General features: G+C 35.6%; 4 protein-coding genes across 9 annotated transcripts; 2 read left to right on the top strand and 2 right to left on the bottom strand.

The window, feature by feature from the left end:
* The first annotated feature begins 55,210 nt into the window (after positions 1-55,210).
* On the top strand, positions 55,211-56,565 carry Pmch (pro-melanin concentrating hormone). Its single transcript, XM_020185942.2, has 3 exons — positions 55,211-55,512; positions 55,848-56,046; positions 56,319-56,565. The coding sequence occupies exons 1-3, from the start codon at positions 55,264-55,266 to the stop codon at positions 56,366-56,368; spliced, it is 498 nt and encodes a 165-aa protein (XP_020041531.1). The 5' UTR covers positions 55,211-55,263; the 3' UTR covers positions 56,369-56,565.
* A 102-nt stretch (positions 56,566-56,667) lies between these two features.
* On the bottom strand, positions 56,668-100,981 carry Parpbp (PARP1 binding protein). Of its 6 annotated transcripts, XM_020185940.2 has the most exons (12): positions 100,803-100,955; positions 96,270-96,403; positions 95,265-95,420; positions 84,425-84,658; positions 80,414-80,518; positions 76,143-76,313; positions 74,771-74,925; positions 70,578-70,761; positions 68,229-68,407; positions 65,470-65,551; positions 57,622-57,757; positions 56,668-57,052 (listed from the first exon to the last, which is right to left on the bottom strand). In XM_020185940.2, exons 3-12 carry the CDS (start codon positions 95,415-95,417, stop codon positions 56,724-56,726), a joined length of 1,728 nt encoding a protein of 575 aa, XP_020041529.1. In that variant the 5' UTR covers positions 95,418-95,420; positions 96,270-96,403; positions 100,803-100,955; the 3' UTR covers positions 56,668-56,723. The 6 variants fall into 6 exon arrangements, 5 of the variants coding, with proteins under 5 accessions (XP_020041529.1, XP_073940349.1, XP_073940350.1 ...); XM_074084248.1 differs by lacking the exon at positions 96,270-96,403; XM_074084249.1 differs by lacking the exon at positions 84,425-84,658 and having other exon boundaries at positions 100,803-100,953.
* LOC141425606 (coiled-coil domain-containing protein 201-like) lies at positions 80,527-83,205 on the bottom strand. Its single transcript, XM_074081802.1, has 2 exons — positions 83,147-83,205; positions 80,527-82,601 (listed from the first exon to the last, which is right to left on the bottom strand). Exons 1-2 carry the CDS (start codon positions 83,203-83,205, stop codon positions 82,016-82,018), a joined length of 645 nt encoding a protein of 214 aa, XP_073937903.1. The 3' UTR covers positions 80,527-82,015.
* On the top strand, positions 100,884-143,575 carry Nup37 (nucleoporin 37). Its single transcript, XM_020185939.2, has 10 exons — positions 100,884-101,016; positions 102,203-102,423; positions 112,115-112,239; positions 114,804-114,876; positions 118,696-118,790; positions 134,876-134,966; positions 140,509-140,690; positions 141,115-141,165; positions 142,574-142,667; positions 143,321-143,575. Exons 2-10 carry the CDS (start codon positions 102,268-102,270, stop codon positions 143,432-143,434), a joined length of 981 nt encoding a protein of 326 aa, XP_020041528.1. The 5' UTR covers positions 100,884-101,016; positions 102,203-102,267; the 3' UTR covers positions 143,435-143,575.
* Positions 143,576-144,179: the final 604 nt, after the last annotated feature.

Here is a 144,179-nt window from a genome sequence, read left to right as displayed (position 1 = left end):
AACACTACTAGACATAAAAGCACAGATAGAACCCAATATGATAGCAGTGGGTGACTTTAAAACTCCAGTCTCACCAACGGACATGTCATCCAAACAAAAAATCAACAAAGAAACTTCAGAATTAAGCATCACTATACATCAAATTAACTTAACAGACATTTATAGAATAATCCACCCAAAAAAACACAAAATACACATTCTTCTCAGCAGCCTACAGAATTTCTCCAAAATAGATCATATCTTAGGACATGAGTCAAGTCAATAATAAATATAAGGAAATTGAAGGAATTTCATAATGGAATCAAACTAGAACTCAATAAAAAAAGAAACTACAGAAAATTCAAACACATGGAGACTGAACAATTCACTCTTGAATGATCAGTGGGTCATTGAAGATATTAAGGGGGGGTGTCAAAAAATTCCTAAAATCAAATGAAAATTAAAACACAATTTAATAGAACATCTGAGACATAGCAAAAGCAGTGCTAAGAGGGAAGTATACAATTTAGAAAATCTATATTAAAAAAAAAGCAGGGAAATCTCAAATAAATAACATATCTCAAGCTCTTAGAAAAACAAGACTAGGCCAAACCCAAAAATTAATAGATAGAAGGAAATAATAAAGATTGGGGACAGAAATTAATGAAATGGAAACTAAAGGAACAATATAACTAATCAATGAAACAAAAAGTTGATTCTTTAAAAAGGTAAACAAGATTGACAAATCCTTCATCAAAGCAACCAAAAGAAACAGGGAAGACACAAGTTAATAAAATTAGAGATGAAAAGCGGGATATCAGCTGATGGAGTGGCTCAGATGATAGAACACCTTCCTAGCAAGTATGAAGCCCGGAGTTCAACCCCCAGTACCATCAAAAAGAGGGAAGATATCACAACAAATACCAATGAAACCCAAAGGATCATTAAGGAATATTTCAAAGATGTATATTCCAATAAACTTGAAAATCTAGAAGAAATGGATAAATTTCTAGATGCATATGATCTACCAAAATCGAGCCAAGAGGATATAAACAACTTGTACAGATGTATAACGAGCAATGAGATTAAAGCAGTAATAAAGAGTCTCCCAAGAAAGAAAAGCTCAGGACTGTAGGGATTCACTGCTTAATTCTACCAAACTTTTAAAGAACAAAACATCAAGTTGTAAATCTATAGCTTAAACTGGAAATCCATACCAAAACCAAAACGAACAAAATCAACCAAACAATAAACATCATGCAATAGTATCAGACTGCTACATATTCTAGAGCTAGTACTAAACTTCAAGGATTAAAAATAAACAGACAAAACCCCCACCACTTTTAAGCATTCTTACAAAAAAGATTACAGATCTAAGACAGACTTCTATTTGTTCCTCCTCAGTTATTATTATTTCTGACTACATGGCCACCCAAATAGACAATGCATTTCCTAGCTTTCTTTTCAGTTACTTAAGTTGGCCAAATGAGTAGATTCTACACACTTAGATAACCAGGAAAGGAAAGTACGTAAAGTCATCTGTAATTTAAAAAGAAGCTGCTTTCTATGTATTTTGCTCTATGCCTCTTTTGCAATCTGAATGCAGATGTGTCAACATGCCACTTTCCATCTTGGGGACAATAAAAGAAATTGCTCCTAGATGACTTTATTCAGTGAAAACAGAGACCAGCCAGACTGATATATGAGACACAAAGTTCAATATTATTTAACTCATATTTTACACTTTTTTACCGTACCACATCCTTTCTCGGACCTGACACAAAGGGGAAAAAATAGGCTGGCCTCCTGCTTCACAACAATATACAGGGCTGGAAGACAGAAGCATGATACTTACAAAGAACCAGGAACATAACATGTGACCCATGATTTCTATACCCAGCTAAATTGTCATTTAAGTGAAACTGGAACAAACATTGTGACTTCCATGAACTTCATAAAGAAACTCCTAGACAATACACTTCATATGATCAAGAAATGAATGGAAGAAAATTACCAGCAGTGAGTACTCAATTTATTTAACCAAGAGGAAGGATGGCTGCAAAACAGAATGCATGTATTATAAAGTGTGAAAAGAAAATAATGATAAAATCAGACAAAGGTGAAAAAGACAGCAAGTGAGAATCATGCAAATATATGTCTTTTCTTTTACATGTTGTTAGTAATCTTTTAAGAGCACAAAGACTAGAAAAAAAATTTTTAAATAATAATTGACTAAAATCGATGGTGGAGAGAGATTTAAAAAAATGGTTCTCAACCACAGCTGCTCTTTAGAGTGATATGGAGGAATTCTCTCAAATAATCAGCCCTTAATCTCGGAGGCACTGGTCTTAAAAGCTCCCAATGATTCCCGTGTGGATCAGGGCTGAGACCAACTGAAGCAGAATACTATCAAATGGCATTGCAGCAATGCAGAGTAAACAGGCACTCTCTATGAAAGAAGCTAAATTATATTAAACTGGGAGGTTTTAAGGTGAGCACTAACAGAACTTAAAATAAAACACAAGTCTTTGAATTATAAGAAAGAATGTGCAGCATACATGTGTTTGTGCATATACAGGTAGACATACACAAAAAAATCAATAAAAAAGATATAAAATGATTTTTAAAGAATCAACATAAACAGAAATCATGATATTACAATGAGGATGAAATTCATCTATTTTATATTTATATTATAAATTCACCTGTTAAATATATCTATACCTGTCTTATCTATCAATATTTCTAAATGTATATTTTCTGCTTTAACACCTAGTTGTTCCTAAATATATATATATATATATATATTCTTTTAAAATAAATATTTCTTTCCAAATATACATATGCATCTTTCCAAATATATACATATGCATATTTCTTTGAAAATAGTCTTAGAAATATTATATATACCTATATTAGACATACAAAACAGATTAGTTTATCCCATTAGTATTAGACAGATGAATTTTATCATCTCATATTCTTTTATTGATTTACAATGCAAAGTTTGAACTTTCATGGTGAAATTGTAGGCTATGTCATTACAAAGATGCTCTTCAAACTAATTATCTTTTTTTTTAATCATATGTGCATACAATGCTTGGGTCATTTCTCCCCCTCCCCTCACCCCCTCCCTTACAACCTACCCTGCCCCCTCCCTCTCCCCCAACCCCCTCGATACCCTTATCTCTAATTTAGTTGAAGAGAGAGTATAAGCGATAATAGGAAGGAACAAAGGTTTTTATTAGTTGAGATAAGGATAGCTATACAGGGAGTTGACTCACATTGATTTCCTGTGCATGTGTGTTACCTTCTAGGTTAATTCTTCTTGATCTAACCTTTTCTCTAGTTCCTGGTCCCCTTCTCCTATTGGCCTGAGTTACTTTTAAGGTATCTGCTTTAGTTTCTCTGCATTGAGGGCAACAAATGCTAGCTAATTTTTTAGGTGTCTTACCTATCCTCATATCTCCCTTGTGTGCTCTCACTTTTATCTTGTTTTTTTTTTTTTGCATTTTTTTTATTTTTATTTTTTATTATTTTATTATTCATATGTGCATACAAGGCTTGGGTCATTTCTCCCCCCTGCCCCCACCCCCTCCCTTAACAACCACTCCGCCCCCTCCCTCTCCCCCCACCCTCTCGATACCCAGCAGAAACTATTTTGCCCTTATTTCTAATTTTGTTGTAGAGAGTATAAGCCATAATAGGAAGGAACAAGGGTTTTTGCTGGTTGAGATAAGGATAGCTATACAGGGAGTTGACTCACATTAATTTCCTGTGCGTGTGTGTTACCTTCTAGGTTAATTCTTTTTGATCTCACCTTTTCTCTAGTACCTGTTCCCCTTTTCCTATTGGCCTCAGTTGCTTTTAAGGTATCTGCTTTAGTTTCTCTGCGTTAAGGGCAACAATGCTAGTTAATTTTTTAGGTGTCTTACCAATCCTCACCCCTCCCTTGTGTGCTAAAGCTTTTATCATGTGCTCAAAGTCCAATCCCCTTGTTGTGTTTGCCCTTGATCTAATGTCCATGTATAAGGGAGAACATGCGATTTTTGGTCTTTTGGGCCAGGCTAACCTCACTCAGAATGATGTCTCCAATTCCATCCATTTACCTGAGAATGATAACATTTCATTCTTCATGGCTGCATAAAATTCCATTGTGTATAGATACTACATTTTCATGATCCATTCGTCAGTAGTGGGGCATCTTGGCTGTTTCCACAACTTGGCTATTGTGAAAGGGCTTCAATAACATGGGTGTGCAGGTGCCTCTGGAGTAACCTTGTGTCACAATCTTTTGGGTATATCCCCAAGAGTGGTATTGCTGGGTCATATGGTAGATCAATGTCTAGCTTTTTAAGTAGCCTCCAAATTTTTTTCCAGAGTGGTTGTACTAGTTTACATTCCCACCAACAGTATAAGAGGGTTCCTTTTTCCCCGCATCTTCGCCAACACCTGTTGTTTGTGGTGTTGCTGATGATGGCTATTCTAACAGGGGTGAGGTGGAGTCTTAGCGTGGTTTTAATTTGCATTTCCTTTATTGCTAGGGATGGTGAGCATTTTTTCATGTGTTTTTTGGCCATTTGAATTTCTTCTTTTGAGAAAGTTCTGTTTAGTTCACTTGCCCATGTCTTTATTGATTCATTAGTTTTGGGAGAATTTAGTTTCTTAAGTTCCCTATATATTCTGTTATCAGTCCTTTGTCTGATGTGTAGCTGGCAAATATTTTCTCCCACTCTGTGGGTGGTCTCTTCAGTTTAGAGACCATTTCTTTTGATGAACAGAAGCTTTTTAGTTTTATGAGGTCCCATTTATCTATGCTGTCTCTTAGTTGCTGTGCTGCTGAGGTTCCATTGAGAAAGTTCTTACCTATACCTACTAATTCCAGAGTATTTCCTACTCTTTTCTGTATCAACTTCAGAGTTTGTAGTCTGATATTAAGATCCTTGATCCATTTTGAGTTAATCTTGGTATAGGGTGATATACATGGATCTAGTTTCAGTTTTTTGCAGACTGCTAACCAGTTTTCCCAGCAGTTTTTGAAGAGGCTGCTTTTTCTTCATCATATATTTTTAGCACCTTTGTCAAAGACAAGTTGGCTATACTTGTGTGGCTTCATAACCGGATCCTCTATTCTGTTCCACTGGTCTTCATTTCTGTGTTTGTGCCAATACCATGCTGTTTTTATTGTTATTGCTTTGTAATATAGTTTGAAGTCAGGTATCGTGATACCTCCAGCATTGTTCTTTTGACTGAGTATTGCCTTGTCTATTCGTGGCCTCTTGTGTTTCCATATAAATTTAATGGTAGATTTCTCAATCTCTTTAATGAATGTCATTGGAATTTTGATGGGAATTGCATTAAACATGTAGATTACTTTGGGAGTATCGACATTTTTACTATGTTGGTTCTACCAAACCATGATCATGGGAGATCTCTCCACTTTCTATAGTCTTCCTCAATCTCTTTCTTCAGAAGTTTTCCTTGTAGAGGTTGCTCACATCCTTTGTTAGGTTTACATCTAGGTGTTTGATTTTTTTTGAGGCTATTGTAAATGGAATTGTTTTCATATATTCTTTTTCACAAACTAATTATCTTAAACAGGTTTTTTTTAAAAAAATAATTAACTAGGTTATGACATACAAAACAAAAACAAACAAAACCAGGGTTGAACTAGCAATCTATCAGAGAAGACAAAGTCATCACATGAGAGTCTAAAAGATGGTTTATAATGTTCAGTATACTATCAACAATGAAGACCCGACAGCTACAAATACCTATGTACTTAATTACACCAAAATAAAGTGGAACTCTCATATAAAGTGTTGTAAAATTTAGATAAAAATCACACTTTAAATAAGAAAATTTAATTTAAAATTAAATATACACAAATAATCAGAAATTACATAAACAAAACCTTGTAAAATAAATCTAGTTGATATATTTTAATTCTATCCCCATAAAGGGGGAATATAGTTTTTAATGGCCATAATTCATTACGTCAATCATAAACCAAAACACAAATATAATAAATTCCAAAAATAAAAGCAGTATAGACAGAATTCTTTGGGTTTAGTACAAAGCAAGTAGAAATTAATTATCAAAAGCAGAAAAAGAAAACATGCATACATACACACTCTCTCTCTCTCTCTCTCTCTCTCTCTCTCTCTCTCTCTCTCTCTCTCTCCAGAGTAATACTTTAGCCAACAAAAAACACAGGAAAACATCACATATCCAACCTATTGGTCATATATAAAGCAGTGTTCAAGAGAAATTTTATAGATTTAAATGTTTATAATTATAAATAAGTATGCAAGAAGACAAATAAGCTCAGTAATCAATTTAAAAATTTAAGGAAAAATGAAGCTAGGCTTGTTAGTACAAGTCTATAATTTTGGCACTCTGGAGCCTGAGGCAGAAGGACCATGAGTTGGAAGCAAACTGGGCAACACAGCAAGACCCTGATAAAAGAAGGAAAAGAAAGCAGAACAGAAAGAAGTTGCAGGGGCCCAACTGCTCCCCCATCAGTATTTAGTGGAGGAGGACAGGAGTGATGCATAGTGTTTGGTGCTAGTGTTTTTCAGGGCCAGTAGAGTAAAGAAATAGGAACAATACTAGGAACAGACAAACTCAAGTAATGGATCATGGGCCAAAAGCATCCCAAAGGGAACTAATATACTTGAACAAAATAAATTAGAAATGATTTATTGGGACTAAATGATGTGAGGTAGTCAAAAAAGCACTGAGGGTTAAGGAAACAGAGAATAGCACCTCCTCTAGTATTTGACAGGTAATGGCAAGAATACAAATGGGAAAAAGAATACAAATGGGCTTATTTGCAAATTTAAGAATAATATTGCAAATGTTTTTTAATCTTCATGGGCATCTATTGGAATATTGTGTGTAAATATCCCAGTGCCACAAATGAGAATGCGAAGGACTGTGTGGCACTGATATAGGAGACTGCATTTGGGTGGTAATAAAATTTAAAAGAGGTTAAAACCATTTGGTCACATTTCGTAAAACTGTTGTTGGTGATTACTTGGAAGGCAGATCACATACTAAATTAGTTTGGAATCCTCTGGGGGAAAAATGTTAGAAAACAGAATGAAAGTGGTGTAGGCCAAAACGTGACCCCTACTTGCTCAAAAAAGATATGTTGACATCCTAACCCTCAGGAAACCAGAATTGGAAATACAGGTCATCAGATTTAATTGAGGACCTGACATAATTGACATCGTTATAAAGGAGGAATTTGCACAGAGACATGATTGACATCGTTATAAAGGGGGAATTTGCACAGAGACACGATTGACATCGTTATAAAGGGGGAATTTGCACAGAGACACGATTGACATCGTTATAAAGGGGGAATTTGCACAGAGACACGATTGACATCGTTATAAAGGGGGAATTTGCACAGAGACACGATTGACATCGTTATAAAGGGGGAATTTGCACAGAGACACGATTGACATCGTTATAAAGGGGGAATTTGCACAGAGACACGATTGACATCGTTATAAAGGGGGAATTTGCACAGAGACACGATTGACATCGTTATAAAGGGGGAATTTGCACAGAGACACGATTGACATCGTTATAAAGGGGGATTTGCACAGAGACACGATTGACATCGTTATAAAGGGGGATTTGCACAGAGACACGATTGACATCGTTATAAAGGGGGATTTGCACAGAGACACGATTGACATCGTTATAAAGGGGGATTTGCACAGAGACACGATTGACATCGTTATAAAGGGGGAATTTGCACAGAGACACGATTGACATCGTTATAAAGGGGGATTTGCACAGAGACACGATTGACATCGTTATAAAGGGGGATTTGCACAGAGACACGATTGACATCGTTATAAAGGGGGATTTGCACAGAGACACGATTGACATCGTTATAAAGGGGGATTTGCACAGAGACACGATTGACATCGTTATAAAGGGGGAATTTGCACAGAGACACGATTGACATCGTTATAAAGGGGGAATTTGCACAGAGACACGATTGACATCGTTATAAAGGGGGAATTTGCACAGAGACACGATTGACATCGTTATAAAGGGGGAATTTGCACAGAGACACGATTGACATCGTTATAAAGGGGGATTTGCACAGAGACACGATTGACATCGTTATAAAGGGGGATTTGCACAGAGACACGATTGACATCGTTATAAAGGGGGAATTTGCACAGAGACACGATTGACATCGTTATAAAGGGGGATTTGCACAGAGACACGATTGACATCGTTATAAAGGGGGATTTGCACAGAGACACGATTGACATCGTTATAAAGGGGGATTTGCACAGAGACACGATTGACATCGTTATAAAGGGGGATTTGCACAGAGACACGATTGACATCGTTATAAAGGGGGATTTGCACAGAGACACGATTGACATCGTTATAAAGGGGGATTTGCACAGAGACACGATTGACATCGTTATAAAGGGGGATTTGCACAGAGACACGATTGACATCGTTATAAAGGGGGATTTGCACAGAGACACGATTGACATCGTTATAAAGGGGGATTTGCACAGAGACACGATTGACATCGTTATAAAGGGGGACTTGCACAGAGACACGATTGACATCGTTATAAAGGGGGACTTGCACAGAGACACGATTGACATCGTTATAAAGGGGGACTTGCACAGAGACACGATTGACATCGTTATAAAGGGGGACTTGCACAGAGACACGATTGACATCGTTATAAAGGGGGACTTGCACAGAGACACGATTGACATCGTTATAAAGGGGGACTTGCACAGAGACACGATTGACATCGTTATAAAGGGGGAATTTGCACAGAGACACGATTGACATCGTTATAAAGGGGGATTTGCACAGAGACACGATTGACATCATTATAATGGGGATTTGCACAGAGACATGCCATGTGAAGTCAAAAACAGAGGTAGGATTATGCATCCTTAAGTCAAGGGTTGTCAAAGATTGTCCACAAACCACCAGGAGCTAAGAAAGAGGCATGAGACAGATTCTCCATCACTGCCCTCAAAAGGAATCAAGCTACTAATGAATGGATTAAAAAATGTGGTATTTATATACAATGGAATTTTATTCAGCCACAAAGAAGAATGAAATTTTGTCATTTGCAGTAAATGGATGGAACTGGAGAACATCATCTTAAGTGAAGTTAGCCAGGTTCAGAAAGCCAAAGGCCACATGTTTTCTCTCATATGTGGAATATAGACCTAATACAAACACAAGCAATAGTATGAAAAACAGGTCACACTAAGGAGAGGTCACATACAAGAGAAGGAAGGTACAAAAAGGAAGTTAAGAAGATGAATATGGTTGATGTACTCTCTATACAAGAATGAATATAGAATTTTTAAACCTGTTGAAATCACCATAAGAAGAGGACTAAGGTAGAAAGAAGATAAAGGAGATGGCCCAATTTGGGTTATAATACATAAATACATGGAAATGTCACAAGGAAATTCCCTGTGTAACTATCTTAAACAAACAAGAATGTCATTTTTTTTCTTTTACAAAATCAGAAAACAAGAGGGCTTGAGCAGGTCCTGTCTCAGGGGGATTAGTACTAGTGGGAGGGGGGAAAAGGTAGGAAAAGGGTGTGGGATGGTGAATATAGTACAAATACTATGAACACATGTATGTAAATGAAAAAAATGATACCTGTTGAAACTATTCCAGAAATGGGGAGGGCGCATGATAAAGGAGAATGATGGAGAGGGTGAATTCAAGTATGATATATTGCAAGAACTTTTGTAAATGTCAAAATGTGCCCCCACCAAGCACAACAATAAAAAAATTGTTGATATACTAAAAAAAAAAAGGAATCAAGCCTATCCATACCTTGATCTATACTTCCAGCCTCCAGAACAGTGAGATAATAAATTTGTGGTACTTTATTACATTCACCCTAGAAAACTAACATAGCAAGTTATTATGAGAAAGAGATGAACTCAGAAAAGAACTGACCAATGTGCAAACAGAATAAAAGGGATTAAGTCCGGGGAAATGGGGATTTACAGGATTAGAGATACAAGTGCTTTTCAATCCCAGTGGTAAAATACACAACTGAACAACAAATGCTGATTAAAACTCAGTCTTGTGGCCAGGATCAAATCAAGGGTATGGCCATCACAGGTTAAGCAAGATAGTGATACTGAATAAATCTATAAAGCTGTATGAAATGGCTTACAGAAAAGAGATTTAGGGCATGGATCTCCATTATCTGAACAGTGGGGAGACAGCTCAAAGAACGCTCTGCTACCCACACTCATAGCCCAGACTCAAAGAACAGGCATCAAGACATTCAACAAATGGGCAATTTGGTAAAGTATGGTAACAATTATACAGCATAACCTTCAGAGGAAGTATTTTTATCAAAGTTAAATTACAAAATGAGCTCTGTAAGAGAAGCCATTTCTGGTTGTGCTCACAGCTGCACACTCAGAAACTAACCCAGAGCACTTAGACTAGTAACTGGTCAACAAATATTTGCTAATTGCAAGAATAAACTGAAGACCAGATGAATATTGACCTTTTCTCGGCTGGCTGCTTCTGGTCCTGTAATGCTGACTGAGGGGGAAAAGACCATTTGAGTAGTTTTCTTGAAGGGAATTGAATTCCACTGACAGTAAGAAGACAGAAGGAACCTTTATTTTAGATGGACTTTTTTGGCCCTGGCCACTCATTGGCAGTCCTGCCATTAATTTATCATTGCCTCTCCAGCTTATTTCTCCCACACTAGTCCAGAGCCCTCTTGAATCCCACACATTTCTGTATTCACAGCCCTTAGTTTTTCAGCAAATAATGCTAATTCTCTTTATTTGCTGAGAAGATGGAGACCATCCAACATAAACATTCTAACTGAATCTTGTTGTCATCTGAACCCTTAATTTGTGAAGAAGATTGGGACTCTACAGAATACATCCATACCATAAGTAAGGACACGGCCTCATCTTCAAGGCGGCATTTCTGAACTTACATTTCCCAACAAAGAGGACATTTCTGCTCCTTCCATTCATATATAATGTTCTTTGCTGAACTGGAAGTTAACACTTTAATTCTGTTGTCCTCTTACTTGCCCCTCCCCATCCTCTCCTCCTCCAGGCCAAGAACTCTTTCTTAAAATCCTGAGGTAAATACTTCCAGATGTACAAAATTTCCAATTTTCTGGCTCTGGCTGCTAGATTAAAAGCATCAACAGTCCATGTGAACTACCATTGCGCATTGCACAGGGAAAGGAACAAAGGCATTCAGCTTTTGTTAAGACCATTGCGCAAACTGAGCCAACACTGGAAGGTTCTTGACCTTCATCAAGTCTGCTAGCAAACATTCTAGTTCACTTAAACATTTGTTGAGCACCATTAATATGAGATCTTGAATTGTATTCTAGTTCTTCTAAAACCATATGAGTATTTTTAAAAATAATATTTTCCCTACTTTCACATTTACTATCAGGTATTACTGCAGGTGCCACCTGGTTGCATTTATCCCATGCATAACTAAGTGAAATGGATGTAAGCCTTTCAGTTTGAGTCTGTAGAAATCCAAAGTTCTTCCCAAGATTTCTGAAAATTTCCAAGACTTAAGGTTTCATGATCACTTCTGCTCACTTCCACATTATGTCAATCTAAAAAAAAAAACCAAAAAACTCAGCCTCTTCACTAATTCCTTTAGAAAACTTTCATTCGCATAAAATATAGATTTTACTGAATATATGGAGGCCACAGAGCAAACCTCTTAAAACTCTGTACCAATTATCCTTCCTTCTCTATATAGTCCTTTCTGGTATCCCAACACCATGGAGTATCTGTTGTCTGTTATCCTATACTAGCACCCAGCTTCATGTCTTTTCATAAAATCCTCCATTCTTATGCTTTCCTTTTCCAGAAAACCCAGACCTTGAGGTTTCACATTCTATCTCCCAGGTATTTTTCCAGAAAAACACGATTTCTTCCATAACAGGAAGTCCAATGTGAGCAAAATTTACAGGGGATTAAAAATCCAGGTCAATTTCTGGAGATAATTTAGTGATTGTTTTTTGAATGAGGAAACTGAGTCTTAGCCATCTTAAGTGCCTTGCTTACTTTGGCTTTTAGAACAATGTTTACACAGACCTCCCAATTCAGAACCACATGGGTGAGTTTCCGTTTTAGTTTTTTTCATGCTGAATTTGGAGCTGCATCTTTGATGTACTGAAGGAGCATCCACTAAACAATCTCCCTGAATAATTCTAGGCTCACCAGACCCACTGTCTTAGATGTACAACTTGGGGCCTAGGAGAAAAAAACAAAAAACACTAAAAGATGTTAATTAATTGCATTTAATTTAAATGCAAGTTCTAAGAATGACAGCTTGTATTCATGCAGCTCCTGAAAATACTTCAGACAACTTTGACACAGGACAAAGTAAATACTGGTGTCGTTTTTGTGGAAAGCACATGAGACTAGGAGTCAAGGCTAATTGTGTGACCTTGAGCAAGTTACCTAACATCTCTGGACCACAGGTTCCTAGGGGAAAATACTACTTTCCCAACTTAACTCCAAGGACTATTTGAAGGGCAAAATGAGATCATGTATGTGAAAACACTTGAAAGAGGTGGGGGGAAATAAATAGCTCTCTACAACTGCTAGGTATTATTTCACAGTCCTGCCTGGGCCTGGAAAGTATCAATCTTCTGCATGTTACCAGTGTGCTAGTAAGGCAGCCTGTGGAGTTTTTCAAGAAGCCTGTAGGATCCAAGTTAGGCAGCTCATTGCTCAGGCTGAGTAGCCAGAGAGGGATATTCTTAATTCAGAGCAGCATCTGCTTGTGATTAAAGTTTCAGAGGCTTGAACTGAAGGCAATGCTACAGAATTTGTCATAGCAGCCGTCCCAATTGTAAAACAGATTCCATCCTTTGAAAGTGGATATGAAAGGTAAACATGAAAGCAATATTTTTCCACTTCATGAAACAAAATGATGCTTATTTAACTATGCCCCACAACACACATGCAAGCACACACAAAGGGAATTAACACGAGGAGGCCTCTGTGAAAAAAAGCCGTCCCCATGCAACCACCACCACACCAAGTTAGAAGAGCTCACTTGTACTCTGCTAATTGCAAAATATACTTGCAGAGTGGGCCTCCCTGGCATCCACCCCGACATGTTCTTCCTTTAAAGTTCAAGTTTGGTCAATTTGGACCCTTGGGAAAAAACCAAGACAGAACAAAACAAAACCCCTTATCCAAAACTCACTATTAATTCTATCTGTGTCAGAGATCTGACTATAATTAAAGCAAGCATGCTTATTATAACTCAGAAGACATGAGAGATCTTAAACAAAGACCATAGATCTGTGCCAGGATGGAGAGGGGTGATCCTATGACTTCCAGGTGAGCCAGGTGAGTGAGAAATTCTGGGAGAAGTTAAGGGTTAGAGGTAGAATGATATTCCAAGGTTCTAATTAGGATTATTTCTTGAAAACGTGCATTTTATATCTACAAAAGACGGGTGTAGGAGGTACTCAAGTTGAACTTAGAGTGAAAGCTTTAGGGAGGGTCTGTTTAACAATATAAAGACAACCAGACTAAAAGTTTAAGGTAGGTCAGAATTTACTGAACAAGTTGTAAATTTCAATTGAAGGTACATGAGTAAAAAACATGGTGTTCTGCACCAGAAAACCCTGGTTTTTATGGGGAACATTCAGAAGACATGCGGAGAATCAGCAACTTGACATTCTGGATAGGTTAAGTTCCATCCTTCTAGAAGCACTTGAAGCAAAAGCAGGGAAGAGTTACAACCATACCCAAAGAGAGTAAACAAAAAGGAAAAGAGAGACAAAGTTATTGTATGATAGGTGGACCTCGGAACAATCTTAGGACAGCAGTGCACCAGGCCTATGGGGGCAGCCACTGGCCCAAGTGGGAGCAGAGTAGGTGAAATGTCAACATTTCTATTTGCTTAGGAGTCTATTTGCATTTCATCAGAAAATAGATGGCTACTTTATAAATTAAATGACATAAACCACTCAAATCCATCTTACAGATACTACTTCTTTTTTTTAAAGCGTGGTGCTGGGGTTTGAATTCGGAGTCTTGTACTTACTAGGAAAATACCAGAAGCTACTTCTTTAGGATACCTAATATGAAATTGTGGGATGAGGGTGGAAAGGTCCCTTAAGTAGAAGTGAAAAGACCTAGCTTCTAGTCCCCAGCTTTATCAACTCCTTGCCAAGGTGAGATTTCAGGTGGGGCATGTAGTTTGTCTATAAATCTTCTGGAAGCCTGCAGTTGGGTGTGGGAAGCAGTGATTAGGGGTTGAGAAAGATGGAAAGATGATCTCCAATGATCTGTCCAGCTATAACAGTCTATGATTCCCATTAGCACAGAAAATAACTGAGGAAGTTTGGAGGACTACATATCAAAACATTACCAGAGGCTACCTCTGGATAATGGGATTTGAGCTGGGGTAGAGGGACAATTGGAAAGAAAATAATCAGAGAACGTTTTTAGTAAAGAAAAATACAAAGGCAAAAGGGATTTTTAAATGAAACATTAAACCAGGAAAGGTTCCAGTTAGATATAAAATAATAAAGTCTAAGAGACCAAATATCAAAACACTACTAATAGCCAGAGTCTAAGAATGGAGCAAAAGGAGTGAAAGGTTTTGGAAGAGCCAATAACAGTATGATTTTATTTACCTTCATTCTCTTGTTGGAAGATTCTTAGTACACCCATCAAAGGCCACCTAATGCCATTTAACTCCTCTTTACCCTCTAGGGACAACACTCCACATTTAGTGATAGGGGAAGGAAAAGTGAGAGAGGTTCTGCCTGGGAGCCTGTCCTTCAGTTTCCTATGTAATGCACCATCTAAGTTTCTGGTACCATGTAAAGAAAGCAGAGTTTGTTGTCTGCGCCACACTGATCATGCTACTTTCCCTGGAGATTTCAGTATCATCAATATGGCTGTGTATTTTACCCTGGCTCTCCTCTTCATCATTAGCAGCTTCAATTTCTGTAAGTCTCATATACAAGTTATTTTTAAAAAGTCAAAAGAAGGGCCAGGCATAGTAGCACATGCATGCAATCCCAGCTACTCCAGAGGCAGAGGTGGGAGGATTACAGTCTGAGATTGGCCAAGAAGAAGTATGAGGCCCTATCTAAAAATGAACGAAAACAAAAATAGATGGGGGCATGGCCCAATTGGTAGAGTGTTTGCCTAGCAAGCAAGAGGCCTGAGTCCAAACCCCAGTACCACAATAAATGTTTAAAGAAAGACATACAAACTCCATTTTCAAAAAATTTCCATAATTATCAGGATGACCTTGTCAAGAGGGTCACCATCTGTCTGTTTCTGGTGGAAGACCTGGCTGCCTTCATGTGACTAATGAAGCAGTTGTAATGAAATTGCCCTTTTGATCTTTGCTGATTGCAAATTTTGTGTTCCAATGAAAAGTGCAGACCCCAGATTGATCACTGTTGCATCACTGTGGATGAGACAATATCAATTGCTGAGGGACCCAAGCAAAACTCTCTGGCATTTCAAAGAAGGAAGCAGAATAAACATACCGGAAATTCAACAATCACTAACTCATCATTAAAGTTATAACACTGCACTTATACCATAAAGGAATACGACCAATGTCCACTTCCAAACTTTTAAAATATGATGTTTTCTCATTTCTCTTCTCTGTATTCTCAGTACTCATTTCCAAAATGTATAGTTTGAAAAGGAATTAATATCTTAGATCCCAAAATAACAAGGAAGTTTCAAGTGAGTAGGATAAGCTAGGAACTCTAAACATTGTAGAAGAGCTTTTGCTTATAGTTTGAAAAGACAACAGATAAAGATAAACACAGAAATAGAAGATAAAACAACTTCCAGTTCTCTAATACCCAAGTATTGGTCATAAACCAATTTCCCATCATAATTTTATCTTTATTTTTTAATTAAGAAATTATGATTACCTCACAGAAATTACTTGGACTAGGAATAGGTTAATGGATAATTTGTTAACTTGTACATAATCCTTACATGAATTATTTTTACTCTCCCCTGATTTCATCTTCTTGTCCCATAACTAATAATTCTAATTATCACCTCTTCTTCCTCTACCTCACTGGTCAAAATAACTTTTAATTCTATTACTAAATTGTAGGTGGGCTTGCTAATCCATGAATTCTAAAATGCCATCTGGTAAATAAGATTAGAAACAGAAAATCAAGCCAGTGAGAGGACCACCACTCCCTTTTTTGATCCTTCTTAGGAAATTAAAAGCCCCACCACTGAGGAAGGAGATTTCTGTTTCCTTTTCTCTGGACACAAATTCTGGGCTAGAGAGTGACTCTGAGCTTAACAGACAAGTCTATGTATATGAAATAAAATATCTATAGCATCTATAAAAATACATGTCAATGGTAAAGCACTTGCCTAGCATAACTAAGGCCCTGGATTTGATCCCCAGCACTACAAAGATAAGCAATAATAAGAAGAAAAAACAGAAGAAGGACAAGAAGGACATGAAGGAGAAAAGGAAGAAGAAAAAAGAGGAGGAGGAGGAAAAGATAAAGAAGATGAAAAAGAAGGAAGAAGAGGAGTTGCCTCTGGGCAAATGGAAGCAGTTCTCTGAAAGTTACTTGAATGAGTATAAATTGTAAGCCAGGTACTAGTTGGCTCACACCTATAATCCTAGCTACTTGGGGGTCTGATAGGGAGGGTACAGGTTCAAGGCCACCCAGGCAAATAGTTCAAAAGACCCCATCTCCAAAAATAACCACACCAAAAAATAGACAAGACGTGTGGCTCATGCAGTAGAGTGCTTGCTTTGCAAGTGTGGTCTTGAGTTCAAACCCCAGTCCTACCAAAAATAAATAAATAAGTAAATATATAATTGTAGTAAGTTGATTTATAATTTGAAAAACGGCCTAAATAGAGAAAAATTGTGATAATTGAAAAATGAATAAAAAGTAAGACTTCTGTTCAGGTATACTTTCAAACCTCTTAGCCTAGTGGTAGATCACTTGTCTACCAAGTCCTGAATTCAATCCTCCACACTACAAAAAAAAAAATTTAAATACTATTTTTTCGAACTGTAAGGACAGGCTTATATCTGATCCAACTGTTGCCCCCGGGTGACCAAAAAATCACTTGATGAGGTAACTGAGTATAACTGAATGATCTCCTCAATAACACAGATATCCAAGCTTTTGTTGTGTGAAATGTATAAGGTGTTTAATAAAACAAGTAATATCATATTCACAGCCTTTTTGAGCTGATGGTACTCCTAGTTTAGTCTGAAACTTCATTGCCTAGAAGACCAAAGGATGAGGACAAGTAACAAAGACAAGGTCAACTTTCTAGTGGTGCACACCAACACAAACTGAATCCAAAGTGTATGTCGTTGCCTTAAAGGAGGCATAACTTAAAAGAATTAAGCCTCCAGTTTATCAAATCCTGAACAACTGAAATTAAATAAGTGTTCTATAACACAAAGGGGAAATTACCATAAAGTCCACATAGCTGAACACTGTTCATATCTAACTTTCTCTTCCTTTTAACAAAAGCAGAAACAAATAGGTTTTGTATAACCCTGGCCTTTTCCGAGACCCTAAATATTTATTCTCAGAAACTCAAATCACTTCACTATATTCAAGCAGGCCAGAAAGTTTGCAGGACAGTGAGCCAAAGAATCTGGTTGGTTACAGGAACCAAAACATGAGTCTACCCATTTGAGCTGAATAGACACATAGGCAAAAAAAAAACATTATGTTTATATATGTGTGTGTGTACATATTGGTCTACCTCATATAGTGTGTATGATCCTTTGGGCTGATGGAGAGAATGGCAGAGTATTTTCATTGGCTTCTCTTTTGCTTGTCTCATCTTTATTGTTGGAGGCAGAGCCATATTACTGGATTCTGACTGACTTTAATTTGCCTACCTCATTACTTGACAAGCAGGAATAGAAATCCTACTATTCTTTGTTATCTCTGCAGCTGATATACCCTTATTGGTTCCCCAACCACACTTAAACCATCCTTCTTATAAACTCAAATATGCTTCCAGGATTCTGTGTGGTATTTGAGGTAAAGAGAGAAGGTTAATTATTAATTTACTCCATAAATTATTAACCTTCCTAATAGTTATATTGAACTGTGCTAGGCACTGTGAGGGGAAAAAGCAAATAAAAAACAAAGCATAGCTCATGAAGTTTTAAATTCTAATGGAGGATAAAATGTTTGTTAATGATGTAATATTCTCCTTAAAAAAGTAAAACTCACTCTTGTTCTCTCCCTACCTCTCAATATATATAGATTTAGAGATAGGTAGATATATATAGCTATAGGTATATAGATATAGATGATACATAAATATAGATGTATAACTCTTGCTTATACATAAGGATTTTCTTTCTGTATCTCATATAGAAGTATTTGCACATGCAGAACTGGACCTGGAGAAAACTGAGTGAGTGGCTTCCACCTTCAGGGTTTCTCTATGTCCCTATAGCTTTCTGTTCTCCCAAGGTCCATTTTGCCTTTGATCACCCTGGCTACCAAGAATTCTACACTGTGCACCTTCACTCAATAGTCCACAGTGGGACCTTACAAATTCCTCTGCCCCGCAATGCAACTTCCTGAGTGTACAGCTCTCAGAAGAAGGCTACTCAGAAACACCACGTTTGTTGAAGTCTTAACAAGTGCTGGTAGACTACCAGCAGGCAGCATGGTGTGCTGACTTTAAATACTGGTCCAGAATTGAGTTAGACAATTGTGTGGAATCCTGGCCCAAATTCCTGCCAGTTCTGTGATCTTGAGCACTGTAGTTAACTTCTTCATGTCTTAGTTTCTTTTTTAGGTCAGATTAGGTAAAGAGGGGATCGTGGTTCTATTAGTTACTTTTGCATAACCGTGACCAAAGTATGTGTCAAAAACAATTTTAAAGGATGAAGGATTTATTTTGGCTCACAGTTCCAGATGTTTCTGTTCACAGTTAATTGGCCCCATGCACTTGGGCAGAACATCATGGCAGTAGGAATGTGTGGCAGACCACAGAGCTCACATCATGGCAGACAGGAAGTAGAGAAAAGAGATACAGGAAGGAGCCAGAGCAACATATACCTCCCAAAGACACACCCCCAGTAACCTACTTCCTCCAATGTGGCCCTATCTCTGTCTTTCAGCACCTCACAATAATGCCACAATATCATGAATCCATCAAGGGATTAATTATCTGATTAAGTCAAGGGCCTCGTGAGCTAATTGTCTCTAGAAATGCCCTCAGAGAGGTATGTTTCACTAATCTCCTAAGTGCTTCTTAATCCAATCATATTGACAATCAATATTAACCATCAGAGTGGCTAATAGCATATTTTTGCAGAGGTACTGGGGTTTAAACTAGAGCCTCACACTGTCTAGGCAGGTGCTCTAACACTTGAGCCATGCCCCCAGCCCTGTTTTGCTTTTAGTTATTTTTTGATAGAGTCTCGAACTTTTGCCCAGGGCTGACCTTGGACCTCAATCCTTCTAATCTCTGCCTCCCTAGTAGCTGGGATTACACATGTGTGCCACCATGACCAGCCTCTAATGTCACATTTCATCCAATCTATAATGCCTTCTTATTATCAGCCTCACCATGATTTTACATGCTACTAAAAAAGAAAAGAATGTTCTAAACCATGTTTGTAAGATGTCATTGATTTTAAAACATATCCCAATTTCAGAGTGTTAAAATATGGGAGAAAACGTTCATTTAAAAGTATTAAATACAGATATGGGCATCAGTGGTTCACACCTGTAATCCTAGTACTTGGGAGGCTGAGATCCAGAGAATCATGGTTCAAGGCCAGCCAGGCAAATAGTTCTGGAGACCCCCATTTTCAAAATAACCAGAGCAAAAATGGACTGGAAGGTGCAACTCAAGCAGTAGAGCACCTGCTTTGCAAGCATGAAGCCCTGAGTTCAAACCCCAGTACCACCAAAAAAGGAAACAAACAAAAAAAGTATTAAAAACAATAGTAGCTACCTCATAAGTATTATATTATTAAGGTGTAAGCATTACATATTATATCTCAAATGTATATAAGTATAATATTGTAAGTATTAACTAAGGAAATAAAGAGTGCTTAGCATAATGTCAAGCACAAATTAAGCACTTACCTGTTAGATGATACTATTAAAATGTATTAACTTCTTGCCCATAATAGATTTCATTTTAACAAAAGACTCCCTAAACACAAAGAATTAACATACAGACAGAAATGAGGTCAGGGGATGGAATTTTAGACGCAAAGGAAATAGACCTTTTATTGGCTTATACTTTCCAATGCCCTCATTCAGGTTACATACCTTGAAAGTTGCTTGTTCCAACCTGAAAACCTAGCAACAAACCAGGGACCAAAACTTCTATAACAGTTTGAACAGATTTTTCCTTACATTAGCCAAACTTTTCAATGACTTTCATAACTAGTTGAAGTTCAAAATATAATACCAAGTTTATACAAAACACGTATCACACACAATAATTTGTTTCCTCCCTTTGTAGCTGTTTCTATTATTTAAACCTGAAATTTTATTTAACTTGTAACTATTACAGTTTTATTTCACCTTTGGTTACTTATCCTCCAAAATACAAAGACAAAACAGGCAGGAAAACTATTTCACCACCAGAAAACACAGTTCTCTTACAAACGAGTAAATCATAGAACAAAAAAAATTTACCAAGCTCTTTGAATGACATAAATGCCCTATCTTTGGAACTCTAATTGTGTCACCTTCATATTAAATTCAACCCAGAAAATCTAATGACACTCATCCAAGAGTTGGATATGATATACATAACAAACGTAGTTCCCATAAATATACTGTGAAGCATCATTCCTCTATCAGTTCTCAGTTTAGTCTGCAGCTTGAAAACTTGTTTATGCCAGTATGCCTGTCTGCCTGCTAAGTATTATACTAACTCTGCTGATGACTTGACAGCAAGCAGCACAGTTGATACTACGTCACCACAATTGCATAACTTCATCAAAGCTTTCATCTTGGTCTTGCCAACAATTTAGACTGTGATTATTTACAATCAAATGAACCATTTTCAGGGAGTCCATCCTTTATACTTCTATTAATCTAAACTGGTTAATGAGATTGATTAAAACCCTTTGTACACATTTGCCAAAGACAGGTTGAGCTATGTGAGAACCAAGATCTGAATTATTCTCACTACTATCCATTTGGTTGAATTTAGGAATAACACTTACCAGAAGACAGTGATTCCAATTTGCAAACCTGAGACTAGAATAACACTGACTCCATGCTTGGCATACCCTTCTACTATACTACCCTTTTCATGAACTCACTCAGTCTTTGTTAACGCTCGAGGGGGGCCTGTTAAATAATATATTTCCTTGAAGACACAAGTTATGTTTTACTGGTACATTCTTTTACCCATCTTTCTTTGTCTCCACATGCTTCATACATGATGGAAGGTTAAAATTTGTTAAATAAGATTATAAATGCATCTAGCTATGCTGGTCAGCTTTTTGTTATGACAACAAATACCTTGTAAAGAGAAAGGGTTTACTTGGGCTCACAGTTCCAGAGGTTTCAACCTATGACCAGTTAGCCCCATTACTTTGGGTTCTGTTGTGAGGCAGTATATCATGTCAGCATGTAGCAGAGCCAATACCACTCAACTCATGGTCAGGATGTAGTAGAAAGAAAAAGGGACTGGAGTTCCACTATTCCCTTAGAGAGGGCAATGACCTAAAGACCTCCTATTAGGCTCTACTTCTTAAAGGTTCCACTACCTTCCAAAGGTGCCATGGGCTGGCCACACATGACCTTTGGGAAACATATCCACACTATAGAAGTCTACGTCAAGATCACAAAGATTTATGTCCATCTCACAAAGCAAAATTCATTCAGTCCATCCTAAGAGTTCCAAAGTTTTAACTGCTCCAGCATTGCTCAAAAGGCCAATTCCAAAGTCTTCTTTGAGATGCAAGGCAAACAAATGAGAGTTTCTATAAATATTAAAAAGAAAGTTCCATACTTTCATTTCAAAAGAGAAGAACAGGAAAATAGTAGAAGAGATTTGACCAAGCAAGCATGAAACCAAACAGGGAAAACATTAAATTCTATGGCTCTATGTCAAGCATACAGAGCACATCATGGCAGAATGTAGACTCACAAGGGCTTAGGCACTTCCTGTATGGCTTTGCTAACTGCAGTCTAGCTGTGTTGCACACTATCTGTCAACAGGCATTCTAGGTTCCTGGTACTTCTGTCTTTCTGGGAATTCCCACGCAGTTTCAGTTTCATACATAAACTCCCACACATAGATGTCAGGGGCCACCTTCAGGGATTCTAACCCCATGGTGTGATACCTGATCTCCCAGACCTTCCTTTGAAACCGTGATGGAGGTCTCAGTGACACCATTACTCTCCTATTCTGTATGTCTATATAACCAGCATCACATGGACAATATTTAGCTTTTTCACCATTTTGAGTTGTACCTGGACCCACTTGAACCACGACTGCAAGTTGCTCTGAGTGTTTTGCTGACTGAATACCTAAACAAATCCCTAGGTACCTCTGGACATGCAGGGTGCCCAGGTATGTGGGGATTCTTCTCTCTTATTGAAATTTTTTAAACAAATTGGCATTTCTGTATCTTTGAGCCTATGATGGATAGAGTAACCTTGCAGATTCCTTAGATGTCCTCTTAAAGATTTCACTACTTTCCAATGGTCCCATGGGCTGGCTACTAAGCCTCTAACACATGAACCTTTAGGAAATGTTTATCCACACTGTAAAATTCCACCCTGGCCTCCAAAGATTGTGTCCATTTCATAACACAAGATGTGCTTGGTCCATCCTAAAAAGCCCTTCCTATTGTCTCAGTGTAAACTACTCGACTTCTTCTTGGCCACACCTTTCCACATGCTTGTTTTCTGACCAAACTACAAAGCTTTCAAAACTTTCGACTTTGCTACTCTTTATTCCTAATTCTCACTGTAGGTTTGGCTAAAAACAGTCAGTAGTATCCATGCCACTGTCCAAGTACTTTGCCACCTTGAAATGTCCTCTATCAAATAAACTAGTCTGAAACCTTTAAATGTAGCCTCCTACAAGGTGTCAAGGTATAGGACAAAATGCATCAAATTTTTTTGCCACAGTGGTACACAAATGGCCTCTACTCTAATTTTCAACAGAATGCTCATTTCTATCTGAAACCTCATCAACATAACATCTACTGTTCACATTCGTATCTGCATTCTAGCCTTCTGAGCTCTCACCAAAATTGCTCATAAAGCTCCACTTACAGCATTCTAGGGTTTCCCAGCCTACTCCTCCAGACTTTTCCAAACTCCTGCAAATCAACTATAAATGCCCTTCCACATCCTCAGGTATGTAGTAATGACAAAGACTCTTCCACGTTGCAGCACCAATTTCCTGTGTAGTCAGCCTTCCAGTACTATAACAAATATTTTAGATAATCATACAGAGAAAAGGTTTACTTTGACTCCTAGTTTTGGAGTTTTCAGCCCATGATTGTTTGGCTCCATTGCTTTTGGGCCTGTGGCATGGTCATACATTATGGAAGTAACATATGGCAGAGGAATGGTACTGATCTCATGGCCAGGATGCAAAAGAAAAGAAGAGAAAGAAGCTGGGGTCACACTATCCCCTTAAGGTGATGCCTACAATAATCTAAACTCCTCCCATTTGGCCTGACCTCTTAAAGGTTCTATCATCTCCTAATAGCATCATGGGCTAGAGACCAAGCCTCTCACACATAGACCTTTGAGGATGCTTATTCAAACACAGAAGAAACTTTTTGCAAATTGGTTGCACTTGAAGAAAAATCCATGTATAAGTCTACACATGTTCCTGAAGTTAAAGCCCTAGAAAGACTGAATAATGAATCTACTTTTAGACTTTTCCTGGTTGAGAAGCCTAAAGCAGGGAAAACACCAAGTAGATAGAATTATTTTCTTGATCTCCAGATATGAGAGACTATAAAATTTGTCCCCTAATCTCACATTTCCTAAATGTAATGTAATGCTTCTTAAGAGAAAATGAATCCAGAAATACTACTCAGAACACCCACTAGAGTACCAGTTGTCCAAGGAGTCAGTTATGTATTTAGTAAATTTTAGAGCAATATGCTACCTGCTACTTAGACTCAAACCAGTCAGCTAAATTAGAGAAATACCCTAGAAGTTGACATTGGTATCAAAGAAGGCAAAAGAACCTAGAGATCATTTGATGGGTCTAATCAATGCAATCATCTCACAAATGAAGAATCTAAGCCCCAGACGTACCCATATGACTTCATCAAGCTTACAAAATTTATCAGACACAGAACTGTGGAGAATACAGGTATCTAAATTCTTGAAAATATTTTTATTGGGCTGGAATTTTAATGTTGATTTGACCAGGGCACAAACCGATTATTAAAATTTTATCAAGTACTTTTTTACATATAGGAAAAATAATAAACTCATAAAGTGTGAGTAACATTGATTCAGGGCCATGGTAGTTGTTAATTTATGCTCATTTGCTTTTCTTTTGTTTGTGTAGTGGGAGGGGGAGGTCATGAGTTTAGTTCCACACAAACTTACTCTTTGCACACAAACCCACTCACAATAATACTATTCTGGGAAATCAACCCTTGAATGTTGTATTACCTGTGCAGATCCTATTCTAAATATGCCTAGGCTTCCCTCTTCTCTTTAGGTCCACAGCCTTTGTATAGGTCTCTTTAACCTTTCTTGGGTTATTGCAGCAGACTCTGAACTGCTTTGCCTGTCCACAGCTTTACAAACATTCCAGCCCACTTTCCCCTCTTCTGTTGAGTTATACAATAAAAAGCCCAGGTCTCCACATTAACACTTACTTTTAAAAAAAAACTTCCATAAGATCCAAACATGAGGATTCCAAGATGGCAGCTAGAGGGAGGAAGCAGAAAGCATGCCTCCTAAAGTAAAATCTTGGAGAGACACTGGAGATTCACTTTATAGGAAAAACCACCGAGAAGAGGAAAAACTTTTGATTCCTCCACACCTCCAGCCTGCGCATAACATTCCCACTTCACGTTGAACGGAGAAACCAGGAGGGCTCCAGCACCACCAGACACCAGCATCCAGACCACTTGGGAAGAAGGAGACGACAAGGTGAGCTAAGCAGCATGTGGTACTCGCACAGACAACCCTGGGCCAGATCAGCATAGCCCCCTGGACAGACTGAACCCTACCCAGGGAAAAAAGAAAAAAAAACTGAATAATAAGCAATAACAACAAAAAAGACACGTAGCAAAGAAGGTGGGGTACCCTGAGTGCCGAAGAGGGGGGGAGGAGAAATCCCTCACGAAACTGTAAATAAACAAGCTAGACGGCAGGAGAAGGCAGGAGCAGCAGCACACGCCCAAGAGCAACCAGGAGCAGGAAAGCTTATAAAAGTGGTGGCTAGCATTTGTTGCCCTTAACGCAGAGAAACTAAAGCAGATACCTTAAAAGCAACTGAGGCCAATAGGAAAAGGGGACCAGGAACTAGAGAAAAGGTTAGATCAAAAAGAATTAATCTAGAAGGTAACACACACGCACAGGAAATCAATGTGAGTCAATGCCCTATATAGCTATCCTTATCTCAACCAGCAAAAACCCTTGTTTCTTCCTATTATTGCTTATACTCTCTCTACAACAAAATTAGAAATAAGGGCAAAATAGTTTCTGCTGGGTATTGATGGGGTGGGGGAGAGAGGGAGGGGGCGGAGTGGGTGGTAAGGGAGGGGGTGGGGGCAGGGGGGAGAAATGACTCAAGCCATGTATGCACATATAAATAATAAAAGGAAAAAAAAAAAGATACCTGGCAATACATAGGAAAAAAGGAAAAGTGGTGGTGGGAGGAAAACATAGGAGAGGGGGGAAGGCCCACTTCCCACGTGAACTGTAAATAAACACGCCGGCCTGAAAAAGCAGGTGCAATGTCACTCCCCCAGTGTGCTTGGAAATGGGAAAGATGTAGCAATGGCATCCAACCCAGGAGAACTCTAAGTAAACAAAGACTGTGGGGCTAGGTAAGCGTTAAGCTCACTCCTGAGATCTGCATAAATAAGCCTCCAGCAACAGCAGGCTGACAGCAGTGGGCAGGAAAGCCACAACCTCAGACAGCCATTCACAGAACTGTCTCCAGACTCTTTTTTTTCCTCCCTACCTTTGATGAGACAACAAACAAACTACACCTGCATGCTGAAAAACTTACTGACACTGTATTGCATTTGAACTTGGAACACTTTGTGGTGTTTTTTTTTGTTTTGTTTCTTTTGGTTTTTTTCCCCTTTGATGAGACAATGACAGAACTACTTCTGAGACACCACCTCCAGGACTGGAGGCTGAGGGACTAACACCAAAATTACTAAGACTGAAATTTTATTGCATTTGAACTTGGAGATTGTTTAATTTTTTTATTTATTATTTTTATTTATTAATTTTTTATTTTATTTTTTTCTAAATCCTCTCTCTGTCTCTCTAATGCCTGTTCAGCTTACTGTTGATTAGTACGCTATCTCTCCCTGTTTATGTCTTTGAAACTTTTTTTATTTGTTTCTTATGGGTTTTTGTTGTTGTTGTTGTTTACTTGTTTTACCCTCTTTCTTTAACTTCTTTGCTTCCCTCTCCGGTCAATCTTCCATTCTAAATATCACCACTGTTATTATTACAAACTAGAAAATACTTAATTACACACAGCACGGGGACAATAACAACACCAAGGGCAATGACGGGAAGAAAGAAAAAGCAGGAAAACCAGTTTCCCCACAGCAAAAAATTACTACAGGAACCAGAGAGAAATGAACAAAGCAGATACTCAGATCCAGACTCCAGGAAAATGAAGATGAACTATGCCAAACAACCCGATGAAGCCCACAACAATGATCTAAAAGAAGAAATCCTACAGGTAATCAATGAGAATTTTATAGAGATAATACTGGATATGGTAAACCAAAATGTACAGGAGACACTCAAGAAATTCCAAGACAACAAAAATAGAGAATTTGAAAAAGCACAAGAAAAAATAAAAGAAACCATACAAGCACTGTATAAATACCAAAGTGAAACAAAGAACATGATTAATAAAGACATAAATGAACTCAGGACAAAAACAGACAACATTAAAGAGGAAACGACTCAGGATATGGAAAACCTCAGAAAAAAAATGAAACAGAATTGCAAAACAAAATGGAAGGCCAACCCAGCAGAATACAACAAACAGAAGACAGAATCTCAGAACTCGAAGAAGAAATGGTAAAGGAAAAACTGAAGAACTATTAGTTAAACAACTCAAGACCCGTGAAAAGAAAATGCAAGAACTCATCGACTCCATCAAAAGACCAAACCTGAGAATCATGGACATTGAAGAAGGAGAAGAGGTGCAAGCAGAGGGAATGGATAATATATTCAACAAAATAATAACAGAAAAATTCCCAAATCTAGAGAAATCTATTCCCATACAGATGCAAGGGGCCTCCAGAACACCAAACAAACCAGACCAAAATAGAACTATCCCACAGCATATTATCATTAAAACAACAAATACAGAGACCCAAGAAAGAATACTAAAGGCTATAAGAGAGAAAAAAACAAATAACATACAAAGGAAAACCCATCAAAATCACAGCAGACTTCACAACAGAAACATTACAAGCAAGAAGAGCTGGAAGATTTACCAGCCAATGGCCCCCAAAAACAGGCAGGAGTAGCAATACTTATCTCTGACAAAGTAGACTTCAAACCTACATTGATCAACTGGATAAAGAAGGACATTCCATACTAATAAAAGGGGAAACAGACCAAAAGGAAATAATAATTATCAACCTATATGCACCCAATGTCAATACACCCAATTCCATCAAACATACCCTGAAGGACCTAAAAGCATATATTAACGACAACACAGTGGACGTGGGAGACTTTAACACCCCATTATCATCAATAGATAGGTCATCCAAACAAAAAATCAATAAAGAAATTCAAGATCTAAAATATACAGTAGATCAAATGGACCTACTTGATGTCTACAGAACATTTCATCCAACTTCTACACAATATACATCTTCTCAGCAGCCCATGGAACCTTCTCCAAAATAGATCATATCCTAGGGCAGAAAGCAAGCCTCAGCAAATACAATAAAATAGAAATTATACCGTGCATACTATCTGAACACAATGCAATAAAACTAGAACTCAACAACAAAAGTAAAGACAAAAAACATGCAAACAGCTGGAAACTGAAATAACTCATTACTTAATGAACAATAGGTCATTGATGAAATAAAAGAGGAAATTAAAAAGTTCCTGGAAGTCAATGAAAATGAAAACACAACCTACCGGAACCTATGGGACACAGCAAAGGCAATCCTGAGAGGAAAGTTTATAGCCATGAGTGCATATATTAAAAGGACTGAAATCCCAAATCAATGACCTAATGATACAACTCAAACTCCTAGAAAAACAAGAACAAGCAAATCCCAAAACAAATAGGAGAGAAATAATAAAAATAAGAGCTAAAATCAATGGAAAAGAAACCAAAAAAACCATACAAAGAATTAATGAAACAAAAGTTGTTCTTGAAAAAATAACAAGATCAACAGACCCCTGGCACACCTGACTAAAATGAGGAGAGAAAAAACCCAAATTACTAGAATCAGGAATGCAAAAGGGGAGATAACACAAACACCATGGAAGTCCAGAAAATCATCAGAGACTACTTGAAGAAGCTATATTCAAATAAATTTGAAAATCTTAAAGAAATGCACAGATTTCTAGATACATATGATCATCCAAAACTGAACCAAGAGGATATTAATCACCTGAATAGATCTATAACACAAAATGAAATTGAAGCAGCAATCAAGAGTCTCCCCAAAAAGAAAAGTCCAGGACCTGATGGATTCTCTGCTGAATTCTATCAGACCTTTAAAGAAGAACTGATACCAACCCTCCTTAAAGTGTTCCACGAAATACAAAGGAAAGGAAAACTGCCTAACACATTTTATGAAGCCAGAATTACACTTATCCCAAAACCAGGCAAAGACACCTCCAAAAAGGAGGACTATAGGCCAATCTCCTTAATGAACAATGATGCAAAAATCCTCAACAAAATAATGGCAAACGAAATTCAACAACACATCAAAAAAATTATTCACCACGACCAAGTAGGCTTCATCCCAGGAATGCAGGGGTGGTTCAACATATGAAAATCAATCGACGTAATAAAGCACATTAACAGAAGCAAAGAAAAAACCACTTGATCATCTCGATAGATGCAGAAAAAGCCTTTGACAATATCCAACACCATTTCATGATAAAAGCTCTAAGGAAACTAGGAATATAAGGAAAGTACCTCAACATCATAAAAGCTATACAAACCTACAGCCAGCATTATACTTAACGGAGAAAAACTGAAACCATTCCCTCTAAAATCAGGAACTAGACAAGGATGCCCACTATCTCCACTCCTATTCAACATAGCACTGGAATTCCTAGCCAAAATTAGGCAAGAAGAAGGAATAAAAGGAATACAAATAGGTAAAGAAACTTTCAAAATACCCCTATTTGCAGACGACATGATCCTAAATCTTAAAGACCCAAAAAACTCTACTCAGAAGCTTCTAGACATCATCAATAGCTATAGCAAGGAAGGAGGATATAAAATCAACATAGAAAAATCATTAGCATTTCTATACACTAATAATGAACAAACTGAGAAAGAATATATGAAAACAATTCCATTTACAATAGCTTCAAAAAAATCAAATACCTAAGTGTAAACCTAACAAAGGATGTGAAAGACCTCTACAAGGAAAACTATAAAATTCTGAAGAAAGAGATTGAGGAAGACTATAGAAAGTGGAGAGATCTCCCATGCTCATGGATTGGTAGAATCAAAATAGTAAAAATGTCGATACTCCCAAAAGTAATCTACATGTTTAATGCAATTCTCATCAAAATTCCAATGACATTCATTAAAGACATTGAAGAATCTACCATTAAATATATATGGAAACACAAGAGGCCATGAATAGCCAAGGCAATACTCAGTCAAAAGAACAACACTGGAGGTATCACGATACCTGACTTCAAACTACATTACAAAGCATAACAATAAAAACAGCATGGTACTGGCACAAAAAACAGACATGAAGACCAGTGGAACAGAATAGAGGATCCAGATATGAAGCCACACAACTATAACCAACTTGTCTTTGACAAAGGAGCTAAAAATATACGATGGAGAAATAGCAGCCTCTTCAACAAAAACTGCTGGGAAAACCGGTTAGCAGTCTGCAAAAAACTGAAACTAGATCCATGTATATCACCCTATACCAAGATTAACTCAAATGGATCAAGGATCTTAATGTCAGACCACAAACTCTAAAGTTGATACAGGAAAGAGTAGGAAATACTCTGGAGTTAGTAGGTATAGGTAAGAACTTTCTCAATGAAACCCCAGCAGCACAGCAACTAAGAGATAGCATAGATAAATGGGACCTCATAAAACTAAAAAGCTTCTGTTCATCAAAAGAAATGGTCTCTAAACTGAAGAGACCACCCACAGAGTGGGAGAAAATATTTGCCAGCTACACATCAGACAAAGGACTGATAACCAGAATATATAGGGAACTTAAAAAACTAAATTCTCCCAAAACTAATGAATCAATAAAGAAATGGGCAAGTGAACTAAACAGAACTTTCTCAAAAGAAGAAATTCAAATGGCCAAAAAACACATGAAAAAATGCTCACCATCTCTAGCAATAAAGGAAATGCAAATTAAAACCACACTAAGATTCCACCTCACCCCTGTTAGAATAGCCATCATTAGCAACACCACGAACAACAGGTATTGGTGAGGATGCGGGGAAAAAGGAACCCTCTTACACTGCTGGTGGGAATGTAAACTAGTACAACCACTCTGGAAAAAAATTTGGAGTCTACTTAAATAGCTAGACATTGATCTACCATATGATCCAGCAATACCACTCTTGGGGATATACCCAAAAGACTGTGACACAGATTACTCCAGAGGCACCTGCACACCCATGTTTATTGCGGCACTATTCACAATAGCCAAGTTATGGAAACAGCCAAGATGCCCCACCACTGACGAATGGATTAAGAAAATGTGGTATCTATACACAATGGAATTTTATGCAGCCATGAAGAAGAACAAAATGTTATCATTCGCTGGTAAATGGATGGAATTGGAGAACATCATTCTGAGTGAGGTTAGCCTGGTCCAAAAGACCAAAAATCGTATGGTCTCCCTCATATGTGGACATTAGATCAAGGGCAAACACAACAAGGGGATTGGACTTTGAGCACATGATAAAAGCTTTAGCACACAAGGGAGGGGTGAGGATTGGTAAGACACCTAAAAAATTAGCTAGCATTTGTTGCCCTTAACGCAGAGAAACTAAAGCAGATACCTTAAAAGCAACTGAGGCCAATAGGAGAAGGGGACCAGGAACTAGAGAAAAGGTTAGATCAAAAAGAATTAACCTAGAAGGTAGCACACATGCACAGGAAATCAATGTGAGTCAACTCCCTGTATAGCTATCCTTATCTCAACCAGCAAAAACACTTGTTCCTTCCTATTATGGCTTATACTCTCTCTTCAACAAAATTAGAAATAAGGCTTATACTCTCTCTTCAATAAAATAGTTTCTGCTGGGTATTGAGGGGGGAGGGGGAGAGAAAGGGGGTGGAGTGGGTGGTAAGAGAGGGGGTGGGAGCAGGGGGGAGAAATGACCCCAGCCTTGTATGCACATATGAATAAAATAAAAATTAAAAAAAAGATCCAAATGAGAGAGATTTCACAATCTTGCTCTACAGCTACTCCTCACCCCGATTTCTGAGAACCACTCTCAACATTTTTCTAAATGTTTTCTAAACATTTGCTACTTGGTCATGTGATATTCCTCAAACTAGAATAATCTGCCACCCTCATACCCTCTTCATTCTAACACAATTCTTTACCTGAAAACTTGTAAACTCATACTTCTTAGTGAATATCCTGAATCCTCCATGTAGAGTTAGTTGCTCCTGTCTAGCAAAGTTGTATCCATAACATTGCTTCATGTGAAAGAAACAAGAAGTCAGTTGGTGTTAAACAGGAGGGTGACAATAATCATTAGAACCCTGGGTTCTATGAGGAGCAAGAGAGGGCCCATGTGGAAAATTGTTTAGTTAGTTCAGGTGACAGTGGTGACTATGGTGGGCAGAAGGTACCAAAAGGAGTATATAGGTAAGATTTTGGCAATGAATTAGCCAAGAGAAATGAAGAAAGAATGGGGGAATTAAAAATAACCTTCCTGCTCCTTTCTAGCAGGAGAAACCAGGTAGTCTGTCATATCATTTCTGAAATAGAGAACACTAGAAAAGGCCACGGTTGCTGTTTGTGTTTTGTTTTTGTAGGATGGAGAAATCATGAGTTGAATTCCAGAAGCAGAAATCCATAATTGAACCCCAGTAGAGTATTAATACATGGGAGTTAGGCAACAAGACCTAAATCTAAGATACAATTCTGGTAGATATTGGTAATTCTACATGAGAGAGATTGAAACTACATAGAGAGAACACAAGGCCTGGGATGCACCTTGCTACTGTTCTTGGTCTCGCTCTCCTTCCCAAGAGGCTGTGTATATCTGCTACTTCTACTTTCTTACTATCACTGCCCCCTTATTTCTCATACAATTTGGTTCTGCTCTATGAAAATTATCCTTAATTGGCTCCAAAGAGCCAAATTGTCAAAAATTAGTGGCTTTTTCTATCTCTCATCTCTATAGCAGAACTTTTAGTCACTATGATTATTAAACTTCTTTACTTACTTCTGTAATTCTCTCACATTCTTTGCTGTCCTTCAATTGCTTTCTTTCTTGTCTCTTTCACTACCTCCTCTCCACCTTTCATCATCTACATCATACTGAATGCAAGTATGTCTTACAGCTTGTGTCTGAGGAATTTGCTCTTCCATTTCTAATATTTCTAAGCCCTTTGGTAATCTTATCTACCTCCTCAACTTCAATTGTGATTATATATAAATGACCACCAAATTTTTATTACTAAGTAATATAATGTAAACTTAGAGGTCTTTGTATTCACAGAATAAAGCTCACACTGCTCAGCTTGGTATTCCAAAATCCAGTTTCATATCACATTTCAAAGTATAATTCCCACCAGTCTCCTACATTAACTCTGTGTTTAATCCCAGGACAGTGGTCATCCATCACCCCATACACAGCATGCATTTTCGAGTTCCTGATGCATAAATCCCTCACCTCTGAAACACCCTACTCACTGTTCTCTAAACTCATACAGCACCAACTATGCATCCTCTGTGAATACTTGATCATCTGCACCTGAAAATGATAATTTGCTTATTTGGAACTGACTGTCCCTGCCACTTTTTTGTTGATTGTTTGTTTTTGTGAAATTGATGTATATTAATTTGTATAGTAAGGGGTTTCTTCATGACATTTCCATATCTGTATATAATGTGCTTTTAACTTATAGGTTTATTTCATTTCCTCAACTATTGGTTCATTCCTGAATATAAGAGTATTTATACAGTATTTACTGATTGGCTGCTAATAGCTAAGATAAATTGCCAGAATTGCTTTATAATTCCACGTTATAAAAGAATGTGATACTCCTGTAAGTCCTCTTCTAACTATAATCTTATTATAATCATCATTCATTTGGTATATAGTTCTAAGAAGTCTCCAAATTTTGAAAAGTTAATTAGATGTACTTGTATTCTAAGAAACAGTCTTGCTTCCTATAGTCTAAAGTATAAACTTAAAGAAGGAAAGAAATTAGATATCAAAGAATATTTCAAACAATATTCTATTTTAAAATAAATGCAAAAATGGGAAAGTTTTCAGTTACAGCAAATATCATTAACCACATTTCATTGGTTTGTGACTCAGATTTCATGAGAATTAGTTCAAATTTCATAGTAACATGATTTCATGTATAGCAGAAACAATCACTTAAAAGAATGGTTAATACTTGATATTATCCAATTAAAATCACTAACTAAATATACTGACAATGAAAAGACCCAGTTAACCTGGTTGTGATGGTACACATCTGTAACTCTAGCCCTCAGGAGGCTGAGGCATGAGGATCTCAAGTTTGAGGCCAGTCTGGACTACATACTGAGTTCCAAGTCAGCCTGGGCTACATAGCATGACCCCGTCTCAAAAAATCGACAGGTGATAGATAGATAGATAGATAGATAGATAGATAGATAGATAGATAGATAGATAGATAGATACAGATACCACAAGGGAATACTTATGCTACTTTCTATCTGGAAACCTGTCAATTTAGTCACTTTGATCATTGGGCAAAACAATCTAAAATCCTTTGAGATTGCGTGCTTTACAACTTCAGCTGGACTGATTCTTTGTCTGTCAAGGCTGTCTTCCGCATCTGCAGAGCCCAAGGCTTGACCTCATTTTGCTCTTCTGTTTGATAAGTGACCAACTGTAAATGAGGTGAGATACTCTATTGCCAATTGAAGTTTTCTAAATTGTTTCAGAATGAATCCTTTTCTGCAATTGCTTTTGTACTCAGATATTTTCCTTGTTGAATATTGCTGATCTACAAGATCTATGAGGACTTTTTTTTCTATGTTGTATACCTCTGTTTTGGATGGAATATATTCCCCTGTGCCAAATATCATGAAACCACTCAATAAATAGTCATTAAATTGAATTCTTATCCCTGGAACAAATAAATTGTATCCAAGGAGGATAGGGTCTAAATTATTGGGCTCTCTTTGAAGTGGAAAATTTGTTTCAGAAGTCAACTAGGTAGAGAACTACAGTTGTTCTCCTGGGATAACTTTCGAAATGAAAGCTGACCACAAGGGAAATCACTCTGACAGGCCTTAACTCTGTTGGATTTAATCACCTATGAAAGATCTTCCCTGTTGTGCACATCAGGAGGCTTATAAATTGGATGCAGGTTACTCAATCATTTCAAAGTCAGCTCTCTCTGGAGGAATTGGAAAGAATGGTTTTATAATTCCTATAGTAAGAGAAGCTGCCACAGTAAAAGAGCAGCAATTGGGGTTAGGCAGGCCCCCTTTCCCATGCAGATTCCCCAGTAAGTGTTTTGTTTCTTGGTTTTGTTAAAATGAGATCCAAGTTATGGTTTCATAATTTCCCCCATCACTAGCCCTGAAATGAAGTTACTATAGCCCTTCAACTGGAATGACTCCACTGCTGCATAGCAAACCTTTGTCCAAGATTCAAACCAAGTTGAATGCTTGAGGGTTTGGGTTGTTTTGAGTTTTCTAAACTTCAAGCTTAAATTTTCATGAACCTTATTGCACTTCCTGATCTTTTCTGGGAGAGAGAGTGGAAAACTGACCACTTTGGTGCCAGCACTAGAAGCGATCCTCCAAGTATTGTAACTAACTGCATGAAGAGAAGATATGCCTAGAAAGGAATACAGTAAGATCATCCATTCTGGAACTAGTTTTTAAAACTCTCTCTAAAGCTGTCACTTAATGTTTGTTCTCCTAGTACCTCCCACTTAATTAAAACATTCAGTGGCAAACTAGAGTGCTGTGTTCCTAAAAACCATAATCATAATGAAAAAAATCAGCAATTTTAGTTCAGAATTAAAATAAAGTAGCTATCAAAACAACAACAAGTATTAAACAATCATGGCAACATCCTTAATGCAATCCTGGAGAATGATGTGAATGGTGATGACCAGACTTAAGCCTTTGACCCTGGAAGATTCATTGAATTCTAAGATCCTTGGTAGCAAGAGGGAAATTGCTGAGGAAAAGAGGTTGTGCAGGAAGCAGAAGAAACAGGAGAACAAGACTTCACAGTAGAGCCATTTGGTAAGGTGAAGACAATGTAAGCCATGCATATCAATATATATAAAATTAAGAACTCTGTCATTCTCAACTGGGGGCATGGCTCAAGTGGGGCCTGTCTAGCAAGCACAAGGCCCATGAGTTAAAGTCCAGTACAGCACAGGAGGAGGAAGAGGAAGGGGAAGGGAAAGGAGAAGAAGGGGAAGGAGGAGAAGGAGGAGGAAGAGAAAGGAGGAGGAGAAAAAAGGAAGAAGGAAGAAGGATGAAGAAGAAGAGGAAGAAGAAGGAGGAGGAGGAGGAGGAAGAGGAGGAGGAGAAGAAGAATAGTAGTAATGATGTCATTATCAGTATGTTCACTGTATTCCTCGTATCAATGGATACCAGCTCAGAGCCCATCTCCATGAAAGGCAGCTTCAGAGTTCTATACTGATAATCCATGTCAAGAGAGTTTCAAGGAAAACTAACTCACCAAAACCATGGATGGAAAGGCAACTGTAACCAGAGTATCGATCACATTCTTCGATGGATAGAAATCCACATGGTAGCTAAATATGAAGCCAAATGCATGTGAAATTGTTTGGTGTGGACTTTTGCTTGATAAAGAAACACCATATTAAGCCATTCAGGGTTTCTCTTTTAGAAAATGTAAAGAGGATAATTTAAGAGGAAGCCATATTCTAAATGATATTCTTACAAGCCTAGCTGAACAACTATATATTGAAAATATTTTGGGGACCTACGTTTCTTCATTTCTTTCCAAATATCATGCCAAACATAACCTTAACATTTCTCCAAAGTTCTTAGCAAAGGCTACTTTGGTGTATCACATTCAGATTCTTAATCACCACCACCACCACCAATGTTTGAACATAAAATACACCTTTATTCAAATCTTTGTAAATGTTATCTTGAACAGCCATGGCTATCCATAACTACTCTCTAGATAGGAGTGTGTTCAAACAAAACTGGCCATAGGTCAACTCTCAATTGTAAGGAATTCTAGGGTCATGACAAAAAAGGAAATGGCTAGTCATAAACAAAATAGAAATATTGAAAATCAAGGAAATAACTCAAATTATGTACTAGAACAGGAGGAAGGAAGTCTCAATCTGGAGCTGTGGAATCAGCATGAATCTGTACAGAATGGCCAGGGATAAAATAAACTGTGTAAGTTATAAATCAATTTTTTAAAAATGTATTTCCTATGTGAATTCTGATAAAAAAAAAACTAATGTAGTAGAGGCTGGTTATTTTTAGTTGACATTTTCCTATAATAAGGCTTAATATGGAAAATTCAGAATATAATCATAAAGAAAATACATATATTTTAACCTGTAATCCTACTACCCAGAAATAACTGTTGACATTTTAGTGTATAATCTTTCACACACACACAAATATATGTGCTTGTTTTTTAAATGTACCTAAGCTCATATGAATAATAAAAGAAAAATGAAAAAATAAATAAAATAAAATATTGAAACCAATAAATAAATAAATGTACCTAAGCTGTTTTATATTTTTCATTAAATAAACTTTAAAAATCTTCCCATGTACATAAATATATATCAACATCTTCATTTTTCTGACAGTACTAGGGTTTGAACTCAGGGCTTTGTGCTTACTTGGCAGGTGCCCTGCTACTTGTGTCATTTCTCCAGCTCTTTTTGCTCCGGGTATTTTTCAAATACAGTCTAGCATTTATGCCGGTGCAGGTATGGACTGTAATGCTCCTATTTACAATTCCCACATAGCTAGAATGATGGGCATGCACAAACATGCCCAGTTTTTTATTGGTTGAAATGAGGTCTCATGAACTTTTTATCTGGGCTGGCCTGGAATTGCAATCTTCCTGATCTCTGCCTCCAAAGTAACTAGAATTTCAGGTGTGAGGCACCACGCCCAGTTAGCATTTTTCTAGCATGACAAACAGAACTCTAAGTTTCCTTCCTCCCTAAAGTTTATACCATTATCTCAACAATAGCCACTAGGTAAAACAACTTTTCTTCATTGACTAGAATGAAACCTAAAGATTATACTAAATTCTAATACATATGTGGGTATAATTCTGAGCTTGTCATTCAATGCTTGGCTCTGTATATACTATACTATTGTAATTAATATAGTTTTTTACAAAAAAAAATAAGTTTTTTCTATGTGGAAGTAAGGCCCTGCTAACAATTAAAAAAAAGTTTGGTGGTCCTGGGGTTTGAACCCATGGCCTTGAGCTTGCTAGACAAGCAAGCTACCTCTTGAATCATACCCCAACTCTTGGTTCACAATTATTTCCCCCCAAAATGTATAGGCTGTTTTCTCAGATGATTAAACTTTTTTTAAAAATATGGGAAGAAATGATATGTTAGCAACCCCCCATCCATTTATATGAGTCTTCTCTTAACTTCCTCAGTAAAATTTTTGTCTTTTTCAAAGTTTGTTAAGATTTTTAAAAGTATAGTTTAGATTGAACATTTATTCTAGTTATTCTATCACTGATAAACAGGATCTTGATTTCTATGAAGTTTTTACCAGTATGTAGGTATTTCATTACACTCACTGATTCCTTGGGACTCAGAACTCAGAAGTTGTTTACTCATGGTTGTGATTTATTAGAGAAAGGTTACAGTGTGTGTATATACATGCATATATACACAAACATATGGCTGTATCCCACTTATGACAGGGACACATACCAAGAAGTCTGTTGTTAGAGGATTTTGTTGTGCAAACATCATGAAGTCATTTCTGCAAACCTGGATAGCTTAGTGTATTACACACCTAAGCTGCACACTATTTAATTTTTTAAAAAACTAAACAAAATAAATTCCCAAACCATACTTGCTAAAAATTCTGGTATGAGCTTTTCTATGGGTGTGGGATTTGGAGAGGACTTGAGTTTGGCTGGATTTTTTTGTAGATGTGGACCACAAAGGGATCGTTGAAAACTAATTATATTAAGTATCTTTTGATAAGCAAAAACATTCTTTCTTGTTTAAACCTGAAACACAGCACATACGTTAGTGTAGGCCAACACAGAATCAGGATCATCGGTATCACTGACAATGCCTTCTTCTGGAATCCTTTCTGAAGGACCCACCTGACACTGATTTATAGTTAACATCTTAATATATACATACATACATATATAGGAGTATGTAGGAGTATACTTTAAAATACTAAGGGCTGGAGGTGTAACTCAGTGATTAAATGGCTCAAGTGGTAGACTGCTTGCCTAAGCCTGAGGCCCTGACATAAAATTCCAAAGCCACCAAAAGAATTGTTTTAAGAAATATTTGTGGGGTTTAATCAAATGCTTTTTGAGCATCAATCCTTCTTTTCCTCCCTCCTTCCTTCCCTCCCTTCCTTCCTTTTTCCTTCCTCCCACCTTTCCTCCCTTTCTTTCCCCCTCCCTCCTTTCCTCCTTCTTTCCTCCTTTTTTCTTTTTTGTATTTTTTTTCTTTTGAGATAGATCTTACTATGCAACCTTGGCTAGCCTCAAACCTTCAGTCCTCCCATCTCTGCTTCTATCGTGCTGAGATTAGTGTGCATAAGCACACCTGGCCACAAAAAAGTTATATACCTCTAATTTATCTTATTAATATAACTTCAATATTATTTGATGTGCCAGCTGGGTCCAGCTAAAAATTACTTCCTGGCTTTTGTTGCAACAAGGGATAATTTTGTGAGAGGCAAAAAGTACCTGAGCTTTCAGAAAAGGGCTTTAGAGGAAGCTGCTGACTCAAATGTAATATGCCTTTTTTGTATACCCTTCCCCCAGTTCCCCATTCATCTCCTTCCAGCCAGGAATCCAGGGTGGCTGGAGTTGCCCCAACTACCAAGTGACTTTGAAGAAGAAATTAAGTATGGCCCAAAAGAAAGAATGAAGGAACCTAGTCCCTAGTAACATTGTAGACTCATCACATTGGCCCTACGCTAATTATTTTGTGACCCATCTTTATATAGGAAAACTAAATGCCATTTTATTTAAGTGCCTTGATTGTGAATTGATGTTACTTAGCTAATTATTAACTGATACAATAATCATTCTGATTATTAGTGTTATCAGCCTTGTTGGTGTCCAACAATAAAAAGCAGACACTATATACACCATTTTAAAGAAGTCTGGATGAAGTTGCAAAGATCAGCAAAATGAAAATAATTCTCAGTCAGAGAAGTTAGCCTCTTTCATATTAAAGAAAATTGCAAAGACTTGATAATGTAAGACTTGATGATGTGAGGGAGAAACTAAATGAAAATAATTAACAATGGTCAAGTGCCAATCTTCTTGGCTTATCTTCTACAACTTTCTATGAAACATCATTGACAACTTCAGCAGCATGGAAGCATTTATTAGGCATCTCCATAACTGCAAATTATGCAGAGGTAAGTGCTGCTTGAATGAATTTGACAGCAGATGTCTGCCTCCTAGGGAACAGTCATATGCACATGTCACAACATATGAAGGGCATCAAGACACAAAGATTACCATCAACAAGAAAAACATAATTTTTAGCAACTGCCAGGACACATCATTTCTTTCCATCATTGGCAAGACCTTTGGCTGGAATGCATTTGGATCAGTTATTGCTTGATGATGGCAACCATGTACTCCCAGAATAACTGTGGTTTTAAACCACAAGGCAACTGACATAATCTTTGCTATGTCAGAAACAAGAAAAATACAACAAAACAGCTTGAGCATTACAAAATTTATTGACTGCACTGAAATTCTGATGTCTGTAGACCTCAACTGTAAATTACTATCTAGTTTTTTGTTCCTATAATTTGTCAGTACCTAAGAAGTTATTGGGATTGTGCACATTCAGCAATTCATCAACAGTCACTTAAACAGCTACTATAAACTGTTTATTTGTATGATTATTTGCTTTGTATGATTCGTTATTTGTAAGATTATCTACTTAATTTCACTATCTCTCCAATTAGAATATATGCTCCATAAAGAAAGACGTGAGGTTATCTTGTCCACCACCACCACTAAATTCCCAGGGCCTAGTTCAGTATCTGGCAAATAAACTTAGATGTACAATAAACATTTGAATGAATAAAGGCATAAGAGAATTTCAAGACACAATTCCTCTGTTTCCCCACTGGGAAGATAAAACATAAAACAATTACATCTTATTGTTTATAGTTTCCATTGCTGAGCAGTGCTGTTTGATAGAACTTACTGCAGTGATTAAAATGTTCTGTATCTACACTGTCCAATATGGCAGTCACTAGTCACATGTGGCAATTGAACACTTGAAATGTGACTAACGCAATCTACCACACTATCTCATTTTCATCTTATTCTATGTGACCTCCATTAGTTTGTATTAAATGTTCACTTAGGAATTTCTTGGAGTTTGGAGTAGAGTGGGGATCTTCACTTATATTTATGATGATAGTATTCATTTCTCCAAATACCACTACCCCAACAATATACAAAACCAAAAGAAATCTAGGAGAGATTGTCAATACATTGTTTGTACAAGAATTCTTTTCTAAGTTATATTTAAAGAAAGGGTAGAAAAGAGTTTAACAATTTTTAACTATGTAGAGAACCAACAGCATTTCAAGCACATGGTATTAAGTTATGATTATGAAAGTAAACATTTAGAATACAAATAAATCCACAGAAATAACATCCCTGTAGTAATGTTAATAAATAGGCAGACCACATCCCATCCCAAGCCATGCTACATGGATAACTGTACTATCACACTGCAGAATATTCATTCAATTATTCCATGCACACTGAGTGCTCACTATGTGTCAAACACTAAAGCACTAGAGAGAAACGGTAATGAACAAACTGATCAAAATTCCCACCTTCATGGAGTTTGTAGTTTGGTGGTCAGAGACAATCAATAAACAAATATAAAATACACAGCAAATGTAAAGTAAATAGCATGTCAGGTGGTAATAAGTTCTATGAAGAAAAATAAAGTTGGAAAGGGGGACAGGACATCTGGTGAGGAAAAGAGCTAGCTAGAGAACGTCTCACTGAAAAGATGATTTGTAAACAAGACTTGGAGGTAAAGGGGGAAAGCCAGGCAGGGATCTGAGGAGAATTTCAGGCAAGGAAACACCAAGTTCAGGGAACCCGCATGTTCAAGAAATGGCAAATAGCCCAGTGTACTTGGAGCTGAGTGATCAAGTCAGGAGCACAAAATGGATCAAAAGGAGCAACAGATGGAGGAGAAGCTTGGAGACTGCTATAGGAACCTTAAATGTAATTCAAAGAATAATGGTGATGTTTGGAGGGTTTTTAATAGACAAATGAAGTGATACAACTTGCATTTTCAAAGGTCTATTCTGAGGCTAAGTTTTAAAAGGGACCATTGAGAGTAGGTGGCAGCAGAGAGTTGTTGGTGTGTGGAGGGGGGGTGGGATTGGTGGAATAAAACAGCAGACTCCCCTACTCTCAGTAACCTTACATTTTAATTTTACATTCCAATAACCAGAAGCAGATGCTACCCAATTTTACAAAGGGCTTTTCTTAATTCAGATATTTAATTACACTAACATGCACAACATGTTAAAAGCTGATCTTATAGTTACAACAGTCAATAGTAGATAAAAAGGTGCTTTAATGGACATATATCAAACATATTCTTAATGGAACAAAATAAGAAGCAGAAAGTTATACTAACTGGTTCTACTTACCTACATCTCTGAAGAGGGAGTGAATGTCTCCATAATCTGTCCCAATAATTCACATTTCCCAAAAAGGTAGTGAAACCAATAAGCTGCTATTTTCCCAAAAGAAAGCCAACTTAACCCAAGGCTATAAAGATTCATGATTTCTTCTCTGTGATTCACGTGTCTCCTAGAAAACTCTAGTTCTCCTGGAAATGTTAATAGCTAACAGTAATCTCATAGCAATTATTTTTTAAACAATAGCAGCTGCACACAAGGTGGTTAAGAGCACAGACTCCATAAATGAAGGGTCTCAACCTCACTTCTACCACAGACTAGATATATGACCTCGAGCAAATAAATGACTTAGTCTCTACTACATAGGTTGTGGTAAAAATTAAGTTGTCAAAGGCATCAAATGCACTTAGAACAAACCTGGCCCCTAGGAAATGCTTGCAAGGTGCAAGTGCAAATGCTTGTACAAGTGCAATGACATTGATTGACTGCTTACTGTATCACAGGAACTGTTCTGAGTGCTTACCAATTAATCCTCACAATAACTTAAAACTGGCATTACTGTTATCTATGTTATACAGAAGAGGAAATAAGTGCAGAAAGGTTAAGTAGCATGGTCATATCCAAGTAAGTGGTAAATCTGAATTCAAATCCAGTTACTCTTTTTTAAATTTATTTAGGGGTGGGGATACTGGTGGTGGTGGTGCATTTATCCAGTGCGGAGCTGTGGCCCAGTGCAGTGGCTCTGCAGGCCTACGGGGTGGGGACTTGGCAGGCAGGCTGTTTCTTTACTAAATCGTGGCGAGGAGAAGCCTTCCATGATCTAAGGGTTCACAGTGCCGTAGGATTATTTCTTTTTAATTGAGAAATAATTATATTTGTATAGAGTATAATGTAACATTATGCATGTATACATTTTGAAATAATTAAATCAAACTAACATCTCCATCATTTCACATACTTATTTCTTTATGGTAGGAACATTTAAATATCTACTGTTTTAGCAGTTTTAAAGTATACAATGCATTAACCATAGTCACTATGCTGTGCTATAGGTCACTAGAACTTATATCTCCTGTCTAACTGAAACTTTGTACACTTTCATTAACATATCCACTTCCCCTGTCACCTACGACTCCAGCCTCTGGTAACCAACATTCCACCCAACTTCTGTAAGACCTCTAGTTGTCCTAAATGAAGCCACATCCAACCTCTTGAGGATTCTGCTTTCTGTCAGTAACACATGCTCTTAAATGATGCTATTCTGTCCCTCATGTGCTAAGTTGACTATATCCATTTATACTTGTGGTAGGCCAAAAAAATGCCCCCTCCTGAAAATAATTCCTATCAAATCCCTGAAATCTTGTGAATATTACCTTATTTATAAAAAGAGTCTTTGTAAATGTGACTAAGTTAAGAACACTGGGATGAGGAGATAATCCTGAATCATCATAGTGGGCACTAAATATCACCATGTGAATCCTTTTGAGAGGCAGGCATAGAGGAGAATATCATCAAAGGCAGCAAAGAGAGATGCAGCCAGCCACAAACCAATGATTGCCAACAATCACCAGAAGCTGGAAGACACAAGAAAGGACTTCCCTGGAACCCTTGGAGGGAGCACTGCCCTTTTCACACATTGGTTTTGTATTTCTGGCTTCCAGAATGGTAAGAAATAAGCTTCTGCTGTTTCAAGGCACCCACTTTATGATAATTTGTCACAGCAAACCTAGGAAATGAATAAATTATTGTAATCTAGAACCCAGCATACCTTGTACTATCTGTTCTTTTGATTAACAAAAAAAAAATCATCCATATGCTTATCATATACTCATTGAAAGTTTACTGTGTACTAGACTCTGTTCTTAAAACAGAGGGGAGAAGGATAAACAAAGTCTCTGCCCTAGTGAGATGGACAATAAACATGTAAAGAAATAAGATAATTTTAGAGATATGCACTGTTAAGAAAATAGAGAATGAAATGGAATAGGGAATGACTAGGGATGGGGGCTTCGTTAGCATATGGGGGTCAAGGAAGCACTCTCAGAAATCATAATACTTGAGCTGAGCCTCATGGTGATGAGTGGTAAATGCTCATACAAATAACAGGAGGAAGATGCTCCTAACAGAAGAAACAGTGGGGAAAATCTTCAGCTGAAAGTGATATTGGCATATCATAGGAACAGAAAGAAGGCCACTATAGCTGGAGAGTGGAGTAAGAAATACACTTAATGGGGAAGGTATGGGCCATCCCATGATATTTCTATCACTTATCTATTGCTACAATAATACTTTCTTGAGAAACATTGGTCTAATTTTCTCTTCTTGTAATACATGCAGAACTTCAGAAGGCACACAATAATGTTTATGGCTTATGCTTTGGGGATAAAGTGGGAGGAGTTAGCTAGGAATATCTGCTGAGCTCAGTTAGACTCCTTCTAATGTTTGGGAAGACACTGTAAGATGTCTGGTGATTGAACAGATGTCTGCTGATGGATGATGGCTTAGGCTGTGACCGACCACTGGGGTAACATGGCTCTCTTCCATGTGGCCTTCTCCAACAGCTAGCACAGGAATGTTCTCATGGTGACAGCAGGTATTCAAGAGGGAAATCCCCCAAAGTGCAACACTATGTCAAGCCTCTCTTTGTGTAATATCTAATAGTATCTTATTAGTTAAAGCAAGTCACCTACCTGAGACCAGAGTCAAAGAATGAGCAGATGCTACAAAGTTACATGGCATGGACACAAGAAATATTGAAGTAAAGCCATCGAGGCAATATTCTACATATGCAGAGCCTTGATAAGCTAATAAGTATAAGATATAGTAATTTTTAAATAGGATGATAATATACTACAAATACAAGGATTCCAAAAACAAGGATCTAGTTGTAATACTCAGAAAAAGCTACAAGAAGGATCTTAAAGGATATTTTAGATTTAGACGGGTGGACAGATGAGGGACTTTTAAGAGCAGGGAGCATCACAAATAAAGTTAAGATGGCAGTAAAAAGCAATGTACACACACAGAATAAAAAGACTTGCATACATCAGTATCAAGATGTCACAAACAAAAAAACAAAGCAGAACAAATGAATCATGTATTCATCCTACACGGTGGAAACCACTATATTTCAAAATGTTTTGAGAGTCTAGACTTCTCAGTATAATAAGTAGGAATGTCTGAGGGCTAAAGACAGTTATGAGAGTACAAACACAGGATTCCTAACATACTCAACAACGAAAGATGAATGCAGTATTACCATAAATAATAGTGAGGAAACCTGAAATTATGAATCAATGTATACATATAACAATTCTTGTTGGTAACCCAATGTTGAAAGCTATCATCAGATTGTTATCCTGGAAGCATGCTATCAGATGACTCCAACATTGCTAAGAATCAAAACAAAAGCCAAGAATTGTCTGTACAAAGCAAATGGAAAATACAGCCATGAAAATAATCTCAAGCATATTAAAGAGACTCTTAATGTTACTTACATCTTGATTTGAAACAATAGTGTTAAGGCAATTGTCAAGATTAGTCTAAAGATCTAAAAATGAAGGACATTCAACTCACGAGAATTGGCTTTTCATCTGACTTTAACAATTTTAGTAATTCTACCTTCAAGACACTAAGAACAATATACCATCTGGTAATGAAACCCAGGGAAGCAGCCAGGCCACTAGCATCCTTACAGATGGATTCAAATCCTTATACAATTATGTGTAAGTCAGACTTATAATTCAAAATTGGTTTTGTTCATTTGCAGTACTGGGGATTGAACCCAGGGTCTGGAATGCATGCTAGGCAATGCTCTACTACTTGAGCCAAGTACTCAGCAAAATTCAAATATATATTGTTGCAACATAAATATTTTACATACTTAATAGATGTAAACATGGAACAAAGCAAGAGACCAACTGGTCTCACACACATTGGACTAAAACTGGAGCATCAACCACCTCTTCTTGCACTTCCCACTCTGCCATCCCTCAAGCACTCTCCAATGCATCATGAGAAGATACCCTACTCACTCCCACTGATGGAACGAAATGGAAGAACTTTACTGCCTCCACCACTCTCAGCTGGACCTCATGTCTATGAGGCATCTCTAAGCACTTCCTAGAAGTCTGTGTGCAGGATCCCTTCAATCTCTCTTCTGAAATTGGGCATGGTGGTGTACATCTGTAATCCTAGCTAGTCAGTAGCCAGAGGCATGAGGATCATGACTTCAAGGCCTGTCTAGGCAAAGTTGGCAAGACCCTATCTCAAAAATAAAATACAAACAAAAGGTCTGGGGTAGAACTCAAGTAGAAGAATATTTGTCTAGCATGTGCAAGTTCCTGGGTTCAATCCCCAATACTTGCAAAAAAAAAAAAGAAAGAAAAAAATCTCTCCTTTGAGTCCTCAAATTAAAGATAGACTCAAGTCAATTCTTCCCTGTAAAAACTAGTCAACTTATGAATCAGATGTAAACTGTTCTTATTCCACTGCTAATTTCTGCGCAGTATAAATACCAACCAGGAGCAACCTTTCTCTGACAACTACATCACACATGGACTGACTCATGACCCCCTTTTAAGGGAATGCCAGGAGTAATTCTCTTGCTAGCCAAATCTGCTATACCATGTACTCTGTTGTCCTTGCCCTAAATCTAGAAATGAGTATCTCTAGTCATTTATCTTCCCCACACATCCATCTCCAAACAGCTTTGTTTCCTCTTTCCCTTTCCTAATCTTTGTACTATACCTTCTGGGTAAAAAATACTTATAAATTCCAATTTACTAACCTTTCGACCACCACACATATTTAAGAGTTGAGAAGGAGGATGGATGTTCTTTTCATTCCACATTATAAATAACATATAAAACCTACTGTTTGCCATACAAGTTCAACAATGCCACTTGTCCTACCATCATGCTATAACTTCTTTCAATTTTAAGCAGAAATCTACCTTAAGTGACACGCTTCTTCTACCTACAACCCAATTTTTCTGCATTCCTCAATATAAGTCACTGGCATATTGTCTACGTTCAGTCTCCACTTACTGCTCTTATTCTTTCCTATCAGGGTTTGCTCTGGTGTCATGAAGACTGCTTCATCAAGGTCATCAATGACTACCACATGGCAATATCAAAGATAAGTACTTAGTTCTCATCTTACAAATCCAGTAGCACTTGGCAGAGTGGATCATTGTGCTTTTCTGCATTTATTGAGATGACCCTGGTTTTTTTTATTTGTATTCTGGGGATTAAACTCAGGGCCTCACAGCTAGGCAAGCACTGTACCACTTAAGCTGTTCACATAGCCTTCTTTATTCATTTAAAGTGAATTTTTTCTGAAAATATCTCACCTGGCCATGAAATATGATCTCCATAAGTGGATTTTATTTGATAATAATTTGGTTTAGATTTTTATATCCACATTCATGAGAAAGATCGCCCTATAATTTTCCTTCTTACAATATTCTTTTTAGATTTTGGTAGCAAGTTTATGCTAGACTCATAAAGAGCTGGGATGTGAATTGATCAGGTTCCAACCAAAGTAGAAACAGAGAGACAGAGAGAGAGAGAGAGAGAGAGAGAGAGAGAGAGAGAGAGAGAAGAGAGATATATACCTGGTTTGTTTCAGTGATGTGATCTCACGCAACTCTGGAAGCTAATTAAGCAGCCCTTGTTAAGATCGTTCCATTGCATGCTGGCATCCACAGGGAAGGCAGTTGGGGAAGACAGATGTCAATAAAGTAGGAAAAATCAAGGACAAACTAGAATCTACCAGGATGAGTCAAAACCAATGGGAACAGAATGAAACTCAATCTTGTCTGATATCAATTGTATGGATGTCCTTAGGACAGGTAGATCCCTTTGTCTCAGAACAACACACATACAAGTGTCACATGAGTCAGAAAAACTGAAAGTCATCCCAGGAAAAAGTGGGGCAGTTGTAGGCCAGACTGCAACTGGAAGCATATAAAGTAAAATTCTAGAAAATGTAATTCAGCCTAGGCAAGTGGATACATTACAAAGCTACCCTCAGAACACTTAAAATCTACTCTTAGCAATTTTCAAGTATACAATATGCTGTTAATGAACTATAGTCATTATATTACACAACAGATCCCTTGAACTTACTCCCAGCAATAATCTGGTATCATTTAGCCAATATCTCCCCAGTCTTCCTCTTCCCACACCCCAAAGTGCCCCTTCTCTTTCTTATGAAGGTTTTGTAAAATTGGTATTATTGTGTAGAATTTCTCAGTAGAACTGAGTTTTCTTTGTGACAAAGGCTTTTAAATTATAGATTCAATTTAATTTAATGGATATAGAAAAATTTAATTTCCCATATTTTCTTGTGCCAGCCTTGCAAGTTTTCTTTTCCACAGCATTTGTCTATTTCAAGAGTCAGCAAACTATGATCTTCTAGCTGTCTGTATTTATAAATAAAGTTTTATTGTGACACAGACATACCGTTTGTTGTATATTATGCATGGCTGCTATTGTACTACCATGTACCTGTGTGGCCCACATAGCCCCTAATATTTACTATCAATTCTTGATCCACTTTATCAAAATAGTCAAATTTATTTGAATGGTTATTCATAATTTTTACTTCTAATCTTTTATAGTCTTCATGATCTGTAGAAATGTCCCCATTTTCATTCCTGGTATTACTAACCAATGTTAATTTTCTTTCTTGATCAGTCTTGCTATAAGTTATTAATTTAAAATCTTTTAAGTTTGCTCAATTTTCAACTGCACAATTGATTTCTATTTTATTAATTCCCACTCTAATACTTAGCAATTACTTCCAATTTCTGAGTTAATTTAGTATTCTTTTTCTAATTCCTTGAAATGTTAGTTTAGATGTAAACTGAGTTTTCAGTGTTTTTATTTTGTAAACTATACATTTTAGAACTATAAGTTTCTTTTGAAGCACATTAGCTGAATTCCACACGTTACATTATAAACTCACTATCTTCAGTTCAAACTACTTCCTACTTTCTATTATATTGTTTTCTTGAACCACACTTACTCAAAAATGTCATTCATCTGTATGTTATCATACTTCGCTGTTATTGAGTTCCAGTTTAATTCCAGTGTGATCCCAAAATACAACCTATGATAACAAAACTGATGTTTGTTGAGACCTAGAATATCTAATGCAGTCTTGAAGCAAATTGAGCCACTTAAACTACTGATTTCAATATTACTAAGAAACTAGATAAACTGAGTCATTACAAAGTTACCACAGAACATTAAAATCAAGTCTTGAAGCAATTTTCAAGTATGCATCAAGAAAATATGGTAGTGAAGTATAGATCAATAAAAAGATGAATAATAAATTAGAAAGTAAAGACCAAAGAGGTCTTTACTGTTAGTAATTTTGACAAAGACATCAAAGCAAGACAATAGGAAAAGGAAAATCTTTGTAGCAAGCATGTTGAAACAACTGGATATCCATTTGAAAAAAAAGAACACATTCCCTACCCCCCTCACCATATACAAAAATTAATATGAAATGGATCACAGACTTAAATTTAACAGCAAAAACCATAAAGCTTTTGGGAAAAGTGTAAGAAAATAAATCCATATCTTGTAAGTAGGCAAATTCCTCTTAGGACACAGAATACAATAACAAATTTTTCAGAAGAATTGATAAATTATGACTTATCAAAATGAAAAACTTCTGTTCATCAAACATTCCACTAAGTTAAGGAAAGATTGAGAGATATACTCTCTCTTTTTCACACACACACACACACACACACACACACACACAGAGCAATATACATAAAGAACACTTATAGTTCAGTAACAGAAAGAAACATTCCCTCATCCAAAAAAATGAGCAAAAGATTTAAATAAAGACTTCACAAAATAAGATAGGAATAGCTTAAAAACATAAGAAAAAATATTCAGCATCACTGGTTATCGAACAATGAATTAAAACCATGATGATATACCACTGCTCATCTGTCAGGATGGTTAAAATTAAGACAACATCAAATGCTGGTGAGGGGGTGGAGCAACATAGGTATAATATATTCTTGATTGAAGAATAAAATGATACAACCATTTTAGAAAATAAGTGGGCAATTTTATTTTATTTATTTTTTTTCTTCTCATTTTTCTTTTATTATTCATATGTGCATACAAGGATTGGTTCATTTCTCCCCCCTGCCCCCACCCCCTCCCTTACCACCCACTCCGCCCCCTCCCTCTCCCCCACCCCAATACCCAGCAGAAACTATTTTGCCCTTATTTCTAATTTTGTTGTAGAGAGAGTATAAGCAATAATAGGAAGGAACAAGGGTTTTTGCTGGTTGAGATAAGGATAGCTATACAGGGCATTGACTCACATTGATTTCCTGTGCGTGGGTATTACCTTCTAGGTTAATTCTTTTTGATCTACCTTTCCTCTAGTACCTGTTCCCCTTTTCCTATTGGCCTCAGTTGCTTTAAGGTATCTGCTTTAGTTTCTCTGCGTTAAGGGCAACAAATGCTAGCTAATTTTTTAGGTGTCTTACCTATCCTCACCCCTCCCTTGTGTGCTCTCGCTTTTATCATGTGCTCATAGAAGTGGGCAATTTTAAATAAAATTAAGTACACATCTACCTTGGGACCCAGCAATTCCATGCCTAGGTATTTATTCAAAAAATAAAAATGAATGTCCATAAAAAATGTGAATAAAAATGTAGATAAAGGGGATAAAAGTGAGTTACAGAGGGGATTGAACTGTCCAAACTAGGGTATGTTCACAGCTGGAATACATTGAAAAACCCCTGAACATTGACTTTGGAATTAAAAATGAAAGACAGGACTGTAAAATAAGTACAGTGTGGCAAGGGTATTTGTGGGAGGCGAAGGGTGAATGAAGGACATGAAAGGTGAGAGAATATGGTTGATGGCTTCATATACGTATATGAAGTAGAACATGAAAACGTCTTGCAATTACTTTCAGTGGGGCAGGGATGGGGTTGCAGGAAGGAGATGGTGGGGTGATCTAACCAATGTACAATGTAAGCCTATTTGGAATTAGCCAATGAATTCCCCTGTACAATAAATACATGTTAATAAAAATGAACAAAAAAGAATGTGCAGAAAAGCCTTGTTCATAATTGCCAATAACTGGATACAATGTCCATCAACAGGACGATGAATAAGCCAATTGTGGGATATTCATGTAATGATAATAAGAAGGTAAAACTACTGATTCACATAACAAATCAGATGAATGTCAAATATAATGAGTAAAATAGGACTTTCATAAAAGACTACATACTACAGGACTCCAGAAAGGTCAAAACTAATTCATGATGGAATAAATTACGGCAGTCATTGCCTCAGAGCAGATTGCTGAAGTGAGGGATAGTGAGGGGAGGGTGATATGGAAAAACTATGGAGAAGCAAGATTTAACCTACTAGGATGACAATATCCTGTATCTTGAAAGAAGTTTAAGTAACATAGGTATACCCATTTGTCAAAACTCAGCAGACATATACATTTGATTTATACATTTCACTTTCTGTAAATTTTACCTTAAAAACCTGTAAGCAAATATTAAATTCCAGTTGAAATATATGCTGAGGTATTTAATGAAAAATGTTCAATATATTTTGAAAGACATTAAAAAAAAAGATAATTGCTGGTGAGATAGAAGACGTAGAAGAATTCAAACAAAATGGTAATGGTAGACTGTAGGTAGACACATACAGGTTGTTTGCTGTAGAAATCTGAGAGGGAGTTTTAAGTTTTCTTATATCAAATGCAGATCACATTCGATATAAACCTTCTGCTTCCCCAGGGTTTTCCAAACTACCCAATCCCATCTCAATGTTCCTTTCTACCACTTGGGGAATTTTCATTTTCAGCATCAATGAAAAAGAAATCTACTATGCTCCATTGCACATCAGAGTAACCAACACTTTAAAAAAAAAGTTATCATTAGAAAAACTGGAAACTATCTCCATAATTAAATGGTTATGGGAAAAACCTCATAATGTTCAGAGGCTATGACAGTTTAAGCAAAATAAAGGAAAAACATTAACTAATTTTTCTAAACCACCAAAATGGTTTGGATTTTGTCTCAATTTTAAGTGAAGATCAGCCAAACCAATTCATCCAGTGGAAAATTAAAACAAAATACATAATTATTAATATTTATTACACTCCCAGAACTAAGAAAATGGTTACCACTTAACATAACACTTCTGTAGAATGAACAGACACCTCCAAAGCAGGTTTCAACCCTGGTAGGCAAACAAGGGCACAATTAACAATATTAAAAAGATAAGAAAACTTGGAATAGCACGGTGATGCATACCTGTAATCCTAGCACTCAGGAGGCTAAGGCAGGAGGGTCTCAAATTCAAGGCCAGACTGAACTACATAGCAAGTAGGAGGTCAGGCTGGGCTATACAGTAGGACTGCACCTGAAAAAAACAAAAGATAAGGATAAATGCAAAGAAGTCTTTTATTTATAAACATACTTGGAATATATTTGCCCAATAATATTTAAATAGCCCCCAACTGAATCAGTACTATGTCTACCTCTGATAAAATATACGTAGATGAAATGGATAAATTCCAGAATAAACATTCCTAAAACAAATTTAAAAAGGAACAGGGAAGCTGAATGTTTCTATAGCTATTGAAAGTAAATTAATCATTAAGAAAAAAAAGCACCAAGAAGACAGCAAACCCAAACAGTTAAACAGTAAAGAAAAAGAATAAATGTTTTCCCTCAGTTTATTTTATGAAATTAGTATAACCTTATGTCAACATAAGAGAATTTACAGATTGATCTCACTCATAATAAATGCAAAATGTGCTGAATCAAATTATTTCCAGATTATATGTAATTAAAAGGTTTGTTTAATGAACACATGACTAGTTTAATTTTAGAAAAATCTATTAATTTATTAAAGACTGAAGGAGAAAAATGATATGATCATCTCATTTGTATAAAGAAAAAGTATTCAATGGTATTTAACAACTTGTGATAAAAACTGTTGGTAAGGCCAAAATAGAAGAGACATCCTATACATTATAAAGAGAGTCTATATGAAACTTCTGGCAAATATTATGCTCAGTGGTGAAAATTAGTACCATTGTCTATAAAATCACTAATACTGCAAAGATGTCCCTTATCTCCATTTTCAACACTTACTGGAGGTTTTGGCCAATGTGTATGAACACATTGAGAGCCACAGAGACACATATCATACAGAAAAATTTACAAGTAAGAAATAAAATACTATTGTTTTATTATTTTTACCAATTGCGTTCATAGAAAATCCTAAAGAATCCATACATTTATAAGCTATTAGAAAAAGAGTTCAGAGAGTAATTTCTACATCAGCTCACTTACACAAAAGCCAATTGCATTTATACGTAGCAATGTTAGAACTCACCATTTTAAAAAAGATACCACTTACAATAACCAAAAATTATAATTAAATTATAAAGAACTTTAATTCTCAATTCCTCTCTAAAACTAATGTATAGAACCAACATAATACCTTAAAATCCTACCACATTTTCTCACGGAATTCAAAACTGATTTTAAGATTTATATGAAAAAAAATGTCCAAAAATAGCTGTACAAGAAAAATTGGTGGGGAAGTAGGGAGCTGGAAAACTTTAACCACCAGATACTAAAATATAAAGTTATATTAAGATTATAGATTTGCTAGTGGAATAGAGTTCACAAGGGGACCCACATATACATGGAAATTCTTGTGCCCTGCTAGTGAGGACACAAATTGGTTACTAATATTCTAGAAAACATGTTGGCACTAGTAAAGCTTAATATATGCATTAATACTCCTATACAATACACAATAAATACTCTATAACCCAGCAATTCCATACATGAAAATATATCCTATTAAAAACTCTTACACATAAATACCAGAAGATATGTATAAGAATGGAATACTTCTTGGGATCAAAATTAGAAATTAACCCTAAAATTTATGATTAAAAATCACACAACTTCCAAAATTAATATTTATGGAGCACGTAAATTTTCTCTTCATGGACTTTTTAATCCATTAATTGCTAAATTCACTAATAAATATCAGTATTATTCTTTCGTAAACCCGGAGATAAGACATATTTCATCTCATGTTTTAGGTGAAGCATGAATCTCTTTTTGTTCACACTAACTTATAAAGTACAAATACTTATATGTACTTAATCACCAAAGACTATGTCAAGTATTTATAAAAGAAATCCTTTCTGAAGATTATTTCAATTTAATCAGGATTAAAAGGAAATAACTTTTATCCTTACCATCCTTGAATGAATAACCCAAGTTCTAATATCTTAATCACAAAATACACAGAAGGAAACAATAATATTGAAAGCCTAATATTCTATGGTCTTCCTTAATAACAACTCATTTTCAACAGACTATAATCTCTCAATAGAAAGCCTTCTACCAAGGATCTTAATCAGATTCTGAGAAAATTCACATTCAAAATAAACAATATGCCACTAACCCCAAAACAATGTAGGTATTAGCAGTTATACAAAAGGCTGGCCTCTATCTGATGAGTCATTTCTAAAATGATGAAAGTGTAAGTCTCTGAAGTGTTTTCTATTCAAGCTGGAAAATATATAAAGGCAGGGAATCATTTAGCAAGCAGGTCGACAGCGAAATTTTTCATTTCACACATTCTTGTTTGACTTTATGCAAACATTATATTAAGAATGGCAAAAATTAGTCTTTCTTCCTACATACTAATACTAACTTTTTCTTTGTTTTCTCAAGGTATTTTACTTTCAGCATCCAAGTCCATAAGAAATTTAGAAGATGACATGGTATTTAACACATTCAGGATGGGAAAAGCCTTTCAGAAGGAAGATACTGCAGAAAGATCAGATGTTGCACCTTCTCTGGAACAATATAAAAATGATGAGAGCAGTTTCATGAATGACGAAGAAAACAAAAATTCAAAGGTAAGTGACTTGTCTTTTATTGCAATGGAAATGTAAATGATTTATCATACAAAAAGTAAAATTGGTATTTTTATTTTATAGACAGAAATATACGCAAATATAGTCACAAGACGCATTAGGATAAATGATGAAATTTCTTATGTACCAGGTGGTTCTCCCATCTTTGAGAATACCTCTTATCCAAATAAGAAGTAGATATTTTTTCCCAATAAGTTCTTAAAGAGTCAAAAAAAAAAGTGCAGAACATTTTAGAATTGATCAATAAGATTGTCATATAATTACATTGTAGTCCCATTCTGAAGACAGCTAAACACAAATTAACCTCCTCTTTACAGAACACAGGCTCCAAACATAATTTCGTAAATCATGGTCTACCACTGAATTTGGCTATAAAGCCTTATCTTGCATTAAAAGGATCTGTAGCTTTTCCAGCTGATGATGGAGTTCAGAATAATGAATCAACACAAGAAAAGAGAGAAATTGGGGATGAAGAAAACTCAGCTAAATTTCCTATAGGAAGGAGAGATTTTGACAGTGAGTAGCCTCTTTAAAATTGAATTCTTATAGCCAAGTACCATAAAAAGAGTTCTGGGTTAATATAATCTAATAAAAACAAAATCCAGTAAGACTATGGTTCAATTCCACTTGATATTAAATGATGTCTGTCAAAAAATGTGACATTAAAAAGCATCTAGTATTTGCAATCTTGGTTTCCTCAAAATTAGTTAATAACAGGTCTATTTTTTTCTTAACTTTTTGTGATAATTATAGTCCTTTAAATAACTTAAACTTCTTTTTCCCTTCAGTGCTCAGGTGTATGCTGGGAAGAGTCTACCGACCTTGTTGGCAAGTCTGATACCTGTTGGTCTACATTGTCTTTTCAGAAGAAAAACTCATTTAATTGTCAGTGGAGGGGAAAAAAAAAAAACCTTATTGTTATTATAACTTGTGTGTTAGTTTAAATGTCTGTTTTTAAAAAGAAAGTAATGTTGACCTATACCAGTAATATAAATGATACACTTATCTGTGCATTAAACTTTATGAAAATTCTGCATAATTCAGTCTTAATGGTGTTTTTGAACAATGCTTAACACATGAAACTTACACACGCTTCAGACCAAAATAATAAATGTTTTAAAAGTTAAGTACATGGCTTTGGTGAATAGTTTTACAGAAACATAAATCTAAAATAAAGCTCATAAAACACAAAATCATAGTCTAAAAAACTGAGTTAACTTTGTCTGGCCAGTAATCAATTTGTTCTTGGCAGGACACTTATTGTCTCCTTTTGCTGCTTGAGTTAGTTTGCCCCCCAATTTATTCTGTGACTCGTTCAGTGTTTTGAGTATCTTAATGTTTTTATGTTGAGGTGGTTCATTCCCAGTATTGCTATCTAACGCCACCTGTTTCCTTTTTGAGCTTTCATTTCCTGTCTGACTACTTGATTTTCTTGATACTTTGTCACTTTTACTTCTGTCCAGAGGAACATTTCCAGAAGTTGTTTCAATTGTTGATTTTCCAACAGATGAATATACACTGCCTGTTATGCAAGATGAAAAGGGAGAAGGAATCAAACAATGTTTAGTATTACTACTCATGATAATTTTAAAAGAAACTTTAAAAATGGCTAAAGAGTATTGAAAAAATTTATAACCTATAATAATTCCAAGCAATGAAATGATTAACAAACACAGCTACATTATCACATTAGCTTTCATTTTACCATTCCACCTCGCATCCCTCCCAACAAATACTCATTTAAATATGTATATTTCATTTTTAAGAAAATGCTATGGATTGTTTATTCAAATTCATTTAGTTAAACAGTGTCCTATTCCTATCCATAATTTGTACTTAGATTTAACTTCTTAAATAAATCAATACCTAAAAAGGCTTTTTTTAATACTTTGCAAAAATAATCTAGTTTCACTTAAATTAAAACCAATGGAGGGACTGGGGACATGTCTCAACTGTAAGAGCACTTGCCTAGCAAGCACAAGACCATGAGTTCAATCCCTAGTACACTGCTAACAAACAAACAACAAAACCAAAATACATTGACAGATTAGCATTAAACTGTTACTTAATTGCCCAAATAGGGTCAATTACCAGAAAGGCCATTTTCCACACGAAGAACACAGGGAGGATTTGATGTTGAATCAATGTATTTCCAATTGTCCTTGCTTATCATGTAGTCATCCTTATAAGTACAAGCAAACTGGGATCTAATTAAGGATTGCTTCATCTAATAACAGAAAGAAGAAAATATGCAATTTTATTTTTTCATGTACATTGCATCGCAATCAACATATCCTTAAAATTTTCCCTTACAAATTCCATCATTCTTTGGGAACTTTTTAACCTTTAGGTTTCATAGTTTTCAAATACTCAGTCCTATGGCTAGCATTTTTGTTCTTTTCAGTAATACCAGTTTTACATGTATTTTTGATAATTTTTATAATAGTTATAAAAAGTAAATTTTAAACTCTTCAGAGGCTTTTGTTATGTATTCCTTTGGGCTGCTTTGGAGTGAGTTTTATATCAGTCAAAATAAAAATACACATGATATACACAATCATAGAAAAAACACAAATTCATTATCCTAAGAAAAACAGAGAACACAACTCTTGAAAGAAAACAAAGAACAGCACATGGAATTCAAGAAATTTAAAAAACTGGGGAAGGGAGGAATGCTAAGATGAAAAAGAAATGAAGTTAAAAAGAAATAGAAACAGAAAAGTAGCAAAGAAATAAGTAGCAAAGAGTATTGGAGAGGTATTATTCCTTGAGTTCAAGGCCAGCTTGGGCTATAAAGCACATTCAAGGCCTGCCTGGGTTACATAGCAAGATCCAGTCTCCAAAAAAAGTGAAGGAAGGAAAGCAAAAATAAAGCAGTTTTGAAAATGTATTCTGCAAACATAAAAATAAGCTGTTTTAGAGGTAGGAACATTACAGCTGGTCTATAACCATTCAGTCATAAAGAAAGATATCTCCAAATTTAAAAAAAAAAAGTCACCTCAAATCCTTTTAACACTTCAAAGTGTAATTACATTTATTTATAGAAAACATGTATTCATTGAAAAACATGACTTTGTTATGTTATATGCTCACCAATTCAGTAATTATGTATTATGTTATATGATTATGGAGATCAGTGCACTAATCCACTCAGATGCTTACAAAAATAATGGCTGTGGAATCTGTTGACTATAGTTTAGAAGAAATAAGAATAGGTTCCTGTCTAGCAGCTTCATAAAAGCTAATTTTGTTTAGGATGACAAGTTATCTTTCTGACTAACAAGGTCTGTGAAAGTTCCATTTGTTGTTATCTTCCGCTTAACCACAAAAATGCATAAAACTTCAAAGTATGAAATGCACAAGATCAGAAAACTAGTTTTCAAATGTAAAGTAAGCTATTGTTAATGAAAGAGGCCGTAACCTACTACATCTTCATGAATCCCTGCAAAAGGAACACCTATTACATATTTTCTACCAAGAGATTTCCTATAATATAGTTAAAAGTCTTTGGTAGTCTTTTTTGGGCTTAATCCTATAAATACAGAATTAAAGTAATATGCAAAGCTACTAAAAGAAAAATTTTAATAAAATAAACCCTATATTATATTCCATCATATCGTCATCATAGATAAATTACCCATGAACTTGTATTTCTGTCTGCAAAATCAATACTAATCATTTGTGCTATCATTTCACATCTTCTTTCATTTCACTAATTACTTGCTTATATAGAATTATAAAGTTATTGCTTATAAAGAGTTGTAAAGAGTTTGGTAAGAGTATACAGGCAGGGTTGCTGAGTGGCTGGTTCAGATCATTCCCTTGGTAATCAGAGAGTAAATGACCTATAAGTGCTTACTCATCACCACCGATAGAACACTGTAAATAAGAATACAACAATTATATTATACAAAATTAATAATTATATTATTTAGTACAGACAAGCTCTTAATCTCGTATCTTTTTCCTTTTGAAGCTTTGTTATTTTTATTCATTTTTAATATAAAATCATAGCAAAACCTTTGTCTTTCATGTACATACTGGCACAAAATAAGTGCCACGACTTTCTTTACAACTAGATTTCTACTCTCCAGACCCTTTATAGAGAAATTCTAGAGCACTTAGTGACCATAGCACAATTCCAGAAAACTACAGTTAAAAGGTGATGGAGCTTAAGGTACTAAGAACAGGTTCAGATATGAAAGAAAAACCATTAACCACTTTATTTACCAAAGTAAATATTATTTACATACATACCAAAATATGAGAAACAAAATAGTCTTATGGTGGTCTTGGAATAGTTCAAGTATAAAATAACTGAAGGTAGTTAAAAACTTTTTGATTTTGGTTTTGGTTTTAGACAGGGTCTTACTATGCAGCCCAAGCTGTCTCAAATTCACAATCCTCCTTTCTCATTCTCCCAAGTGCTGGGATTACAGATGTGTAGTGCCATACCTGGTTTGGCTTTTCTTTTTCTTTTTATGAAAGATTATATATGGGCTTTCAGTTTTCTCTGTCCTGTACAAAAATCTTTTTTAAAATCTTAAAAAAAAAATCTATCACAGAATTTCAACTATGTGAGAATTGAAAGAGATAATTCTTTAAACAAGGGATTACTAATGATTTCTCCAATCAGAAAGACATTCTATTTATAAAATTTGCTGTTGACACACAGCTAGAAGAAAAATAACAAAGACTGAAAAGATTTCAGAAAGCTAGACCATAAGTAGAAAATGATGGGGATTAAGAAAGTCCTATATTTAGGTTCAAATATAGCAATTACAGATGTACAAAATGAGGAGAACCTGACTAAAAGACAACATACAAATAAGACCTGGACATTTTAATTGATCATGAACTTGACTGGAGCCAAGTGTGTGATATCCAGCTAACAAAGTAGCACAGAGACACAAGATGACATGATGGGAAAAGTATCAGATTTGCAGACCAAAGTCCTAGCTTCTAAACTGGCTCTCTTATCTATTAACTCATCTTAAATAAGCCAGTATACCTCTCACTTATCCACACATAAAAGGAACAACATTTACTTCACAGAACTGTTATAATTATTTGAAGTAAAAAATATAAACAGACTATATAAACTCAAGATCTAATGTAGACACTGTATAGTTACTATAATAATAATATAAGAAGTGAGTATTCCTATAAGATCTGTTGAATTAGATTTCTCAGGACCAGGCCAATTCTAAAATCCTAGGAATGCAGACTAAAACAATGACTCTATAATAGGCTTCTTCAGTTTAATTATTAAAACAATCCAATCTACATTGGCTTGTATTTGTAACTTAAAAGAGATTGCTTTTCCTTTGTTCGTAAAAATTGAATTTTCTGTACAAGATTAGTGGCTACATGGAATTGAGATTACTTCCTGTTGTAAATCTTCCAAATCTCTCTGTGTATTTGATTTGGAATCACAAATAAGCAAAACAATTCCCCCTTGAAAGTGCTTTTGAAGTACTAAACAACTAAGAACAATGTCCAGATTCATACATGGCTGTTAAAATCATTTTATGTTCAGGTCACATGAGAGAGATGAATTGAAAGTTTTCCTTCATAGAGTGATTAATCCCTTTGGAAAGATTTCTATCCCCAGTAAAATTGCAATGAACTTCAAACTTGCCAAGAATTGGAAAAGTCCTTTTGCCACAGCTCTTTTTAAACTGAAATTATTAGTAGGTTCCCAGTTTGAGGAAAATAGTACTTCACATAGGAAAGCCTGACTCCAGTTAAATTAAGATGAATGAGTCAAAACATTGAAAAGTCACAGACACTCTGAGTTAGCTGTATTTAAAACAAAACAAAAAAAGAGAATGTTCTAAGCCTCTCCTATAAATCTGAAAAGGAAAATTATTCTCAACTTATTAACTATCTGACTAAAAATAAATGTTCTAAATTGATCTTTTTATTCTGACATTATCAAATGCTCAAAAGAACAGATTGGGTGCCTTTAATGGCATAAAGATTTGTACATATATCCAGTAGTTCATTTCCTTATCAGAGAAATTCCATTTACTTTGCTATAGAACAAAAAATTTTTGACGTAAACAGTAACAATATTTTTTCATGACACTTCATAATTACTATGCCTATATTTACTTTCTGGAGATACCATTAACTTTGAAGTCTAGCACCTGTATACAAACCTCTGCTCCCTGCTCTATCACTTACTAGCTGTATGGTCAGGAAAATGATGCCTTCTAGAGCTAGGCAAGTTTTACTTAGGATGAGAAACATAAAATATCTAGTACACATTTTTAATACTTAGTAGATACTCAATAAATTCCATCCCCAATATTTTAGCCAAAATGAATTCCATGTTAGTTCGGTTGAATACAAACACTCATTTTTCATTCTAGTAAAAGATGCTGGTCACTCCCTTAAAGTCTTTGCTTAATGTCACCTTCTCTAGGACATCTCTACTTATCATCCTACTTAAAATCAAAACACACACAAGGAATACATTCTCTTTAGCCCTCTCCCCAGTTTTACTTTTCCCCCATAGCACTGATAACCTTTTAGTACACCATATAGTCCACATGTTTGTGTTGAAAATTGTTCATTTTTCCAAACTAAAATATAAACTTTATGAATGGTAAAACCCTTAGAGTGCACTCTGTCCTCTTCCCACAGGGTAAGGAGTCCACAAGGCCTCAGACATGCCCACAAGGAGACCATGAACCTTTGCACCATTCCCTTGGATCCTGTTCCAGGTTTCTGGGATCTCTTGGCATGGGGATGGCACTGGCCTCTTCATCTAGGCTCAGAAGCTGACTGTTTATGGCAAAGAGGATGGGCATGGGTCATATATGCCTTTTTGTTTTTTCTTTTCTTTTTGGTAGTAGTTGCGAGGCAGGCTCTCTATTAGTAGAGCCATACACTTCAGCCTCTTGATGGAGTGTCCCTCGGGCATATGAAACCAGTGGCATAGGCCAAGGCTAAGAGATCCATTTATATTTTTTGCACTTCAGTCACACAAATATGTGGGGAAGCCGTGTCTATCACAGCAGAATGTTTAGTCTGCTTGGTTCACTGGTGAATCACTAGTGTCTAGGACAGAGCCTGATATCCAAACATATGATTTTTTAATGAATTAATGAATAAAGTAAAACTGTAATAGTCTACAACAAGTATATGGAAGAAAAATCTATAAAAGAAAAACAAGTAAGCAAAATCTTGGAGGTAGAAAAGTGATGCACAGAACAGACTCTACTCTCTTAGAGTGAAGTAACTACATGATATGAATAGTGAACTCATATTCACCTTCTGGCTCTTCATATTCATCACCTTCTTCAGGTATGTCCTCTCCCCACCAATCCACCCCTCTCTCCCCGGCTTTTAACCTAGAGCCTTCAGGAGGATCTCTATTGCCTTCAGCCTGAAAGACAGGAGGATTCAGTATCTTTCAGGGTTTCTCACACTGTGCTCTTTGGCCTCCCATCCCACTTCATTTCCAAGTGTGGCAAATATCTTTAAAGAAAGGAGATAAGCCATGTGTTTGAGGCAGGTTTCACCCCTCAAGCAGAGCCTTATTTTCTTTTATTCATATGTGCATACATTATTTGGGTCATTTCTCCCCCACTCCCCCCACCCCTTCCCTTACCCCTGCCCCGCTTCCTCCCTTAACCCCCCTTACCCCTAGCTACCAGGCAAAACTATTCTGCCCTTATCTCTAATTTTGTTGAAGAGAGAGCATAAGCAATAATAGGAAGGACCAAGGGTTTTTGCTGGTTTAGATAAGGGTAGCTATACAGGGAGTTGACTCGCATTGATTTCCCGTACATGTGTGTTACCTTCTAAGTTAATTCTTCTCAAACTAACCTTTTCTCTAGTTTCTGGTCCCCTTCTCCTATTGGCCTCAGTTGCTTTTAAGGTATCTGCTTTAGTTTCTCTGCATTGAGGGCAACAAATGCTATCTAGTTTTTTGGGTGTCTTACCTATCCTCATACCTTCCATGTGTGTTCTCGCTTTATCATGTGATCAAAGTTCAATCCCCTTGTTGTGTTTACCCTTTATCTAATGTCCGCATATGAGGGAGAACATACAATTTTTGGTCTTTTGGGCCAGGCTAACTTCACTCAGAATGATGTTCTCCAATTCCATCCATTTACCTGCGAATGATAACATTTCGTTCTTCAGAGCCTTATCTTCTAAGTATCACAAGACCACAGGTGACTTCAGTCCACTACATTGAGGCTCCGTAGCCTTCCACATAGCTACAAAATTCAGCATAATGTGTCCTTGATAAAATAAATAAATAACTCCCGAAGTTTCCAAATGGTTGGCAGTCTCTCATAATACCCAAAAGCTTTACTGGTTTCTCTCTCATTCCTTTATGTGGATCAGTATCAATCCTCAGCTTATATCCCAAATTGGCAAATAATGCCAGAGAAGAAAATTGCAAACAACAGATTCCTCATCTCAGAAGAACTTCATCCTTTCCAGTTTACTTCTCTGCTTACATAGCTCTGCTATGTTTTTAAGCTTTGTCTTCCCCGATCTTATCTGACTTTTACTACTTTATAACAGAAATGGTGTTTGGCCATGACCTACTACATCTTCGTTAGAAAGAAAAGTCCCCAGCTCTGTTGAGTGTCTGCTTCATTCTATTCCCTCCTTATCTGAGAGCATTTCACTTTCTCCTTAGAGTTATGTTTTGAAGGCTGCCTTACTTTTCCATAGCCTGAGCAGTGGTGGAGGAAGAAGAGCTCATCTGAGGTGATAGGCAGTCTAAAATAGTTCCAGGGTTCTGCATTCCCTTCTAGGTTTATTAAGTATAATATGTACTGTAAGAAGGTGTCTTCCATCTAGTTAGGGACTGTGTTTCATTCATATTGGAGGAGAACATTTGGATAACTTCCCTAATTTGGTACATAGCACTACAGCCTTCACTTCTTTCAGCGTATAAATTTCAGAGTTCATTTTCCACATTACTACACGCACAAATATTTCATTTAAGAATAGGAAAAGTTAATTCAAACCAAATGAAAATGTAAAGAACTTTCCTAGTCAAGAACAATGTAAAATATTCACCCATCTAAATACACAATTAATTATACTCTGCCATTCTGTCCTTGAACTGGAACAATTTTTAAATTACACAGTACTAGAGTTTGGAACTGGAATATCATCCAAAGACCCATATGTCAATGGCTTGGTCCCCAATTTGGTGCTATTGGGAGATGATGGAAACTTTTAGAGGCAGGGTATAATAAGAGGTCTTCAGGTCACGGGGGCATGACCTTAAAGGGGACAATGGGACTCTCTTCTTCTCTCTCTCACTCCCTGGCCATGAGGCATGCAAATACACTCTGCCACATGCTCCCTGCCATTGCCATCTGGTACCCACACCACAGGTCCAAAAGCAACAGGGCCAACTGATCATGGACTGAAACCTCAAAAACATGAGCCAAGGACTGGCAGAGTAGCTCAAGTGGCACAGTGCCTGCCTAGCAAGCTTAGCAAGCGTGAGGCACTGAGTTCAAGCCCCAGTACTGCAAAAAAAAACAAAAAGGAGCCAAAACAAGCCTTTTCCGTTTTTAAGTTGATTATCTCAGGATTTGTTATAGGGATGGAAAGCTAGCACACAGTTTCTCAAAATTCCATTTAAGAGAAGAAGGCCATGTCTTCTTTATTTTCCCTTTCATTCATTTAACAGATATGTATTAAACATTTACAATAGCAACTGTTTATTTCTTTTCTTCTTTTAGGTCCAGTGGATTAAATAGCCAGAAACAGGTCAGTAAGATTACATGAAAAAGGAAAAGGTTATATGTCAACTGTCATTACTCACTTTCCATTTCATTCTTATTGTGTAAATAAGCATTGCATATTTACAGTATCCAGCTCAGCTTCATATATTTACTTTTTCTAAAAATAAAACACTGTTTATCATTTTCATAACAGTACATTAAATTGTACCTTCATTTTTTCTTCTTGCATTGACTTATGGATGCGTTCCCTTAGGGGTTTTACTGACGAATTATTCATTTGTGTGGGAGATCTATGTCAAAAAAAAGAAAAAAAGACAAAACTTATGACTATGGTTTGAATCCTTGTGTCCCTCCAAAATTCATGTTAATTTTATCCTCAATGCAACACTATTAAGAGGTGGGACCTTCAGAAGTGGGCTCTCAAGAATGGAATTAGTACCCTTAAAAAGGGATTGAAGCAGCCTGTTTGGCCCTTTTTGTCCTTAGATTTCCTGTCATGTGAAGATGCAGCAAGAAGGTCCCATCTATGAGTAACAGGCCTGCAACTATGAATGAAAATCAATCTGCTGGACCTTGATCTAGGATTTCCAAACCTACATAACTGAGAGAAATAAATCTGTTATTTACAAACGACCCAATCTAAGGTATCATCCCAAATAAACTAAGACATTCAGATATCAAAGTGGCTTTTAGACAGGTTTTCCCCTCACAACACTGCCATAAACATACAAATAAAGAACAATAGAATGTACATGCTTATGGAAATTTGCAAAAGTATCAGTATTCCTATTTTGGGAGTCCTATATATTAATAATTTGCTTAATTAATTACTTCGGTAACTAAATACTTCTTGAACCTCTAACATTCATTTGTAAAGTACTACATAAGATATTATAAAGAACAAAAATGTGAGGCTCTATCTGAAAAATAAAGTAAAGCAAAAAGGACTGGGGGTGTGGCTCAAGTTGTAGCAAGTGCAAGGCCCTGAGTTCAGACCCCAGTACTGCTAAAAACTATCATTTTACAAAGATATAGGATCATCTATCCTCAGAAAAAAATAGTAGGGTTAAATTCATACATACATCACAATGTCCTTAATTTTATCACTTTGGTGCAGACCATTAAAATTTTAGTTTACCATGGATCATCTGCACAGAAATGACTGGGAAGTAGAATGTAGAATCCAAACTATGAAGAAGAACTAAAATGTGCTTGATCACAAGATAAAGTACAGAAAATTTCTTTTTAAAACAGACCCAGGGATTAATTTCGCTTAAACAAATTCTACAAATAGCAAACCTTCTCTAAAAAACAGGTTTTATCTGAGAGAAAAATTAAATCTCTTCTACCTCAAAGAAAATTTTGTTAAACAAAAGCAAATACTGCTTTCTGAGGCTCCAGCATAGAGGATATGTAAAATACCAATAAGAGAAATACTCATTGTTAGGAAAACACTGGAGCATTTTGAGGTAGAATGTGGGGGAATTATATCATGCCCAGATACAAAAGAATACTCACGGGAAGCTGGGAAAAATGAGAAAAAGGAATTAGATGACAACACCAAATGCAAGAATATTATGAAGTCTCTCTCTAAAGAAAAGAGAAAGGACTCTGGCATAGGAGAGAGCCGGTGAAGCAATCACAAATGGATATGAGCAACTTCAGATACAACACCAGCTTTCTAAAAAGTAGCTCCAGATGAAAGTTGAAAAGATCAAACAATAGGATGATATTGTGAAAATTGTCTATAGCGTACTAAATATACCTTAAAGTAGTCTTTCTAAAATAATTAATGTTCCTAAAAATGAGTATTTATTTAATTAAAAATATTACCAATGAAATTACTATGGAATGACTGATCTACTTTTTAAAACTGGAAAGTGTCTGCTATAGATGAAATATACACATATATATCTTAAAGCTTTATTAACTCTCAAATGTGACTTATTTGTAAATAGGGCCTTTAGGAGGCCAGTGAGGTTAAATGAGTGACAAGGATAAAGTCCTAATTTGATAGGACTGGTAGCCTTATAAGAAGAGAAAGAGAATTCTCTCCATGTACACATACCAAGAAAGTACACAGCAAGAAGCCGTCATCCAAAACCCCAGAGTGGTCCTTACCAAAACCCAACTATGCTGGCCCTCTGACCTCACATTTTCAGCCCAAATGGAAGGCAAGCTTTTATTGTTTAAGCCACCTAGTCTTTACCAGATTATGGTATTTTATTACAACAGCCAGAGCAGATTAAGACAGTATCATGGTCATAGACATAACCCCAGCACTAATGTAGCAAATATTTTTCTTCCTAACATGAGGAAGAACCAGTGTCAATTCCAATGTAAGCTTGGTGTATATGACCTCCCCTGTTGTTAACAGTCCTTGAAACAGAGGCCTGAGGCTTGGGAGAAGAAACCCTCGCTACTTGTTAACTTAGTTCTCTTGAGTCTGTTGTTTCATAGGTCTCTCAAGTCTCTAACTCTTCACTTATAAAGTGGGGATACTATTAAAGGGAGTTGTTGTGAGTGCCGAGATAAGTGAAAGCATTTAGTGAATTTCTTCACACATAGAAAAGCAAATAAATATTTTCTCACAGTAGAAAGCAAGAATAAAAACAATATGGAAATCAAAAACACCTGCCACACTCTCATAAAATATGACCTTTTAAATATATAACAGCTTTGCATTTAAATGTTCAATCTCATGAAAATAAGTAAATACCACTTTAAAGGGCTGATGGAATGGTTCAAGTAGCAAGTGTGAGGCCCTGAGTTCAAGCCCAAGACCACCTAAATAAATAAATATTCAATCTCCCTTTAACTAACTTTTGCTTTCTTTCTTCATACTTTTCTGTAGTTTATAAGTTTCCTATCATAAGTATATTATTTCTTTTCCAATCAGTGATGCATTTTTTTTCAAAAATTCCCTAGAGTTAACATTTATACAGATATAATATGCAAATTACATACCTGAAAAGTGTAAGAATAGAAGTTCCACTATGATGACTTGTATTTTCCTCATCGTATAAGAGCTCTGCCTTGTTTCTGGTAGGAGCATTGGCTGCTTCTTCATCCAAAAGAACAAGCAAAGTTTTCACAGTATCTCTGCCACTGTATGCAGTACCATGGTTTATGACAAAAGATTTTGGCTAGGACAAAAAGTAATTTTAAGTTACTTAATTCAGCCCAGCTGGATGAATTAGCCCCACCTTTCTATTTCACATGCCACTCTGTTGTTGAAGTAACAGAGAATCAGCTATGAGAAGTAGCTGTAGCTGTAAGACAGGTGAGCACTTCTCCTTTAAGCCATATCATAATCAATCTTACCAATTTTCAGGCATACAAAAATGTTGTTGTCAAAGGAAAACATTAGGTTCTGGTCAAAATAACATTTACCTTTGAGTCAGAAAAATCTAACTAGCTATGGACCTCAGCTCCATGACTTTACCACTCTGCATTTTCTGTGTTATACCAGAGGGAAATGGGGTATCTGAATATCCCTCAGAAGGTTCATAATATCTAATCAAATGCAAAAATGAAAAACCAGTTAACATTCATTCATTCAACAATCATTGATTAGTATATTCCATGTCCTACGCACTGTTTGAAGTTAAAGCTATAAAGGTAAAAACCACTGCCTTCAAAGAACACACAAAGGAGCAAAATGTTTTGCTTCTTGATAAATAAGCAAAACATTTCATTACAGAATGCTAAGTGATACTTTAATAACTGTTTACACAGTGCAGTGGCGTACCCAAAAAGGAATGAAGAGTATAATGTGAAGTCAAGGATGGCTTTAGGGAGGAGGAGACAGATACGTAGGAAGGAGCATGGCACCTTCAGGGACTAGGTAACATGACAGGCTGGAGAACAAAGTAAAAAGGAGGAAGTCATCAAAGATGAGCCTGGAACAGGTTTGTATATCATCCAAAAAAGTTATGTCAGTCTGACATACCGGTAAAATCTCTTACTTTCTTAAGTAAGTACAATAACTGTATTTAGATTTTAAACAGAGCTATAACAAACTAAAAGACTATAATGGACTGGGTCCTCTGGAACAGTTTCCTCAGATTTTATTAATATGGTCGTGGCCTCGTTTCTCTACTTGGCAGACTCAGGATAGTAGGTGAACTATAATGTATTGGTTAACCAAAATTAAAACTGATTACCTATCACAATCTGGTGCTTCACTCCTAGTTTTTAGTAGTGCCAAAGAAATCCACATTGTTTAATACTAACTTCATTGAGTATTATCTAACGTAGTTTTGAAAACAAAGTTAAAAACCAGGCTGTTTGTATCTTTATTTCTTCTGCCAGGACTGTGGAGAGATTGGTGTTCTTTATTATCAGCAGTTCCTGATTTATACTTACAGTGATGACCTGGTTGTCATTTGCGCCAAGCTAGTCACTGAAATGCTGACACACATGAAATAAATGGTGCAAGAGTCTCCCTCATGACATGGCTTCAAAGCACATCTAAAAGCATGCATCATTACAGAAAAATAGCTACAAATAGACACGAAGGGCTGTGAATGAATGGATAAAGAAATAAATAATAAAGCAAAAGTCTCTGTTCACACACTGACTGCCATGACACCTAATGAAAAGGGGCTTGCGTTAACTAAATAAACTGAAGCAAATAGACTATAATACGTCATACTCCAAAATTTTCTTCTGGAGCTAAAAATCATGAAAGTTGATTACATTGTTTCTCCTATAACACTGTAAATCTATTATATTTGATGATCTATGTAAGAAAATTAAGGAAAGAAGTAAATGTTACAACAATATGCAATTCAAAGATTGCCAGGTATGGGGAAAATTGGATTGTGGTACCCTGGGAATGTAGGTAGAAAATAAGAAATTATAGAGCTCTATTAAAAAAAATAAACTAATGAATGGAAACTCTTTCTCACAGTGCTGCTGCTGTTCTACAGAGAGTTTAGTACAAGGGTTAGAAACCAGGCTCTTCTTTTATATCTAGTAAGAGGAAAAATAATTGTTTTCATAAGAATAAATATTGAAAAACAGTGCAAAATACTTAATATTCACTAAGAATTAAAAGGTTTTAGTGTTAAAAAGCACACTGGAGATTATACAATGTCTTACTTTCTAACAACTACAAATAGTTTGGCCCAAAGTGTTATGACTTACCTAAGCTGAACATAATCCTTTTGGGAAAATTAAATTTTCAATATCATCTTAGGACACAGGAAACATACTCTTCTGACTTAAGTAACAACTATAAATCACTTCTAAAATGAATAGAAGAGACAATGCTTTGTACAGCAAGACAATGAAAAATAAAAAGCTCATTACCCGTGGAGGACTGATGTCAGTAGTGCTAGCGTCTTCACTTTCTTGTTGAGAATTCATAATATTTTTAATCCTCAGATCCAAATCCTGAACAACTTTCTCTACTGCTTTATAAAAAGGATCCCCACTGTTCTGACCTTTAACCAGCTGCATCTTTATCACTGATAGTATCCGACTCCCTGCAGTGCTGAAATAGAAATAAGACTGCCTTCATAACATTATTAAAAATTACAATATACTTATAAGCTTGAGAATATAATTCTCTGTTAATCAACACCTTTCAAGGACTATAGCTTTGATCTTATAAAGCAAACACTAAAGCGTTTAAGAAAAAGATTAAGGTCATTAGAAACAAAATTTTAAAGTTTTTCAACAAGTTGCTTCTTCCTTGTTTTGGTTTGGTTTTTGGTTTTTGGTTTTGTTTTGTTTTTGTGACAGGGTCTCACTGCTAGCCCAGGCTAGCCTCAAACTTGTAATCCTACAACCTCCTGGGATTACAGAAGAGACCCACCTTCTTTCTTGATTTGAGAGCTAAAGGGAAGTAATTTAGTTATATATGAAATTTGGTAACAGATCAGATCCAGTTACATACATGTAATATACTTAAAATATGTACCTTTAGATAACAAAAACAGCTAGTAAGATAACAAAAACAGATACCATTCATTGAACATACAGAATATTACATGACTTTAATCTTAAGACCAATTCAATTAGTTGTTATTATTACCTTTGTTATTATTACCCCTAAATCACAGATGAGACAATTGAGTCTCATGAAGTTTAAATAGCTTGACCTAGAACATGACATTCTGGGCTGGTTCGAGGAGGGAAGGAAGGAGACTGGCCTGATACTACATTGTACTATAGGAAGGATTATTATAGGTGGAAGAAGAAACTAAGAAAGTTAGCACTAATCCAAAGCAAACCAAAGGTGATCAACTACAGTCAACAGACAAGTGTTTTTAAAACTTGGAATCAATGTTTCTTTATACCCAGACAGAACTTGAAATAATGTGGGTTACAGCTCCTGCTCTAGAGGATCTTGGCCCGTTCTTAGGAAGAAATTGGAGATGTTCAACAATAGAAGAGGGCTCTTTTTCAAGTCATGAGATATCTATCCCTTGATGTATCCTGGAAAGGCTGCTCAGTGCCCAATGAGAAAGTAGTCTGGTCTGACATGAAGTCAGGCTGCCTGAGCACAAACAGCAGTTCTGCCACTTTCTACCTTTGGTATGCTACTAAACTGCTCTTTTTAGTGGCATAAAGGAAAAGGTTTCATGCATCCGAGAGCAGCCAGGCACCCTAATGAGCATGGGAAATGTAATTATTCACATTTAAATTATTTAAATTATTCACATTAGCTGGTCTAAATGGAAAAGCAAAGTTATGAGAATACCACAGAGAAATTTAATATGTGATGATAATGCATGAGACAAGTGTCTCCCAAATTTGACTGGTTATCAGGATAGTACTCAGCATTGTTTGAAACATCAGCTCCAGGGCTAGGGACATGGTCCAAGAGATAGAGTGCCTGCCAGCAGGCATGAGGCCTTATCACACCTCAGAACTAAAAAAAACAATCAACTCCAGATCTTATTCTACTGAATCACTATCTCCAAAAAGGGCACCATATAGTTGGATTGCTTTAAAAGTACAAGTGACTTGATAAGGCAAGATGAGAAACATTTCATGCCAAAATTGGCTCTTTGAGAAAGGAACCAGAGTAACTGGAAGAGAACTCTAAACAATAACATAGATAAGTAACTGATAATACTTTAATGCAGTTGATTATTCTTCACTTTACTAAATAAAATGACTGACCTGTGTGTACCATATTCAAGAATTTGATAGCTATTTGCTGAAATAAATTTTACCCTTAAAAACTAAATGTGTTCATAATATGTATCAAAATGCTTCTAAATTTTTTTAAACAGGAAAAATTTTAACATTAGGTTAGAATGGAACATTTCAATCAGATTTAACATTCTGAACATGGATATTCAATATTCAATCCAATATATAATGCAGGTATACATTAAAACCCTGAAATACATCATTTAACTTCTAAATTAAAGAACTAACTAATTCATCTAACCCGAAGCCTCTAAGACATTTTTCCTCACGTAAAAGTATAGCATACATGTCATGGTGGCACCTACTGGCAAAGTATAGAAATGCAGTCAACTTAGCTAACATAGCCTCCTGGAAAGTTGGCAGGGAGTGATGAGCTTGAGAACTGATTCTTTTTTTCCTTTCTTTTCTATCTATCTATTCCCATTCTCCCTTCAACTCAAAGTTCCTGTAATACCCCTTTTACAAGATAAGTAGTTACAAACTTATCCTCAGATACAAGAATTAAGTAACATTTTTATCTCTGGTTGTAAGGCTGAGAGATAAAGAGGATAAAGAGGGAGAGAAAGGCATGCGTTAGACTGTGTTAGATAAAACCTGATACAGGGTTTTGTCCTGTATCTAACACATGAAACCACTGAAGGTTTTTAATCATAGGATTAACATTCTCTGTTTCAGAAAGATCACTCTGGCAGCAAAAAGGATAACAGGACGGGGCAATACAAGACTGGAAGCAGAAAGGACAACTCAGAAACAGGCAGAAAAATCCAAAAAAGAAAGGATAAAAGTCAGAAAACAGACAGCATAAAAAATGGAAATAAGATAGTAGCTACAGGAATAGAGATGAGGAAAAAGAATATAAAAAATGTTAGTGAGAGGAGTTGATGGATCTTTGTGAGTCAAGGAATAGAGAAAAAAGAAGAGAGACTTTAAGATACATTTCAGATTTCTGCTTGGGTTACTGACGGGAGGTTTCATCACTTTAAGAGGATAAGTAATTTTACACAGAAAGATGAAGATTCAGTTTTGGACATACTAAATTTGAGTTGCCTTTGAGTACTATCTCAAAGATAATTGAAGATGTCATTGACATTGTCTATAAGTTATTTTCAAAACCCTCTTTCAAATTTGTTTGTACTCATATATATGTAAGAAGATAGGGTGCAATTCAGAATAAAATCCTGAAAAAAAAAAAATCTCACTAGACTCTCCAACTGAAATTTTATAGAATAAGATGAGAGAATGAATGTCGAGGTCAAAATTGAATGAGTTCAGGTCCCAGCTCTGCTACTTAAATAACAATTACTTGATCCTAGGACTTCAGTTTCTTCATCTCTGAACTGGGACTAGTACTGGTACCTACCTGTAAGTTTGTCATTAAAAAAATGTGGTATATATACACAATGGACTATTATTCAGCCATGAAGGATGAAATTATGTTGTTTATAAGTAAATGGATGGTACTGGAGATCATCATGTTAAACGAAGTAAATAGGTTTAGAAAAAAAAAGGTCACGTTTTCTCACATATGTGGAAGCTAGATCTAAAAGATACATGTATATATAAATACATATATGATTATATATACATACATACATATATAGAGAATATGTTTGTAATAGTAGGACTGTTCAAGGGCAATAGAGGGAGGCAGGAGAGGAAAAGAGAAGGATAGAGAGTGAATAATAAAGTGAATAATACATTGCATCTGTGTATGCAGATAGCATAATGAAACACTGAAAGCTGTCAAATGATAGAGGGATGGGAATAGAAAAAGAGAATAGAGGGAGTTAATCTGATTAAAGTCAATATATTCATGTGTAAACCCACATGAACAATAAAGGACAGGAATGTAAAACAGGTCCTTTTCAGGGATGGTTACTATTGGGAGGGGATGGGCAAACGGAGAGGGTGAAGGATGAACTTTACATATTTGTGTGATGTACTTTATATACGTGTATGAAAAGAGAACGATGAAATTGTTTTAAGAAGAGGGGAAGAGAGCATGATGGAGAGGATGAATCTAACCAAGGTATATCGTAAACATATATGAAAATGTCACACTGAAATTCCCATGTACAACTAATATACGCTAGATCAAATTTAATTTGAACATGCCTTTTGACTTTAGCAAGTCTTTTAGAACCACAGCGAGGTAGAAATTTAGAATGGGGGAAAGGTCATTCAATTATAATTTATTCATCCCAATATTTTGTTTCTTCTTCCTACTTTTCACTTTAATGCTTGGTCATTTCAACATCTCTTTCATTCCTACCTCTGAAACTGTGAAGTTTTAAAGACAGATTAATAATACACATTTGTAATTTAGGAAAAGTTATTACCTTGGATTTGGTATTTCTCCAAGAATCTCCTCTAATTTTTCAATGAACTTAATAAAATTAGACAATCCCTTTATATGTGTCCTTAAAGGATCAGATGGTGATGGTGCATATCCTTTCCCTCCAAGCTCCAGTGTCCTAATAAATGATGTGGCCACCTATGAATGAAAAAACATGATTTAGTTATGTTTAGTGATCCAGTAAGTTAGAACTAAAATTTACTTTATGAAGTTACGTAAATCTATATAATTCTATGTATACAGTTAAAATGACCATGCCACACTTTGATTTGAGCAAATAACCACAGAAACAAGTGCCATGCAGAATTCATACTCACAAGGGTAGCAATGATATCAGCTATAGATGGAGACTGAAGTGCTAAGTTACAGGGTAAATTAGGACTAAAGAATATATTCATATTCATAAGAATAGATTACTGACTACAAAGAATTTGTTCATGAATATATTCTTAGATTGCTTCCTATTTATATTCTTATTGGGTATTGAAGTTGTTATATAGAACAAACTCATTTTCAATGTCAGTTGGGCTGCTATGTTGGTCTGGTAATTGAATATTTCCATACCCTTTCTTTTACCCTTACTGCAAAATAGTTAGGCTAAATAATCACTAGCTTTCACATCCCAGGATTATTTGATCATGTATAGCAAAAAGTCATGTCTTTACAAAGATAATGATTCATATGTGATGGCTATCATAAGAGGGACTCCATCAAAGATAACATGTTCTAAAAGCAGTATTTTCCAAAGTGTGATCCTAAGAAAGACAAGCTCTATGAAATGAGGGAAAGTTCCTTGGTCATATAACTTAGGAAACAACAGATTAAATAACAAGGTTAACTTCTTATAAGTTATAAGCAAATTTTCCTATGGCAAGACTTCTCAGAGGTCTTGATATCAAATCAGCAGGGAATACTACTTTTAAACTTGCCCTTGGAAACATTTACTCAAGAAGAATTTAACAGGGACTTTTTTGCCTTTGGAAACATCTATTTAAGAATTTACCAAAGTTAGGCATAGTGGTACATACCTACATTCCCAGCACACAAGAGATAGAGACAGGAAGATCTCAAGTTCAAGACCAGGCTGGGCTACATAGCAGAACTATCTCAAAAAAAATTATCAGGGCTAGCATTCTGTAAAACATATGTAGAAAAACAATGCTTTAGAGAAATTCTTCCTTGCCAAACTTGAAAGATACAGCAAAAAGTACCATGAATTTTTCAAATACAGATATTAAATATAAACTAACCACTTAATAATTGTTTCATTATAGTTATAACAACCCTACATTAAGGAACACAGATTCACTGCTCTAGGTGTCTTAAACAATATTGACAGTGCAACACATCCATACCAAAAAGATAGACATCTGTTTCTCTCGAGCAGCATGTTTCAAATCCGTGAAGGCTTCTCTTCCAAGTCCTCTATCAGGAATATTGAGAATATGAGCCAAAGCCAGATCATTCTTCAAATTCACTAGCAGGCTTAAATATGAAAAGATAATTTTCTTTGCTAGTAGCAGTACCTGTACAATACAATATTCTGTTATTTTCTTTATTGCGATTATTCTAAATCTATAACCTTTTTATATGCAGTAAAAAAACATGGATCATTCAATCACAATATTTCATTCAGTTTTAGGCAAAGAGAATTGTCACACAAACTGAAAACTTAGATTGAATAATCAACATGTTCTCAATGAAATCAACTCACTGTCAATAAGAAACAGTGCATAAATAACAACTATCATCATTGTTGGAAACTGGCTCTTAGAAAATGATATAAAGGATACAGTTCAAGTATACTTTTGTGAAGAGGTCTCATGTCATTCTCGAGCATACATTTGCCACAAAATAATAGCCAGTATAAAGTTCCCAAAGGCTTGGAACATGAGCCAACTAGCTCTATTTGGTCCTATGCCTACACTACCCCTTGCAATGCCAGATTTAAGGGTTAAAGATAAGTGTGTAAATTTTTGAGAACTCCTAGATATTAACTTTGATACTATTAAATAACCTACTGAAGATCAAAATGAACAGATTCAGCCAAATGTTAAGAAAATAATAGCAGGTAGCTGATATTGATGTTAACTGGCCTCAAACAAAGCTACAGACTATTCAAGCACAAGATAAATAAAATTTGGGAGAATTTGATGGAGGCATCATCTTTATATTGTACTTGTCCTTCAAACTCAAATGATAAAGTAGGACATTTAATAATTTTTTTCTTAAAATTAGCCATCTGTAGGTATTCAAGGTCTTGTAACTTCTGGTACTAAGGGAAAAGCAATTATGTAAAAAACCACAGGTAACAACTATAGAACATTAGGTAAAAATAAAAATATTTATTTAAAAATAAAACTGTAAAAAGACACTGGAAAGCATCCAAAAGGCAGGCATAAGATGGGGAATTTAACATAAAGGAACTAAGCAACAAGGGTAAGGGGAAAACATCTTAGAGCCCTCACAGATGGAACACTTCTTTTAAATCATGACTGCAACTGGACATCTCTCCCTATCATTATGGTCAGATAACATGGCAGTTATGGTTTCCCTGCTCTTGTATGTGCAAGTGGGTTTTGAAGAGGCTCTTTGGAAAAGCAGTCCACATAAGTACAGTTATGATATCCAGAAGCAAAGGCCTAAATTGAAAAAATCCACAAGACTGAAGCTTTACCAAGATGCCAAAAATAAGGATAATGTTCTGTTTATGTGTTTAATAAATTGATTCCATCCATACCACAAAGTATTTGCAATGTTTCTTTAGAAACTGGACAATTTTATTTAAGTTTTCTAACAGTTCCAAGTTTCTTTTCCTGTCCCTTGATTCTCACTGAGACACACAGATGCAGCCTCTATTTGATGAAAGTCAGTTTTTCTAAATTGAAAAAAAACTGGCTTCCTTGCAAGTATGAGGCCCTGGGTTCAAACTCCAGTACCAAAAAAAAATTGCAGTTTGTATAGATTCTTTTTACTTTCTTCGCCTACACATAAATGCTTACATGTAACAAAAATTGGACTAGAACTAGTATATTGTGAGAATTTCTTATTTAAATAATGATTTGGGGAAGGAACCTCATTCCGTCTTCCCCTTCATTACTTCAGAATTCCTAAAGCAACAGTACCTCAGGAAAAATAAAATACAGACAAATAAAGAAACAAAAATATTACTTCTTAAATTCATTCCATTCTTCTACTTAATTCTGGTATGACATTAGTAAAAACAGTTGATCAAAATATATCTTTGCAAGACTGCAACACAAAAAAGTCACTTTAAAATCTTAAATACCTTAACTTCCAAAAATACTTTGTGGAAAGAAAAATTCGAAACTTCAAGTACCAGAAGCATAGCTAAGAGAATGACTATGAACTTCAATTGGCCTTGGAAAATCTAATCCGTCCGCAAATTAGTACATAAAATTCTATTAGAAATCACAACCCAAGAAAGAAAAAGACCAAAAGTAGAGAATTAATACAATGAAATAAGCTATCAGATTTATATGGATATTTTTAATTATTATGTTTTGGGTGCTGGGGTATGAACCCACGATATCAAACCCAGGACCTCAAGGACAAGTCCTCTACTTGAGTTACAACTAGTGTTTTTTAAATGAACAAACTATATGCTATATGCATACGATGAAGAGCCATCCTTTTCTATGTACTATAACCCTTTGTAATGAATATCTCTTTTGGATAATACTTTATATCTGTAAGCCAAAATTCCAAGAGTTTAGGTTTTTTTAACATACAAATCAGTTCATTCCTGTGTTAGAAAATTTAAAAATTATTTTTTCCTCCTAACAGAGTGCTAGGATAAATCAAAGAGATCTACCCTTCTGACGTGGATGTTCTTCTAAGTACAACTGAGAAAAGACCAGTCAACTTATGTCAAGATTTGGGGAAGGAAAGAAAAATAAGGAAAATGTAAGTGAAAAAATAATTCTAAGCAAGAGAAAATAGTTATGAATCAGATCTACTGGTCTGAAGGTGGGGCTTGGGATATTTTCTTGTACCAGAAAGGAGAAAAGAAAATGTTCAAAAAGTCTAATGGGGCAGGTAAGGAAAACACAGGTGCTACCTTGATGGGGCTCCCTCTATTTTAGCATCAAAGATTAAGTATGACCAATATTTTTAAAACACTGAATAAACAAAAATTCATGAGTGAATCCATAGCAATGTACACAAAAAAAAGAGAAAGATAAATAGAAAAATACATCTTATTTGCCTCTTTCCCTCTCAATAGAGAGAGAGAGAGAGAGAGAGAGAGAGAGAGAGAGAGAGAGAGAGAGAGAGATTGCACTAGCTCCTAAACTGGTAAAGATAATTAAACAGTGGCCTTGACATATTTAAGGAACTGTATTTGATCCCATTTGACAAAATAAGGCTTTGCTTTACTGAGAAATGGCTGGTAATTAATGTAGACATGACAAAACAAACTCCCATTCTTCCATTCTACAAATGTTAAACAAATAATTGGTTCAGACAAGGACCATTAATGCAAAAATTAAAAACTACTAGGTAAAAGGTGTCACCACTGATCTTTGCTGATAGCAGAGGGAAAACTATATCTGTACACTGGAGAGATCTGGCAATTCAAAACAACCTGAGTTTGTGTTTCCTGGTGTGATACAAAATTAAATGTTCCACATCCATTGTAAAGTAATTCTTACAAATGTTAAGCCTATATCTAAACTTTTAGCTTCCAGTTCATAAGAAACATAGCAAATAGAGGAATGAATTAAATTATATCACAGAGTACTAAGCAGACAAAAAGAAAGAAAAAGGATTAAGGGAATTCTTAAAGCCTAAAAAAACTCTAAAGAGACATAAAGAGTATTTTTGGGACAAATGGAGGAATCTGATATTATTATTTTCCCTTACTTTCAGGAAATGCATACTGAAGAATTTTAGGGATGAAATGTCACATGACATTGGAACTTTCATTCAAGTAGGACAGAAAAAAATTAGATACAGGCAAAAAAACATATTACTAAACCCAGGAAGCAGGTATACAGGTATTTATTTGAAGGTAGTGATAAAAAAGTATGGTTTTTAAAAGTGTAATATATATAGAGAGAGAGGACATGGAACTTTTGGAACAATCTAACCTAACAACGTTTTATCTAAAACAAAGGCAATTCATCAAACTCCCAAAAATTGGAGCATATTTTCAAAATATGGATAAAATTTTACTGGTTTTGCAAATACTCTAAAACTCTCATCAGAACTTTTGACACATTAGTCATGGAACATATTCTCCCAAGAATCACATCATCTAAAACAGCAAACGTGAAATTTACCACAGAAAAAAACAGACAACCTTCAAACTTCAGCTACTTCTCTGGTACTTTGAATGACACCTTCTTTTGCTCAGTGCAAGTTACCTTGGCCCAAACCTATGAAGACCCTGATTAGTGCGATGTTCTCACCAGTATCCAACATATTATTCTTTGCAAATACATTTTTATTTAAACAAGTTGGAAACTTGTAAAAATAAAATAAAAAAAAAAAGAACTAAACATTTGGTTCTAAGGAACCACCAAATTCATAGTGGGTTTTTTTTTTATATAGTTATTTAACAGGGATCATATCCTACTTTAATTTACTCACAACTTATCAGTACCTTTTCATTATCCTCGTGGTGTTTCATTGGTGATGTAGGTTCATAAAGATTAGTTTCAGCAGCTACTGCATACTCTTTGCCAGACAGAAAATGCTGTAGTTGAATCTGTAGGGAATAAGGTATTACTAATAAAATGCATGACTATTAAGAATGCACCACATCTATTGTCATTGATGCTCAGTGCACAGAGGATTACTTGACATTTGTTGGCATTCACTAAGCATACGTGGAATTCTTCATATGAGATATTAACATGGCACTCCTTTTGCATATTCTCACAAGTCCTTCCTTTAACTTGACTGATAAATGATTATCTTGCTTGGAAATGAGATTTTTTAGGTCACTACCCTCTTCTTCCAGGACATGCTATTTAATTTTTTTGTTAAATAACAAATATATTTAAATTATAACTTAAGTATGTTAAATACTAAATTATATTTAATAAGAAAACTTTTAACATTTATCTTTATCTTTAAAAGTCCAAGGATTTTTCTAGGATATTCCTAGGAATGTGTCTTTTCTCATCAATGCAGCCTAGAACTTGTTAAACTCAGCATTAGTAGATTCAGGTTTCTTTTCAGCTAACAGAACTATTTATTATAACATATGTTATGTATTTAATTACACCTTCATATGCACCTGTTTTCCTTTCTGGAACTCCTATCATTTTCATGCTAAGTTCTCTAGATGTGACTTCCAAGTTTCTTAACTTTTCCCTCATTTCTTTATCTTATATTTTTCTCTGTGTTTTAATTTTTTATTGTGCTTAATTCTTAGTTTGGATCTGAATTTACATATTGTATTGGGAAATCTTTAAGTTTTCATGAAAATAGCTTATCTTTCATAAAGCATGAAAAAAGTATTCTATGTATGTATCTACATAAAGTTACATAGGAAGGTTTTCTGCTTCTTTACACTTTCCTGTTTGCTTATTTAAAAAATTAACAAACTTATCATTTCTATCACTTCATAACCTGATAATAATTGTTACAAAAAAAAAAGGTGAGCCAATTAGATAGTCAGCTGATACAGGAGAAAGTAGCTCAAAAAAGTTACAAATGTTGAAATACCCTACACAGCAAATCAATTTCATCTAAAGAAATTTTAACTCTGCTAACAAGTGCAGTTGCCAGCTTGCTTGTAATCTCTCATTGTGAGAAATTTCATAATTTCCTCTCAGTTGTACACTTCTGGGGAGAACAGCAGGGAACACCTTCCACTCAATCTGTGGCTGGAGAATAAAACGTTTTACCTGTCTCTTAAAGCAGAGCATCCTAGACCTTACATGCCCTTGGAAGCTATTTGCCAACACAATCTGTGATTTTGTTTACAGAGTATCCCTTTGCTTCCACTCTGGCTACAGGCCTCTATACCTTCCCTGAGAACAGCCAGCCCACCTGTCCAATACATCTGAACAGGGACTAGGAAAGCAGCAGATGGAGGGATGGGCCTGGAAGGTAAGTGCTTTGTTTTTTTTGGAAAAAAATAAGCAAACATTTTTGATAAAGTGAGTGGTGCAGACATTTATAAAAATAAAACCTAGGTCTGTATTTAGTAACCACAATGTGTCCACAAAGACAGGCGTGTCTGAGGCCTGTGAACTTAGGTTTCTGGCTGATGATGGGTGTTAGACTGCAGCTCCTGGGTCACGGGTTTCTCTTCAATCTCAACAGTGAGACAGGGCTGAGAGGATTCCTCGATGTTCTGAAGCAGAAGGCTCTCCCACTGCCTCACCCACTCCAGGGCAGCCGCCAGCTTCTTGGGGTGGCGCCTTCCCAGGTGGGCTGTGTGAGGGATGCTGGGAGAGCCCGAGTTTCGAGGGCAGACTCGCTTTTTTTGCTGCCGCTGCTGCGCTGCCATCAAGGCCCTAGCGGGAGCATCTTCCCCAGGGGCTAAGAGGTCAGGGCTGGGCGCTAACTGCCCACCGAGCCCCTTGGAGGCCCAGATGGCAGGTGACCTGTTTCTGGAGGCGGCTGTCGAGCTGATCTCTACAGAGTGGGTGGGGACATCCTGGGAAGGTCCTGCAGGGATCGGGTATCCACCCTCAGAACCCCTTTCCCCAAGGTAGGGGGTATCTCCCAGTGGTCTCAGGCTCCAGCTGAAGGCCTGTGCTGGCCCTTGAGTCCAAGCTCTGACAATGGCGCCCACACCAAGACCCCAACAGGCTGCCTTCTTTTTTTGGTAAGATCTAAGTCAAGTTTTGGTGTTACCACTGAGTTTCCTTAAGGACTTAATGTTTTTGTGGTCAAGTTGTCCATCCCTTGTAGCAGCTGTGACATTCTGCTGGGCATGTGCGTTGTCAGCAGATTCATCCTTCTAAGGATGCTAGTAACCTTTAGTTGGAATGTTGTTTTTCTTCATTGGCTTTTTGGGGCTCAGCTCTGACACGATAGCTCTACAAGAAATGGAAGTTGAAATGGTCTCTATGCTTTTGGCATAGCAGTGGGAGAAATAAAAAGGTTGCCAGTCACCCACTGGGGCCAAGAAGTCTTATGTTCTCCAAAGCCTCACTAACAGGAAGTAATTTAGCTACTTCATAGCTTAGAGGGACAGGGAATCCTGGCAGGTCAGAGGACATTTGTTGAGCCTGTCCAGACTGTCCACAGATCTCTGTGGCTAAATTCTTCTCACATCTCTCCTCATTTCTGCTCCTAACCCCAGGTCTGTGAGGTTACATTACAGAAACTCACAGATGATGAGAAAGCCATCCCTGTACCAAATCGCTCTACTTACACTCTACTTAGAGTCCAAAGCCTTATATGCTCCCAGATGCCTACAGGCCCTGCATCCATGCTCCTTGGATGAGGAATTACAAACTAGGGAGTAAAGGAGAAAGAGGCTCTGTTCAAGTTACGATGTTCCCAGAATTGCCCTGTCTTAGTTTTATCTAAATCCCTTGTAATTCCTGCTTTATTTAAGCTATAACAAATAAGCAAAGAAATTTTATCAGGGTCATGAAAACTCAAGATCATGAAATACAGAATTATTTGGAATATTATCAGGTACATATACATATACATATATATATACACACACACACACACACACACACGTATATTAAAGACAGCATAAATTAGTGCATTTTTGAAAAAGTCAATATATGGATGTTTTCCTATCCACTTTTTTCCTTACTAGAATTTTCCCTGTAGCAAAGGTAGGTATCAGACACCAAGTCATTGGTGTTCCAAGGTTTAAATGCAGGCATTTTCTTCATATACTACCATCTTAGCAGCTTCAGTTTCATTTCTGGTAACCTACAAATGAGACATGTGGAGACAACCTTCCACACAGATAACCTTCAATGTGTACCTTTACAAAGCCCATGTTACTAACTGATTCACTCAAATGAAGACAAGTTCAAACTTGTTAGAGAACTTAGACAGGGACAAAGAACAGGATTGAAAAAAATGTACCCAAAGATGTCAGGTATATTATACTATTACTGGGTGATCAGAAGATCTTCTTTATTTTTCCTACAACCCAGTACTTATGTATGATCAGCCTCTATAAACTAACTATGTGAAAAGTAGTCAAAATTCATCTCTGCAAGTAGGCAAATTAAATATAGCTAGGGAAGAATAAAACAATCTTCATTCACAAGTATCATGATATGGGTGGTACATGTATGAGTACACATGGCACATGTACACATATGTTTTGAAAAAGTTAAAGCAGGGCAAAGATTTCCATGATGGGCCAATGAGGCAAATACAAGATGTATTGTATTCTCCCCTTCTTACTTAGTAATAGAGCTTTTGCTTTTATCCTGGCATGTTACTACCCAGAATAAAGACTACATTCCTGACCCTTCCTCAGCTTGGTATGGCCATGCGACTAATTTTGGACAATAGATAGAAGCAGGTTACATTGCCTTAAAAGGAGGATGTTGTTTTCTCTTCCTTCAGTAACCCTCCTCCATTTAGTGTAACTGGTGGCACTGTAATTTAAAATCAAAGCAAATATAGCTGAATTTTAATTTGATTAAGGTAGAGTTATTTTAAAAATACTTACAGGGGATATTGTGTCACTTTTTTCACGATTAGAAGTCAAAATCCTACATTTTTTATAAATATCAATCAGATCTACCATATTACTATTCCTTAAGAAATCATCATAAATCTTCTTAATGTCCCTATAATGGTCAACCACTTCCATATTTTCCAGAGGTAAGTCCAATTTCTCATGTAGTAAGTATTTCCATGTCAGTAGGACATCACTGAGAGCGACTGTAAATTCTCCATTGTGCTGAAAGAGGTAAGTAGCACACAAAAAAGAAAAAGAAAAAACCAGATGAAGTTGGGTGCCAGAATATTCATTAATTTACAGTTAAGATGGGAAATACAAATAGCATTTTGCTATAGTAAAGTCTAAGGGTTTGATGATTTTATAAAATATGAACAATTAAGGCAAGTTCATACATGACAAAATTAGCAAATATGTAGTATTGTTCTTTTCCTGAACTGCCCTAAATTTCTTTTACATAAAGTAGTGTGATGGGTGGATGATGAGCTGTACATTATTACTACTGATGGGGAAACATTTGCTTATGTGAATATTTACTTCCTTTTAGTTATTTTATATAGCATATTTTTAATCTCTTATTTAAAATTGCCCGTGCCAAATGAATTCCCAAATAACACAGTATTCCAAGAGTTGATCTTAAAATATCATTATAGAAATCAGGTTTTTTTTAAAGTTTCATTTCTTTACTGTTATAAGAAAAGCACAAAATCAGTACTAAAACTTAGGGGCCAGAAAATAATTTTGAATCTTACCTACTCCTAGAATAAACTGTAACAAAAGAGTATTAAAAAGCAAGGCAAGTTTCTTTCTGTAAGCTCTCAGATGCTACTATCTAGATAATGTTACTCTTTTACTTTCTTTTCATATTTTTATTTTCTATTTTCTCCCAAAGAAATAAAACAGACATAGTACTTAGATACCCAATAATATTAATCAACATGATATGTCCATATTTTCTCTAATTGTAAAGCATTTCTTAAAATCACTCATTAAATATCCACCTGCTAAATTATCTCAGTGAACATGCTAAAAGTTGTTTTTTATTTATTTATTTATTAGCTAATTGCATTCTTCATCCACATTAATATTCTAAATACTAATAATGGTGGTTTTCAAAAAACACCAGCCTTAATTCAGTAAAAAATTCCAGCTACTCCTTTCCAATGCGGCATGAGTAACAAACATGTGTAAGTTTCTTTAATATATTAGTAGGTTCTGCTAACACCAAGGTCTTTTCATTAATTACATTTAAAGATGGGTATGTAACTTAAGTAGTAAGTAGAACTATTAATTCACTGTAACCTCATCTTTATCCACTGATGGATAACAGAAAGAAATCAGCATACCTGGACTATATGCTATCTTCGACATACTAGGCTTTTCTAAATCTCTTATCTTTTATGATAACCAGCCACACATTTTCTCCTTACTATCCAAAGTTATGACAAGGTGTCCAAACTGGCTTAAAAAATTAGTACTTTACTCACCCATTTGGAGACAGCAAAGAAAATTATTCTTATTGTCCTTAGGATAAGGACCTATTATATCATAAATATGAAAGGTAACTATAGCCTAGCTCAATTACCAAAAAAAAAAGTAACTCTCAAACCTTGGATCTATAATCTAAACATGGTAACTCCCCAGCACTGTATTAAAGTTTAGAGAATGTACTTCCCAGTTATATTCCAGAAAATTTTCAAGTAGAAATTATTAAATTAATTCAGTTATTTAGAGTTTTAAGATTAAATTGCTTTACCTCAAAAATTCCTAAAACTGCTTTTAGCATGACATCCTTCACATTTGAAATAAATTAAGATTGTGTCTAATCCCAATGTATAACTTATTCTCGCCCTGCCAACCATAAGTAGTTAAAGTCAAACTATGCAAGCTCTTGATCTTGTGAGAAAAGGTTTTGACTAGATTAACAATGTTTATACTGGGATTGTAAAAACATTTTAAATCCAAATAAAAAGGCACTCCAGATATCAGTTTTCATGATCAGGTGCCCACCATGACAGCATATTCTATTATTCAAACCAGTAACAACTGATTGAGAGGATATGTGGTCAAATCAGAAAATGTTTTGCTAGGAAAATGTGCCACTTGGCTAATATATGAAGGAAGTTCAAAATGTTCAATTCTTTAATTCTCTGATGGACCTAAGAAGGATAGTATTTCACAAGAATAAAATGAGAAAAGCAAGAGTTACATATTTTTCAGGGCACTTGTACTTTGTATGTTATACCAGTAATTTTATAGTTAAAACATTAGATAAAATTTACAGTTTTAATTAACGAGACTTTTTTGTTGTTAATGTTAGAGAAAAGAGAGCAGATCTACTAAAGAGCAATAATTAATTATGTGCCCTCGGTTGAATAAGATACTGAAAGCCCTCTGCATTAATTTCCTTGGTTATAAAATGAGATTGTACAGGTTAAATAATACCTAATAACTGATTAGTAATCAAAAATGTCAATTTCTAAATCTAAACCACACTAAGATTCCACCTCACTCCTGTTAGAATAGCTATAATCAAGAACACCATCAACAACAAATGTTGGCAAGAATGTGGGGAAAAAGGAACCCTCATACACTGCTGGTGGGAATGTAAGCTTGTACAACCACTTTGGAAAACAATATGGAGGTTTCTTAAAAAACTAAACATAGATCTGCCATATGATCCAGCAATCCCACTCCTAGGGATATAGCTGAAGGAATGCGACTCAGGTTACTACAAAGGCACCTGCATACCCATGGTTATTCCAGCACTCTTTATAATAGCCAAGCTATGGAAACAGCCAAGATGCCCCACAACTGATGAATGGATCAAGAAAATGTGGTATTTATACACAATGGAATTTTACTCAGCCACAAAAAAGAATGAAATTTTGTCATTCCCAAGTAAACGGATGGAACTGGAAAACATCATCTTAAGCAAAGTCAGTCAGGCTCAGAAGGCCAAAAATCGCATGTTCTCCCTCATCTGTGGATTATAGACCTAAAACAAATGCAGTAATATTGGACACGGGTCACACACTAAGGGGAGAACGTGCATGGGAGGAACAGGGAAAGGGAAGGAAACCTGAAACTTGAATGTGGTTGATGTGCTCACTGTAGAGGAGCAAATAAAATAATCTTAAACTGGCTGAGGCCACTATGGTGAAGAGGTCTGGCAGAGATGAACCAACGTGGGTTGCAATACGCATGTGCATGGAAGCAATGCTAGGAATCTCTCTGTATAGCTATCTTTATCTCAAGCTAGCAAAACTGCTATGTCTTTCTTACTATCTTTTCAAGAAAATCAGAGAACAAGAGGATGGAACAGGTTCTGCCAGGAAAGGGGAGGGGGTGGCCCAAACAATGTATACACATGTGAGTAAATGTAAAAACGATAAAATTAAAAAATTTAAATTGAAAAATGTCAGTTTCTTTTCTCTTTCCCTCTTCAAAGTAAAGTAGTTGTTGGAAGGATACTAGATAAATGCAATATGATTTTAAAGCCCAGTTTCCTCTTATTTTGGGGGTCATTTTCAAATTCGACAGTCTACCACAGGTGCTATAATTGCTTTCTATGAGGTTATAAAACCAATACCTTTGTCTATTTCATACAATGAAACATTCATAACCTTCCTAACAAGACTATATAAAGTGAAAAACATCCTATATACCATAACTGCCAGGCAGATTCAAAGCATGAAGCAATTTCCAAAGGAAAAAAGTTCAGAAATACTTGCCTCCTAATAAAGTAGTATATATTTGCCATATACTGAAGTCAACAGTCCTCAATGAACCCATTGTCAGTCAATTTTTATCAGTATAAAGCTGCTGAGAGGGATTATGTGACTCAATCTAAAAAAAAGTTTCCCCCTCAAAAAGCATGTGAAAAACCTAAAACCCAAAGATTATTTTAACATACCATTTATTTTCTTCCACTTAAGCAGTTAAGACAAAGATGTCATTAGACTAACAGTTCTACTAGGTATTTAAAAAGTTTTATCATACTCAAATGAAGCTGTAAGGACTATACTTTAGGACTCTTGCTCTCAAACATCAGAGAATTAAAAACCTAAATAGAGTTCAAAGACTGAAAAATACTGGAAAGAGGTATATATGACCAACTCCATCCTTTTATTACTATATGCGACTGATGAATGCAGATGCAGGCATGTGTATATGTTGTTTCATATTGTTGAGTGTTTGCAAGTCTCACAGTTGAGGATACCTGGGCTAGCAGCACTGTATGCAAAGAGCTGAAAGTAAAACTTGAACTGCAGCCCTCCATTGCACACCTGAACACACATACATGAACTGTTAAAATCTTAGTTGCAACTCACTTCTCCTCTTCTTTCCCACCTAGAGCCTAAATTTTCACAGTGAATTAAGTGAGTTAGCAAGTAGAAAACTAATAAGCAGAAAAAGACCCTGAGTGCCTGCTACATAAACAAGTCTGAATAAAAACTGAGTGGGAATGAATATTTCAATATATCAAAAATTTTACGAGAACTAAACTTTTTTCAGGATATACTTTACTTAGCTTTTATACTTTTGAAAAAATATGTTCATTTCATTAAAAGTAATTCATGAACAAACAAAATTAGGTGAGTTAAATATATTCTGATTCCAGAAAAAGTCTTCAATCATATACTATACTGATTCTTAATTGTCTCAATTTTTTTTTTCTCTCTCATTTCCAGTAAATGTCACCGAGGTTTAATCTTTGGCTACACCATTCTATTACAATATCCTCAGAATCTCTTAATCAGTGTCATTTCTTCAGATTACTAAAGACGGACAATTTTTTTTTAAATGCTAAGGTCATAAAACTGGCAAAACTTGAACATGGGTTGCAATGGGGAGCAGAGAGAAGAAACCCTGGGATAACCTTCTCATGTGCAGTTCAGTGACTATAAGAAAAAGGAAGGATACATAGCTCTGAAATAAGAATAGGAATAGAGAGGTAAATTAAGGAAGCAAATGAGGTACACTATTTTAAGGAATTGATATGGAAATGGTAATGGGACATCTGGAAAAAATTGTTTAGGAATACTTAACCATACCAGACTATATCAGAAGAGATGTCTCAAACATACATGCTGGTGAATCCAAAATCAGGAAAGTGCTTCCAGTGACAGTACATGAAATGGAGCATACTGGAAGATACTGAAGGAGTTAAAAGAGTGTCACTCCAAATTACACTGCTCTTGCATATTGAAAATTTGGGTTAAAAGCACTTGAAAAACAGCAGAGTGCGAGATCACTGTGAACTTTTCTGATGTTTCCTGAAATCAAATAATATTGCTATGCAAAACATGTCATCTTAAGACCAGAAGAAAGGTTCCTTACCATCAAGGAGAAGAAGTTGAGATCAAGGGAAATCAGTACAAAGAAGCCTTGAAATACTAACTCTTACCTTCCTAGTCACTTCTTCACCCAATTAACTACCTAACCCAATCTCTTTGCGGTGTCACATTTCATTTTACTATTCCTTGTCAGATTTAGTACATAAGTGTTCAATTCAAACTTGTCTTTGAGTTTTCATTTCCTCATGAAGGCGACCAGGCAGGTAAAACATGTGTTAAATAAATTTGTGTGCATTTATCCTGTTAATGTGTCTTGTGTCAATTTAATTCTCAGTTCCAGCTGAATAAGTCTAGAAACATAGAAATAAAATTTTGCCTCCCCTAAAAAATGAACGAAGTGTAGAATAAGTAGAGTATCTAAAATACATATAGGATGCTTTCAAAAGAATAACAAAGGAACAAAAACTCAATGATATAAAAAGCAAAGGATATGAACAGAGCCATTTAGGAACAGTACTAGCCTCATAAAATGAGTTTGGAAGTATGTCTTCTTCAGTTTTTTGGAAGAATTTGAGAAGGACTGGTATTAGTTCTAACTCATGGAATAGGATTAGCTTCCATTTATTTGTGTCTTCAATTTCTTTAATAAATATTTAATAGTTTAAGTGCATTAGGTCTTTGTTTTCTTGGTTAAATATTTATTGTAAATGTAATTGTTCTCTTGATTTCTTTTTTTTTTTTTGGATAGTTCACTGTTACTGTGTAGAAACACACAAAGATGCTAAGAACACACAATAAGGAAAGAACAGTCTCTTCAATAGGTGGTATTGGAGCCAGTTGCTGGTGACTCACACCTGTTATGCTAGCTACTCAAGTGGCAGAGATCAGGAGGATTTGGTTCAAAGCCAGCCACAGGCAAAGAGTTCACAAGACCCTATGCTGAAAATACACAACACAAAAAAAAAGGGGCAGAGGGGAGAAATGACCCAAGCCTTGTATGCACATATGAATAATAAAACAATAAAAAAAAAAAAAACACAAAAAAAGGATTGGCGGAGTGGCTCAAGTGTTTACAGTGCCTGCCTAGCAAGTATGAGGCCCTGAGTTCAAACTCCAGTACTGCCTTCTCCTCAAAAAATTAGAAAATAAATAAATAAATGGTATTGGGAAAACTGCAAATCTACATACAGAAGACTGAAATTAGACCCCATCACACATTATATACAAAAATCAACTCAAAATGGAGGAAATATTTAATGTGATACTTAAAACTGTAAAACATTTAGAAGGAAACGTAAAGGGAAAACTCCATGACCTTGGTGTAGGCAATGATATTTTCGGATCTGAATCTAAAAACCACAGGCAACAAAAGCAAAAATAGGCAAATGGGATTATATCAAATGAAAAGCTTCTGCAAAGCCAAGAAAACAATGAAAGACTGAATAAAAAAAAGCTACAGAATGGAAGAAAATACATGCAAACCAAACATCTAAGAATAGGTTAATATCTAAAACATACAAGTAACTCATACAACCCAAACATAAAAACTAATAACCCCATTAAAAAATGAGCAAAGGATGTCAATGGGCATTTCTCAAGAGAAGACATACAAATAGCCAAGAACAACTTAAAAATGTTCAGGATTGCTAATCATCAGAGAATTGCAAATTAAAACCACAATGAGACATCATCTCATATCTATTAGAAGGGCTATTATCAAAATGTCAAAGATAACAAGTATTAGAGAAAATGCAGAAAAAGGGACACTTGTACATTGTTGGTGAGAATATAAATTAGTACAGCCATTTGGAAAACAGTATAGGTTCCCCAAATATTAAAAGTTGAACTACCATGTGATCCAGCACTGCCGCTACTGGGTCAATATCCAAAGGAACTGAACTCAGTATGCCAAAGAGACATGCAATTTCCATGCTCACTGCAGCATTATTCACAATATCTTAGACTTAAGTGTCCAACAACGGATGAATGGATAAGGAAAATGTATATATTCATAAAGGAATAATATCAGATTTAAAAAGGAAATTCTGTCCCTTGTGACAATATGGATGAACCTGGAAGACATGCTAATGAAGTAAGCCAAGCACAGACAGACAAATACTGCATGACCTCACTTATACATGCAGTATAAAAAGTTCAGAAACAGAGATTAAAATGGAGCTAGAGGGGAAGGGAACTGAGGAAATGTTGGCAAAGGACACAAAATGTCAGATAGGAGCATCTTCAAAAGATATAGTTTACAAAATGGCGACTAGTTGGTAATAATGCTTTGTATCCTTGAAAATTGCTAAATAGATTTTAAGTGTTATCACAAAAATGGTAATATGTGAGATAATACATATCATAATGTATACATATCTCAAAACAATATATGGAGTCAGGTATGGTAGTACACCCTATAACCCCAGCTCTCAGGAGGCTAAGGCAGGAGGATCACAAGTTCAAGGCCAACCTTGGCTGCACAGCAAGACTTTGTCTCAAAAGCAATATGGTATGCCTGATAAATATATAATTTCTGTCATTAATTTTCTTAATTAAGAGATTTGCCTAAGGTCTCTCAGTAAAGACTAAATTGGTCTGTGAATCTAAGCAGACTGACTCCCAGAGTCCTTATTAACTACTATATAATTGTAGCCGTTTTATTAGCAATATTTCTTAAATATTTTTCCAAGTCAATAAATGTATATATACTCAAGCTTTTTAATGAATGCATACTATTCCATTGGTTTATAACAATATATAGAAATAACCTACAGATGTTGTGTACTTAAATTGTTTCTAATTGATTTCATTATTAAAAATTACTTTACTATGAAAAAATGAGGGGATACCCAAAAAGTCAAATAAAAGTTTTTAAGTGTTTAGACACTATCAGAAAAATTAAAAAGAAATATCATCTTTTTCTCTTTTCTAATAAAGTTTGACAGGCTCTAATATGGAGGAAGAGAGATAAGAAAATAGTTCTCACCTACACTGTTGACATAAATGGAAATTCTAATAACCACACGGAAGAAAAAGATATAACTATTATATGACTACTTAAATATGGGCCTAGAAAATTTCTTGCTCAGCAGACATTTCCTATCAAGGCAGAACTATTTTTGACACCCAAAAAACCTTCAACTATCCATCCATGGATAACAATATGCAGTCATACCAAAGGAACATGTACCAACAAAGGAATAAATCGGATTAACTTTTCCATCAACATCAGAAGAGGTCTTTAAAACAATGTTGGCTTAAAAAAAATATATGCAGAAAGAACTTATACCATCTGTAATAATTTTAAAATAAACATTTTTAAATCAATACTTTTTTGAAAAATGTCTGGTTCAGGAATTGGGGCAGAAAAAGAACAAGAAGAGCCTGGACATCTGCTGCCATAAAGTGAGGAATACTGAAGAAGAAACATGCTGTCAAAAGGATCCAAAGGACAGCTTAAAGGCACTCCAATTGCCCAATTCTGTGACAATTTAAGCAGCACAATGAATAATGACTGCAATGAACTATAAGCCATCAAATAAAAAGGAATTTGGGGCCTATGCTGATACCCAATTAATCAATTAAGATGAAAGAAAATCTCTTTAAAATAGAAAGCCAGCTCATTACAGAAATAGCATGGTAAGAGTTTGAGAATCACCATTTCTATAACTCATAGTAATAATGTATTCAGGCAAGAATCATCCATATGTCCCCCAACCATAATTACAAAATGTCTCTACAGATTACTTATGGATTACAAAAGGAATAGAAAGCTACTTTTATATTAAAATTCACTAGACTTAAATCAACTGACCTTAATCAAGTGAGCTGAACATGTCCTAAAATGGGACAAAATGATACCAGCTTCCTCCCAATGCAATGCACTCAAGAACACACATCATTTGTAAGTTATTTCTGTCAAAATGCTTTATATGCATAAAGTAACAACAAAACAATTCAAATTAAGGGACAAAACAAGTGATGTGCATTCCTACAAATATCAGACATGAAAGACAGAAAGACTGATCAATATTAAAGGACACTAAAGAGATTGATAACTGTAATTTGTGATCTTAGATTGGAGAAAAGTTGCTATAACGAACATAATTAGACAAGTAGTGAAATTTTGACTATAGATCCTATGTTAAATATAGAATGTCATCATTGTTAAATTTCCTGAAATTAACAACTTATACTGTGATGTATGAGAGAGTAGCATAAGATATGATGGATAAAGGTGCAAGCTTTCTACTACTATCAAATGGTTAATACAGCATAATAATATGTATGCATGTGTATATATATTTGTACAATATATACATGTGTGTATATATACATATATTTACTTATATAAATACACAAATATATACTTATTTATTTTTATGTATATATATATGTAATTAATAATGTATAAATATAAAATAGAATAATAAAAAGGCAATGGTATGGAGACAATAAAAATATTGGTGATTGCCAGGAGTTGAAGTGAGGGAGCAATGAACAGAGCACAGTGGATTTATTGACTAATTTTCCTTAATGGTCTTATTTGACAAAATAAAAAATAGTCAAATCAGTCTAATATTATTTGGAAATTCTACTGGTCTATGAAACTTAGTATTTGGAAACTACTAACATGTCAGATTAAAATAATTCATCAGAATGTCACTTCATTTTTTGGCCTGACTGACTCATTAAAAACAATTCTACCATTCAAAAATCCTCTTCTCTAGTCAAGCTACTGTCTTTACCAACTTCAAACCATGATTTTGATCCCCTTGGACCCTTGCTCTAAATTGACTTTCCCCTTCCATTATCCTTCCTCTAAATCTTTAAAATCTATCTAAAAGCAAGGAGGCTTTCCTTAACACTCTAGCCTATATTCATCCTTTTCTGCCATAACTACCTACCTCAAATATCTCTAGTGCTTAGTTCATTCAGCCCAAGCTACTTATGAAAGAATGACACCAGGGAGCATATTCAAAAGAAGACTTTCCATGGTTCAATCCCCGGTTTCAGCACCAAAAAAAAAAAAAAAAGTTTCCACCATGTCAGTGAATTTTAGAAGAATGAAAATTTGAATTTCAATGATGGCCACAGACCAGTATTTTTTAATGATGTTGATGTACAACCTGACTTCGGAATAATTAATCCATACCACAGAGTCGGAAACTTGACAAAAATATTTATGATTATTTTTAAATAAAAATTATCTGTGCCTTGTAGAGCTTCTTCTAGGGAACAAAGAACACTTGTTAAATAGGAATAAATTTAACCATATTAATCACGATAGTTACATATCTATCTTAAGACTTCCCACGGAACATCAAATGTGCATGTCTGATGGTTGACTCTATATATGAAGGCCTTAATTTTTAAACAAGTCACTTCAACTGCAACTGCATATTTTGACACAGACATGCAGAGGCATTTTTGAAAATATTTATTACAGGAGGGCAACCATTGAAAATGTGCAACAAACAAAATTTGATTAAAAATAAAGTAAGTTAACCTACACATGGTTTACTAACCTGCTTGTTGTTCTCTGCCATGGAAAGCTGTAATACCAAGAGCATGGAGTCTGCACCACATACAGTAGTTCTTTCAGAGCTACAAAGAGCACGGCAATTCCTCCTAAACTCCTTAATCATATCCAAGACAGATGTCTGGTTAAGCACAGCCATTCTCTTAAAGTAGAACAGAATACAATGATAAAGTGCCTTATTTTAAATGAAGATTAACATTTACCATGTGGAAGCAAGCACAGTTACAAAAAAATAAGTAGTCAGCAAGAGGTTATTTAATATTTACTAAAATTGCTTTTAATTAAATTTTGAAAAATATAATAACATAATTTCTGTCCAATCATTATTTTCCTCTATTTTAGTTTTCTTAAGCCAAATCTTTTCAAATAACAAAAATCCAAAGTTCAACTTTGAAAACTCACACAAAACAGACATGCAAATTCTAAAAACTTGTAATTATAGACACAGACATCACTAATTAAAATTATATTTCCAATTTGTTCTGAGACAGATGGTATGTTTGTTGCAAAAAAAAAAATTTTTTTATTTTAAGTCAACTTCCTCCAATTCCTAATCCCAAAAGAGGTAATATTTTTCTACCTAATTGAATCTGGGCCAGTCTTATGACTTGATTTGGCCAATAAAATGTGATGAGAATGACATATTGAAAATTCTAAGCCTAGGCCTTAAATGGTCTCTGAAGAAGAATTAATAAAACAAGAATAACTGATATCCTTTTAGCTAGAATCTGGGAACTTAGATTTCAGGAGGATTTCCAATAAGAGTAGTCAGTGTGCTAAACTGTTTGTAAAAACAGTATAGTTTATGCTGAACACTGATTTCCTTCTGAGTTTGGAATTTTGTTACATGCCAGACAGGGCATGCCTATGTGTTCAACCCCCAACTTAAAAAAATATGTTTCTAGTAAGCCTCCCTGATAGACAACATTTCACATGGGAAATGGAATTGGTGTGAATTGGTAGTAGTTGTCATCTTGGTAATAGTTGTCACCTTGAGTGCTTTGGTTCTCCTTCACATGTCCTCTTCAGCAGACTAGCTTGGACTTCTTCATAATGCAGGCTCAGGACGATAAAAGAGTAAGAGTTGCAAAACGGATCAAGGATCTTAATATCAGACCACAAACTCTAAAGTTGATACAGAAAAGAGTAGGAAATACTCTGGAGTTAGTAGGTATAGGTAAGAACTTTCTCAATGAAACCCCAGCAGCACAGCAACTAAGAGATAACATAGATAAATGGGACCTCATAAAGCTAAAAAGCTTCTGTTCATCAAAAGAAATGGTCTCTAAACTGAAGAGAACACCCACAGAGTGGGAGAAAATATTTGCCAGCTATACATCAGACAAAGGACTGATAACCAGAATATATAGGGAACTTTTTAAAACTAAATTCTCCCCAAACTAATGAACCAATAAAGAAATGGGCAAGTGAACTAAACAGAACTTTCTCAAAAGAAGAAATTCTAATGGCCAAAAAACACATGAAAAAATGCTCACCATCTCTAGCAATAAAGGAAATGCAAATTAAAACCACACTAAGATTCCACCTCACCCCTGTTAGAATAGTCATCATTAGTAACAGGATGTGGGGGAAAAGGAACCCTCTTACACTGTTGGTGGGAATGTAAACTAGTACAACCACTCTGGAAAAAAATTTGGAGTCTACTTAAAAAGCTAGACGTTGATCTACCAGTTGATCCAGCAATACCACTCTTGGGGATATACCCAAAAGACTGTGACACAGGTTACTCCAGAGGCACCTGCACACCCATGTTTATTGCGGCACTATTCACAATAGCCAAGTTATGGAAACAGCCAAGATGCCCCACCACTGACGAATGGATTAAGAAAATGTGGTATCTATACACAATGGAATTTTATGCAGCCATGAAGAAGAACAAAATGTTATCATTCGCTGGTAAATGGATGGAATTGGAGAACATCATTCTGAGTGAGGTTAGCCTGGCCCAAAAGACCAAAAATCGTATGTTCTCCCTCATATGTGGACATTAGATCAAGGGCAAACACAACAATGAGATTGGACTTTGAGCACATGATAAAAGCTTTAGCACACAAGGGAGGGGTGAGGATAGGTAAGACACCTAAAAAATTAGCTAGCATTTGTTGCCCTTAACGCAGAGAAACTAAAGCAGATACCTTAAAAGCAACTGAGGCCAATAGGAAAAGGGGACCAGGAACTAGAGAAAAGGTTAGATCAAAAAGAATTAACCTAGAAGGTAACACACATGCACAGGAAATTAATGTGAGTCAACTCCTTGTATAGCTATCCTTATCTCAACCAGTTAAAAACCCTTGTTCCTTCCTATTATCGCTTATACTCTCTCTACAACAAAATTAGAGATAAGGGCAAAATAGTTTCTGCTGGGTATTGAGGGGGTGGGGAGGAGAGGGAGGGGGCGGAGTGGGGGGTAAGGGCGGGGGTGGGAGCAGGGGGGAGAAATGACCCAAGCCTTGTATGCACATATAAATAATAAAAAATTAAAAAAAAGAGTTAAAGCTTCAAGGTCTTGTGTTGGGAGGGCCCAAGACCACTCCCAGATAGGATGATTGCTAGGAGGGTTCATAGCACTCTACATACAGTGGAAATCATGGCTATGACTTATTGTAGCAAATGGATACAAAACATTGTCAAGAAAGGGAAAAGGCATAAGGCAAGGTTCAGGGAGACTAGACATAGGCTGGTCACACAGGTCATGCTTAATTCCTCCATTTCCCACAATACTACAATAAGTCATAGCCATGATTTCCACTGTATGTAGAGTGCTATGAACCCTCCTAGCAATCATCCAATCTGGGAGTGGTCTTGGGCCCTCCCAACACAAGGCCTTGAAGCTTTAACTCTCACTCTCTTATTGTCCTGAGCCTGCTTTATGAAGAAGTCCAAGCTAGTCTGCTTAAGAGGACATGTGAAGGAGAACCAAAGCACTTAAGGTGACAACTAATACCAATTCAAAGACATGTGAAGAAGGGAGGCTACTTTATGCTATGTAGCCCCAGTTAACGTGCCAAGTGAACTTCACTAACTTAAGTGATTCCAGGCAAGACCAGTGGAATCATTTAATCTAACCCAAATTGCTGACCTACAGAATCATATGCAAATAAATTGGTTGTTATTTTACAACCACTAGTTTTTGAAATGGCTTGTTCCACAGCAGCAGATAGCCAATACAGCAGCTCATACCCAGGAGCCACTTGGTGCCAGATACTTACTGTTCAAAAGCTTAGCATTGCTAACCTCACTGGATTCTCACAAGGTCCTAGTGAGATAGATCTATTATTATGCTCATTTTACACCTGAAGTAATACCCAATGTCGCTCTGCTAGTAAACAGCCAAACAGACATAAATTCAAGATTTCTAAGTCTACAAGATGGGCTCCTAAGTGACCATACTTCATATCTTCTCCTGATGCATACAAATACCTTTAAATAATCCAATGTAGTGCCAATATTTCACATACCAAAGTCTATACAAGGTGGCTAACTCCTTTCTAAGTTTACCAACATGCCTGCCAAGCTTTTTCCTGCGTATTTTTAATTAACTTGAGTCTCCAACATGTTCACCTACCCATGTGATATTTTCTATCCACATCCCATTTACTGACACCTTCTGTGATCCTTTTCTCCAATTTTTATGTAGCATAAACAGAATCTCAGATGTTTCCTAGGCATCTCAGTTTTGTACAATGAAGAAGCATAAGCCATTTACAAAATAATAATTTAAGTTATAAAAATAATCTGTGATGCTATTTAAAGATAGAAGTAGCAGACCATAAGTACTAATCCTCATAAATAGTTTAGAGTTGTAGTTCTCTCAAAAATATCACCCTCATCTCTTAAAAGAAAAAAAAAAAAAAAAGAAGCATTAGCTTCAGTGATATGGTCAGTTTTCCTGAAATAGATTTGAAATAGTAGACTACTTGCTGGTATTACTTAAAGGTATTATAGGCTTAGATTGCTATACATGAAAACATACCTCGAATGAGATCATTCTGAATCCTGGCTCCACCACTTACTAGTTATCAGATCTTGGCCAAGATTATATCACTTCTCTCTGCCTCTACTTCCTTAAAGTAAAAAGGAAAGTACTTCCTATCTCGTAGGATTTTGTGGCAAGTAAATGGTATAAATACAAATAAAGCTTTTAAAACAGTACCTGGTACAGTTAAAAAACACAATAGTGATATCATGCACTGAGTCTCTAGGTTGTTTCTAGTCTTTTCAAAGAGCATCATTCTTGGTGGCAGAAAACCAACAGTCTCACTTAGGGACCAGCAAACCTTTGGAAAGGGACAAATAGTAAATATTTGGGACAATGCAGGTCATACAATGTGTGACACTATTATTCAACTTGACCTTATAGTGTGAAAACAGCCAGGAACAATACAAAAACAAATGAGCATTGCTGTGCTCCACTAAGACTTTATTTATGGACACCAAAATTTGTGTTTCATTTAATTTTCACACATCACAAAATATTCCTTCTTCACTTTTTCCCAACTATCTAAACATGTAAAATCCATTGTTAACTCAGGGGCTAGCTGCACACAAACAAGGCAGTGCAGCTGATATGCCAACCTCTACTCTAGTCCCAGCACTTCCAACCTCTCTTTCAGTGGCTGTGTGAGCCTAAGCTAAGCTTTTCACCTGGCTGCCAAACTAAGGGTACCTAGCATAGAAAACAGCAATGCTCCTCATTTCTCTACTTATCTTCCACCCTTTTGTGACAAGTCAATAAAACACTGAATATGCAAACACTGGAATGGCAGACAGCACAACACAAAAGGCAGCAGTAGAAGGTGATAGCAGTAATAAACACTTTTTAAAAACTGCATTCTAAGCTGCACTGGAGAAGCAATTGTAAGACAGGAAATTGTCACAGGGAGGCAATGTGAAATGGCTGAAACAACTACACTTTCGAGTATAATTAACATCCAGCACCCCACCCCCAACCCCGCCTGCCATTCATTAGCTGTGTGCCCTTTGGTATTTAAAATCTCTGATAAGCATAAACATGTTCCTCCGTATAAAAGGGAAGATAATTTTGACCTAGTAGGATTATGAGACATTAGTGAAACAAGTAAACCGCCCCCATAGGGCCAGGGGCTGAGTAGATGATCAATAAGAAGTGACAGGCGATGGTGTTGTTGTTAGAATATGGGTCCTAAATGTTCCTTGGGAGGATGCGATAGCAAAGGAGAATTGTAAAATTGGGGTCTGAGGACGTCCTAAATACTTGCGCATTGCAAGCTGCCTCTCACTGGGCCTCAATCTCTCAATCTGCAGCCGATCCCCGAGGACCTTCCATCTCCAGTACAAGATACTGGGAAGTCTGTCCAAAGCATTTGGCCTACACAGACCCATCAAATTCCAGAGCGAAGGCACTGCCCAAACACCACCCCAGACGGTCACATAGCACTTTACAGTCACCGAATCGCCCTCACAAGAGTGAGGTTGAATCGTTACTGAAAGTGAGGCAGGCAGGTGGAGAAAAGGCGACACTCACCGGACTCGGGAAGGAGGACTAGGCAGAGGAAGGGTACAGCTGACTTGCTCCGGGGCCAACGCGCCAATCGCCCCGGGTTACATTTCAAATCTCGCGGGAGGAACCAGGAGCCAATTGCCGCATTCGCCCTTTGACCCGGAAGTAGAGTCGGCGCGCGCCGCATTAGACCACCGCCCAGATCAGCTCCGCTTGGATAGCTTCTCCTTCTTTTTCGGTGCGTATGGCAGCTTGGCGAACCTGTCCCCTGGCGTCCTTCCCTTTGATCTAAGGCTCAGAGAGGCGGGTGGCGCGGGACGCGCGAGGCTCCGGAGAGGCGTCGGCGCACTTTTAAGACATTTTTCTTGTTCTTTTCCTTCTTTGCACCTCCAGTTTTAGAGGGACAAGAACAGCCCTCCGTGTCCATTGAGGCCTTGTGAGTGTAGTGACATCAGGCTTTAATAAGCCCAAGTTGAAAGGTGGCACCCGAGTCCCTCGAATCTCTCAGGCCCCATACTTGTCCCCCCGATGCTTGACCTACTAGTCACCCTTACCACGTATCCTACCTCGGGTGGAGGTTCTGGTTTACAAGCTCGCTGGGGTGGGACCATCTGATTCTCAGTAGATGTTACCATATACCTGATATGTTTGTTATAAGCCCACCTCTTAGGGCATCTCTTGTGTCTAATTAAAGAAAAAAAAAAAAAACTAAAATTTGTAATCCCCATGTCAGAATGCTACTTTCAGAGTGCACAGTAGGCCCTGACTGGCAGTTGAAGTTTTGTGCCTGGTTTTATGAATAATATCACACATCTTGGCACTCCTTCCAGATGCTATGTTTTGCATCTCTGTTTATGTTATAGCACATTTCACACTGAGTCATAACTAGCCCTAGATTGTAATTTTCTAGACAGAAGGCTGTTTGGCAGGAGGGGTGGAGGGGTGTTGTTTTTTTCTTCTAGTGCTGGTGCCCAACACATAATGGTCTCTCAAATCCAGACTCTGCTTATGAGCTTAGCAAATTATGTTCTTAAAGCCTCAATTTCTTGATCAGTAAAATGGGGACCATAAGCAGTACCTGCTTTTAGGTTTATGCAAATATTAGTTCTTATGTCAGTATAGTGCTTAACATGCCATCTATAAATGGTGCTCCATAAATATTAACTGTTATTAATTTTTTACGAATATATTTTCCATTAAAATGATTCCATCTTCAAATACTCATTGTATATTTAGAAAGATTTTCAGAAAAAATGTGCTGAACTATTAATTAGATTGAATTTTTTTTCCTGCAGCTTCTGTCACTTGATAGTACTTTGCTTCTTTTGAACTGTCTGGTATTGCAATACCTAGCCTTATTTTGAGTCATTTGTTGAATGACTAACACTGACCATTTATAATTATATTTGTGCTGTAATCCACAGTTTCGTGACGTTGTCCAGTAGAAGACTGTTTATTCTTAAAACTGCTCAAGTTTTTGATATACAAGATGAAGCAAGATGCCACAAGAAATGCTGCCTACACTGTGGATTGTGAAGATTATGTGCATGTGGTAGAATTTAATCCCTTTGAGAGTGGGGACTCAGGAAATCTAATTGCATATGGTGGCAATAATTATGTGGTTATTGGCATATGTACATTTCAGGTTAGTCTACAAACTACAGTGAAAATATTTTATGCTGATAAAATTTACACAAACCAGAGCTAAACTTTGAAAGTGTATTGAGTTTGAATTTTTTTTAAAAAAAAGGGGTATGAACACCCACAGACATTCCCAATAGCATATGCTTGAGATTTATGCAAACATTACATAGGCAGTGAAAAAGAAAAGTGCGAAGTTCATCTTTTGGCTTATGATTAGTAATGAATATTCCAGTAATTAAAAGCAATGAATAGCCAAACACTGGGTATGTATAGGGAAGTCTCCAATTAAATGGAACCCAGTTAATTACAATTTCTTTACATTTTGCTTTGGCATAGGAAACAAGGTAATATTGAGAGACTAAACAGCAGTCTTTAAGGAGAATTTACAACTTTCATGATATTAAGCTATCCTATTAATCTTCTTTCACGCTCCTTTACATCTAAAGATCTAGAGTAAAGTAAGGGATAATATTAACAGAGGAGAAAGTTCAAGGTAGCCCTTAAAATGATGAATTCTGGAGCCAAAATGCCTAGGCATTCCTGCTTGGCTATACTTCTTAATAACCGTACAACTTATTCTCCTTATAAGTAGTGTGTTAGTGTATTTAAGTTCCTAGAGGATAGCTGCTACATTGTAGTCTATATGTATGTTTTCATTGTTGATAGAGGCAGTAGTGACAGTCACATTCCCATATTTAATCGCCAAAGTAAGATTTCTTTGAAGTGAGCCAATGCCATGATTTCTCACAGGAAAGCTAGTATTCATGTCAAGAATAATGAATGTTTAAATAACTTTATCATTAAACTGGTATTATTATAAATACTATTTCCTCTTTTACTCAGGAAACAGTTTCATCTTACAGTTTTTATTACATCAAATGCAGTTAGCATTTTACAATACAATAATTATATGAAGTTATATAAAATTCGTATTTCTCCTAAGGGGAAGTGTGAATTACAGGTTTCAGTTTGTTGGTAAATAAGCAGAACATGAGGGCTCTTAGGCTGTCATCTCTTTAGGTAGAGGAAAGAGTTTTGGACTTTTAGGCTACCTATAGCCCATTTGACCTAACTTCAGCTAGACTATCAGGTGAGAATCATGAAAAGTCATAGGACTAAGAAAAATATGTGACTTAGTCTTGAAAAAGATGAGGCAAAACTATTTCTCTATTTTGTAAAGAAATCTACAAAAGAATTAAGGAGCCCCTTACAGGTGAAACTTTCTACTTCATTAATAGAAGTGGATGTAGAATTGTATTTTAAAACACTGAAAAAAATGATCAGTTAAGAATTGTTGGGGGAGAAAAGAAGGGAGAACAAATTAGGGAAAAGGAAAGACTGATGATAGGTAGCAGAGAAAGAAAAGGAAGATGAGAAAAAAGAATGAATAAAAATATACTATTCTGTTATAGTTTACAATTACATGCATTGTCCAGATCGGTCCTTAAACCTGTGAGAATGGCATTGTAGGTCTTATTTCCAAATTACCTAAGGAAAAAATGAATTTTTTAAAATTAATTCAGCATGTAGTGAAGACAAATTATATTGTATACTACACATCAGAGGTACAGCTAAACAAGACTGTCTCTTCCCCCATGAAGTTTCTATTCTACTTCAGAAAAGTGTAGGGATTTCCATAACTATGAAAAAACAAGAGTTATACCCTTGTATATATATATATGGTATGTATATATTGTACATTATATATATACATTTAAACACTATTAAATATTATTCCTATCCTCTTATCCTAGAACCTTCAAGTTCTATAGAACCCAATTTTACGATTCTTGACTTAAGAGAAAACTAAACACAGGCAAATTGAACTGAAAGATTTTCACAGTCACCGATTGCTCACACCTGTTATTCTAGCAACTTGGGAGTCAAATTGGGAGGATAGTGATTCAAGTCCAACCTGGGCAAAAAGTCCACAAGACCCCATCTCAAGCAGTAGTTGTGTGCAGTGTTACACATCTTTCATCCCAGCAACACCAGGAACTATAAAATAGAATCATAGTCCAGGCCAGCCTGGACAAAAAGCAAGGCTCTATCCAAAATAACCGGAGCAAAAAACAGCTGGAGGCATGGCTCAAGCAGTAGAGCGCCTGCCTGGCAAGTACAAAGTCTTGGGTTCAAACCCCAATAATGCCAAAAATTTTTTTCACTTTCACATGAAGGCAGTCTTCATTATAAGATTTTTAGAAGATACTGTATTTATAGTGAATCTGAATTTCAGTAGAGCATTTCTCACAACCTCATGCTGATCTGTTGAGTATGTTGAAACTATGAGCTGATAGTACTGTTCTGGTGTCATGCATTTGTCTTTTCATTAAATGCAAAAGCAAAGACCATACCCTAAAGGAAATATTTAAGTATAAAGCAGTGCAATAGGAAAAGTTCTATAAAAGCCAGATTTGTAAATGACTAAAGGAGTATGACAGTTTGTAAAGTCTAGTCAGAGAGTCTTCATTAATGATTTGAGGTCTCTAGTTGGACTTAAGTGAGAACATTGATTTAGACAAGCACATTGTTCTTACGTAGAATGTGAAACTGAGGAAGGTACCTTAATGAAATTTAACAAGTATTTATTGAGTACCTATTGGATGCCAGGCTCTATACTCAGATCTAAACATTTGATTAATACATTGGATTAGTTGAACAAGTTAAAATTTAAAGATGACTATAAAGTCTTAAGACAATAAATCATTAGAACTGCCAGGGACAATTGTGACTTGGGGGTTTTAGTCACTTGAATATTCACCCAGGGTCATTGTAGTGATAAAACTGCCAAAGGGAGCTAATTCAGTACTGTCTAGTAGGAATGTAATGTGAGCTCAAAAAGGTAAATGTAGTAGCCTCATAAAAATTAAAAATAGGCAAATTAATTTTAAGTACATTTTTACCCAGTATATCCAAAATATTTCACATGTAATCTATACAGAAATGTTATTAACATTATACTGTTTGACATCTTGGTTTGTACCTTGTAAAGTGTATACATATTAGATTGAACTAGCCACAGTTCAAATGTTTTTTAAGATCCCATGTGCTTAGTAGCTACCATATTAAACAGCACAACTCTCCATATCTTTCTGTATAGATTGACAGTATTTATAGTAATAAATTAGTTCTCAACAGTATATTATGGTTCAAAGGTGATAATACATTTGAAGATGAATTGTAGAGTATTATTAAAATGTTTAAAACTGTAGTGTGGAAGAGCTGTTAGACTCAGAATGATAAATGGGTTTTGTTACTTGTCACCTGTTTACAATTGTTGCTTATAGTGCTTTAAGCCTGATGCTAAATCTGCTTGTTTGTGTTCATCCAGTAGAGATCAGCTGTGGCTGCATATTTACCATTGCTGAATTAGATATTTCTGTATAGTTCCAGAGGCAGAACTTGGAGTGATAAGTAGAAGTTACATGGAAACAGACTGATTTGATGTTAAAAACTCAATAAATTTAACAGTCTAACTAAAATTCTGTTTGGGGCCTTAAATGGGTGTGGTGAGAGAGCCTACCAATTTCAAACCCTTTGAATAGCCCTTCCATCAACCTGGCTGTGCTCCAACCTCAAATTGCTGGACCTTTGTATAATCATTTCTATTTTGGCAAGTTTTCCAAAGTCTCTTAATTTCCTGCCTATACAATACTGCCTACACACTAGATAAATGCAAAATGGTATTCATCTATCTCCATCTGTACCACACACACTACTTTGCCCTTTTCTTTGGCTCAATGGCAGAAAGTGCTGCCAGAAAAAAAGGCTTCACTTGGTAATACATAAAGACTGTATAGTTCCTGGGGTTTTGTTATACCCATGACCACCCAATAATTCCTTATGTAATTTGGTTCACAAATATAGGACCTAATTTCCATCACTATTGTTGCAATAGCAAAATACTGTTCATTTTTATGTAAAAACTCCATTTTAAGAAGACCTGTTCATCAAATGTGGAAAAAGTGGATATTACTGAAACTATGAAGTCAGCTATGATGAAGCTCCTAAATTTATTTTAAGTTTACTTAGTGGTTGCTGCCTTGTCGTATCTGTCTGTTAGCTGTACAGCAATTAAACATACAAATTATAAAATAATGATATTTGACAGTGTTTTTCTTTACTTGAAATTACTTTGAAATGTTGTCTAAATTATATAGAGAAAGACATGTATAGGATATCTGTGAAACAAGTTTGCTGAGATGCTAAAGGTTATCCTAGAAAAACTCCGTGCATTCTCTTGGATTCAATTCGAGTACACATGAAACTCTCAGATTGAGGGTGAACAGAACCTAGAGCAGGCCTTCGGGTAATTCCCATCTGTGCAGACAGATATTCCATTATGTATATCAAATTTTACCTGTTCAAGATTTTTTTCTTTGATAGTTTATAATCCCTTAACTTTATAAAAAATAATATACTCAATACAGAAAATTCCTTATGCAAATTTGTTGTAAAAAATTTGCATAAGTCTTTATACCATCTTGCCTAAGAAATGGGACATGAGCTTTTCTTTTGAAAAACCCTGGACATCCTTCCCTTACTGCCTTTCTCATCCCCAAGCAGTAACCATGTCTGAAATTCTGTGTTGGTGTCAGAGAAGAGCTGTGCTGGGGATCAGACCTACAGGTTTACACATGCTGGGCAAGTTTACTGCTGAACTACATCCCCAGCCCTATATTGGGGATCTGTTTTTCTTTATGTTTCCATTATGTATAGGTATTTTGAACCAATATGTTATGCTTCATGTTTTAAGCTTTATATTGATATTATTCTGTGTTCTGTTCTATATACCTTGTTGCTATTGCTTAACAATTTTTTTTAATTCATCCACATTGAAGTTCAAAACTGTATAGTGTGTAACCATATCACAATTATCCATTCCTAAATTGTTAGATTGGGGTACTTGTAGTTTTCTAGTGTTGAAAGCATTGTCAATATGCATGTTCTTACCATGTTTTTATTTTATATTTTGTGCCATTTCATTTTTTTTACTTGTTAATTATTTGAAAGTTTTCTATGTTTTTTCTCTTTTTTATGGTTACCAAAGATATTTGAACATCCATATTTTAGAGTCAAAATTATTGTCTTTAACTTCCGTATGAAGAGGACAAAGACCTTTAACAAGGTCTTTATTTATTCTTGTCCATATTTATTCTTGTCCAATATTTTAGTTCATTTTTCTTTTTACTTTAAGTCACAAATATATTTGTCTTAGGTGGCAACAGTGTTGGTTGATATTTACCTACCTGTTCATCTTTTTCTTTTGTTTTTGTTTTTTTAAACTCATTGTTTCTTAGATCTCTGGGATCATTGTTTTCTTCATCCAAAAATACATTCTTTTACTACAGGAGTTGGCAGGCTTTTTCTTTAAAGGGCCAGATAATAAATATTTTAGACTTTGCCAAGCACTTATGGTCTCTGTTGCACATTACTCTTTGTTTTTTGTTTGTTTTGTTTTTTTACAATCCCTTAAAAATTTTAGAAATGATTCTCAGCTTATGAGAATCATGAACCATGTAAAAGCAGGCCATAGACTAGACTTGGTCCTTGGAACCATAGTTTGCAAGTCCCTGCCTGCCAAAGAATCTCCTAAAGCGATCCTTTATTGAGACTTGATTGATGTAAACTCTTGGCTTTTGTATTTTTGAAAATATTTTTAATTCAGCCTCATTCAAATCAGATTTGTTGTGTAAGCAACTCCACAGTTCCTTTTAGCATTTTGAAGGCATTAGTTCCTCTGTCTTCCTATAGTAGTTCGCTGTTTCTGTTGAGCAATCAGTTGTTGGTCTCTTTTTTCAGGAAATCTCTTAGAAATATCAATCTTAATAACAATTACTAAGATTAATATTTCCATCTCTTTACTATATAAGTGTGTTTTCTGAAGTTTTACTACATTGTTTCTACATGTAGATCTGTTTTTATCTTAGCTGCATGGGGTTTATTGCCCTTTCTAAATTTGGCCAGTGTGGAGAATCCTTTGCCACTGTCTCTTCAAATATTACCTCCTCCCCCATTTTCCCTCTTTGGACCTTTTATAACCCAGATTAGATAATGGTAGAACTTCTCATTAAATACTCTCTTTGCCTTCTGTATGTTGAATCCTAAGTAATTTTTATAAACCTATCTCCCAACTGTATCTAAGAATTGATTTTTTATTTCAAATATATCTTAATCTTTAAAAGTTCAATTTGGTAATTTTTACTTTTTACTAATTTTTTCACTGAAATAATTGTAAGTACTTATGGGCACAATGATATATTTATACTATGATATATTTAACTATGGAATGGTTAAAGCAAGATTAACATGTTTATCTCATTTTTGTGGTGAGAAGCTTGAAGTTCTGTCTCATCCATTGTGAAAAAAATAATACATTAAATACAGTCACCGTGTTGTATGAGATCTCAAAAACTTACTCCTCTGTCTAACTGAAATTTTGAATCCTCTGACCAACATTTGCTCATTTCCTTCTCACCCTCTGTTTCTAGAAATTGCATTGTACTCTCTATTTCTTTGAGTTTGAATTTTTTTAAGATCCTGAATACAAGTATCTTGTGCTGTTGTCTTATTTCACTTAGCATAATGCCCTTTAAGTTCCTCCATGTTGTCACAAATAACAGGATATCCTTTTAAAGGCCTAATAATATTCCATTATGAGTATATACCACATTTTCTCTGCTTCCATATCTTGGCTATTTTCAATAATGCTGCAATGAATATGAAAGTGCAGGTATCAATTCTGTATGCTGGGTCATGTGGTAGTTGAGTTTTTAATAGTTTAAGGAACCTCTATACTGTTTTCCGTAATGGCTGTACAAATTTACGTTCCCTCCAGCAATGTACAAGGGTTCCGCTTTCTCTACATCCTCTTCAGAACTTGTTATCTTTCATCTTTTTTTAATAATAGCCGCTCTTTCGGATATGGTGCCACCTCATTGTGATTTAATTTGCATGTCCTTAATGGTTAGTATTGAGCATTTTTTCATATACCGTTTTTATCTCTTTTTTGAGAAATGTCCATTCAGCTTCTTTGCCCATTTTTCTGTTTGGGCTTTTTGTTGTTGTTCTTGGTTTTTTGCTTTCCTGCTCCTGAGCACCTTACATATTTAGTATATTAACCTCTTATCAAATGTATGGCTTGCAAATATTTTCTACTGTAGTATAGATTGTCTCTTTACTCTGAGTTGTTTCCTTTGCTATGCAGAAGCTTTTTAATTTGATATAATCCCAATTTATAGTTGTATTTTTATTTTTATTGCCTCTGCTTTTTGGGTTCATATCCAAAAAATTATTCCTCAAATCAGTATGATGAAGCTTTTTCTTCATGTTTTTTTCTAGCAGCTTTACAGTTTCAGGTTACACATTTAAGTCTTTCATTTATTTTAAGTTGATATTTGTATATGGTGTGAAAGAAGGATTCAGTGGCATCTTATGCCTGTGGATGTCCAGTTTTCCCAGCTCCATTTGTTGAAGAGACTGTACTTTCCCCATTTTGTCTTCTTGGTACCTTTATGAAAAATCAATTTTCTGTAAATGGGTGGTTTTATAAAACTTCTGTACTTTTTTTCCATTATGGAGTTTGAACTCAGGGCCTTTCATTTAGTAGGCAAGCACTCTACTGCTTGAGCCACACCTCCGGACCATTTCTGGACTTTCTCTCTTTCTTTTTTTTTTTTTTGGTGGTACTGGGGTTTGAACTCAGGGCCTTCACCTTAAGCCATTTGCCATCCCTTTTTTGTGATGGGTTTTTTTCAAGATAAGTTCTCACAGAACTATTTGCCTCAGCTGGCTTGGAACCATGATACTCCTGATCTCTGCTTCTTCCTGAGTAGCTAGGATTTCAAGCCTGAGCCTCCAGCCATTTCTGTACTTTTTAATCCTGTTCCATTTGTCAGTGTGTATTTTTATGCTAGTATTATAATAGTTTGATTGTCATTTTTTTAAATGTGCCTGGACATTTTTAGTAATGTCTTTTTGCTTAGTGACTTTTAACTTCTGTTTCCTTAAATAGGTTTATATTAAATCTGATAACTTTTTATTCTGATGTCTTTATACATTTTCATTTTATTGTTTTGCTTATAAGTCTGTTTTCATATGAGAGTGCATATATACAAGCTCGTGTTTGATTAAACTATATCTATGGTAACGTTTTGAGGCCTGGGTTGACACACTTCATCCAAAGAGAAATAGATTTTTTTTTCTGTCATGTGCTTGGAACCACTACCAACTTACAAACATTTTGAAATAAGGTCTTTGTCATTTTCTAACTTCATAGTTAATGTAAAATCAAGCCTCACAGTCATGCTTGGGCCAGTAAAGGGTGAGATTGGTCACAAGTTGCTTTTTGTTGTCCCTTGTTACACCCATTGTAGGTATTTTACATGGCAAAAGCTTTGGGTTTTTTTGTTTTGGTTTTATTTTTTTGTTTTGTCTTTCCCTGCTTCCCCCAATGGCCCTGAATCTGTGCGGAAATCTCCTGATCTGGCATCCTTCCTTGTGCAGCTACTAAGTTTTGTCTCCCATCCTTTGCAAACTGAAGCTTAAGTCACTGGATGTGGGCAAATTCTATTAGAACAGCTGGATGCCTTAGTACTCAGTTGCTTCTTTCTTTCTTTTTTTTTTTGTGGTACTGGGGCTTGAACTCAGGGCCTGCACCTTGAGCCACTTCACCAGCCCTTTTTTTGGGATGGGTTTTTTTCGAGATGGATCTTGCAAAGTATTTGTCCAGGTTGGCATTGAACCATGATACTCCTGATCTCTGTCTCCTGAGTAGCTAAGATTACAGGTGAGAGCCACCAGCACCCAGCTCAGTTGCTTCTCTTAATTTGGATTTCTGTATTATTTTTCTAGTGGAATAACTCAGGTTATTGTCTGCATTGCTAGAGATAGATGGCTTGACTTCTAAAGTTCAACTCTTACCTTTCCAAGAGGATAAGCTGAAAGCATTTAATAAGATAAAACTAAGTAAATATGCAGACTTTGTTATGCATTTATACCCAGAATCAAATAGCCAAGGTTATTATTTGAATATGCACTATTCATGGATAATAATGGCACAGATAAATTACTTGTGACAACTTACACATATATAATACTACATGAAATTCATTAGCACTCATAATGATTTTAAGGCATAACTTGCCAAAGTAATCTTCCACATAATCAAAACTTTGTTCACTATATATTTTTATTTTGTCAGTTAATAATCCATGTATGATAATTCATTTAGCAATAACACTCTGAATTTGAAAGCATCCTATCTTGAATTTATTATGAAGTATATTCACTATTAGAAGTAATATGTCTTCTAGGATAAAGTATAATATTTTTGGCATTTGTTTTTAGTTGTCTTAGAGATTTATTTTGTAAGACTTAAAATATTTTGTGAGATTTGGGGCAAGGGGGTAAGGTTTTGGGTTTTGGGGGGTTTTTTCCCCCTCCTACAGTGCTGAGTATCAAAACAGGGCCTTGTTTATGTTAGGCAAGCACTCTACCAGTGAGCTATATCCTCTGCCCCAGATTTCTTTTTAATTCTATTAACTAGTTAAATCTCAGTATCTAATTTGCTTTTGAACACTTTAAAAGCAGCATATACATTGCCTCCTGATTAATTTTTTATTATAGTGAAATTCAGTGTATTACCTTGTTCGTTCTTATAACTTTTTCAAACATTTGCTGTGTATGTTTAGGAGGAAGAAGCAGACATTGAAGGAATTCAGTATAAAACACTACGAACATTTCACCATGGAGTCAGAGTTGATGGCATAGCATGGAGCCCAGAGACAAGGCTTGATTCATTGCCTCCAGTAATCAAGTAAGTTTAGAAGTTTCAAACTTACTTGTTTGTGTTAAGTGATGCAAAGTGAGATTGCAGAGACTTATCCTCCATATCCATTTTTGATAACCCTAGATGATTAGATAGCTTGATACTTGCTATTATTTAGTGATTTAGAATTAACATCTTCATTTGCAATGTAAATATGTAACCATGGCAGTGATGCCTTGACTATGTGTTTGATCCAAACTACAAAGCTTTTACCAGAATTTCATCTGAATCTTTCACAGTAGTTGTATGTTCTTCACTTATTGTACCACTTTAATTATTTAAAGCACAACTCTTAAAATAGCTAAATTTGGTTCTTACATTAATGTGCCTGTAGGCCAAGGTCATATTTTTGTGTTTAATAGTACATAAATCCCTAGTTCTGGTCCTTGGGCCCCAGTTTTTGTAAAAGTATTTAAAATGTAATAATTGCTTTTTGAAAAAACCTTAATGAGGGCTGTTGAGGCCTTCTTTATAAGGGCAAGAATATGTCAGATTACAAAACCCTAATCTTGCTTCCTACAAGTGTCAAATCTAAAAGATGCCTTCGTTTAGTAAGCAGTGTTTAGCATCTGTAAGTTAGCTATTGTGATAACTTAATTTGTTAAATTAAGGAACAACTTAAATACAGTAAATTCTCAGCTTTTAATGGTACAGGTTGAGAAGTTTCAACAAAGGCACATACACGTATAACCCAAGTTATCACACCAGAAAGCATCTTCATATTTCTTCATCATTAATCCCTAAGCACCACACTCTGCCAAAGCAATCAATATAATTTCTATGACCAGAAATTCGTTTTACCTGTTGTAGAACTTCATATAAAAGGAATCATACAGAAGGTGTTGTATGTGTCTGACTTGATGTTTCAAAGTCTTAACTATGTTGTCGTGTTTATTAGTACTTTATTTCTTTTTGTTTTAGAGTAATGTTTCATTACTTTGTATGAGTGTGCCACAGCTTGTTTATCCATTCCCCTGTAAATGGTTACCGGGAGGTTTCCAGTTTCTCGTTATTATGACTAAAGCTGCTCTGAGCATCCCTTTATACAGCTTTTGGTGGATATGTGGTTTCATTTCTCATAGCAGTAGAATTGCTGAGTTTCAGTGCACATGCATGTTTAACATTAAGAAAGTCTCAGATTCTGGAGCTGGGGATGTGGCTCAGTGATAGAGCTTTTCCCTACCATGTAAGGTCTGGTTTCCATCCCCAATACCATAAGAGAAAAACAGAGAGAGACAAACAGAGAGAAAGAAAAGGCATAATTCTAGTTGATCCCACACTGACATTTCCCTCATGACTACTAATGCTGAGCACTTTTTTGTGTTTGTTTCCTCTACAAACACTTTTTTGTGTTTGTTTTGCCTACAACAAAGTTGTGAAGGTGTTCTTTTTTTTCTCCCCTTAGAAACTTTTACAGGTTTCAGCTAGCTTAATTTTGAATCAGCTATGTAATGGCTCGTAACATGCATATGTCCTTACCAACAGCTATTGGGCTGCTCAGTTCCCTCTATGATAATGGAAATGTTCACAGTATCTGGACATCATGAGCAAGTCTTTGTATTTTTTAGCAGGCTGTGAAAGCAGGTTTTGAATTAAGTTTTGTTATGCTTCTTTTAACATAAATATTCTTCTGTTATATCCTATATGTACTATCCTCATTGCGTGTTGCTTGTTTTCCCATTCCTTTTTTAACAAACTGACTGTAATTCATCATTTTGGGATTTTATGTTTCTTGTTTTTGGTAAGCTGCTTCAAATCCTTTTTGGAACTATACAATTATAAATAGTAAATTCATAAAACATTAAGCAGCCATTAATTTTAAAGACAATATTTTTAGGTCAAGCTGATAGCAGGATTTTACTGTTTTCAAATAAGTTATATATTTTTATCATAAAGATAATGCATGCTTAATATATAAAATTTAGTAAATGTAGAATATAAAAAGAATCTATTTATACATCTAATACAGAATTGTGATTAAACTTTATGTACTCCTTTTTTTTTTACTTCATTGTGTTTCGGAGTATTCCAGAATAAAAAAATAGTATAGTGGTCTATCACAATGCGTGAAGTATAACACTGAATCTTTCTTACCATCACTAACACTTATCTTAAGTTTAGAAAGAAGCCCTTCTTCATGGTGTATCTTTACCACATTTATTTTCTCTCCCTGCCTCCCTGTTCTTTCCATTCCCACTTGCTTTTATTTCATAGTTGGCTAGAGAGTAAATTGTTCAGCATACTTCAATTCTCTTAAGGTTTTCTGATTTAATTAAGGGATGGCTTAAATACCCCTAAAGTAACAAAAATTCGGAGAGAAGTAAAGCAGTACACAGCATTCATGTGCTGGTTAAATTCTACACATATAATTCAATGTAATGACTAGATAACATTTTTTACAACAGAGCTACAATATTCTTATTCCCCTCCCCCATCCAAAAAAGTAGGATTATTAGTTATGACAACATTTTGGTGACTTGTGAGGAGGGGAGGGGAGACTTTTATGTATGGAGGCTACAAATGGGTTTGTTTTGGGTTTTTTTTGCTTCCAGATTTTGTACTTCAGCTGCTGATAGGAAAATTAGATTATTTACTTCAGATCTTCAAGACAAAAATGAATATAAGGTATGTTGACAAATATAATTCATAAATCTTTGACGTTTATTTTAAGACATACATTCATTTTTTAAATTGTATTATCACAACTTACAATGACATTTCTTGGTTATTAAAGTACGTGATTTAGGGTTTCATTTACTTTAAAATACACTATAGTAACTAGGTTCTTAGTAACAACTGAAAATTATAAATCTGATGTCACTTATTACTAAAATATTGGGAACAGCAAATAAGAGAATTAAAAGTTCACAGAAGGTTATCGTAAGAGTAAGCACACATAGATCAAAAGTTTGCACTTGAGGTCAGGATTGCAAAGTGGTAAAGAAGGTAGATAGAGCAAAGCATGATACAAGCATGTATGGAAATGTCACAGTGAAACCCATTAACAAGAATATTCCTAATTAATACTTGAAATTTGTTAAGAGAATAGATCTTAAGTGTTCTCACCATTCAAACAAAAAAGCGAGGTAAGAGTTAAGGGAGAAAATCTGAAGTGATGGATATAAGTAGCTTGATTGCAATAATCTATCTATATACATATCAGAGCATCACGTATGCACCTTAAGTATATGTAATTTTTATTTGTTAATTCTATCTCAATAAAGCTGGGAAAATAAAGTCAACTTAAAAAAAAAAAAAACACAAAGTCATTAAGAGGGTAGAAATAGGAGCCAGACCCCTTGCATTTTAAAACCCAGCTCTACCTTTTACCAGTATTGTCACTTTGGTCAAATAACCTGATATTTTTGTACTCTTCCTCATCTATAAAATAATAATAATAATAGTAATAGCATCTGTTTCATTGCATTAAGCATTGACTGAACTAACTCAAATAAAACACTTAGAATATATCATATATAAGTCCTATATATGTGTTTTCTATTAATATAAAATAGTATTAGGTTAAAATTATATCTTAACACAAGAGGCCACGAATAGCCAAGGCAATACTCAGTAAAAAGAACAACACTGGAGGTATCACAATACCCAACTTCAAACTATATTACAAAGCAATAACAATAAAAACAGCATTGTACTGGCACAAACACAGGCATGAACCAGTGGAACAGAATAGAGGACCTGGATATGAAGCCACACAACTATAACCAACTTGTCTTTGATAAAGGTGCTAAAAATATACGATGGAGAAATAGCAGCCTCTTCAACAAAAACTGCTGGGAAAACTAGTTAACAGTCTGCAAAAAACTGAAACTAGATCCATGTTTATCACCTTATATCAATATTAACTCAAAATGGATCAAGGGTCTTAATATCAGACCCTAAACTCTAAAGTTGGTACAGGAAAGAGTAGGAAATACTTTGGAACTAATAGGTATAGGCAAGAACTTTCTCAATGGAACCCCAGCAGCACAGCAACTCAGAGATAGCATAGATAAATGGGACTTCATAAAACTAAAAAGCTTCTGCTCACCAAAAGAAATGGTCTCTAAACTGAAGAGAACACCCACAGAGTGGGAGAAAATATTTGCCAGCTACACATCAGACAAAGGACTGATAACCAGAATATATAGGGAACTCAAAAAACTAAATTCTCCCAAAACTAATGAATCAATAAAGAAATGGGCAAGTGAACTAAACAGAACTTTCTCAAAAGAAGAAATTCAAATGGCCAAAAAACACATGAAAAAATGCTCACCATCTCTAGCAATAAAGGAAATGCAAATTAAAACCACACTAAGATTCCACCTCACCCCTGTTAGAATAGCCATCATTAGCAACACCACGAACAACAGGTATTGGTGAGGATGCGGGGAAAAAGGAACCCTCTTACACTGCTGGTGGGAATGTAAACTAGTACAACCACTCTGGAAAAAAATTTGGAGTCTACTTAAAAAGCTAGACATTGATCTACCATATGATCCAGCAATACCACTCTTGGGGATATACCCAAAAGACTGTGACACAGATTACTCCAGAGGCACCTGCACACCCATGTTTATTGCGGCACTATTCACAATAACCAAGTTATGGAAACAGCCAAGATCCCCCACTGCCAACGAATGGATTAAGAAAATGTGGTATTTATACACAATGGAATTTTATGCGGCCATGAAGAATGAAATGTTATCATTCGCAAGTAAATGGATGGAACTGGAGAACATTATTCTGAGTGAGGCTAGCCTGGCCCAAAAGACCAAAAATCGTATGTTCTCCCTCATATGCGGACATTATATCAAGGGGAAACATAATAAGGGGATTGGACTTTGATCACATGATAAAGCGAGAGCTCACAAGGGAGGTATAAGGATAGGTAAGACACCCAAAGAACTAGGTCGCATTTGTTGCCCTCAACACAGAGAAACTAATGCAGATACTTTAAAGCAACTGAGGCCAATAGGAAAAGGGGACCAGGAACTAGAGAAAAGGTTAGTTCAAGAAGAATTAACTTAGAAGGTAATACACATGTACAGGAAAGCAACGTGAGTCAACTCCCTGTATAGCTATCCTTATCTCAACTACCCAAAACCCTTGGTCCTTCCTATTACTGCTTATACTCTCTCTTCAACAAAATTAAAGATAAGGGCAAAATAGTTTCTGCCTGGTAGCAAGGGGTTAGGGCAGGTAAGGGAGAGGGGGTGGGGGGGTAAAGGTGGGGATGGGGGTGGGGAACGGGGGAGAAATGACTCAAACATTGCATGCACATATGAATAAAGTAAATTTTTTTTAAAAAATTATATCTTATATGACTGATACTGTCCTTGCTAGTAAATTAAAAATGTGAATAATGTATAAAAATATGAACACACTGTAAATATTTCCAGTGATTTAGAAAATAATAAAAATTATGCTCTAATCTGTATACAGCAGGCTTAATATATTCTACATATTGATTAATCTAAAGCTGTATTATGAATAACCAAGTGTATAAATGACATAAACTTTTGCCTATTAAATGCTAATATGCTCATTATAATAGACATCAAACATTTAATGTTAATTTAGTTTGTCTTTTAGACCACGGCAAAAGCATTGGAAAATTATTTTAAGTACCTAGATCTGTTAATGATATACAAAATTCTTTTTTTTTAACTTCCATGATACATTTCTATGTACCATATAAAAGTACTTTATTAACCTTAGAACTGGGATTCAATTTGAGTTTTTGGAAGGAAGAGAAAGGGGAATGAAGGAAAATATCTACTAAGATAACTTATGTATCTGACAACCTACTCAAGATTTCAGCCATAAGAATTTTAGCAAACTGAACCTTGCCTGCTACATAGTTCTCTCTACCTTGCAATTTCTCATGTATTCCTTCTGTGACCAGAAGAGGATTTCTGTGTTGATTGTGAGTATGGGCTTGTAACATTAGGTATCTCCAGTATTGGCAATCACATTGAACAAGTGAATAAAGACAAAAGGTAAAGTTCATATTATGTGTATTTGTTATGTGGTAGTAAATATACACAGCAGTAGATACAGAATAAAAAGTCTAGAGGGACTCTATCTTAGTATTGTAAAAAGGGTTTCTAGGTTTATTTTTATTTAAGCTTTATGTAATAAGTGAGAAAGAAGTTGTTATACAAAGACAGGTTCAGTAAAAAAAGTGTGTTGTGTTTTTGTAAGATATACATACTGGAAAGGAAAGACCAAGTTAATAGCAGTGTGTTGAATGATCACCTTTCCAAGATAAACCTTTCAGAAAAGTGGGAGTATAAATGCTTTAAAAATAGATTGCTTAAGAAATATTTATAGAAAAAAAAGCATGCAGTGAAAGCTTTTGGGGCAGAGAAGTAAAAATATTAGGTAGGAATTTTGTAGATTATTATCCTGTTTTCTTATTAATTTTTCCCCTTCTGTCAGGTTTTAGAGGGTCATTCAGATTTCATTAATGGTTTGGTGTTTCATCCGAAAAGCGGCCAAGAAATTGCAAGTGTGAGTGATGATCATACCTGCAGGTATGTTTGCTTATGTTACAACCACACTTTTGAATTGTCATTTTATTTTCATGAGCATTGTTTTAAAAACTAGAGAAGTACAACTTTTATATAAGCTCTATGAAATGTTGTAAAAGAAGCCTACTTTATTTAACTTGTAGATGTAACACAAACATGACTTTCAAAACTGATACCAGTTAATAGAAACTTCCTTTGCTGATTCATCAATGTCTCTGTGCCTTTTAATTTAGATAATTCTTTTGTAAGTCAAATACATATTGGATTAAATTCTCCATTATTGGGCAAGGTCAATAGGATAATAAAAGGCTATTGCCTTATTGGGAAGTTATTTCACATATCCTATATGATAAGTTAGTGATTAATAGTGGACTGTGTGGTCATGTGCTAGAAAAGACTTATGGAAAATTCATTATTTTAACAAATTCAAAGTTCTATGTTTAAGATTTTCTATAGATACATTTTAGTATCACTATCTTCCCCCACCCCATTTAGAATGGATAGGGTAGATATAACATTTTAATAGTACCTAAAACTGGAGAATATCACAGGTAAAGGACAAGGTAAAGAGCATAAATAGGAGGTGGAAATAAGCTCAGAAGAATGAAATGACAGAATCAATCATTAGAGGAATGTCAGTTGCTTCATTTGTTTTAATAAAACTGTGAGCAAAAAACCACTGCTGTGCTGTTTTGCAGTTTTAATGTTTGGTAAAGTTATATCAGAATCATTTGTATTTATTAATGCTTATATACATACCTATAAAGCCATTAAATGTGTATCACTTCTCATTGGAAGTAAAACTTCTAGCTTCTTTATAAATATCTTTGCATAGCTCACCTTTTTAAAGTTACAGGGTTATAGGCTATTATTGTTTATGTACTACTATTAAATTGTTCCTGTCAGGGATATGAAAGATTTATGTGACATTAAGGTTCTAGGACCCCAAGTGTTTACAAAACCCAAGTTTGTATGGAGACATCAGGAATAAATTGGCAATTCACTCTCTAAATCATGGAGTTTCCTAATCACAAGCATTTGGGATAATGAAACCTGAAAAGAGAGGAAATGAGTGCCTTTGCAAGACAAGGGGTTGACTGTGAGTAGTGCACAGCAGGGAGGGAGACCTGAGAGTACTCAGTAGTCTGATTTTGTTTTGTTCAACTTTTTTTGTTGTTGCTGTTTTTCTTTTCTTGTGGTAGACTAAGATGTGTGTGTGTTTGCGTGTGTGTGTGCATATGGATGTGTGGTTTTGTGGGGTTTTTTTCTTTTTATTTTATTATTCATATGTGCATACAAGGCTTGGTTCATTTCTCCCCCCTGCCCCCACCCCCTCCCTTACCACCCACTCCGCCCCCTCCCTCTCCCCCCCCACCAATACCCAGCAGAAACTATTTTGCCCTTATTTCTAATTTTGTTGTAGAGAGAGTATAAGCAATAATAGGAAGGAACAAGGGTTTTTGCTGGTTGAGATAAGGATAGCTATATAGGGCATTGAGACTCACATTGATTTCCTGTGCGTGGGTGTTACCTTCTAGGTTAATTCTTTTTGATCTAACCTTTTCTCTAGTACCTGTTCCCCTTTTCCTATTGGCCTCAGTTGCTTTTAAGGTATCTGCTTTAGTTTCTCTGCGTTAAGGGCAACACATGCTAGCTAGTTTTTTAGGTGTCTTACCTATCCTCACCCCTTCCTTGTGTGCTCTCGCTTTTATCATGATCTAGTAAAATTCTCCAAAAATTTGGGGATTGCCACCTTTTTTTATTTTATTGAATAATAAGAATTTTAGGAGTCTACCACCTTTTATTCTCATCATTTTATAAAAGAAAGGACATTATAAGATAAAAAGGGCTTGGCTTCAGAGTACATACTTTAAATTTAATTTGAAAAATTGACTCCATTGCTTCTGAGTATCTCACTTTGCTAGACTTTTGCTCTGTCTTGTGCTCTATCTGCTATAAGGTGAGCATATTCTAGAGAGCTACTGGCCCCAGAATGAGAAATACATGAAGCATATGGAACTTTGTGGCATTGTGAAACAGAGCTTCCTGTAGACCCATGAGCAAAACAAAAAAATGCTTATTTTTGTAAGCCACTGAGATTCAGGGACTAGTATACAACATCAGTATAGCAGTAGTTGGGAGCTGAATTGAAAATTCACCAGCTTAATTCATTCACCAGAAGTAAACACCAATTCTGACTGGCTGTTAAAGCCTTTTAGGTAGGATTTTTTTTTTTAAGATACAAGTATATGAGTGTATAAAATGTTTAAAAATTAGTATCATACATCTCACAGCAATAAAGGAAAGAAAGAATTCTAAGGGTTCAGACTATACTAGAAACACATTTCAGTACAATTTTGTTCATTAACTCAAAGAATAGAATTGTCAAGCTACAAATAAAGGTATTAGCCCAATGGAAACTATGCAACTCGGGCAAAAGAAAGAACCATTTATGAGACAAGAATGTCTTCTTCTCATTATTCTAAAGTAATATCAACCACAAACTGATCAACCTGTTGGTGAAAGTGTATTAGTGAAAAGCTTCTCTGATCCTAGTCAAAGTGTTTGTCATTTTGGGAGTAGTTTTACATGCAGGTAATAACCATGCTTTATTTAAAAAAAATTGCTAAGTACAGAAATAGAAGGCTTGAAAAACATTACAGAACAACTAGATGTAGCAGAGAGCAGACATACATAAAACCTTCCAAATACTTCCAACATCAGCGCAGTACACATTCTTCTCAAGTGAGTATCACTTAGAAAAACTGCTATTACACAAAGTACCTTCTTAGATTATAATAGGATGAAAGTAAAAATCAAGGAATACTGAAAAATCTACAAATTCATAGATATTAACTGTTGTGCTCTAAAACATCCAATGGATCAAAGAAAAAAATCACAAGAGAAATTAGAAAACATTTCATGACAAATAAGAACAAAATATGGCATGCAAAACTTATAAGATGCAACAAAAGCAGTACTGTGAAGGACATTAGTAAGCTGTGAATACCTACTTTAGAAAAGAAGAAACGTTTCAAATCAGTAACCTCATTTTATACCTAAGGTACTAAGAAAAGACAGCAAATTATACCCAAAGCTTGTAAAAGGAAGAAAATAAAGATTAGAGAATAGATAAAAAGATACAGAATAGTAAACAAAGGAGAAACTCAATAAAATCAAAACTTGATTCTTTGGAAAGGCCAACAAAATAACAAGCCTTTAGTTGAATATAAAAGAGAGCATACTCCAATTTGTAAAACCATAAGAAGTAGGGACATTACTACCAACCTTACAGAAATAAAAAAAAATTCTAAAATAATATTATGAACAATTATATGCCAACAAATTAGATAATCTAAATGAAACAGACAAATCTCCTAGAAACATTCAAGCTCCCAAAATTGATTCAAGAGGAAAGAAAATCCAGATAGACCTGTAACAAGTTAAGAGATTAAATCTATAATCAAAAACCTCTCAACAGCTGGAGTCATGGTAGAGCACCTGCCTAGCAAGTGTGAAGCCCTGAGTTCAAACCCCAGCACCTTCAAAAAAAATAAAACCAAACCAAAAACCTCTCAACAAAGAAAAACTTAGGACAAAATGTTTCACTGCTAAATTCCACCAAACATTTATAGAATTAATACCAGCCTTTTTCCAACACCTAAAAATTGAAAAGGAGAGAACATTTTCTAAGTCATAAGGCCATCATTACTCTGATACCAAACCCAGGCAAATACATCACAAGAAAAATATGAACCAATAATCTTTTACAGATATGGATGCAGCTGTCCTCAACATTGAGCTAAAACTAGAAAAGTGTTAGAAGAAAACATAAACACAAATCTTCATGACCTTGGATTTGACAATGGTTTCTTAAATAGAACACCAAAAGTACATATAACAAAAAATAGATTTAAAACTATTGGACTTCATCAAGATTAGAAACTTTGAGGCCTCAAATGATGCTGTCAAGAGAGTAAAAAGATAGTTCACTGAATGGGAGAAAATATTTTAAAACCAAACATCTAGTAAGAGTCTGGTAAAGTTTTATATTAAAAATATATGAAGAACTCTTAAAATTCAACAATGAAAAGACAAATAACCCAACTTAAAAGTGGGCAGATGACTTGAATAGACATTCTACAAAGAAAATATACAAATGACCTACAAGCACATGAAAAGATAATGCATGCCCTTGACCATTAGGGAAGGGCAAATCAAAACCACAAGGAGACACTATTTCAGACTAACTAAGGTAGCTACAATTTTAAAAATAGGAAATAACAAGTGTTTACAAGAATGTGAAGGAAGAAATAGAACCCTCATACTTTGCTGGTAGCAATGTAACCTGGTGTAGTCACTGTGGAGAACAGTTTAGCAGTTCCTCAATAAGTTAAGTACAAAGCTACCATGAGTCCCAGCAATTATACTTCTACATACCCAGAAGAAGCAGAAAAGAGTGTTCAAACAAAACCTCAAAAATTTGTATGAGCTGGGCATGAGGTGCATGCCTACAATCTCAGCTACTTGGGACAGAAGCAGGAGGATAAGGAGTTCAAACAAAGTGCTAGAAGCATAGCTCAAGGCCCTGGGTTCAATACCAGTACCAAGAAAGAGAGGGGGGAAAATGTGATTATTCCTGTCAGCACAGTTGCCAAGAGGTGGAAGCAGCACAAATACTTTATCAACAGATCAATGGTTAAGTAAAATGTTTATTCAGACATTTCCTTTTACTGGAATAAAAGGATGAAGTACTGATATGTACTATGACTTAGATAAACCTTAAAAACATTGTAAATTGAAATAAGCCAGACCAAAAAACCACATATTGTATGATCTGTTTATATAAAATCTCCAGAATAAGAAAATCCATGGAGACATAAAGCAGATTAGTGGTTGCCATGAGTTGAGGAAGGGAGAGAATAGTAGTAAAGACTTAGTGAATGTAGGGTTTCTTTTTGGAATGATGAAAACATTGTGGAAGTAGGTAGTGTTGATGATTGCACATTATGAATATACTAAGTGCCCCTGCATTGTGTACTTTAGAATTACTAAAACAGTGAATTTTGTGATATATCACAGTTTCTAAAATGCTAAACTTTAATATGTAATATTACTCCTCAAAAGAATATTGCAGGGCTGATGGAGTGGCTTAAGTGGGAGAGGCCTGCCTAGTAAGTATAAAGCCCTGAGTTCAAACCCCAGTACCATAAATAAATAAAAAAATTTATTTTTAAAAAAGAATATTACATTATCTCACATATATAGCAAAAGAGACTACAGGAGCAGTCCTATAATGTAGCTCCTTAACATTCTGCACTATAAAGTATAAAAGAAATACATCTCTGACACAGTGCTTTTCTTTTTTTAATTATTTCAGTGTTTTGATTTTGTGATTTCTTTTTTTTACTTTGACATTTCCAAGAGAGACACAATATTATAATCATCTAGCACATTTTTGCCCTAAGAATGCTATTTTAAAACAACCTATTCCATGAGTAATGAAATTTATGTGTTTTGGAGGAGGGGTGTTTTGTGTGTGTGTTTTATTTTTAATTGCCAAATTCTGAACCACATAGAATAAAGATTCACACTGTAAACTAAGGTGCTACTCATAATTTGGAATATTATAGATATTGGTAGGTTAAATGTTATCTAAGACCCCCATCTAGCCTTGTTGTAGATCTGAGAAAATTTATAAGAAAACTGAATTCTCATTTAGGTCACAGTTTTGTTGTTGTTGTTGTTGTTGTTGTTGTACTCAGTTTGAACTCAGAGCCCAGCACTTGCTTGACAGGTGTTCTACCAATTGAGCATGCCCTAGTCCCTTTTGCTTTAGAGGTAGGGTCTTGTGTTTTTTCCCTAGGCAGACTGGACCATGATCCCCCTGCTTATGCCTCCTGTAGTTTGGGTGACAAGCATGCACCACCATATCCAGTTTTTTTGGTTGAGATGTGGTCTTGCCTACTCTTTGCCCAGACTAGCCTTGAACCATGATGCTCTCCACTACCCAAATAGCTGGGATTACAGGTATGAATCACTACATCCAGCAATGTTGGCGTTCTTTGTAATTCCAATACCATCTTTCTTAATAAAGATTTTAATATGCCCACTAAATATTCTTTAATGAAACATCGATAATACAGACTATCAGAATACAGAATTACATAAAAATTACAGTACCTTTATTCCACATTTCTATAAAAAGAAAGCAATTTATTACAGAGCTGTAACAGTGTGATATGTATTTGGTCAGATACATAAAAAAACATAGCGAGATAGTCTTTGTTCCTCTTTAAAATGAGTAAGATCAGATATCAAAAAACAATGGGGGAGAGAGGGAGGGAGCAGGGTAGGGGGTAGAGATGGCCCAAACAATGTATGCACATATGAATAAATGAATAAATAAACCAAAAAAAAAATCAAATAACAAGAAAATGTAAGGCAGAGGTAAGACTAACAAACTGCATAGCTCTGGGGATATCGTTGACATAGAGTACAATGTAAATAGTGCCATCTGGAGTTCTACAGTGTCATAGCCCTGAGCACATCTATAGTGTTAGCACATCTCATGGTAGCAGTAAGAGAATTAAATAGAGAATATGAGAGACAGTGGGAAATAATCTTAATCAAAATAATAACATGGCAAGGTAAACTATAGTGTGTCAAGTTGAAAAAGAAAAGAAAAGGAAGTACAATATTGCAAATCAGCCAGTTTGTATAGTATTAAAATAATTCACTGTTGTGCCATGATCTCATGGCAAGCTGAACACAAATATATTTTCTCTCTTGAAATGTCCCCTTGTTTTGATGAGTTTTCAAAGTTTACCTTGTCATTCAGAAGTTGTGGCATATGACTTAACTTGCTAGCTCACATTCATGGAATGCCTGTGGCACCCCAACATTAGGACAACCAAATTACCAACTATTTTGGAGCCACTCCTAGTTCAGAATCAGTGACTTAGGGTTTGGGGCCATAGTAAGTGACCAAGTACTGTTCTGACCATTTTACAGAACTAACTTTATATACTTATACAATAATTCCTCTTCTTTATTCCCTTTTGGCAGGTGAAGAACCTGAGTAATCTATCTCTTAGGTATGAGAGTATACCACTGTTACTTTAATTATTTAAATTAGCTCAGTTTAATAAAATTGAAGAATGTGCTTAGCTTGTCCATAGAAATGCCATCTTCTGCTGGTGAAGAAGATAAATACCACACTGTTACAACTCTGTATTGAATTGCTTTCTTTTTATATAAATGTAGAATAAAGGTGCTGTAATTTTTTTATGATTCTGTATTCTAATAGGCTATATTATGGATAAGTTTCATTAAAGAATATTTAGTGGGCATAGTAAAATGTTTGTTAAGAAAGATAGTATTAGAACTGATAAAGAACGCAGACTTTGCTGGATGTAGTGATTCATGCCTGTAATCCCAGCTATTTGGCCAGTAGAGAGGATCATGGCTCAAGGATTGTCTGGGCAAAAAGATAACCTTTGCCAAAACACCCTAAGACTAATTCTTGAAATGAAGGTACCATATTCTTTCTTCATAACCCCCATTAACCCAGTTCTTCAAATGAAGAAGAGTAAATGCAAACTGCCAGAGAACTAACTCTGTGGTATTTATTAGTGATTCCTAAGTAACAATTTAAATGCTGCTAGCAGTGTATTTTAGAAGATGAGGAAAGTTTAACTAATAAGGTATTTTACAGAGGCAGCCAGGTTTTACTACCGTAGACCTTTGGTCATCATCACAGTATAGGCATACAGCCCTCACACATACATATACACAATCACAGTATGATGCAAGTACCAGTGCTCATCTCTGTGAGGTAACTATTTGTGTATGCACATGCACAAGAAAGTCTAAGTACCAGTGTTCATAGTTAGGACTCAGCATTATCAAAAGAAAGTTAAAATGATTTTAATATTCAAGAAGTGCATATTCATTTAGAGAGGTTTATCTCCTACTTCCTAAAAACAGTAAAAGTGGCGTTTAAGTATGTAATGAGTTAACCTTATTATTATAAAAACTCACTAATGTAGAACATCTCATTCCTAGCCAGTGCCAGATAGCAGATGTTCTTGTATATTAGAAACAGTACCATTCTGTAAGAACAAGTCAGATCAACAAGTATTTGTTAAACACATTTAGTATAGCCAACATTTAGTACTTTGGGGGATACAAAAGAAATAAAAGACCTAGTACTCACAGTAACTACAAAGTATGTTAGAAGTAAATCCTTTCCTCGTCCTTACCCCTCAATAATCTTTTAAAATATTAAATAAAAATTTACAACAAAGGAAAATTGACTTCTAGAAACTAGGGAATTGTTAGTTTAAAACTATTATACCAAAGGCATTTCTCTGTAAAACATGGAACATTTGTAGATGTCATGTTCTGTCTGGCAATGGGAGATGGAGGTAGGATATAAGACATAAAGAATAAAATTCTTTTAGGAATGTATCCAAATCATTGGATAAGGGAATACTAAATTACCTAAGATATTCACTATACCAGTAATACAGTATTTTTTTAAATGTTCAAGAGAAAAAAGAATGTTTGTCAGATGTCTTCTGTGTACTACATGCTAGCTAAGTTCTTGCTGTTTATGCACATTTGAGAGTCTTGAAGATCCATGAATAAAGTTCAGTGCTCCTCCCCTGTACTTCAGTTGGAATCACAAAAGAATGTGATATATTTTATAACAGTTCTGTGGGAAGCAGAAAAAAGTGGCCTGAGAGCCTTCTGAAGGTAGACCAATGAAGCCTTCCTTGGGAGCAACTTACATGTTGGAGCACAGAAACCACACCTAAGCAATTCCAGGCACAAAGTGAAATCTGGGTGATTTATATTAGCCCATATTAAGTTATGGTTAAATAATTCAAGAATTAAAGTTCTCTGATTGTTTTCTAAAATTCCCTCTGATTTTTGTAACATTTTGAACCAAGATCAATTGTTGGATAGTTCTGGAAGAGCTTTAAGAATGGATAAAAGTAACAGTTTGTGCTGAATTTGATAATACTTTATCTCCAGTGAATGGAACTTAAGGATTCAGTATATTTAAAAGAACTCTCCAAAAATTGTACCAAAACCTATTGATCACATTTGCAGACCTTTTTTAATTCAATGAATAAGTTGTATGTTAATGAAATATTGTTAGATTATTATAGTGTAAAAATCAGTAACACGATGAAGGAATGTTCTAAAATTTTTACCTGATCATGTACTGCTAAACCCTCTCTGTATTCAACATGTCATTCATTCTCATATACTCTTGTAAATGAAATACACAACCAGTTCTTAGTAAAGTACATTATCAAATCAGTGATTTCAGTGACTGAAGCTTGCTTTCTGTGGCCTTTATGTGGTTACAGTAAGTGAACAATGTAAATAGGAATCATGATTAAACACTTTTCCAGGTTTATTTTGAAAGTCCATTGGTATGCATAATAAGGACTACTTTCCCTCTCAGTAGCTTCACTGTTTGTCATATAATAAAATTTTAAGTTCATCTAAATTTTTCTTAGAAATAATGAAATGCTAATATTTCCTAGTTAGTAATAAAAGTATTTGTGATAAGGCTTATGCTAGTTAAAGGAAAAGTCCTCTACTCTGAATTTCTTAAAGATGAAGTCATTACATATGATCTGTTTGAAAACTACCATATGGTATTTCTTGCAGTTGAGAGTTTAATTTTGAGGTTTATTTTTAAATGTGAGAAAATTTCTCACAATTCCCATCCTTCAAACATCAGTTTGTTTACATAAGTTGGATGTGATATTAATAATGATTCCACCATGAGGTGGCCTCAGATAGTTTCCCACCTATATATTGATGAACTTGTTTCTGCTTCATTTCTTTATCGTTTCAAGAAGCCAAAATGAAACAACAACGCAACAACGTGTAAATTCATGAGATTTATTTTCATCCATCTAAGGCTTCATGAAGATATACAGCCGTAGGTTTGGGTTTTTTTTGGGTTTTTTTTTTTTATGTATATAGTTCTGTTGTTAGTGTTCTATTTGAAACAGGACACTTCCCCTTACCATCAGAAATATATAAATGTGTGTGTGTACACATATATGTGATTGATTATCATTTCTGTTTTTGACTCATTCTTAGTAACTGAAGGATAAAATAAGAGGCATATGCAATCAGTTCTCATTTTCACCCTTTTTAATTCTTACTCTGAAGTCAGTAGAATAATCTGTTTGTTTTTTTATTACCACTGCTAGTACATTAAAACTGTTACTACTACCTGCTCATTAATCTTCAGTGTCTAAAAAATTAGAACTAATCCAGGCTTATCCCAAATGTATTTGAAACACTGACACACCATTTTCAAAATTCCTGCTTCAAACTGTCATGGCATTTTGTTGTCTCACTTCTAAGACTTTTGCATAGGTGTCAAAGTTTTCCATAATCCGAGGCACAAACTGACAAAGAACATTCATCACTCTAACCTACCAAAACCCACTGTAAAGATCTCTCCTAAGGACAGGCTTGCTGGTTCATGCCTGTAATCTCAGCTACTTGGGAGGTGGAGATCAGAGTATCATGGTTCAAGGCCAACCTGGGCAAAAAGTTAAGGAGACCCCCCCCTGCATCTCAACAAACAAGCCAGATGTGGTACATGCCTGAAATCCCAGCTACAAGGGAGGCATTCATAGGAGGATTGCAGTCCAAGGCAGGTACAGGCAAAAAACATGAGAATGTCTGAAAAAATTACTAAAGCAAAAAGGGTTGAGGGCATGACTCAAGTGTGAGGCCCTGAATTCATACCCCAGTACTGCCAAAAAAAAAAAAAAAAAAAAAGTCTTGACATGGACTTTTAATTATAAGAGCCCCACTTATTTTGCACTTATAAGCACATATTTTAGGAATGAGTTCTTTTGTAACTTGTTTCACTTTCCTTTCTAATTGTGTACTTATTTACTAAAGAAACATACCATGATTTACCTTTTGTTGAATCTTGTTTAACATGATGAGTAATTTGGTGATTGGTAATTTGGAAGTGAGAAGGAAAATCCTTATTTTGCTATCACAAACTGAGTGAAAAATGTTTGAGAATGTTGGAGGTCCAATTCCTGCACCCAGGAACATTGTAAAGTATCTTCTCATCCTTATAACTCTATCTCTGTAGAATTACTTTTTTTCTTGCTTTCACATTTAATCAGTCAATACAATGACTCAGTGATTGAGTCATGTCTTTTAGAAAGATTGTGGTTTGTATTTTTTGCTTTACCCATTAGAGATGGCCAAATGGATACAGATGTGACATTTAATATTATCCATTCCTTCTTTTGTTTGTTGTCAAAAACATTTGGTAGCAGAAATTTCCTTGCACAGTGAACTTAGCAGACAATGAGCTACCAATTAAAATGGAGAATAAATAAATGAATAGAACAGTGTATTACCCGGGAAATTTCTTTTTGAATTCTCAAATGGAATATCTGCTGCTACTAATTGTAAAGTTAAAGCTACTTTAGAATATCTAGGATATCCCTCATATGCCAATACCCGATTTATGGGATCTTTTTATTAATTAAATGGGACAGTTACATTTAAATGCCGTATGTTAGGGAGACTTAATGTTCTGTTGAACAACCCTCAGCCTGAAGTAAGGCAATTTTAGCAATAAGCTACTAAAAGTAAAATGAATATAATTCATAATCTTAGATCCCATTAGTTCTTTATCCTGCCATTTTACAGCTAAAACTTAGGAGTTCTATTGGGGACCATAGTGTTGGGAGAAAGATGTTTGTTATAGTTCAGATAGGGTCAAAACTCGTTTTATTTCACTTGAAGAGTGATACCATCATCCAGTGCCCTCTGATTTATTCAGTATTGGCTTTTCAGATGAACCTCACATTAAAAGATTTATCATGAAATTTAAATGCAAACATTTTTAAATGTACACATGTTCATTTCATACAGCTCCTATTTTTTTTGCCAAGGTAATTTAATCTGATAACATTTATGCCATACTTTTATACTTTACACATGTTTTGTTTTCTTTTCACGTGTTTGATTATGTTTATTAAGAAGGCTCTAAAGCCAAACACCAGTGGCTCACACCTGTAATCCTAGCTACTGGGGAGGCTGGGATTAGGGGGATTCAAGTTCGAGGCCAGCCCAAGCAAATAGACTGGCCTCGAACTTAGCAACACCCCTTCTCCAAAATAACCAGACCAAAATGGACTGGAAGTGTGGCTCAAGTTGTAGAGCACCTGCTTTGCAAATACAAAGCCCTGAGTTCAAACCCCAATCCCACCAAAAAAAGAAATCTCTGAACTCTAAAGCTTTTTTGTGGTGTACCATTTTTTTGAAAAGTATATTTGTGTGGGAATAGTTGAGTTTTGGTTAATTTTATTATAAACAAGTTTATTGACAAATTTAGAAATATTAAAATCTGAATTTCTAAATTTAGTATTTCTTTTCGTATTACAGTAGACATGATCTAAGCCAGTAATTTCTTAGAAAAACAAAACATCAATAAACTCAGGAAACCATTTTAAAAGCATGCCTTACCTACCTTATTTTAATATACAACGTGTATGAAATAACATTTGCCAATCTTTTGATGTTGAGCCAAAAGTTTTTTCCCTTAGGTTTTGAATCTATTGATGGGCATCGGACTTTTTTTTTTTTTTTTTAGCATGAGCAACAACAATAATACGTCTGCAATGAAAACAGCACTTACATAAGCAGTCTTAATTCAGAATACAGCTAGGTTTTGATGATTTTTATAGCTATCTCATATACTTAATTTAAGAGGATTTTTTTCCTTTTAGAAACAACTTTAGTTAGTGGCTCTCCACTTAGTTTCATTGAAACAGCTCTTTCACATTTATATTTTGTCAGTTTGCATAATAATTACATCATTACACTAATATGCAGTGTTTTACTTCACATACAAACTGTGGTTTGCTAAGCAAAAAAAAAGTTCAAGCATACACACAATACACATAGGGACATAGCTCTTAACAATTCTACAGGGAAAAGAAACTTGTCACAGAAAGGTCAATTTAGAGAGCTACTTTATATTATGTTCACTACCATTAAAAATTTACATAAATATATCCAAATATAGATACTGAAAATACCAACATAAAATGCAAGAAAAAAGATGATTTCAGAAATCTATCTTACAAAATATAACCAACTGAAAAAGTTGTACCTTTTTCCATTCAGATAAGTGATTATATTTTAAGTTTGTTTTTGTCGTTAAGTAAAAAAAGGTTTTGACTTTTTCCATTGTCAATTTTAAAAAAGTGAAAAAGGAAATATGAGGTACAGCTAATTTGGAAAACTGCTTAACTACCTGCTACAGTTGAACATATTTGTAAATTGTAATCTAGCAATATCATATCATGGCCTGCATACCTACCTAGCAGGGGTGTGTGTGTGTGTGTGTGTGTGTGTGTGTGTGTGTGTGTGTGTGTGTGTGTGTGTGTGTTTAAGGCAGGAGAGAAGGGGTAGTAAATGGATATCTATATTCAGTAAAATTAGATGTAAAAGAGGATTTACAATGGTGTTATTGGTGCTGACCAAAATTGGAAACCAACTAAATGTCAGCAGTAGAATGGGATAAAAATGTTGTGGTGTTTTTCATTAATGGAATGTTGTGTACAGTAGTGAAAATAAAGAGATTCCAACAAGATGAAACAATGTTGGTTAATCTCACAAAACCTAATGATGAGTAAAAGAAGCGAGACCCTTACTCCTACTCTCCAAAAACAGGCAAAGCCAAGCATGGTAGTATACCCTGTAATCTCAGCACTTGGTAGGCTAGGCTGGAGGATCAAGAATTCAAGACCAGCCTGGGCTACATAGCAAGACTGTCTCAAAAAAAAAAAAAGTAAACTATGATGGGAGAAGTCAGAATCAGGACTTTTTTTTCTCCTTTTGTGAAAGAGCACAGAAACATGACTAGAAAAGAGCACAGGATGATTTCTGGAGCTCTGGAAATAATCTGGATTTAGGTGCTGTTCTGTGTCTCTGTCTCTCTGTCTCATTTGTAAATCCAGGGCCTTGCACAGAATAGGTATTCTTCCTTGTCCCTACTCCTTGGGTACTCTTCTCTTTGAGTAAGGTTTATACGAATTATGCAGTTAATATTTATGTGCTTTTATTATTCATGATATACTTCAAACAAAAGGAAAAGAAATGTGATTTCACCTGATGGGACTAATATAACCTAGATGAGCCATTTAGTAAAGTCAGAAAAATAAGCAGAGCTCCACAAAAAAATTTAAGAAGGGCTTAATTACGGGGGAATCTATCAAAAGGAAATAAGACTTCACAACTTCACTTGTACCAACTGTAGCTAATTTAGTTAGGATAACTTATTTTAGTGCAATTTGTTGTATTTTACATACTTAGTATTTAGATTATGCAACCATTGAGAATTATTGAATAAGTATATAATTATAAACCATAAATCATTTTATCCTAGTTCCCTGAAACATAATCCAGATCACCCTTATGTTTAAGTCAAATCTTTTTTAAAATTCAGGTTCTGTTCAGGATAAACTACTGTTTAAAATTTAGACTAAAATTTGGTTCATTGGACAGGAATATGCTTTTGTTAATTGACTTTATTTTATATAAATTATATTTTATATAATATCTCCACATCTTTTGTTTTCTTCATTGAAAGGAAAAGATCATAAAAATATTCAGATATGTATTGCTCAATTTATTTAACAGTCAACAAAAAATCAAATACATACCAAAGTATGATCAAAAGAATGACAATTTTAAACCATCCTCTCATGGGATTCACTGAATTTGGGAGACAGATTTCTGCCATTTTAATAGTGGCAAAATATATCCTAGCCCCACATTTTATTATGCAAATGACAAAGAGAACAAAGAAATATTCAATTGCCATAATTAATAATCTCAATCACTGTGGGAATTGAGACACAATTGCATAAGCCCTTAGTAAATGATTTGCCTCTTCAATTAATTTAGAAATGTCTCCCCTGTGTAGTAAATACAGATGAAAAGTGTTGATTTAACAAGAGTATGCTTCAAATATTTAGTCAAGTAGATAATCTTGAAAAATCTTTTGTGCTAGTTTACATGTAACTGATATTTCAAGTTTGAGACCCTATAAGTTTTACAAGGAAGAAAAATATTTGAATCAATGGGGTTTTACACAGAATAGCATTGTCCAATAAATGTATTCTTTCTTTGAAACAAATTTTTTTCTAAATGTATTAGATAGGTTCCTGAAGGGTTTTTTTGTTTTTCAGTCCTGAAGAAATAAGAACTATAAAACGTACAAGAAAAAGTCCACAACACTGTAATGAATACATTTAATTGTTTATTATTTTGGGATACTGAGGATTGGACCCAGGGCCTCACACATGCTAAGCACACGTTCCACTAAGCTATAGCCTCACCCTAAATTTGTTCAATTCTTAAGGACTAAAATTGTGTGGGTGCTTTGCCAACCACTGACCAGCTTCTGTCTCCTGCCATGCTCTTTGCCAGCATAATATAACAGTGGCGAGTGAGAAGAATGGGCAGACAGATGAGCAGTCTGGGTGAGGGGGTGGTAGTTTTCAAAACAAAGTACCTTACTGAGATATTTGAGTCTTGATCCCTCTCTGGGGATAGGAAAGCCATTGAGATGGGGAGCCTTGTCAGCAAGTAACCTGGTCCTTGTTACTACTACTGAGGAGAGAGTGAGTAGGAAGAACCAAATTCCCATTCAATGTACCTTAATCCAGTAGCTGTAAAGCATGGCCAGTTTAGGGGAGAGAAAACTGGAGAAGTAAATCAGATCAGAAATTGTATAAGATGGGAAGTAGTCACTGGAATGGAAACCCAAAGGAATTACAAAATATGTACAACTGTTTTTTCACGATTAAGTACATGAAACTTAAGTTCTTCATACTACCAGTTTTTCTAAGTTAGTGTTGTAACTTTCTTTGATAAGACATGCACCAAGTACAAATGTGTACCTTATAATCTGTAGTTAATAACTTTTAATAAATTGTGAAAATTTTATTTTTTAGTAGTGATTTGTCAAGAATATTTAACATTATACTCTGTTCTTTTATTAGGATTTGGAACTTGGAAGGAAGGCAGACAGCTCATTTTGTTCTTCATTCTCCTGGAATGAGTGTATGCTGGCATCCTGAGGAAACTTATAAGGTTATTATTTATAACTTAGCTTCCTTTTATCAAACTGAAAAGACATATACAGATACAGTACCTACACCTGTCTAGGAGAAAATCCCATTGACTTTTTCCACCTCAGACTCAAGGCACAAATGCATTTGGGTTAGTCTAGAAATCTGTACTTTAAGTAAAGGAAGGGTTTTGACTGATTAAAGTACACAGTATTTTCAGGTAAAATACCAAGACAAAACCCTACCGAACACTTAGCAAACACTAAAACAATGAAAGAAAGGAATGTAAGATCTTGTTAAGGAGAGAGTAATGGCTGGGGTGTGGGTGGAGTGGTAAAAGAAGAAAGTAAAAGAGGGTGAATATGGTTGAGGTACTTTCTATACATGTATGAATATGGAACATTGAAACCTGTAGAAATTATTTCAAGAAGGGGAGTGGAAAAAGAGATTAATGGAGAAAATGAGCCAAACCCAGGTACAAAATATGTATATGTGGAAATGTCACAATGAAACCACCTGCATAACTATCATATACTAATAAAAATGTTTTTGAAATAAAAAAAGTTTATCTAGAGCTAGGTGCCATGGTTCATGTCTATATCCCAACTACTCAGGAGACAGAGGTAGGAGGATCAAAGTGTGAGACCAACCCAAGAAAAGTTAGCACATGGCCCTCTATGAAAAACAAACTAAAACAAAAAGGACTGGAGATGTGGCTCAAATGGTAGAACGCTTACCTAAAAAAAAAAGTTTCTGTAAAATTGTTATAGTTTTACTTAACAGCCATCAACTATCTATAAATAGCATTTATTCAGAATACACATTTCCTGACCTTTTGCAAATCAGAGTCTAAAAGCTAGTGTTCAGATAATCAGATTAGCAATATACATTAAAAAAAAATACAGCCATACTTGTGAGCAAGTATATATAGACAAAAGGCATCAATGATAAAGGGCAAATTTGTCCTAAACTCAGTGGTATTCAGTTCCTATTCGGAGTAGAGCTTTCTAAAATATTAGAAGTCCATTATAAGTTATACCATCAATTGGCCTTAACTCTCATTTCGTTGGGAAAACAAGAACCATTCAACAATAATCCCCTCCTTTGTCAGTATCTTCTCTTAGACAATACTATATTTATTGTTTCTCTTTAGAAACTGAGACGTTATCACATTCATCTTTCTTAAAATTGATACTCAACTGTTGGTTATAGTTCATCTGGCATGAACTATACTTTCACACCCTTCTAACCTCTTCATACTTTTTCTCCATTAACTTTGTTCTGTGCTTAAGTTTGTACAAAAAGACAAATTTGAGGGGCTGGCAGAATGGCTCAAGTGGTAGAGCGCCTGTCTAACAAGTGTGAAGCCCGGAGTTCAAATCCCAGTACCACTGAAAAAAAAAAAGAAAAATTTGGTAATCATAGCAAACACACAGTGTTCAGGTGTGCCAAGCCCATAGTTGGCATTTCACTTAATCCTCATGGCACCTTTATTAGGTCTTTAAGATCCATTTCATAGATAAGGAAAACAAGATTCAGAGAAGTTAAATAACTCAACCAGGGTTACATTGCTACCAAGTGGAAGAATGTGAACCCAAGCAGCCCAGCTCTATAGATTTGCTCTTAACAGTTACATTCTTCCATCTTCCCATGAAGTATTAACCTGTTTTTACATCTTTTAGTTCCAAATGTTTGTATCCATCTTTATATATAACTCTTAGCTTTGATTGTACTTTCCTCATCCCTTGGTTTAACTCTAACACATTCATTTGCCCCTACCCTCAGAAATTGCTAGAGATTTTTTTTTCTTTTTTTATTAGCATATTATAGTTGTACAGGATGATACATTGTGACATTTATATATGTGCTTACAATATATCTTAGATTCACCTGCTGCATCTTTTTCCCTCATCCCTCCTCTCCTGTTCTTGGACCAATTTAAATGGATATCCATTATATTCACCTTCCTTCACCCTTTCCTTATGCTTTCCCCCTCCTCCAAGTGGACCCCCTCCCCAACAGGACCTGTTTTACCTTCCTGTCCTTAATTTCTTAAAAAAACATTTTTGTTAGTATATGATGGTTATACATAGGGTTTCATTGTGACATTTCCATATATACATATGTCATACCTCAAACTGGCTCATTCCCCTTCTTAAGGTGACTTCAGCAGGCTTCAGTGTTCCATAGTCACACTTGTATAGAAAGTACATCAACCATATTCATCATTCTTTACTGTCTTCATTTACCTCTCCTTCCCACTGTTGCCCTCCTCTTGATATGACCTGTTTTACATTCCTATCCTTCATTGTTTAGGTGCCTGTTGGTTTTTCAGTGGGTATTTTGCTTGGGGATTTACCTGTAATTAATTACATTGTGCTTAAATCAGTCTAATCCTCTCCACTACCCTTCCTCAAGCTGTATTGTTCAACAGTTGTCAATGTGTTTCATTGTGTCTTGTTCCTATACAGATGTGATGTATTTTCATTATTATTCACTATCATTCTTCTTTTCTTTGTCTCTTCTAACAGTCACACTTTTGGAAACATGTTCTGTGTGTGTGTGTGTGTGTGTGTGTGTGAGTGTATGTGTGTATGTGTGTGTGTGTGTGTGTGTATACTTGTGTTTGTTTTGGATCTGTCTTCCGTATATGAGAGAAAATCTCCCAATTTTTTTTAACTTTCTTGTATTATTATTATTATTGCTGTACTGGAGGTACATTGCTAAAGTGTTGTTGTATTTCTAAGATCAAGAATGTTGTGACATGCTTTACATGTGAATATAGTAGCTACTCAGTAAAGGACTATTACACAGATAATAGACTGACTGCCAAAATCCCTGAGCCAGGGACCTGTCTTAATAGAAACAATATTTTTATGCTACTTTGTAGTACAAAAGTACTTACTAAAGTACAATGACAATTCAGCTGTGCAGTAACTTTTTGAGTCTTATTTAATTATTCTTCATTTTACAAATAAGAAAAAAACAAACTCCAGGTCATGCAACAGATTAGGTGGTAGCACCCATGATTTTTTTTCTGTATTCATATGTGCATACATTGTGCCATTTCTCCCCTCTGTGCTCCCCACCCCTCACACCCATGATTTTTAATGTCAGTTCCCACATTCTTTCCAGTCTACCACTGCTACTTCACACCTTCAGGAAAGTTTTTATCTTAAAATAATTAAAATTAAAAGAACATTCTTAAAAAGAAAGAACTTCATAGAACACTTAGGAATTTTTCAAAGCATTTCTGTAGATATCAGCTATTCATGCACTTAAGATAATCGCAGGCTCTGTGTTATCTCTTACAAATGGGTTATCCTAATGTCATGTTTCCTTGCATCCTAGGAAACAAATTTTTCCATATGATAATATTTTATAAAATTGAGATTTCTTATTTTATATTTGATAAAGCACTTAAGAAGTAAAGATCTGTTGAGCATCTGAAATCAGTGGGACCTTAGACTAAATATTGAAATTATAATAATAGATACTGTTTACTAAGTAGAAGCTACTATAGGTCAAGCATTGACTGGGTGCTTTACATGCATTACTCACTGAGTCATCACAGCAACCCTGTAGCTGTTCTAATCCTCAAATCTCCATTCTAAAACTGAGGGAGCTGCCAATCACATGGCAGAAGCATTCAGTTTTTTTAAGTGGAGGAAGCAGCCTTTTCTATCCATACTGCCTGTGCTCCTCAACTATTCCATGCTTCATTCCATTGGAAGCAAACTTAGATTGAATAAGGATATAACATGTAAGTATATATAATATGTGTGTATGTACGTATATATATATATATATATGAGATTTCTTATTTTACATTTGCTAGAGCATTTCAGAAGTAAAGATGATCTGTTGAGCGTGTGTGTGTGTGTGTGTGTGTGTGTGTATGAGGGTGTGTGTGTGTGTGTGTATGAGGGTGTGTGTATGAGCGTGTGTGTGTGTGTGTATATGAGGGTGTGTATATGAGATGAGGGTGTGTGTATGAGGGTGTGTGTATGAGCGTGTGTGTGTGTGTGTATATGAGGGTGTGTATATGAGATGAGGGTGTGTGTATGAGGGTGTGTGTATGAGCGTGTGTGTGTGTATGAGGGTGTGTGTATGAGCGTGTGTGTGTGTATGAGGGGGTGTGTGTGTGTATGAGCGTGTGTGTGTGTATGAGGGTGTGTGTATGAGCGTGTGTGTGTGTGTGTGTATGAGGGTGTGTGTATGAGCGTGTGTGTGTGTGTGTGTATATGAGGGTGTGTATATGAGATGAGGGTGTGTGTATGAGGGTGTGTGTATGAGCGTGTGTGTGTGTATGAGGGTGTGTGTATGAGCGTGTGTGTGTGTATGAGCGTGTGTGTGTGTATGAGGGTGTGTGTATGAGCGTGTGTGTGTGTGTGTGTATGAGGGTGTGTGTGTGTGTGTGTGTGTGTGTGTATGAGGGGGTGTGTGTGTGTGTGTGTGTGTATGAGGGTGTGTGTATGAGCGTGTGTGTGTGTATGAGCGTGTGTGTGTGTATGAGCGTGTGTGTGTGTATGAGTGTGTGTGTGTGTATGAGGGTGTGTGTGTGTGTATGAGCGTGTGTGTGTGTGTGTGTATGAGGGTGTGTGTATGAGCGTGTGTGTGTGTATGAGGGTGTGTGTGTGTGTGTGTATGAGCGTGTGTGTGTGTATGAGGGTGTGTGTATGAGCGTGTGTGTGTGTGTGTATGAGCGTGTGTGTGTGTGTATGAGCGTGTGTGTGTGTATGAGCGTGTGTGTGTGTATGAGGGGGTGTGTGTGTGTATGAGCGTGTGTGTGTGTATGAGCGTGTGTGTGTGTATGAGCGTGTGTGTGTGTATGAGCGTGTGTGTGTGTGTGTGTATGAGGGTGTGTGTATGAGCGTGTGTGTGTGTATGAGGGTGTGTGTGTGTGTGTGTATGAGCGTGTGTGTGTGTATGAGGGTGTGTGTATGAGCGTGTGTGTGTGTGTGTATGAGCGTGTGTGTGTATGAGCGTGTGTGTGTGTATGAGCGTGTGTGTGTGTATGAGGGGGTGTGTGTGTGTATGAGCGTGTGTGTGTGTATGAGCGTGTGTGTGTGTATGAGCGTGTGTGTGTGTATGAGGGTGTGTGTATGAGCGTGTGTGTGTGTATGAGCGTGTGTGTGTGTGTATGAGCGTGTGTGTGTGTGTGTATGAGCGTGTGTGTGTGTATGAGCGTGTGTGTGTGTATGAGGGGGTGTGTGTGTGTATGAGCGTGTGTGTGTGTATGAGGGTGTGTGTATGAGAGACACATACTTGGCTGTCCTATCAAGATAAGTCCTGTGTAGATTAAAGGTAACTTTTCCCAGAATGAGTGTTCAGATTGATTTCTTCTTTATGACTATACATCATCACTTAAATTCCTGAATCTTTCTTTTTGACAGTTAAGTTTTTTTTTTAATATTTGATAGAAACTTTTACATCTGCATTTCAGTTTCCATTTCTAGTACATGTGTATGGTTACATTCTATTGTGTAACAGGAATTTCTGCCTGCTTCTCAAGTTTAACTTAGATAAGTGATTGAGTTCCCTTTTATTTTTCTATCTTACAGCTGATGGTTGCAGAGAAGAATGGAACAATCCGATTTTATGATCTTTTGGCCCAACAAGCTATTTTGTCTCTAGAATCAGAACAGACACCATTAATGTCAGCACACTGGTGCTTAAAAAACACCTTCAAAGTTGGTGCCGTTGCAGGAAATGATTGGTTAATTTGGGATATCACTCAATCCAGGTACTTGCTAAATATTTCTGTCACTTGATTATGAAAGAAATCAGTAATTATTAAATGATCCTTTAGGCCATCCTTGAATACCTCCATGTAGAGTGCTAACAATTCTTTCCTATAGAAGGATTGGAGCTATAGGGTTTTACATAACATAATCATGCTTTTTATATTTACTTTGAGAGGAAACCCAAAGAGAAGGGAATCTTTGATATGAATTATGTTTGCTTATGTTAGAAAAGAGGAAAAGCACCAACCCTGTTGAATTGTGGTGCCCTGTAATGGTTATAAGTCATGTCTTTATTGCATTTCATCTGTTTTAACTGAGTGCTTGCTTACTTGGAATTTTGTTACAGTTTAAGTGCATTGAGACTTTAAAAATAAAATACCTTTAAAACTTTAAGTTCACAAAATGCAAAATTCTGTTTTTTAGTTATCCTCGAGAGACGAGACCTGTTCACATGGATCGAGCCTACTTATTCAGGTAATGTACCATTTTTGTTGGAGTTGTAATTTGATTTTTTTTTTACTTTATGTTATGCCACCACTGGAATACTTTGCCAGTACTCCCTTTTGCACTGGAGTTTTGTTTTGTTGTGGTTGTTTCATAAGTGGTTGTTTTGCTTTCCCTATAAAGACTTGCCTTTTGTCTTTTGGTCTAGGCAAGGAGTAGGTTTGTTTTCCAAATATTTTCTTTGAAAAATTTTTAAAAATTTAAATTTCACAGAAAAACATGTTTCCACTCCACCAGTGTCACCTCAACTCTTCAGAGTATATTCTGCTTCTTCATTATTCTGTGCTGATAAAGATATAAATGTACATGGACCCATGTTTACATACAAACCTCGTTGTGTTTTAGATGAGGACGTGGCAGATGGCATATATCTTCAACACACTGGGTTGTTTGTTGTTTTTTTTTTTCACTTAAATCAACATATCTACCTTATGTTTTTCCATTCATCCTTCATAGTACTCCATTGTATAGTGTAACCATTAAGCTGCTTTTAGCTTTAAATCTATTAACAGGAAAAACAAATAGCAGATTAAAACCAGTAGAACGTTTATAATATACTAGTTTTCATCAAGTCTGAAGTATCCCCAGTAAAATTGTAGAACTTGGGCACATAATTATTAGGAATAAAATACATTCAGCCAAATTCAAGAGTGCCATCAATGTTAAGATGCACCCTGATTTCAGAGATGTGAGCAAATGTACATTTTTAAGTCAATGAAGTATGGTACATAAGTTTAGAGAAGGGAGTTAGGAGATTGGTTTAGCAGCTCTTCAGTGTCATCAAGACTTTAGACCTGATAATGTCTGAGATCAATTATTTTTTTGTCAAGGAGTTTTTTTTAATGTTTTCCTCACTGTACTCATATGCTAGTCATGTCAGAACTCCATGAAAGACTACTGATTTTGTGAACTGCAGTATCTAAGGATACCTTGAAGCTTAAGTATTCTAGGTGTTTATATCATCCCAAGTAATTTAAATACGAATGCATCACTAAGTTTAGAGAAATGTCAATAAGCATTAAATGTCTTTACTGAATGTACTGAACTGTGAAATACTTAATATCTGACTGATGCCTCATGTCTCCTATCACACTTTTTTATAACCCTTTGGTTATAAGAAAGGGACTGTGCTAACTTTGTGTAACTTCAGAACTTAAATTCAGTGACATACACTAAACAGTCAATAAATATTCATAGAATGAGAAAATACTCATGGCTAACTAACCTGGAGTTCCTGATCCAAATGTAAAGGCATATTAACATATTTAGGATTGTGAAATTTTTGCTGCTTTTGTGCAAAAAGAAATGGCCTATTGGAAAAAAGTTTGTAGCTGTCTGTGGAATACCATGCTTCTTTTTGCACTTTCTTATTTCCTAGGTGGTCTGCAATTAGTGAAGACTTGTTTGCAACCACAGGTTATCCTGGCAAAATGACAAGTCAGTTTCAAATTCATCATTTAGGACACCCTCAGGTAATATGAAAGTGTTTTCCGGCATATGTGTTTGGGTTTTTTAATTTATGTTTCTGCTGGGTATTGAGGGGGTGGAGGGGAGAGGGAGGGGGCAGAGTGGGTGGTAAGGGAGGGGGTGGGGGCAGGGGGGAGAAATGACCGAAGCCTTGTATGCGCATATGAATAATAAAATAATAATAAAAAAAATTTATGTTTTTGATTTTTCCACCCATAGCTCCCAAATTTGTAATTTGTAACTAAAGACATTTATGTCTGTTAACTGTTTAAATTGAAGGCTTTTTTTTAATGTTTAAATCATCACTGGCAACAGACTTTTTTTTTTTTTGCCAGAATTTGTATAAGAAGCATATTTCTTCTGTTGCTTCCGTATTTTCTCTTTCATTTAAGTATACTGTTTAATTTTGCTTGGTTGGTGTAGAATGCAAAAAGTATTTCTAGGCTGTACCAGGTACTCATAAATGGCTTCTATCCTTCATTCAAGTCAACTGCAAGTAAAAAAATGTGTGTTTCATCTCTGAGGGAGCATATTTTTAATTATGTTTCTGCTATAAACAAAGATAATCTATCAGTGCATTTCATATTTTTTTAAATGGTTTTTATTTATTAGCTTTAAAGATTTACTATGCTTCTTTAATTCTTCCCATATTTTACAGCCTATCCTCACTGGTTCTGTAACCGTTGGATCTGGCCTTTCCTGGCACCGAACTCTCCCACTGTGTGCAATAGGAGGAGACCACAAGCTATTGTTTTGGGTGACTGAAATGTAATATAAATTTTTTCTGTGCTTTTAAACTTTGTATTTTAATACATATTTTGTAGAATTCCTTATTTTTATATTTAATGTACTATGAACTCCAGAAATGTCTCACCTGTGTCTTTTGTTAAATAAAATGTTGATGATTTGAAAATCTGTTCTCCTATTCAGTTCTCACTCATGCTCCCCCACCCCTATTTATCCCTCTTTCTTTTTCCTTCTCTCCCTCTGTCTCTGTACCTGTGTATGTGTTTTTTTTAAATGATCTGATAAAACTGTATAGTTGACTTACCAGCTCAGCTCCAGAAATGACTAGGAAAAAAATATAACACCTGATCTTATCAAAAGATATTCAAACTATATTCTGTCTTGTATACTTTGAGTAGGCTCTTTTCCTAATTCTCAGAGACATAAACACTTAGTAAAGGATTATAAAGTCTCTTAGTATACTCTGAAAGTGGTTAAGTGTATGTGTGTGTATGTATACTTAGCAGTCTTTCTGTTGTAATTTTCTCAGTAATTATTAAGGATTATCATTCAAGTTAACATAAAAATGGTTGCAGTTCTTTAAAATGAGACTGAATGTGTTTCTCTACCCTGTTGACTCTATGCACATTCCTTTGCACTTATCATCTGACCATTGCCTGACTGTCTGGCACAGGAAGAAAGTTCACCTTAAAAAAATGACTTATGGTTAGATCAAAAAGAATTAACCTAGAAGGTAACACCCACGCACAGGAAATTAATGTGAGTCAATG

This window comes from Castor canadensis, chromosome 8, assembly GCF_047511655.1.
Source record: "Castor canadensis chromosome 8, mCasCan1.hap1v2, whole genome shotgun sequence".
Taxonomy (NCBI): Eukaryota; Metazoa; Chordata; class Mammalia; order Rodentia; family Castoridae; genus Castor; species Castor canadensis.
Note: the sequence above shows the minus strand (reverse complement) of the source record. Positions and strands in the feature narration are given on the sequence as shown.

What these genes read in the sequence shown, in the direction of transcription:
- Parpbp (XM_020185940.2), bottom strand. Translation starts at nt 95,417, where the DNA reads ATGGCTGTGCTTAACCAGACATCTGTCTTGGATATGATTAAGGAGTTT. An exon ending in AACAGATGTCTATCTTTTTG is followed by an intron (nt 74,926 to 76,142) that starts GTATGGATGTGT and finishes TTTCATTCATAG; the next exon opens with GTGGCCACATCATTTATTAG. An exon ending in TGCAAGAAGAAAAAATGAAG is followed by an intron (nt 57,758 to 65,469) that starts GTACAATTTAAT and finishes TTCTGTTATTAG; the next exon opens with ATGAAGCAATCCTTAATTAG.
- LOC141425606 (XM_074081802.1), bottom strand. Translation starts at nt 83,205, where the DNA reads ATGGATGCAGGGCCTGTAGGCATCTGGGAGCATATAAGGCTTTGGACT. An exon ending in CTTTGGACTCTAAGTAGAGT is followed by an intron (nt 82,602 to 83,146) that starts GTAAGTAGAGCG and finishes AACTTGACTTAG; the next exon opens with ATCTTACCAAAAAAAGAAGG.
- Pmch (XM_020185942.2), top strand. Translation starts at nt 55,264, where the DNA reads ATGGCAAAAATTAGTCTTTCTTCCTACATACTAATACTAACTTTTTCT. An exon ending in AAGAAAACAAAAATTCAAAG is followed by an intron (nt 55,513 to 55,847) that starts GTAAGTGACTTG and finishes TCCTCTTTACAG; the next exon opens with AACACAGGCTCCAAACATAA. An exon ending in AGGAAGGAGAGATTTTGACA is followed by an intron (nt 56,047 to 56,318) that starts GTGAGTAGCCTC and finishes TTTTCCCTTCAG; the next exon opens with TGCTCAGGTGTATGCTGGGA.
- Nup37 (XM_020185939.2), top strand. Translation starts at nt 102,268, where the DNA reads ATGAAGCAAGATGCCACAAGAAATGCTGCCTACACTGTGGATTGTGAA. An exon ending in TCATTGCCTCCAGTAATCAA is followed by an intron (nt 112,240 to 114,803) that starts GTAAGTTTAGAA and finishes TTTTGCTTCCAG; the next exon opens with ATTTTGTACTTCAGCTGCTG. An exon ending in AGTGATGATCATACCTGCAG is followed by an intron (nt 118,791 to 134,875) that starts GTATGTTTGCTT and finishes TTCTTTTATTAG; the next exon opens with GATTTGGAACTTGGAAGGAA.